Raw genomic sequence first — 144,179 nt, forward strand, 5'->3', positions numbered from 1 at the left:
AGAGATCTTTCATCTGTTGGTTCACTCCCAAGATGGCCACAATGACTGGAGCCATGCCAAGCTGAAGCCAGGAACCAGGAGCCTCCTCCATGTCTCCTACTAGGGTTCAGGGGCCCAAGGATTTAGGCCATCCTCCACTGCTTTCCCAGGCCATAGCAGAGAGCTGGATAGGATGTGGAGCAGCCAGGACTCGAATTGGCACCCCTATGAATGCCAGCACTGTAGGCAGCGGCTTTACCTGCTATGCCACAGTGCTAGCCCCAAGATTTCTTGATTTATTTGAAAGGCAGAATGACAGAAATAGAGGGAGAGATGGAGATCTTTAATCTGCTAATTCATTCCCCAAATACTCATTATAGCAAGGGCCAGGCCAGGCCAAACCAGGAGCCAGGAGCTCCATACTAGTTTCACACATGAGTGACAGGAGCACAAATGCTTGGGTCATCATCTGCTGCCTTCCCAGGCACATTATCAGGCATGCTGGATCAGAAATCAAGGATCCAGGACTTGAACCAGCCTTCTTATATGGAATGTGGGCTTCCCAACAGGCAGCTTAACCCACTGTGCCACAGCACCTACCCTGGGTATGCAGCTATTGTCTCCTCTTATCCCATAACGCTATGGATCACTACTAATGTAGTCAGTTGGTAGTGATTACAGTAGGATGGTATCAGAAAAACATGACCGTAGATGCAGTCTATGTAGCATACGTTGTCCAAGAAGGTTCTAACTATGAGTATTTAGTTTTTAAAAGAACAGATCAAACCAGTTGTTCTAGTCGAGTTTGTGCTGCTAAAACAGACTAGAGACTGGATAATGTATAAGCAGTAGAAATTCATTTCTCATAGTTCTGAAGTCTGGGACATCCAAGGTCAAGGTGCCAATGGGTGGAAAGGATAAGTCTGTCTGCTTCCAAGATGGCACCTTGTTGCTGCATCTTGTGGAAGAATAGACCATGGTGTCCTCATATTGCCAAAGGCTCAGAAGAAGTGCAAATGGGCCAAACGCTCTGATCAAGCTCTTTTATAATGGCATTAATCTATTGATGAGGATAGAATCCTCATGGCCAAAACAAAAGAAGGAAAGAAAGAAAGGAAGAAAGAGAGAAAAAAAAGAAAGAGTGAGAAAGAAAAAACAGAGAGAGGCTGGTGTTTATGATCGAGCAGTTTGGGCTGGCACTGGTTTGAATCCCAGATACTGCACTTCCCATCTAGCTAGAAAAGTAGCAGAAGATGGCAAGAGAACTTGCGTCCCTACCAACCAAGTGGAGACCAGGATGGAGCTCTACTGGTCCTGAACCAGTACATGGAAGATCTCTCCCTCCATCTCTGTAGCTGCCTTTCATTAAAACGAAATCTTAAAAAAAAAAAAAAAGGAAATGAGGAGGAATGGGGTCATACTCTGTTATAAACTAAATGGTAGGGTGGAAAAAGAATATGTCAACACTTGACAGTCCAAAGGAGAAAAAAACTCCTGCTGGTGGACAGAAACCTTCTTGACACTACAGTGAAGCAGATGCTAAGAATGTTAAATCCCCTTTGCTCACATCAGGGAGTTCATTAACAGGAGTCAGGGGTCAATTCCAACAAACATATTTACCCCTAAGGGCTAGCACTGATGAGAATTTAATGATGAGCACAGCTGTGCTCCTGAGAGGTGCATGATGCGATTGTCTTTAGCAAAATCACTGCAAGGAGTTATTGTGGGACTCACTGCTAGGGACCCGAAGACCAGAATGAGGTGGTTTTGGTGGCACTTGGAAAGCAAGGAAGGTTATATGAAATATTGTAGAAGTATAATCCCAGAGGAAATTGTTATCTATAGGGACTGAACTTGGTTACAAGGATGAGGTTTCAATTTGAGTACCAGGAAGATAGTGGAATTAACATCACGTCTGAAACAAAGAGATCTGGAAGGGAGGAGTGTGTGCCCTGAGCTTAGGTAATCACAGCACTCAGCAACTGTTGACAGATGTTTCTGGCCATGAGTCAACCTGGAAGAAAATGAATCCAAAAGGTCTATAGTCAATTATTTATTGGGGTTTGGCCAAGAATCTGGAAACAGCTTAGAGAAAAAATCCATAATATATTTTTCTTTGTTCTGACAATTTACTTCACTGCTGTTTAGTCTTCTATCCTTGGTTTTCACAGAGCACTGCATACAGTTTGCACAGTTCTTGCTTCATGGAATAATGACTTTCTTTATAGGTAGTTCCTAGACTTACCAGGCCTATATCTATTTCAACTTTATATTGACAATTCTAGACTAAGGGTGTAGCACATAAATATAGGTTAAGTACTAAGTAAACAACTGAATAAATGAACAAAGAAAATGGTCAAGGAACTCTATAATCTTCCTCATTGTTGCTGAGGCTACATTTGGGTGTCTGGCCACCAGAATCTTGCTCAGATAGGGTATTTTGATATTGAGTATGTGTTACAAGTCAGGACTCTGTTTAGCAAATAGTGATAGATTGTTGTGATAGTATGTAATGTGAGGTGGGTGGAGGGTATTGTGATGACAGGTATAGTAACAATAGATGATAATATATCAAATAAGCACTTTTTAAAAAAGATTTATTTATCTACTTGAAAGTCAGAGTTACACAGAGAGAGAATGAGAGGCAGAAAGAGAGGTCTTCCATCTGCTGGTTCACTCCCCAATTGGCCACAATGGCTAGAGCTGCGCCAATCCAGAGCCAGGAGCCAGGAGCTTCTTCCAGGTCTCCCAAGCAGGTGCAGGGGCCTAAGGATTTGGGCCATCTTCTACTGCTTTCTCAGGCCATAGCAGAGAGCTGGGTTGGAAGTGGAGCAGCTAGGACTTGAATCAATACCCATTTGGGATACTGGCACTGCAGGCACTGGCTTCACCCGCTAAGCAACAGCACCAGCCCCAAGTACATTTATTTTTAATGCCCTTCTTCTTCCCTGTTACTAATTCTCAGAGACTATTCATTATTTACTCAACTGGTACACATTTTCACTTACTGTATACCAGGTGTTGTGCTAAGTGTGGGGATATGAAATTCAAAGAGTGAGTTTTAGAGTGCAGGTTATCCCATCCAGAGGGCTGGTGCTATTCTCTTATAGTTCCTGTTGGCATGCCCAATTAATCCTTGTGAGCCTTCTTGATTTTCAGTGCAATAGGATCATCTGTGCTAATTTTATGTTCCGACATTTCCTCTTGAGATATTTCCCCTTCAAAGAAATGTATAACACAATCTTTATTACTTGAAAAAGCCTATTTTTATAAATGTTCATTTATTCATGTTTATTTATTTGAAAAGCAGAGCAACAGAGAGAGAGAGAGAGAGAGAAAGAGAGAGAGATATCTTCCATCTGCTGGTCTCTCCAAATGCCTACAAAATCGGGTTGGGCCAAGCCAAAGTCAGGAACAGGAGCCAGGAACTTGTTCTGGGTCTTCTGTGTGGGTGATAGGGACACAGTACTTGACCCATCATCTGATGCTCTCCAGATACATTAATAGGAAGCTGGATCAGAAGCAGTGTACCTGGGAGTCTCTAACATGGGATACAGGCATCCCAAGTAGGGACTTCACACACTGTGCCACAGTACCCACCCATGTGTTTTTTTCTTCTCAAAAATCTTTTGATTTGGGGGACAAAGTTTGGACTGCAAAAAGTATTAACATTGAGGCTTTGTTTGTAACATATATACATATTTACTTCTTTTTTGCACATTTATTTTTTAAAAATTAAAGGTCTCTCAATAATTGTCTATGAAATTCAGCAAAATTCCAACTTATTTTTAAAGAGTTTTATTTGCTTTGTTTTTCATTGCTGAATCAGGCAACACTTCATTCCATAAAATAGAATAAATTTTCCAAAGGACTGAGCAGAAAAATTTGGTTTTACAGTCAGAGAGATGCTGAGACAAAAGAACAAAAAAATGGCTTGATCATTTCACAATTCTTTCCTTGGAGTGGGTATTATAGCACAGAGGGTTAAGTGATAGCTTAGGACATTCATGTCTCATAGCAGAGTGCCTGATTCCATTCCATGCTACTCTAAGCTTCCAATCCAGCTTCCTGCAAATGTGCCTTGGAGTTACTGATTGATGGCCAAAGTTCTTGGATTCCTGCCACCCATGTTGGAGATATGGGTGAAGATCTTGGCTCCTAGCTTCTGCCTGGCCTAGCCCTGGTTATTGCAACATATGGGAAGTGAAGCAGTGGATGAAAGTTCTGTCCTGGTCTCTCCTTTTCTGTCATTCTGCCTTTCAAACAAGTAAATAGATCTTAAAGATAAACTTTTCCTGTAAGGTGAGGATGGGGAGACAGAACAATAGAAATATGACTATTGTTAACACCAAGTTACTTTAGGTAACCTTCTCATGTAAGCATAAAGGCAGAGGCAACTTCATTGTCATGCCTCTTGAAACTGGCTTGTTTGGAAAATTTGGCTGTCTGTCTCTAATCCTAACTATTCAGGAGGTCACATCAGGTAAACAGCTTAGCAATAGCCTGGTGACTTATGTGAATGACCTCATTTGGAATTTTATTCTGGTGTGTGCAAGAACTTAGTCTAAAGCAATGGCCTTGGGGCCAGCATTGTGGGGTAGCTGGTAAAGCCACTGCCTACCATGCTGCCATCCCAAATGGGCACCTGTTCTTGTCCTGGTTGTTCCACTTTTAATTCAGCAAGCTGCTAATATGCCTGAGAAAAGCAGTGGAAGTTGGCCTAAGTGCTTGAGGCCCTCCCACCTATGTGGGAGACACAGATGAAGCACCTGTCTCCTTGCTTCATTCTTGTTTAGTCCTGACTGTTGTGGCCACTTAGAGAGTGAACCAGCAGATAGAAGATATTTCCTTCTTTCTGTCTCTCCCTCTGTCTATATAACTCTGACTTTAAAAAAATTAAATCTTTAAAAAGCAAACAAACAAACAAAACCAATGGTCTTTCACACTGTTTAATTGAATTTAATTCTCACCTAGATGAGTGTGTCATTAGAATTTAGGGCATTAGGGTTATTCTTAGTTACTGCCATTATTCATGGGTTACAATGTTTTCATAATCATGCATTTCTTTGTGTTTTGTCATTTCAGCCAAAGACAGACCATTTGGCATTCAACAGATGGTTTTATGCAGACAATTAAATTTTTTTTTGTGAGAATCGCCATACCAAGGAGATGGCTACAACTATCAGGAGAATAATACCAAAAGCTTGGGTTATGCACCTTAGCCAAGGTTCCCATGAACCAAATCTACTAGAATCTAATATCTCAAAGGGCCTGAGGAGGAGCCCATTCACTTAAGCAAATAGTCTGTTGTTTCATTTTGTTTTTCAACTGAATCTCTACAATAGCTGACAATTATGTGCAATGGGAAATGTCAGAAACACAGGTTCCTCCCCATATAGTTAGTAGGTAGGAATTCTATCATTTAGCATCCCAAGAATGGGTTAAATCAGAGAGTACTAAATCTGTAAGTAGTACAACTAGGACCATTTTGAGCAAACAATTTTGTCAGAAATATTGCTAAAGTTACCCACTGCATGGACTATCTCATAGGAGAGAGATTTGGATTGCATATGATACACCCAACACTCCATCAGGTCACTCACAGAAGCTACAGATTGTGAAATTCTAACCCTAGTGTGATCTGGCCTCCAGAAAGAGGTAAGCATAAACAAGGAACAATTGAGAAGGGTCAGAGTCCTCTAAGTCTTATTTTGTCTTGGGAAAAGCTTCCACAACACCAACACTGGTATTTAACATTTTAAAATAAGTATTGTTGTGAGTGGTTGATGCAGCATCTAAGACTCTGCTTGGTATGTCCATACTCCCTACTGAAGTTTGAGTCCAGGCTCTGTTCTTGATTTCAGTTCCCTGCTAATGTGCACCCTGGGAGAGAGCAAATGTTGGTTCAAGAATCTGGGTTTCTACCAGCAAACATGGGAGACCAAGATTGAATTCTGGACTCATGGCTTTGGCCTGGTCCAACCCTGACTACACATTTGGGGAGTGAACCAGAAGATGGGAGATCTATCTCTCTCTTACTCAGTCTCTTTGATTTTTAAAATGAATAAATATAAGGACTTGAAACACAGTTGAATTGTTCTAGTATCCCGCTGCAAACAACGTGACAAGAGTTCACCAAAACTTATCTTATTATTATTTTTTTTTTTGACAGGCAGAGTGGACAGTGAGAGAGAGAGAGACAGAGAGAAAGGTCTTCCTTTGCCATTGGTTCACCCTCCAATGGCCGCCGCGGCTGGCGCACCGCGCTGATCCGATGGCAGGAGCCAGGTACTTCTCCTGGTCTCCCGTGGGTGCAGGGCCCAAGTACTTGGGCCATCCTCCACTGCACTCCCTGGCCACAGCAGAGAACTGGCCTGGAAGAGGGGCAACCAGGACAGAATCCGGCGCCCCGACCGGGACTAGAACCAGGGGTGCCAGAGCCGCAGGCGGAGGATTAGCCTAGTGAGCCACAGCACCAGCCTATCTCATATTTTTTAAAATTTTCTTTTTTTTTTGTTATTTTTATTTTTTGACAGGCAGAGTGGATAGTGAGAGAGAGAGACAGACAGAGAGAAAGGTCTTCCTTTGCCGTTGGTTCACCCTCCAGTGGCCACCGCGACCAGCGCACTGCACTGATCCGATGGCAGGAGCCAGGTGCTTCTCCTGGTCTCCCATGGGGTGCAGGGCCCAAGCACTTGGGCCATCCTCCACTGTACTCCCTGGCCACAGCAGAGGGCTGGCCTGGAAGAGGGGCAACCGGGACAGAATCCGGCGCCCGGACCGGGACTAGAACCCGGTGTGCTGGCGCCACAAGGCGGAGGATTAGCCTATTGAGCCGCGGCGCTGGCCCTTAAATTTTTTTTTTTATTTGACAGAGTTAGACAGTGAGAGGGAGAGACAGAGAGAAAGGTCTTCCTTTTCCATTGGTTCACCCCCGAAATGGCTGCTATGGCCGGCGCGCTGTGCCGATCCGAAGCCAGGAGCCAGGTGCTTCCTCCTGGTCTCCCGTGCGGGTGCAGGGCCCAAGCACCTGGGCCATCCTCCACTGCTTTCCTGGGCCACAGCAGAGAGCTGGACTGGAAGAGGAGCAACCGGGACAGAATCTGGTGCCCCAACTGGGACTAGAACCCAGGGTGCCGGCATAGCAGGTAGAGGAATAGCTTAGTGAGCCGTGGTGCCAGCACATTTTATTTTAAAGGTTTATTTATTTATTTGAAAGGCAGAATTACAGAGAAGCAGAGGCAGAGGCAGAGAGAAATAGAGAGAGGTCATCCATCTGCTGGTTCACCCCTCAGATGGCCGCAACAGCCAGAACTGCGCCGATCCGAACTAGGAGCCAGGAGCTTCTTCCCGGGTCTCCCACGTGGGTGTAGGGACCCAAGGTCTTGGCCATCTTCCACTGCTTTCCCAGACCATAGCAGAGAGTTGGATCAGAAGTAGAGCAGTATGGCTGGTGTCGCGGCTCGCTAGGTTAATCCTCCGCCTGCGGCGCCGGCACCCTGGGTTCTAGTCCCGGTTGGGGTGCCAGATTCTGTCCCTGTTGCTCCTCTTCCAGTCCAGCTCTCTGCTGTGGCCCAGGAGTGCAGTAGAGGATAGTCCAAGTCCTTGGGTCCTGCACCTGCATGGGAGACCAGGAGGAAGCAACTGGCTCCTGGCTTCAGATCGGTGCAGCGCGCTGGCCGCAACGCGCCAGCTGTGGCGGTGGCCACTTGGGTGGTGAACCAACAGAAAAGGAAGACCTTTCTCTGTCTCTCTCTCTCTCTCTCTCTCTCACTGTCTAATTCTGCCTGCCAATAAATAAATAAATAAAAGAAGTGGAGCAGTCAGTACTCCAATAGGCGCCTATATGAAATGCCAGCGTCTGGCTGCTTTACTTGCTATGCCACAGTGCTGGTCCCCAAACTGGAATGATTATCTTTCCCTATCTCTCTTTTTTTTCCTTCTAAGATTTATTTATTTATTTGAAAGGTAGAGTTACAGAGAGGCAGAAGCAGAGAGAGAAAGATCTTCCATCTACCTGTTCATTCCCCACATGGCTGCAACGGCTGGGGCTGCGCTGATCTGAAGCCAGGAGCTTCTTCCGGGTCTCCCACGTAGGTGAAGGGGCCCAAGAACTTGGACCATCTTCCACTGCTTTCCCAGGCCACAGCAGAGAGCTGGATCAGAAGTGGAGCAACTGAGTCTTGCACTGGTGTTCACATGGGATGCCGGCATTGCAGGTGGCGGCTTTACCCACGTCGCCACAGAACCAGTCCATATCTCTTTAACTGTCATTTTGATACACCTACTTTCCCAGGATGCACCTGACACAGCTGGGACCAGAGCGCACCTTCTAAGACCTCATCCTATTTGCATATGTGATTGGGGTACCACCCACTTCCTTATAAAAAGAGGTGGAAAGGGAACCGTGCTGTGGTGTAGCAGGCTAAGCCTTTGCCTGCGGTGTCAGCACCCTCTCTAATTAAAAGATTTATTTCTTGATTTGAAAGGCAGAGTTACAGACAGAGAGAGGGAGATACAGAGAGAGAGGTCTTCCATTCACTGGCCCGCTCCCCAAATGGCCGCAATGGCTAGAGCTGGGCTAATCTGAAGCCAGGAGCTAGGAGCCTCTTCTGGGTTCCAGGAGCCAGAAGCCTCTTCCGGGTGCCAGGAGCCAGGATCCTTCCCTGAGTGCCAGGAGTGAGGAGTCTCTTCCGGGTGCTGGGGCCCATGCGCTTGCGCCATTCTTCACTGCCCTCCCAGACAATGAGCAGGGAGCTGGACTAGAGGAGGAGCTGCCGGGACTCAAACTGGCACCCACATGGGATGCTGGCGCTGCAAGCAGGGGCCTAACCTACTACACACCAACGCTGGCCCCGGAGAGAGCACTCTTTCCACCACGGACCTTGCTCAGAGGAGCTGCTGTGCTTCCACTGAGGACTACCCTCTGACGGATGGCTCTCGTCTGCGCTCTTTTCCGCTGCGGAGGGATCTGTACCCGGTTACAGGTACCGTTCTCAGTTTTTCCCTTTCTGTCATTTATGGACAATTCTTTGACCCACTCATTTTGGGTATCTCTCTCTGTGGGGAAACTCACACCCGTGGGTGAATGTACATCGATTCCATCGTTGCCAAATGAACTTGGTTCCAATTTGTACACAGTACTAGCACTCGGTTAGTATTTCTGTTTCTGTGGGAGGCAAAGACCTGGATGAAAAATTGCTATATTCATTTCCCATATCAGTTTCACCCACAGTTTCTGTTTCAGTCAACGTGGAGTGGAGTAGGGGTATTTACATTCCTGATAGTTCCAGGTCATGCTGATTCTGCTGGTCTAGGGACCCTGTTTTGAGAAACATTAATGTAGCCAATCAATGGGCTACTGGACTTCATTGTGATGGATGATGTAGGTGTGTATTTGTTAATATAGAATGATGAATTCATAACAGCTAGTGAATGAGAAAGAACCCCTTGCCTATCCTGCTCAACTTCATGCCCACCAATTCATTGACCAGTATTGCTAGCTGCTAACCCATCAGCTTTTTATTAAACAATTTATTTTATTATATATATATTTTTAAATTAATTGAAATGTACTATTTATTTATTTATTTATTGACAGGCAGAGTGGACAGTGAGAGAGAGAGACAGAGAGAAAGGTCTTCCTTTGCCGTTGGTTCACCTTCCAATGGCTGCCGAGGCTGGCGCGCTGTGGCCGGCGCACTGGCGCACCACGCTGATCCGAAGGCAGGAGCCAAGTACTTCTCCTGGTCTTCCATGGGGTGCAGGGCCCAAGCACTTGGGCCATCCTCCACTGTACTCCCTGGCCACAGCAGAGAGCTGGCCTGGAAGAGGGGCAACCGGGACAGAATCCGGCGCCCTGACCTGGACTAGAACCTGGTGTGCTGGCGCCGCAAGGCGGAGGATTAGCCTAGTGAGCTGCGGCGCCGGCATTATATATATTTTTAAATATTTATTTATTTATTTGAAAGTCAGAGTTACACAGAGAGGAGACACAGAGAGAGAGAGAAGTCTTCCATCCATTGATTCACTCCTCAGTTGTCTGAAATGGCCGAGCTGGGCCGATCCGAAGCCACAGGAACCAGGAGCTTCTTCCGGGTCTCCCATGCAGGTGCAGGGGCCCAAGGACTTGGGCCATCTTCTACTGCTTTCCCAGGCCATAACAGAAATCTAGGTTGGAAGTGGAGCAGCCGGGGTTCAAACCAGCGCCCATTTGGGATGAGGGAACTGTAGACGGTGGCTTTACCCACTATACCACAGCGCCGGCCCCATATTTTATTATACATATTTTATTATATATTCTACAACACATAATATTAAATATATTAATATATTAAATATAATATTTAATATTTTATTTAATAACATTAATATAATATTTAATATATAAATATATATTTTATTATATATATATAAAGACAGAATGAGAACAAGAGGGGGAGAGAGTTGCACCACCTACTGGTTCACTTGCCAAATGCTTGCCACAGCCATGGCTGGGCCAAACTGAAGCAAAGGACAAAGTGAAACAACAAGCCAAGAATTCCATTCAAGTTTTTCATGTGGGTTGCAGGGACTCAAATTGTTGGATCATCATCAGCTATTTCCCAGGCATATCATCAGGAAACTGGATTGGTAGTGGAGTGGCTAGGACTCTAACTCACACTCTGATATGGGATGCAGGCTTTCAAAGAAGTGACTAAACCCACTGTGCCACAAATTTCATCTCTACTTCTTTCATTCTTTTTCTTCCTTCCTTTTTTTTTTGACAGGCAGAGTGGACAGTGGGAGAGAGAGACAGAGAGAAAGGTCTTCCTTTTGCCGTTGGTTCACCCTCCAATGGCCGCCGCGGCCATTGCAGTCGCGCGTTGCGGCAGTGCGTTGCGGCAGCGTGTTGCGGCAGCGCATTGCGGTAGCGCGTTGCGGCGGCGCTTGTTGTGGCAGCGCTTGTTGCTTTCCAGATTGCCCAGATAGAAAGAACCAGCGAGACTCACTGTAATGCAAAGAACAAAGGGACTTTATTTGTAGGTCCAGCATGCTGGGGCCTGACCTCCCGTTCGGTGTAGTGCTGGGAGACCAAGACCCCCTTCTCTTTGTTCTCGGGGGTTTTTATAGTTCCCAGGCAAACAAGTATTACGTCCGCATTCCTTCCTTCCCCTGGCCCTGCAGGACCAAGGACGGCCCACCTTATTGGCTGCCTCTACCTGCTCCTGTGGAGCAGACCAAGGACTGTGCGCTGTCAGGTTTTATCTTCTCACACCAGGCGCATCCTGGGTCTAGTCAGTTTTTTTGTCTTGTGAGAAGCCTGTCATGGCGTGGCTCTGGCCTCTCACACGCTGATCCGAAGCCAGGAGCCAGGTGCTTCTCCTGGTCTCACATGTGGGTGCAGGGCCCAAGCACTTGGGCCATCCTCCACTGCACTCCCGGGCCACAGCAGAGAGCTGGACTGGAAGAGGGGCAACCAGGACAGAATCCGGCATCCCAACCGGGACTAGAACCCTGTGTGCTGGCGCCACAGGCGGAGGATTAGCCTATTGAGCCGCGGCGCCGTCCATCTTTCTTTCTTTCCCTCTTTCTTTCTTTCCCTCCCTCTCTCCCTCCCTTCCCTCCTTCTCTCCTTCCTTCCTTCCTTCCTTCCTTCCTTCCTTCCTTCCTTCCTTCCTTCCTTCCCTCCTTCCTTCCTTCTTCCTTCCTTCCTCCTTCCTTCCTTCCTTCCTTCCTTCCTTCCTTCCCTCCTTCCTTCCTTCCTTCCTTCCTTCCTTCCTTCCTTCCTTCCCTCCCTCCTTCCTTCTTCCTTCCTTCTTCCTTCCTTCCTTCTTCCTTCCTTCCTTCCTTCCTTCCTTCCTTCCTTCCTTCCTTCCTTCCCTCCTTCCTTCCTTCTTCCTTCCTTCCTTCTTCCTTCTTCCTTCCTTCCTTCCTTCCTTCCTTCCTTCCTTCCTTCCTTCCTTCCTTCCTTCCTTCCCTCCTTCCTTCCTTCTTCCTTCCTTCCTTCTTCCTTCCTTCCTTCCTTCCTTCCTTCCTTCCTTCCTTCCTTCCTTCCAGCTGCCACTGCTACTTCTGGCATCTGTATGGGTGCCGGTTTGAGGCTGCAAAGGCAGAGCTTCAGAGAGAAAAGGAGTTACAGAGATCTTTCATTCACTGGGGCTGTGTCACACCGAAGTCAGGACATTATTTCAGATCTCCCAAGGGGGTGCAGGGGCTCAAGGATTGGACCATTCTTTGTTGCTTTCTCAGGTGCATTGGCAGGGAGCTGGATTGGAAATGGTAATCCAGCACTGCAGTCCATGAATTAACCTGCTACACCACAGAACTGTTCTCCCCCTACCCCCCAGTCCCTATTCTAAATTTTACAATTAAATGGAAAGAATTAAAATTTCCTTGTAGAGTGTGTCCAGATTACCCATTATTTCCCAAGTTTTCAGTTCTGTGAATGTTTCAAAGACATAGTACTTTCCAAATTAGCATAAATAATATATTGCTTGCTTGGTTTAAATCTGTATGGGTTTCCTATATATAGGCTGATGGTACATAATAAAGGTTAAAGAATCATCCCATAAGTGTAGGAAAATTCTCTAAAGAAGGGTTATAGGCAGTGAATGTGGGAGGAGTGACAGAAACAAAGTCAGTGGTGGGCTTTTGTTGCAATGGTTAAGGCACCACTTAGCACAACTGCATCCCCGATTAGCACTCCTGGATTTAAGTCCCAGGTGTACCACTAGGTCTAGTTTCCTGCTAATTTAGATCCTGGGAAACAGCATGGATCTTGCCTACCCCTGCTGCTCCACTTCCAATCCAGATCCCTGCTAATGTTCCTGGGAAAGCAGCTGAAGATGGCCCAAGTGCTTGGGTCCCTGCCACCCATATGGAAGGCCTGAATGGAGTTTTGGGTTCCTGGCTTCAGCCTGGCCAGCCCTGGTGATTGAGGTCAATTGTGGAGTGAATCTGCAGCTGGGAGATCTCTTTATCTGTCTCTCCCTCTCACTGCATAACTCAGACTTTTGATTAAATAAAAAATCTTTTAAAAAGCTGCATTTGTACTGAACATATACAGACTTGTCATTGTTCTCTACAATATACAGTGTAATAATTACTTATATATCATTTAATTATATTGACTATATAAGTTATCTACAGATGATGTAAAGTATGTAGTAGTATTTGCATTGGTAACATATAAATAGTACCCCATTTTATATGATGGGCCTGAACAGCTGCAGACTTTGATATCCTGTCTTCCACAGACACCAAGGGACAACTGTACTGTCATCATTCACTGATGCTAATACAGTGTGACTTGCTCTTAGTTTGCATAAATCATCTGTGAGCATTCTTCAGAGAAGGTAAACATCTTTGCTAAAGCTCTTCACAGTGCCTAGCTGAATTTAGAAGTAAGCTATAATCTCAGCTGATTAGCTTCAGAACTGTCTTACTCGTACAGATGGGATGTCAGTGTGCAACTGTGATGATTTTAATACCATATGAGATAAACAAGGGGATCCTGGGAGGCAAGAGCAGATGACTCCAAGGTCCTTGTGGATGAGGAAGTAAAAGCTAAGAAGTGACACATTTCTTGGGAAACATTTCAATATTGTTATTTATACAAGGAGGCAGAGAGCAATACAGCTGGAGAATTAAATGGAGAGATCAGCACACAGATGGGTAAGAAAGCAGTGTTTTGCCAGTTGGATAACATCTGGCACATTTGAGTCAACCTAAGTACCTAACAAGCTAAACAAAAGTTCAAGAAGCAGATGATCTCTTCATCTCTCTATAAGGAGAAGGAGCACAACAGACAGAAATGAGTCATGTTATATCTGGAAACCAGAGATACAGTTTAAAAAATAAAAGGCTGTTTTAAGCAGATGTGTACTATACAGCTGGAATTGAATGTGCAATTGGGAATGTGAGAAGGCAGTTTATATAGAACCTAAATGGTGTGCTGGCTCTATTGCAATGGATTATAGTGTAAAACACAAAAAATTTATTTTCCTCTTAAGATTGTTATGGTTTATCAGATTATCAGCAGTGCTTAAAAGGCAAAACAAATAATTTTTTTCCAGATAGAAATCAAGAAATGTGAGGGTGCTTCAAAAATTTATGAAAAATACATATTGTGAAAAAAGTATGCATAGATTTTAAAAAAAACTGCACCAAAATAAACTTATCTTTCCTTTTGTGCAAATTTGGTAGATTGTATATTGGTAATGAATTATCCAGCACTACAACAAAATTTTCTTAGAGATCAACTTGTAAATATACTTTCTTTTTTTTTCTTTAAAGATTTATTTATTAATTATTTATTTGAGAGGTAGAGTTATAGACAGAGAGAGGGAGAGACAGAGAAAAAGGTCTTTCATACACTGGTTCTCTCCCCAAAAAGCCAAAAATAGCCTGAAAGAAGCAAAGAGCTTCTTCCAGGTCTCCCATGTAGGTGCAGGGACCCAAGTCCTTGGGCCATCTTCTACTGCTTTCCCAGGCCACAGCAGAGAGCTGATCGGAAGTGGAGCAGCTGGGACTTGAACTGGTGGCCATAAGCGATGCTGGCACTGCAGACAGCGGCTTTATCCACTATGCCACAGGCCAGCCCCTGATCAAATCATTTTAGACAAGAACCTGTGCTGGGGAAATATGACATCAATTGATGAAATACAGTGTCTGAAAGGCTGCTTTAGATTGGGTGGTTTGGTAAAGATTCTCTAAGGAAAGAACATATAAATGAAGAATTGAGTACCAAGGAGCCAATTGCATTAAGAATTGAGACAAAAACATGCTAGACAGAGGACAGAACTAATGTTAAGGCCCTAAAGCAGGAACTAGATTTGGAATGAGGCATATAAATATAAAGAACAGTGCTCATGTATTGAAGTTACTGACTGCATTAAATATGTGGGAGATGACAGTAGGAATGCTGGATAAGCCACATAATTCCCAGGAAGGGAACTAAAGGGAAAGTATCCAAGAACACTTAGGTGAGCTTGGGAAGGGCAGACACTTCTGTGGAACAGAAGAGCCGAAGCCCACTGGACCTCTTCAGTACCAACACAGATGTAGACACAGAGCCTCACAAAAAAGAAAAGCAACTGAAATTGTAAACCAAAGTATCCAAGAATGGTGCTCATGATGGTAATGTGATCTCAAGAATGAGCAAGGCCCATTTACAAAAGCCCAGATGTTACACAATGAGCGAGCTGATTCCTGAATGAATCCAGTTACACTTGGCCTGAACTCAAAGATGTCATGAGAACATCATCTGAATGGACTTAGAGAGTAGAACATTTTTTCCATAGTTGGAATGTTAGGAAGAAGTCAGCCTATAACACTGTTGTAAAACACAATCAATGGCCTGTAACAAGCCCAGTCCCCACCCCACCTTCACTTGTACCTCCCTCTGCAAAAAGCACTGTCAAAGATTTCATAAAATATCTCGTAGGTCTCTTAAAATATTGGTCAATGAGTATTAATATTTGTTATAAATAAGGAAAACGAGTCTTAAGTTTTCATCTCCTCCTAATCTGATTAGTTCTATATTAGCTTTGAATGAAATTTAGATTTGATTTGCATTTGCATGAAATTATCATTCTATGCTGATTCTTCATGGGCAGTTTCAATGCTTTTGCTTTGTTTTCAAGTTGTCAAGCTACAGATTTAGAATGCTAACAGTTATTGAGTCTCAAAGTTTAGAAAATCTAGAGAATAAGATAGATTTCATATTTTTTCTCTTAAATAAGTAGTGATACAAGGGTACTTCAAAAATTGTTGAAAAAATGGAATTAAAAAATAAAAGTTATTTTGGTGCAAAAAATTGAGACTCATACATACCAAGGGACTTCAAAAAATTCATGGGAAATGTGTACTATGAAAAAAGAATGAATGGATTTCAAGGTTTTTTGTGGCAAATAAACATTATTAATTCTCATTTCCCACAAACATTTTGAAGCACTTTATATTTTAGAAAGTTGATTTAAACTAAACACTTACAGCACTTTTTCTTCTTTTGACGATTCATTTGGGGCCAGTGCTGTGGCGCAGTGGGTTAATCCACTGCCTGTGGCGCCGGAATCCCATATGGGTGCCCGTTCTAATCCCAGTTGCTCCTCTTCCCATCCAGCTCTCTGCTGTGGCCCAGGAAGGCAGTGGAGGATGGCCTAAGTGCTTGGGCACCTGTGTGGTAGACCTGGAAGAAGCTCCTGGCTCCTGGCTTCAGATCGGCCCAGCTCTGGCCGTTGTGGCCATTGAAAAGTGAACCAGTGGACAGAACATCTTTCTCTCTATCTTTCCCTCTCACTGTCTATAACTCTACCTCTCAAATAAATAAGATCTTTTAAAAAAGATTTATTTATTTGAAAGTCAGAGTTACAGAGAGAGAGAGAGAAAGAGAGAGGGGGAGAGAGAGAGAGAAAGGCAGAAAGAGATCATCTCTCTGCTGGATTTCTGGATTGTGAGAATTTTTTTAAAAAGATTTATTGATTTATTTGAAAGGCAGAGTTACAGAGAAGCAGAAAGAGGTCTTCCCTCCACTGGTTCACTCCCCAGATGGCTGCAATGGCTGAAGCTGCAATGATCCAAAGCCAGGAGCCAGGAGCTTCTTCTGGTCTCCGATGTGGGTACAGAGGCCCAAGCACTTGGGTCATTTTCCACTTTTCCAGGTCATAGCAGAGAGCTGGATCAGAAGCCGAGTAGCTGGGACTTGAATCAGGGCCCATATGGGATGCCAGCACTTCGGGGCCCATATGGGATGCCAGCACTGCAGGTGGTGGCTTTACCCACAGTGCCGGCCACATAAGAATGTTCTAATTTTTTGAGGAATCACCACACTGTTTTCCCTAACAGTTGTATCAGTTTACATTCCCACCAACTATTTGAAAGGGTATCCATATCTATCTCTCATCTCTTGAGATTTTTTTATTCATTTCATTTTTTTTTTTTTTGACAGGCAGAGTGGACAGTGAGAGAGAGAGACAGAGAGAAAGGTCTTCCTTTGCCGTTGGTTCACCCTCCAATGGCCGCCGCGGCCGGCGCACCGCGCTGATCTGATGGCAGGAGCCAGGTGCTTCTCCTGGTCTCTCATGGGGTGCAGGGCCCTAGCACTTGGGCCATCCTCCGCTGCACTCCTGGGCCACGGCGGAGAGCTGGCCTGGAAGAGGGGCAACCAGGACAGAATCTGGCGCCCCGACCGGGACTAGAACCCAGTGTGCGGGCGCCGCTAGGTGGAGGATTAGCCTATTGAGCCGCGGCGCTGGCCCGTGAATAAACATTTTTTCAAAAGGACAAACAAATGACCAATCAGTACATGAAAAAAATCACATCACTAATCATCAGGGAAATGTAAATCAAACCACAATGAGAATTCACATTTCTTGAACTAAACTGGCTTTTATCAAAAAGATAAAACAGAATACAAGGTTATGAGGATGTAAAGAAAAAGAAACATGGATATTTTTGGTTGGAATGTAAGTTACTATAGCCATTATGGAGAGACATCATGAAGGTTTCTTAAAAAAACTAAAAATAGAACTGCTAGATGATCCGGCAATCTCACTACAAGGTATATGCACAAAGGAATGAAATCAGTCTATCAAAGAGACATCTGCACCTTCATGGTTATTATAGCAGTAGTCACATAGTCAGGAAAGGGAAACCACCTAAGTGTCCATCAACTGAGGAACAGATAGGAAACATTTGATACATATATAGGATGAAGTTCTGTCATTTACAACAGCAGAGAAATAAGCCAGACAAAGAAAGGTACCTACTGAATATTCTCATGTGTGGAATCTGAAAGCACCAATCTCATAGAATTTGATAGTAGAATGGAGGTTACTGGAGGCTATGGAGAGTATGGGAGATGAAGGGATAGGGAAAATTGACATATGGGTACTAAGTTATTGCTAAGTTATTGCAAAAAGAAGCATTTGGGAGTGGAAAGAATGGGGCATCAAAGAAGGAGGTACCTTTCTCTGAAGGGAGGAGAGAACTTCCACTTTGATTATGGCCTTGTCTAAATATGGTCGGAGTTTGTGAACTCAAGAGGCTCCATAGCCTTGGCAACTCATGACAAGAGCCTCGGGTGATTACTGATGTCATAAATAAGAGTGTCAATTGTTAAATCAACAAGAGGAGTCACTGTGCACTTACTCCCCATGTGGGATCTCTGTCCTTAACGTGTTGTACTATGTGAATTAATGGTATAACTAGTACGCAACAGTACTTTATACTTTGTGTTTCTGTGTGGGTGCAAACTGTTGAAATCTTTACTTAGTATATACTAAATTGATCTTCTGTATATAAAGAGAATTGAAAATGAATCTTAATGAAGATGGGATGGGAGAGGGTTAGGAGGTGGGATGGTTTATGGGTGGGAAGGTGGTTATGGGGGGAAAAACTGCTAAAATCCAAAAGTTATACTTTTGAAATTTATATTTATTAAATAAAAGTTATCTATACAAAACAAAACAAACAAAAAAAGAAGCATTTAGGAATTCTACTGCGCTGTAGGCTGACTATAGATAACAATAATGTTATACATAAGGTGCAATGTATATCACATTAACAGAGGGATGAGTTTTTGGTGCAGTTTTTAAGATGCTGCTTGGGATGCCTGTAACCCAAGTTGGAGCTCTTGGGTTCAAGTTCCATCCACTTTTTTTTTCTTTTTTTTTTTTTTAACTTTTATTTAATGAATATAAATTTCCAAAGTACAGCTTATGGATTACAATGGCTCCCCCCCCATAATTTCCCTTCCACCTGCAACCCTCCCCTTTTCCGCTCCCTCTCCCCTTCCATTCACATCACGATTCATTTTCAATTCTCCTTATATACAGAAGATCAGTTTAGCATATATTAAGTAAAGATTTCAACAGTTTGCGCCCACATGGAAACACAAAGTGAAAAACACTGTTTGAGAACTAGTTATAGCATTAAGTCACAATGTACAGCACACTAAGGACAGAGATCCTACATGAGGAGTAAGTGCACAGTGACTCCTGTTGTTGACTTAACAAATTGACACTCTTGTTTATGGCATCAGTAATCACCCTAGGCTCTTGTCATGAGTTGCCAAGGCTATGGAAGCCTTTTGAGTTCACTGACTCTGATCATATTTAGACAAGGTCATAGTCAAAGTGGAAGTTCTCTCCTCCCTTCAGAGAAAGGTAACTCCTTCTTTGATGACCTGTTCTTTCCACTGGGATCTCACTCGTGGAGATCTTTCATTTAGGTCATTAGGAGATGGCAGACGATGGATGGCTCAAGAGGCTAGACCTCTGCCACCCATGTGGGAGACCTGGATTCAATTTCTGGTTCCTACTTCTTCCCTTTGGCCTGGCTTAGTCTCACCTGTTGTGGACCTTTCGGGAATGAATTAGCAGCTGGAAGACATCTCTACCTGTTTGTTGCTGTCTCTTTTCAAGGAGGAAAAAAGCTAGAAGAGAAGATTTTTTAATGTTTCACCAAAAAAAAAAAAAAAAAAAGGATGACAAGTGTTTGAAGAGTTTTTTTTTTTTGGACAGGCAAAGTGGATAGTGAGAGAGAGAGACAGAGAGAAAGGTCTTCCTTTTGCTGTTGGTTCACTCTCCAATGGCCGCTGCAGCCGGCGTGCTGCGGCCGACGCACGGCGCTGATCCGATGGCAGGAGCCAGGTGCTTTTCCTGGTCTCCCATGGGGTGCAGGGCCCAAGCACTTGGGCTATCCTCCACTGCACTCCCTGGCCACAGCAGAGAGCTGGCCTGGAAGAGGGGCAACCGGGACAGAATCCGGCGCCCTGACCGGGACTAGAACCCGGTGTGCTGGCACCGCTAGGTGGAGGATTAGCCTAGTGAGCTGCGGCGCCAGCCTGAAGACATTCTTATATTTACCCTAAATTAAACATTATAACTTTATGTATATATCAAGATACCTCTTAGTGCTCCATAAATATGTGCATTTAATGATTCAGTTAAAAATAAAAGAAAACAAAAAAAGTATAAATCCTTCTTGAGTACAGTGGTAGCACCAGATGATGTCAAAGGCAGACAAAAGGTGTTCAACTCAGTATGGAGTTTAGGGAAAGATTACCAGAGGAGATGAAAACTTGAGTTAATCATTGAAAGTTAGCTGGGGATTAATGGAAAGGGGAAGATTTGTAAGCAGAAAAGACTAATGTGCAAAAGCTCATGGGGAGGGGAAACCCAGATCACTGGAGTGCTGCTAGGGATTTTTCAAAGCTCTCTTGGAGCTGGTGATGGGAGAGGTCCGTTGTCTCTGGAGGTGGAGTTGTCACTACGCCCAGTAGCTGAGAGCTAAGGTTTTTGTTTTTTAAAACAGAATAAATCTGGTTGAAATCTTGGTTTTGTCACTGGCACTCTCTGGACTAGAGAAGATTAATTCACTTTTTACACTCAATTTCCTTGAATTCAATTTATAAAATTTATAAAGTGGCAACAATAAGACATGTATTGTAAGAGCACCATGATGATTAAATGGAGGCAAAATGAGGCAATAAATGTGTGGTTCTGAACACAGTGCCTGGTAGATTTCAACCAAAAAGTATGCCTAAGAAGACAAGTTTTCCAACTTTGCTTTCTCTCTCTCTCTCTCTTTCCCTTCCTTCCTTCCTTCCTTCCTTCCTTCCTTCCTTCCTTCCTTCCTTCCTTCCTTCCTTCCTTCCTTCCTTCCTTCCTTCCTCCCCTTCTTCTTCTTCTTCTTCTTCTTCTTCTTCTTCTTCTTCTTCTTCTTCTTCTTCTTCTTCTTCCTTCCTTCCTTCCTTCCTTCCTTTCTTTCTTTCTTTCTTTCTTTCTTTCTTAGATTTATTTATTTGAAAGTCTGAGTTACACAGAGAGAGAAGGAGAGGCAGAGAGAAAGAGAAAGAGGTCCTCCATTCGCTGGTTCACTACCCAAATGGCTGCAATGGCAGGAGCTGCACTGATCTGAAGCCAGAAGCCAGGAGCCAGGAGCTTCTTCTGGTCTCCCATGCAGGTGCAGGGGCCCAAGGACTTAAGCCACCTTCTATTGCTTTCCCAGGCCATAGCAGAGAGCAGGATGGGAAGTGGAACAGCCAGGACTCAAACTGGCGATGTCCACTACAGGCCGGCAGCTTTATCCACTATGCCACAGCGCCGGCCCCCCGCTTTTTCTTTTTCAATTTTAATGGCTACCTAATTCTGATATTGCAGTCAAAGCATTTTTTTTAAAAAAACATTATTTTCAGATAGGAACATTTCAAATAGTGCAAAAGGGTATTCAGGGAAAAGTAAGGGTTTTCTCAAACTCTAGTGACTATTCTGCAATTTATTTTTGCTAGAGGCAACCAGGATATACCAAGTTTTAGTGTACTTTTTAGAGATATTCTGAAGCATATTTATTTAAAATAGTAAAAAAGAAATTGAAACAATCAAAATGCCCATTAGCATGAGAAATGTCAGTGAAATAACCACTCTTTGGATGATATGCCCAAATTAAAGAAAAAAGCAGTTTGCAAAATGATGTGATTATTCTACTATAAAACTCAGGGACTTTTTCATTTAGAATACTATTGTTTTCTAATTTCTCATTCTTAGTTTTCACTCATCTCTTAGTGGAAGAAGGCATTGGTAATATTATTTTCTTTTGCTTACTTTGAACAGCCCAGTTTCTTCAGTATTTAAGAAATTTATTTCCATGTTATTTTAAAGTTGGGGTTGGGGGAAGAGGGAGAGGAAGAGAGATTATCCATCTTCTAATCTGTTGATTCTCCCTCCAAACACCTGCAATAACTAGGGCTGGGCTAGGCCAAAACCAGGAGCCAGGAACTTAATCCAGATGCCCCTTGTGGGTGTCAGGGACTCAAGCATCTGAGCTGTCTTCTGCTGTCTCCTGGTGTGTAACAGCTGAAAACTCCTGAGTTGTCAGGACTTGAACTCACCACTGACCCGGAGCATCAAAAGCTGTGACTTAACCACTGTGCCAAATTCCCGCCCTTTCTTCATTTTGATTTTTTTGAATATAAAAACATTTATGCATACTCTACTAGATCTGTTTTCCAAGAAGTAGTAATTAATATATAATTTTTGGATATATATTCCACATTACACGACACATTCACTGATGCACTCACTGAGGTCTGGGATGGTATAATTTTTTAAACACGTAATAGTTCACCAGTGAAATATATTTACTTTTTACATTTCTATGATATGTTACATGAAGGTACCTCAAAAAGTTATGGAAACATAAAATTTTAAGTGTGAGCTTATTTTGTTGCAAAAAGTTTTTTGGTACAAACTTTATAATATGTGGAAAATATATATTATGCAAAAAGTAAGCATGGATTTCAAGTTTGTTTCACCAAATTAACTCATACATTTTGTTCCACTTTTCTATTAACTTTTTGAAGTTTCTGCGTATTTCCATAGCAAAAACATCACCACATTTAGCCTGGTACAGTACCAGCGCAGGTTGTGCTGTCAAATAACTTTCTGTCAAATTTACAAAGATATTTATCACTGTTAAACCTATATTCAGTGATTGTATCCTAGATGTAGTTCTTATGTCCATAAGACGTTGAAATAGGTAGCTTCATTATTCAATAAATAAATAAATATAATGTCCGTCTTCATTTAGATGTTTTGCTTTGTTGTCAAGGGCATTTTTCTCCCTGTCAAGGTGCAGTGTGGGAAACTCAGTGATTTGAAGAAATAATTACGCTTTCTTTTTCTTAGCAATCCTGCTATGTCAGTAGGGAATGAAAACAATCATTAAGAACATTTGAAAAGCATAAACTATATAAACAGACCTGGTGCAATCTGAATCCCAGTTCTACCATTAGTTGGCATACTGAAGAAATTTCAGCAGGGACTCATATAAATCAAACTGGAATGCAAGTAGATTATACACTTGGAAGCTGATTTGCTTTAGGAAGTAGGAATGGAGTAGGGACTGGAAGAGAACAAAGGAGGCAGTTAGATGCTAACGCAATCATACACTGCCTAGCAACATTTTGGTCCTCAAAGAACTGTGGATACTTGGTGGTCCCCTGAGATTAAAATGGAACTGAAAAATGCTTATCACCTAGTGAAGTCAAAGTCATTATAGATGGTGCAGTTTAATGCATTACTCACATGTTTGTGGTGGTGCCAGTAAAAGCAGACCTACTGCACTGCTAGTCACACACACAAAAAAATAGCACATACAACTATATACCATTCATAATACTTAGTAAGCAACTATTTATTTGAGAAGTAGAATTACAGACAGAGAGAGGGAGAGACAGAGAGAAAGGTCCTCTATCCACTGGTTCACTCCCTGAAGGGCTGCAATGGCAGGAACTGGGTCCATCCAAAGCCAGGAGCCAGGAGATTCCTCTGGGTCCCCCATGTGGGTGTAGGGGCCCAAGCACTTAGGCCAGCTTCCATTGTGTTCCCAGGCCATAGCAATGAGAGCTGAATCAAAAGAGGAGTAGCCAGAACATGAACCAGCATCCATGTGGGATGCCAGCACCTCAGGCGGAGGCCCAGGCAACTGCACCACAGTGCTGGCCCCTTATACATTTATTGTATTGTTTTTTCATCATCATTTTAGAGTGCACTTATATAAAAATATTAACTATAACATCAGCCTAAGGAAGGAAGTTCCTTCAGGAAAAGTCCAGAAGGCATTGTCATCATAGGCGATGAAAGCTCCATGCATTTATATTGCCCCTTAGGACTTTCCAGTGGGACAAGATGTGAAGTGAAAGACAGTGCTATCAACAACCTTTACACTGCATAGGCCTAGGCTAATGTGTGTGTTTGTGTCTTAGTTAAAGTGTTTAAATGAAAACTTTTTTTAAATAGAAAAACTTTATAGAATAAGGATATAAAGAAAGAATATTTTTTATTGTTTTACAAAATGTTTGCATTTTAAGTTGTTATTACAAAAGAGTCAAAACATTTACAAAAATTAAGAGGTTTAGGAGGTAAAAAGTAAGGCAAGGTTAATTTATTTTTTTAATTTTTTAAAAGATTTATTTATTTATTTGAATGTCAGAGTTACACAGAGAGAGAGGAGAGGCAGAGAGAGAGAGAGAGAGGTCTTCCATCCGCTGGTTCACTCCCCAGATGGCCACAATGGCCGGAGCTGCACCAATTGAAGCCAGCAGCCAGGAGCTTCTTCTGGGTTTCCCACATGGGTGCAGGGGCCCAAGGACTTGAGCCATCTTCTACTGCTTTCCCAGGCCATAGCAGAGAGCTGGATGGGAAGTGGAGCAGCCAGGTCTCGAACTGGCGCCCATATAGGATGCCGGCGCTTCAGGCCAGGGCATTAACCCACTGAGCCACAGCATTGGCCCCAGTTAATTTATTTTTGAAGAAACAAAATTTTAAATAAATTTACCATATCCTAAGTGTAAAGAATTTATTAAGTGCACAGTAGTGTAATGTCCTCCACCTTCCCAGTCACTCAGACCTCACTTTACTTCCAGAGCAACTTGCAGTCCTGCAAGCTCCATTCATGATACATGCTCTATGTACATGTACCAGTAAAAAAGATTACTTATATATTTATTTCAGACAGACAGAAGCCCAAAATTCTGCAATAGCCAGGGCTTGGAGAGGCTGAAATCAGAAACTGGGTAATCAGTCTGGTCTTCCAGATGGGTGGCAAGAACCCAAGGTCCACATTGGCGGGAAGCTGGAATTGAGAAAGACAAGGGGGCTGGCTTGCGGCATAGCCACTGAAGCAACTGCCTGAGATGCAGATGCTGGCATCTCATATGGGTGCCAGTCCAAGTCCCAGTTGCTCTATTCTGTAATAATGTGTCTAGGAAAGCAGCAGACAATGGCCCAAGAGCTTGGATCCCTGCATGCATGTGGAACACCCAAAAGAAGCTCCTAGGTCCTCGCTTGGGTACAGCCCTGGGCAGTGAGGCCATCTGGGGAGTTAACTAGAGGATGGAAGATCTCTCTCTCTCTCTGTCTCTCCCTCTCTCTTTGAAACTCTGCCTTTCAGTTAAACAAATAAAGAAATCTTAAAAAAAAAAAAAGTCAATTAAAATAAAAAAGAGGAGAGCCAGGCACTCTGAGGTGAGATATAGGAGTTCCAAGTTATGTTTTTTTTTTTTTTAAAGATTTATTTACTTATTTGAAAGTCAGAGCTACACAGAGAGAGGAGAGGAAGAGAGAGAGAGAGAGAGAGAGAGAGAGAGAGAGGTCTTTCATCCCTGGTTCACTCCCCAGTTGGCTGCAACAGCTAGAGCTGTGCTGATCCACAGCCAGGAGCCAGGAGCTTCTCCCACGTGGGTGCAGGGGCCTAAGGACATGAGTCATCTTCCACTGCTTTCCCAGGCCATAGTAGAGAGCTGGATAGGAAGTAGAGCAGCCGGGACTCAAACTGGTGCCCGTATGGGATGCCAGCACTGCAGGCGGTGTTTTTACCTGTTACACCACAGCGCTGGCCCCCGTAAGTTATGTTTTAATCCCTGTGTCAAACGGCTGTCTTGAAGGAAGGATTTTAAATATTGCATCACAATGGAAGGATAAATGCTTGATGTTGATTCAGTAATTTCATATTGTGTACATGTAAAGAGACATCATATTGTTCCCCATAAATTTGTACAATTATGAGTTAACTAAAGTAATGCCCCTTTAATCCACAGATCCACTGGGGAAATAGGTTTCATAAAAATCCACGTATAAAATCAAAAACATTGACTAATATTACAGATAATGCTAAAATGACATGTACAATACAAGAATCTAATGATCATCAACAAGATAAAATACATCTAGGCATTGGCTGCTATGTGTTATTTATGGGTCAATTTGCAGATTGAATACTACATTCTTTAATAGGAAAAATTTTCATGCTACTCCTGGAATTCTGGGGAATACATCACTAATATTTAGGAGTGGTTATCAAAAATAATAAAAACAACACCATAAATAATTTTGGATTTTATTACATGAATTATAAAAAGCTCAAAAAATTGGAAAGCATCACCTTTTTTGATTCTGAAGACTAGTATTTAAAGGAAAATAGTTATAAAAATGTTAGTTTTGATTTTAATCCTACATGCAAAGGAAAGCCATTTACTATTTTTGTTTTTAAAATGTTGTATTTTTTAATTCAAAAGGCAGAGTTACAGAGAGGCAGAGAGAGAGAGAGAGGGAGAGAGACTGATTGAGGCTGGCATTGTGGTACAGTGGGTTAAAGCCCTGGCCTGCAGGACCAGCATCCCATATAGGCACAGGTTTGAGTTCTGGCTGCTCCACTTCCCATCCAGCTCTCTGCTATGGCCTGGGAAAGCAGTAGAAGACGGCTAGTCCTTGGGCCCCTACACCCACGTGGGAGACCTGGACGAAGCTGTTGGTTCCTGGCTTCGGATAGGTGCAGCTCTGGCTGTTGTGGCCAACTGGGGAGTGAACCATCGGATGGATGGAAGACCTCTCTCTCTTTCTCTTCTCTCTGCAACTCTGTCTTTCAAATAAATACAATAATTCTTGAGAGAGAGAGAGAGAGAGAGAGAGAGGTCTTCTATCTGCTGGTTCACTCCCCAGATGGCCCCAATGATTGGAGCTGGGCTGATCTGAAGCCATGAACCTGGAGCTTTTTCTGGATCTCTCAGATGCATACAAGGACCCAGGAACCTGGGCCATCTTACACTGCTTTTCCCAGGCCATAGCAGAGAGCTGGATCAGAAGTGGAACAGCCGGGATTCGAACTGCACTGCAGGTGGCGGTTTTACTCACAATGCACAGTGCTGGCACACCATTTACTATTTAAAGATTTGGAATGACAATCTCATTGGCAGTAGACAGGGATGTGAAGGCTGGCACAGAAACAGAGAAATAACAGCAATGAGACTGTTTCAGTAGTTAAAGCAAGATATTATGAGGATGCTATTGAAGTAGAGGAGCAAAGTCATTTGAGAGGAAAGATCTGATACAAGAGATTTCAGGATGATAAAATTGGCAAGTGTGGTGGCTGGTGGATATTGTGACCCAATTCAAGACACCTCTGCAAAGAAGTTCAGTTGCTCCACTTTCTGGAAGTGTCATTGACAATTGTAGAGAAATCTTGTCCATATCCAGTAACTAGTGCACAACAGGCACAGTTAACTTCATGTATGTGAGACCTACGCAATCACTAGTGCATTATGCATAGAGAAGGTCTGGTTCATGCTTGAATGCTCTCCTATTAGTGTAGGAGTCTCTTAGATTTCTTACTTTTGAAATAAGCAGTCCTACATCTTCCTTTTGCACTTGGTTTTGAAAACTGGGAGCCAGTACTGATGTGAGAGTATAAAGCTTTACCATCTCTGCCCATCGTAGGGTAAGCAGGAAGAATCACTCTGTTTACAGCCCTCCAGGGAGTCAGATGAGGTGGTCATTGACCTGCAGTACCAGACCGACTTTCCTTCTCTGCCTGCTCACCTCCTCTTTCTTCTACAGGTATTGGTTGCAAAGGCACTCCATAATAAACTTGCTATGCACAGAACACCATCTCAGAGCTAGTGTCTCAAGACATTCAACATGTAAACCATGACATTTTTAGATGTCAAAGCTAAAGTGAGAGAGGAGTCAGGGCTACTCCCAGGTTTTTTGCCCTGACTTAATGGACGATGATGCCACTCAGAGAAGAGTGGGGGCCCAAAGGGGGAAAATATGGAAGTTGTTGTAGTAGAATTTAAGATTTGTTTTGTGTATTTATTTTTAAAATATATTTTATTTATTTATTTTGAAAAGTAGAGTTACAGACAGAGAGAGGGAGAGACAGAGAGGTCTTCCATCTGCTAGTTCACTCCCCACATGGCTGCAATGGCTGGGGCTGGGCTAATCCGAAGCCAGGAGTCAGGAACCTCCTCTGGGTCTCCCATGTGGTACAGGGGCCCAAGGACTTGGGCCATCTTCTACTGCTTTCCCAGGTCATAGCAGAGAGCCTGATCAGAAGAGGAGCAGCCAGAACTTGAACTGGCACCCAACTGGGGTGCTGGCATGACAAGTGGAGGTTTTAGTCCACTATGACACAATGCCAACCCCTGTTTTGTTCATTTATGCTTGATGTGACTAAAGACCATGTAGGTAGAGATATCCACTTGAGGCATATTAATCTGGAGTTCTGTAGAGAGTTTTGGGCTGGAGTCATGAGCTAATTACAAGGAGAATGTCATTGTCCAAGAATAGTGTATGAGGAGAGAGCTAAGAAGACACAGTCACCATCTAAGAACTGAGAAAAAGATCCAGCAAATGGATGGAGACAGAGAAGCCTGGGAGGAAAACAAATCAAGAGAGAACATATGTGGTTGCAAGTCTGACTAAAGTGATTTAAGGGGCCAGCCCTGTGGTGTAGAGGATAAAACTGCAGCCTGTAGTGCCAGTATCCCACATGGGTGCCAGTTCAAATCCCAGCTGCTCCATTTCTGCATTTCTGTTCCAGCTCTTTGCTAATGCACCTGAGGAAGCAACAGAGGATGGCCGAATAATTGGGTCCTTGCACCCATGTGGGAGACTTGGAAGAAGCTCCTGTCTCTTGTATCTTGGCTCTGGCCTGGCCTACCCAAGACTGTTGTGGCCATTTGGAGAGTGAACCAGTGGATGGAAGATACTCTCTGTCTCTTCTCTCTGTAACTCTGAAAACAAAACAAAACAAAACAAAACAAAACAAAACAAAACAAAACAAAACAACAAACAGAAAAACCCAAAAACCCAAAACAGTTGAAATGAATGGTATTTGGGGATAAGAAGGGGGAGATCAACGACTCAGGCCATTTCATCCTGAAATGCAGTTATGAAAGGAAGGTAAGGGGCTGGTGGTATGGCATACTGGGTTAAGCCACTGCCTGTAATGCTGGCATCCCATATGGCACTGGTTCGAGTCCCGGCTGCCCCAATTTCAATCTAGCTCTCTGCTGATGTGCCTAGGAGGGCAGTGGAAGATAGCCCCAAGTGCTTGGGTCCCTACACCCAGAGTGCTTGGCCCCTGCACTCATGTGGGAGATCTGGAGGAAACTCCTGGCTCCTGGCTTTGGCTTAGCCCAGTCCTGGCTGTTGTAGCCATTTAGGGAGTGAACCAGAGGATGGAAGATCTCTCTCTCTCTCTGTCTCTCCCTCTTTCTTTTTGTAACTCTACCTTTAAAACAAATAAATCGGCTGGCGCCGTGGATCACTAGGCTAATCCTCCGCCTTGCAGCGACGGCACACCGGGTTCTAGTCCCGGTTGGGGCGCCAGATTCTGTCCCGGTTGCCCCTCTTCCAGGCCAGCTCTCTGCTGTGGCCAGGGAGTGCAATGGAGGATGGCCCAAGTGCTTGGGCCCTGCACCCCATGAGAGACCAGGAGAAGCACCTGGCTCCGGCTTTTGGATCAGTGCGGTGAGCTGGCTGCGGCGGCCATTGGAGGGTGAACCAATGGCAAAGGAAGACCTTTCTCTCTGTCTCTCTCTCTTACTGTCCACTCTGCCTGTCAAAAAAAAAAAAAAAATTAAAAAAAAAATAAAACAAATAAATCAGTGTTTTTTTTTTAAAAAAGGAAGGAATGGAAGGGATTGGGGCAAATGGAAGAGGTATGATTTTGAAAAAAAAGTTAAAAATTTGTTACAGCTGTTGTTAAGCCAGAAGACAATTGAGTATGGTTATTCTGATACAGAAAACAAAAATACACACTTTTCTGAAAAGACACATGCTAAGATTCTGAAATGACTGGCTCAGAGTTAAATAATAGATCATTTGCTAATCTTTGAATCACGTCTCCACCTATCTCCACTTCCTCCTTCCATTTAAAATAGAGGCTTTTTTTTTTTTTTAATATTTATTTGAAAGGTAGAGTTACAGAGAGAGAAGGAGAGATAGAAAGAGATCTTCCATCTGCTGGTTCACTCCCCAACTGGCTGCAACAGCCGGGGCCTGGGCCAGGCTGAATCCAGGAGCTAGGAATTTCTTCCAGGTCTCCTATATGTGTGTAGGTTTCTAAAAACTTGAACCATCTTCTGTTGCTTTCCCAGTCGCAATAGCAGGACCTGGATCAGAAGTAGAGCAGCCTGGACTCAAACAGGCACTCCTATGGGGTGCTGGCTCATAGGTGGTGGCTTAACCCACTGTGCCACAATTCTGGCCCATAAAATGGTAGTCTTTAATTGTAACTTTTACTATGTTGAAATTTCCTGGAAATCTTTCAAAAAAGATGTAAATTTTAAACCATGGAAAATGATGAGACTATTCGCATAATTCATTCTGGTTTCACAGACTTTTGAAGAGTGGCAAATCACTAGAGGGCAAATGTGATGCTGCCTTAGAAATTGTATTGGTATTGGTAAATTCAAGCAGAGCAAAACAAAGGACAAAAAGGAGGAGCAAGAGGAAAGATTTTAATACCATGCGATGGTGCTCAGGGCTAGGTAATGGTCAATGAGTCCCAGTTGATCATCTTGTGAGCTTGGCTATCATACTAGGACATTGTTGACAATCTAGGTGATAATAGAAAAATCCTCTTCCTTTTTGTTTTCAAAAGCTATGTTTTATTGGCCTTCATTTATTTCATTTTGATATGACTCATTTTATCTATAGTTTTTTCTTTCAACAAACAAACAAATTTAGTAAGCACTATCCTGATGAATCAGGCATTCCAGGTGCTGGTGACACAGCCTTGAACAAAATGCACAAAAATCCTAGTCATCATGGAGCATATATTCCAATGTGAGGACACTAAAAAATAAGCAAAGTAAGTTAAATCGGATGGTATATTGCTAAACTGTGGTATGCTATGGGGAAGTATAAAGCAGGGAAAAAGGAGTCAGAGAGATGATGGGGGTTGCAATCAGACTACTTGCTTATATAGTTGTGACCTTCACAAGGATGTTTGAGCAGAGATAAGCATGGGCTGAAATCCAGCCATCTTCTGGTGAGAAGGTGCTTTTTCCTATCTAATGGTAGGGTTTCAGAGGATGGAGGCGGTGACCAAATATCTGCCTTTAAACGGGTACACCTTGAAATGTCCTTCTGGTAATACTAAGTTTTTAAATTTTTGAGCATGTTGGATACAGACTTTTGCTCAGACTTTGTGATCGCTATTGTATAAGTTTAAACCTTTTAGTGGATGAGAAAATCAGATATTCTGGTATGAAAATATACAACATTCCATTGGTTGTGCTTGTCTATGGTGCCTGGCAGGCTGTGGGGAAAACAGTAAATGGGTTTGATGAGGTTTTTCTTACAGAGTCCATGCTGAACATTCTTTCTTATTTGGCACTTGATGATGCTTTTGAATTGATCATGAATAGTTACAATTTATGGGACCATCACATTTCTCATTAAAAATCAACATAACTTGGCCGGCACCACAGCTCACTAGGCTAATCCTCTACCTCTGGCACTGGCACCCCTGGTTCTAGTCCCGGTCGGGGCTCTGGATTCTGTCCTGGTTGCTCCTCTTCCAGGCCAGCTCTCTGCTGTGGCCCGGGAGTGCAGTGGAGGATGGCCCAGGTGCTTGGGCCCTGCACCCCATGGGAGACCAGGAGAAGCACCTGGCTCCTGGCTTCGGATTGGTGCAGCACGCTGGCCGCAACTCGCTAGCAGTAGCGGCCACATGGGGGGTGAACCAATGGAAAAAGGAAGACCTTTCTTTCTGTCTCTCTCTCTCACTGTCTAACTCTGCCTGTCAACAACAACAAAAAATCAACATAACTGTTTTCCTTTTCAACCATAGCGCGTATGATCTGTAGCCCAGTGTTTCTTAGTACAAGCTAATGGGCTAGATGTATAGGCTAATTTCTTGAGAATTTCAAGTTGGATGCCAATTAGTCTTCCCAAATGAAAGCTCATTTCAACACTTTTTCCCAAGACAAGTCACTCTTGACTCTGCCACTCTCTTGGTATGGACGATACATATTACATGAATTAAACTGCATTTACTTAAGAAAAATTAAGACAAAAGTTTGAAAACTTTTGGAGTATGCCATATAAAAAGAATACTGCATTTGCACTGCACTTCTACTTTCTTCTGATATCATTAATAATATATATATTTTTAAATGATTTATTTATTTATTTGGAAAGCAGAGTGACAGAGAAATAGCTATGTTCCCTCTGTTGATTTACTCCTATAATGGCTACTACAGCTGGGGCTCAGCCAGTCGAAAGTCAGGAGCCAGGAACTTCAATCCAGTCTTTCACATGGGTGGTAGGGGCCCAAGCACTTGGGGCATCTTCTGTTGCTTCCCCAGGCACTTTTGCTAGAAGCTGGATCAGAAGTTAAGCAGCCAGAAGTTGAACCAGTACTCTGCTATGAGATGCTGGCATCTCAGGCATCTCACGCCTAAACTACTGTGCCACAATGCTGGCCCAAATAATACTTTATTTCTTTTATATCTAGCTATTTGCTTTGGTCAAATGATTTTGTCCTTAAAAGTCTCTATATTCTCTTTCAACGGTGATGAGATCTTATAATAGCAAAATTCAAATAAGAGCTGGTAAAGCAGAGGGGCACTGTAGCTTTTATCCATAGAGAGAATTGGTTATTCATTTTGGAAAGTAAAGATGTTAATGATAATTAGAATTACTAAACCTCAGGTTTTTTTTTTTTTTTCTGTTTGTTCTATTATTTTCTTCCTCTGTCTCTCTTCACTGTCTTGCTGGAGACCCTCATGATTCCTTTTTCCTGGGTGAGACGAGATCCTTCACTTTAACATACCTACATTTGTCTCTGGATTTTTTTCCCCTGTATCCTTCTCCATTACATTCTTTTTGTGTCTATTGGCTAAGGCATGCAGTTCTTCCCCAAAAAGAATCTAATTGTAGCACAATTAAAATGGAAATGAAAAGGAGAAGCTGACTATGCTGAAAGTATTCCATATTCATCCTGAATTCCTTCAAATACACACACATATGCTTATTTCATTTCACATTTATAAGAAAATGCTTATTTCATTTCACATTTATAAGAAAAGAAAGAGGAAAAAGGTCGGTTCTTCCTTCCCTGAAAAGCGGAGGGACTCAATCTACAAATGAATAATGGTTGGGCCATCCATAAAAATAGAATTCTGATTCAGGACCTGCAGCAACCTGTATAGGAAACCAACTTCTTTATCTATAATAAACAGCCCCGAAAGCTGGTATGTTGTAAGTTATGGGGACCCAGAGTTGATAGGAAGATTATTTTAAACTGAAGACATTTGGGATTCAACAGATGCAGAAAAAAGCCTTCTTGGAGCTTGTCTTAGCTGATTAACAGCAGCAGCTTCTGGGAAGTGAAGCTACAATAAACCACCTCCCACCTGCAGGGGAGTTTCATGGCTAAATAAAAGATGGAAAGGTCACTTACACTGGTATAAACTGTCATCATCACAAGCTTTTTTATCTCACAAGCTTTTTTATCTCACATGTATTCTCCTACAGCTCAATGCTCTTTCCTAAAGAAACCTATTTGTGCTCTAAGAACCCCTTTCCTTTCTCCCTTTTAACTACTAAGTTTAGCCAGTTATTGAGAAGCCTACTTATTTGTATAAAATCATTTTTTTCTTCTGTTAATCTGTGCTTTGTCAGTTTAATTTGTATGCCTGGGTGTTGAACTTAACAAGATAGAGAAAACGTCTGACATTCTGGAAACCAGATTGCTCTCTCTAGTAACAACCCAAAAAGCTAAGCAACGACTTGACTAACAATTGATAGCTACCCTAATTTTTGTCCTTACTTCCAACTTAGGACCAACCATAGACAATCGAATGTGATCTCCTAGCCCATCACATAGGACCCCCTGTTTTTAGTAAGCCTACCTACAGCTTCCCCAGGCCAACAGCCTCTAACCAGGACACACTTGAAGACTTTCCTTTTTTCCACTATAAAGTTCTCCCATTCCTTTGAAAGTTCTGCCTGCCTTTGAATCTGTGCCAAAACACAACTGATTCCCTTGATTATTAATAAACTCTGAAAATAGGATTTTGCATTTTTTATTTGGTTGGTCTTCATTTATTTACACGCTATGTATTTCATACACTTTAAAAGTTTCTCTTTTTAATTTTGGAAACTACTTATTTTTTAAGGAATTTATTAATACATTAGATTCTTAGGGTCACAGAAAATGCATGATGATTATTACAACACAGTTCTCATCAATTCTCATGGTAATGTGCTATTAATACAAAGAGAACAGATTCCACGTAGTTCATAGATACAATTCTAAGAGTGTAATTGTATTTCCCTCTCTCCCTTCTTCCTCCACTTTCTACCTCCCCCTTTGGAAGTTTTTGGAATTACTTGCAGAGTAAAATAAAGATAAATTTGTCTGCTATGATACTTTCTATATTTTTTGTTTCCTCAGGTTTTCTGCTGAGGTTTTGAAATTCTCTCTGATGCTGGTAGTACAAAAATCGTATTTGAAGCAAATCAATTAATCTTGAAGACAACTGAAAGATCAATATGAGATAGCTGCGAATAAACCTAGTATTTTCTAAGCTCTTGAAAAGCCTCAAAGAGCACAAATCTTCTGCATTTTAACAAAGTATTTACACACTGATTTTAGTTGTTAAGGAGAGGAGTAAATTCAAGTATGAAAAGCCTGGGACTATGAAAACCAAGAGTTTTTTAAATACTTTTTTTTTTTTTTTTGCTGAAGGAAAAAGGACTTTGGAAATTCCAGTTTTAAAATAGAAGCGTTCTTTCCCAGTACTCTCCCCACACACACCCCAATACCAACACCACCATCAACAGCACTAAAATAAGATTAGAGAATAAATACCCAGGTTAGCTAAGATTGGAGAAATTAAATATTCTATGACACTAGAGAGAATTGTTTATACTGATAGCCAAACAGTGAAATTCGGAAACCAAGCTTCAATATGCTGAAGTGGATGCGTGCAAATGGACTTGGACCATAGAGGGGATACAGGATCTGTTTTACTTTATATAATTAAGTTCCCAGTTTGATGGTGAGAACACAGGCATAAGTTAGGAGCAACTGATGGGGGCCTGCTCTGTGGCTCAGCAGGTCAAGCTGCTGTCTGAGACACCTGTATGCTATATTGGAGTGCTGTTTCGAGTCCCAGCTGCTCTGCTTCTGACCAAGCTCCCTGCTAATGTGCCTGGGAAGGCAGAAAATGGCCCAAGTGCTGCAGCCTCTGACACCTATGTGGGAGACTCAGATGAAGTTCTTGGCTCTGGGCTTTGGCCTGGCACAACCCTGGCCTTTGTGGCCATTTGAGAAGGGAACCACAACACGGATCTCTGTCTGTCTCTGTCTCTCCTCTCTCTCGTCACTCTGACTTCCAAATAAAATAAATAAATCTTTAAAAAATGATGACATATCTCTCCAAGAATGCTCCAGTCTTAGCTGGCCCAGAGCATTTATTTATCTATTTATTTATTTTAAACTTTTATTTAATAAATATAAATTTCAAAAATACAACTTTCGGATTATAGCAGTTTTTCCCCCCATAACCACCCTCCCACCCGCAACCATCCCATCTCCCACTCCCTCTCCCATCCCATTCTTCATCAAGATTCACTTTCAATTATCTTTATATACAGAAGATCAACTTAGTATATACTAAGTAAATATTTCAACAGTTTGCACCCACATAGATACACAAAGAATAAAATACTGTTTGAAGACTAGTTTTACTGTTAATTCTCATAGTACAACACATTAAGGACAGAGGTCCTACATGGGGAGCAAGTGCACAGTGACTCCTCTTGTTGATTTAATAATTGGCACTCTTATTTATGACATCAGTAATCACCCGAGGCTCTAGTCATGAGCTGCCAAGGCTATGGAGCCTCTTGAGTTCACAAACTCCAACCTTATTTAGACAAAGCCATAATCAAAGTGGAAGTTCTCTCCTCCCTTCAGAGAAAGGTACCTCCTTTTTTGATGGCCCGTTCTTTCCACTGGGATCTCACTCGTGGAGATCTTTCAGTTAGGTCATTTTATGCCACAGTGTCTTGGCTTTCCATGCCTGAGAAACTCTTATGGGCTTTTTAGCCAGATCTGAATGCCTTAAGGCCTGACTCTGAGGCCCCCCAAAAAACATTTATGTTTTATTCCTTTTTAGTGGTGGTACTGGGTGTGCTGTTTGAAATTGATAATTTGATAAATTGATAATTTTTCTAGGGGGCCAAAATGTGACCAAGCTCACAGCCTCTATACACTTCATTTTCATCATTAATTTTTTAAATTTATTTTATTTATTTGAAAGTCATAGTTACAGAGAGAGGTAGAAACAGAAAGAGATCTTACATCCGATGATTCACTCCACAAGTGGCAGCAATGTCCAGGACAGAGCCAGGTGAAGGCCAGGAGCCAGGAGATTCTTCTGGGTCTTCCACATAGGTAGCAGGAGTCCAAGCACTTGGACCATCTTCCACTGCTTTCCCAGGCCATTAGCAGGGAGCTGGATCGGAAATGGAGCAGCCAGTACTCAAATTGGTGCCCATATTGGATGCTGGCCTTGCAGGTGGTGGCTTTATCTGCTGAGCTACAATGCCAGCTCCAATCATCTTTCATATTAATGTAAAAATAGTCATCTCCCAAAAGTTTATGCGAGAATTCTTAAGCACACTAGATTTGCTCAAAGCAAGCAGTAAGAGAGAAATCCTGTGTCCTCATTTTCCTCTCTGTTTTTATCTTTTGGTCTCACAGATGGCTAGCTAGATTTCAAACCTGTTCTCTCAGTTCAAGTCTCAAACATCAGTTGGCTCCATTATAATTAGGTCCTCAAGACCATTTATTATGTGAGACACTCATTGTCACTTGTGGCTTGGTTTTCATTGTTGTCTTCTGGACATTTCTATTGACTAGAAGGGTTGGGAGAGTAGAGCAATACCTGGTTGTAAGCCTCACACGCACTGGTCAAAATGTGGACTTGTTCAGGTATGGATTATGCTGAGAATACAGCAAATCACTTTGTGTTCCATGACCCCCAGCCCTCTATCCACCCACATACTCCTGTTATGGTCATGAAGCTTAGTTTTGTAGGGTATGACTTTCCAGGTTTCTTTTGTGATAAGGCTAATTCAGTGAGAGCAATGGAGAAACAAGTCTTTTTTTTTTTTCCCCTCCCCAAAATTATCTCTTAATGAAAACATTCCCATTTTCCAGATGAATAAATTGAACCAGTTGATGAACATGTGTGCTTGCATTTAAAGCTTTGGGAATTATTATCTTAAGCACATGCTCTGATTCTTTGGTGTTAAAGCATAGCTGCTTATCTGCTCTATCACAACATGAAGCTGAGCACTCTCCAGCTAGCACTGACACTTCTAGTGAAGGATTTCAGCTTGAATCACCATTCCCTCAGGCTCAAATCTTTAGGTATTAACATTCTAAATATGCACAGTACAGAGAGCCTTTGTCTGGGGCTTGCAAAACAGTAAATCCTTAGGCATCTTTAAATGTTGAGAATATTGGAATCAATGCAACTGAACTGCAACTTGCTAATATGAAATATTAGATGCACCCTCAGTAACAACAACAGCTTGGAGAGACTCTAATAGTCCCTCTTTAATTTTGTTGCTGACACCTGGCAACATTTGGAGCTATAAATAGAGTAGCAGGGAGGTGGGGAAGAAAGCAGAAATTTCTTGTTGCTGCTTCAGTACATAGAATGAGACAGTCTCCAAAGAAAGAGAAAGAAAAAGTAACATCTGGAAAAGAATAAGGGATTCTGTCTATTAAGTGATGGACCTGCCACAAGCTCTTGTGGGTGTGTTGTGGTTACTCTGAATTCTGTTTGGATTCCCTAGACCCCTCACAATTATGGGGTAGAGGTGCAGGAAGTGGTTTGATGTTTCCAAGGTTAAAATCTGAAGCAAAGCTCCAGGATTTTGGGTCATAAAATTTGGGGACTGGGGCACAGAATCTTCTAGGAGGTTTCTCTATTCCCAATTATCCAATGTTAGAGAAGGCAGAAACAGTAGAGCTGGGGTGGGGAACGTCCTGCCCATGGGGTAAATAAGGCCCATGAAATCATTTGATTTGGGCTTGCCAAGGCAGGTGCAACTTGAAATTCAATAGATCTATATAGCAGGCTAATTTTTAAGTTGATAATGTTATATGGCCTGCAAATGATGTTATAAATATCCAAACAGGCATTGGCAGAAAACAGATTTTTTTTTTTTTTTTACTGGCAGAGTGGACAGAGAGAGAGAGACAGAGAGAAAGGTCTTCTTTTGTCGTTGGTTCACCCTCCAATAGCCGCCGCGGCCGGCGCACTGCACTGATCCGATGGCAGGAGCCAGGTACTTATCCTGGTCTCCCATGGGGTGCAGGGCCCAAGCACTTGGGCCATCCTCCACTGCACTCCCTGGCTACAGCAGAGAGCTGACCTGGAAGAGGGGCAACAGGGACAGAATCCGGCGCCCCGACCGGGACTAGAACCCGGTGTGCCAGCGCCGCTAGGCGGAGGATTAGCCTATTGAGCAGCAGCGCCGGCCCAGAAAATAGATTTTGATTGAATCCTAATAAAGAATCTAGTTTGTTGGGTCAAAAGTAATCTGCAGTCAGAGAATTCTGAACTTCTGTTTAGTAGATAGACTGTTAATTTTTCATGCAGATAGCAACAGAATATCTTCCTCTGTCTTAATGTGGTTTGCCTTTTCCTCGGTTCCATCTCTTTCAGAAGTCTTGTACTATAGGGAAGCAGAAACCATCACTTTTGGTAGACTAATAATCTGTTAGCAGGTATGAAAGTGTGAACTGATAAACCCAGAAGGCTATGCAGGCTGGGTTCCAACTTCAGCCCTGCTTCCGGTAGTCTCATGATCTCTGCCATTTACTCAGGCTTTGTGAGCACTGGCTTCCAAAAATGCCCACTTGGTGAATATACTGTGAGAATTAAATGAGATGATCCCTGCCAAAAGCCTAGTGTGGGGTCCATACTTATGCATCTTTTAATTTCTTCCCTTCCTCTGGAAAACTAAAAGGCCAACTTATCAGATTTATAGATTTAACTATATTTTTGCCTTATTATTTTAATATTGCTATAATACTAGAAGGGGCAAAATCATGGTGTTCTCTTCTTCAGAGGAAAATTCTTGCAACCTCAAATAGAAGAGTAAATCTAATGATGCAATCAGGAAGCAGAACTCAGTGTCCTGATTTTCTCCTACCTCTCACTCCAGGCATGGCAATTCCTGACCTTGGGACTCTGGAGACAGCCTTTGAACCACTGCAGACCCCTGTCATTGAGGGTTTCAGTCCCAGTGTCTACAGGAATCCAGCAGGCATCAAGGATAAGTTCCTTCTGAAGACCCATGAGGACCGAATGGCCCCCCTGTACAGCCTGGGCGTGGCGGCCGTCCTCACCTACAGCCTCTACTGCTTCCACCGGGACCACAGCTAGTGCTCCCAGTTTTTGAGGCATGCCAGGATCACTGCCAGGGCTTCATGGTCACAGCCATCTTAATGGGTCTAGCTGCATCTGCGGTGGGTCCTGAACCCTCAGCCTGTCCCGGAAAGCTCTGCTGAGAACGTTGTAAAACTCGGAGGCTACCATCAACTCTGCTACAGGACAGATGGTCTCCTCTGCCCATTGTGTAATAGACAGATTTTTTTTTCAGAAATACCAGATTCTGTTCAACTTTGGTGTTGCATACTTCTAATTGTGCTGCAAGCCTTTCATACCCTACTTAATAAACTCTAATCCACTTGTTTGGTTGAAAAAAATTAATGATGTACAGGTCTGAAACAGTTTCTGTAGCTAGGTTTCTAATCCCCATCTTGCACTAAAGGAGGCCAAGAGATTTGCACATAATATCCAGCTATTTTAAAAGGTCTTCTAAGACTGAATTGGCTTGTAATACAGACAGCTCCTTCTTTTCATGCTAGGGCTGAAAAAGTCAACATTTTTTTCCTGAGGATTATAGGATTAAGTTTAATACTATATTTCATAACCCATTATAAGACCTAAGGAACTCTAAATGTTAAATAATGATATCTAATGTGAGTTTTTAAAATACAGACATACTCTAAATTTCTCTATGTAAGCCACCTACGCTCATAACTTAGTCCAACAGAAAAATAAAACTAGAAGATTCACAAAATCTGATACTTTTGCAAGTAGTCAGGTAAAACCAAATTAACCCATGACATTCCTTTTGACCGACCTATGACGTTTTATCTGCACATGGTCTGGCTTGAACAGGGCTCTTGTTTTCATTGACCTCGGCTTTCCCTGTTATCCTCCACAATGTTTTAAAGATCTGTTTCCTAAAATCAAATCTTCTTATGCTATTGAGCAGTAAAAGATACATTCTGTGTGTCACAGAACTTATCAGGGAGAGTTTCAGTATAACCCATACCAGAAAAAAAAAAAAAACCAAAAAGATAATTTCTTATTGTTAACTAATAATTGCAATATGGAGATCGTTACTGTATGTTATTCACGTTAAGACAAAGCTGAGGTGTGTCTAGGGCATCATATGTTAAATGTCTTGCAATCTAGGGTGTCTTACATGAATTGTCAATCAGGGACTAGAGGTGACTGGTTGTAATTACTATGAGTCTTGCATTGCTATTCCTGGTAGTGGGAAACTGTAATTCTTCCACGTGTCACCCACAAGAACAATTCAATAACAACTGAGAAACACTGTGAGTCCTAGCTGTGGATTGGAAACCTTACACTAATGCTTTGTGGTAAGATCAGAAAAGCCTCAGAGATTACAGTGAAGTATTCCTTTGCTCTGTGGCAGAGCAGACAAAATTGGTGGAAAAACATGAGCATCAGTGATTCTAGTTGAAAAGTGATTCAAAAGAGTCTGTGAATTAGGAATATCATGACTAATTTATTTCACTTATATTTTCCTATTAAAGCGCAAGAATGATATATAGCAGATTTTTTTTTCTTTACAGGCAGAGTGGATAGTGAGAGAGAGAGAGAGAGACAGAGAGGAAGATCTTCCTTTTGCCGTTGGTTCACCCTCCAATGGCTGCCGCGACCGGCGTGCTGCGGCTGGTGCATCGTGCTGATCCGAAGCCGGGAGCCAGGTCAGAATTTTTGTCTAAATAAAAAAAAACTCTTCCCATTTTCATAAAATAAAAATTCTTAGGAAAGCCTTTTGTCATTGTTTAATGGATAGTGTTTTCCAATTTTCTATTTGCTTAGTAGTAAAAAATGTTAACAGTGAACTATAAAAAAAAGATGGAATCTTAGATTCAATATAATACAGTATTACTTACTATTCTTGGGAGTATGTGAAATACTCTAGGATTATTTTTTATGTATTATCCCTTCATTTGAAGGGATTAAAAAATCTCACATATTTCACATGTGATTAGTTTTATTTGCATATGTATTATATCAAGTTGAAGTATATGTTAAAATAATATTTTTTCTTGTGTTTTAAATCCAGAAATCCTCTGATGAAAAAATTCATTAGCTTTTTATTTATTTTCATCTTATTCGAACAGCAGAGAGAAAAAGACAGATAGAAACAGATGGAGAGATCTAACTGGTGGTTCACTCTCCAAATGTACAAATCACCAGGCTTGGGACCAGTCACAGCCAGAAGTCAGGAAATGCAACAAGATTTTATACATAGGTGGCAGGGACCCAAGTACTTGAGTCATTACTTGCTACCTCCCTGGGTGTGCATTTGCAGGAAGCTTGAATGGGAAGCAGAGCCAGAAGTCAAACCCAGGAACTCTGAAATGGGATTGGGTATCTTAAGCAGCATCTGAGCCACTGTGCCAAATATCTGTCCCAGGAATGGAATTTTGGATGTGTTAAATATGAGTTGCCTTTGGATATTTGCAGAGACATATTAGGTAGGCTGTTTGATACACAGGTTAGAATTAAGAGGTGCTATCAGTCTGGAGATATTCATGAGGGAGTCATTAGCATGTAGATGGTGTTATAACTATGAGGTAGGATGAAATTATCAATGAAATAAAACAAAAGAGTTTAGTGTCCTGAAAGCCAAAATGGAAAGCATTACATGAAGTGAATTAAATGTTTTGAAGAGGTCAAGCATAATGAAGACTGAGAACTGACCACTAAAGTTAGCTACATGGTTGTCTTTGGGGCCATACTGGAGCAATTTGGTTGGGACCAGGCTGATTGTAGTACAATCTAGAGAGAACTGGAGAACAGAAACCAAAGAAAATTCTTTTCAGAAAATTCTCCATTTAAAAAAGGAGAGAAATTGACCAGCTGGTTTGGAAATAGTCTTTAGTGTTTTAGATGATAGAAAAGCAAACTGAATGTTAATGAAATTGTCCAGTGAAAAGAGGAGAGAAAATACTGGAGAAGAGAGACTTGCTGAAGCTGGTACAGGTTGTAGTGGGCAGGTGGAGAAATTGGTTTTAACAAGGAGTCACTAAAAAGGCATTGTTCAGATTCCCCAATCATGTTTTATGTCCTTCTTTCTGGCTCTTCTCTTTGCTTGAGACTGTTCTTTCATTGACAGAAACCTACATTTTGTTCCTTCAGTAAAGTGTTCTCACTGTATCCCAGCTCATGAATTCATAGAGATTTCACTCTCCTCTGAATTCATTGCTCTTGTAATCTGTTACATTAAGTTGATTATTAGTCATCTTTCTATGCACAGCTGTCTTTCTCATTAAATGTAGGCCCCTTGATAGCAGTGATCATGCCCTGCCTATGGTAAGTGCTCCATAAAATCCAGCTGACTCTGTCTCTGCCACTTTGACTGAAAATGATTTCCTTCCTTAAATTCCCTAAGGAGAAGAGCCTATTTTTACACTCCATGTAAAAATTCTTCATGTGTTAAAAAATATTATTAAACTACTTCTTGGCCTTTTCAGTGTTTAAGGCTTTTTCTTTTCTTTCTTCTATTTTTTGTTCTTTCTTTGTTCTTTTATTCCTTTTTGAGCTTAGTTGGGGAATCCGAGTTGTGTGTAGAAAGTGGACATTGGAACAGAATGAATAGTAGCTGCCTTCTGCAGAGTAAGCAGAAACCATGGGTGCTACCCAGACCATGGAAGGATGTGTGTGTGTGTGTGTGTGTGTGTGTTCACATCCCAAGTAGACAGAAGGGCAGGTAAAAAGGTACAGAGATAAAATCATGAAATTCTATTGCATCCATGTTGACTATTCATTCCCTAGACCTCAAATATTGTTAAATGAATGAATCAATGAATTAATAATCCCCGTAATGGTCATTTCTTCTTCCATTGAGGCTAACTATTAATTTTCCTTCTATATAAACATAGGTTCTTCATTTCACTTATAATCTTGCCACTACCTTAAATTTCCATTGGGTCAAAATAATAGATAATATCAAGTGAACACATACATGAGGCACTTGAACAGAGTGATGAAAAGTGTATTGGGGACACATATACCCGTTCAGTTCTTAGGTTCGCCACTTGGTGGTTGTGTGCCTTTGGGCAGATCACTTATCCCCTCATCTGTTTCCTCATTTGTATAATGGGATGCATAATAATACCTATTTAAATAAATAAATACATTTTTAATAAATCTTGTAATAATCTTAAAATTAATCTAAATTGAAGTTAACCTATTTCTAAATCTTATTTCCAAATTTTAAAGATGAGTTAACTCAGGCTTAGAGAGTTTAAATAACTTCCCCACTGCTGTCCAGTTAGTCACACCCTGGCGCTCAGTTCATTTTTTTTTTTTTTTGCCACATAGTCTGTGGCAGTAAGGGAGGCCTGACAAGAAACAAGTTACCTCTGTTGACACCTCTGCTTGACATGGAAAAGCAAGGATGGGGCTTGAGAACACAGAGACTGTAGAAGTAAGGTGGTGATGTTGAGGAAATGATTATGGGGAGTGAATATGACAAGAGGGGAAGTTAATGGAAAAGTAATCAGAATGTCTGGAGGTTACTGTTAATCCAAGCTAAAGATGCAACAGACAAGAAGATATATGAATGCTCCGATGATTGGTGCACTGCCTACTCCTAGTTTCTGAGTTTGTTTTTAGATGCCTTGTGTTTGAAAGTCTAAAAGACATTTTATGATTAGGATTTCACCAGTGTTTCCAAATTCTGTTTGTGGAGGTATGACTCATTTGAGCGTTGCCTGAAGCAACAAAGCAGGATGGGTGGACTTGTTTTCAACATTGATTTCTGAGGATTTACCTCCTTCTCTTACAAATGACAAAAGTTTTTAGTTACACTACCTGGGAATGGCAGAGCCATAAAGTTCTAAATTCATTGCCAACAATTTACACTTTCAAAGTTGTTACTGCTAAGGCTGGCATCTGGCCTAGTTGTGAAGATGCCACTTGGGATGCCCACATCTCATATTGGAGGGTTTGCCTTTGAGTCCCAGGACTGTCCTAGTTCCAGCTTCCTGCTAATGTACACCACAGGAGGCAGTAGGTTTGGTCCCTCCCATCCATATGGGAAACCTGGCCCAACCTCAGCTGTTGCGGGCATTTGGAGAGTAAAATGGTAAATGGGAAACACTTTTCCCTGCTTCTCAAATAAATACAATAAAGAAAAATGAGGAAAAAAAATATAAAGAAGTCCAGATCCCATAATGGAGTACCTAGGTTTGATACTTAGCACTGGCTCCTGTTTCATAAAAATAATTAACAAACAAACAAATCTGTCACTGAGGCAATGTTTTCATAGTCTTCAGGAGCTATTCTAATACTTGGTTATTCCTGTGTTACTCTCTCTTCATTCATCATAGTCCTGAAGGATGAATTCTAAAAAGAACCCAAAAGAACAGAGAAGAGTGTATCTTTTAAAAACTAGAAGACACTTGGAAAAAACAGCAACAAGGTACAGACTCCCTGGTTCCACTCAGGAGAATGTGATCTTCAATAGATGGAAATAGAGTATAGGGACCATGAAGTGGAAGCATTAAAGGGATCCACCTTCCTTCTTGTCTTCATTGCCCACTTTTAGTTCCCTGAGAAAGGCATTTTCAGGCCTATGGTCAAGAAAGTTGGGCGGTGGCTGAATATTAATTTTATTTGAGAGAGAGAGCGAGAGAGAGCGAGCTCCTATCTACTGTTTTCTCTTCCCAGATACCTTTAACAGCCTGGGCTAGGACAGGCCAAAGCCCTTGTGCAGGAATTCAATCCAAGTCTCCCACATGGGTGGCAGGGACCCAACTACTTGAGACATCACCTGCTGTCTCCCAGTGTATGCAGTAACAGGAAGCAGGAATGGAGAACGCAGTCAGGTCTTGAATCCAGAACTCTCATTTAGGATGTAGGCTATCCCAAGCAGTAGCCTAAACACTGCCACAAACACGTGGCCCTGGCAGGTACAACAGCATAAGCAACAACTCTATGGAATCCTTCAAAATCTTTGTTTCCTAGGTAGACATTTGTATCCTGGGTAATGCTTGTAGTACAGTTTTCTGCTCTTCTTTTGCTCACCAGGGAGCAGGACAGATGGCTAGGCAGGAGGGAAAGGTCAATGTGGACTCTAGACTTGCCCAGGGAGGGTTTAGTTTGCAGCTGGTCCTCTGACTCCACCTAGAGGTAAGACCTGGTTATGGCCATTGAGAGTCCTCTAGTTATTTCCCTCTTGGCTACAAGCCTGCAGGTTCAAACTTCCAGCGTTTGTTAAGGAACAAAATATGCTTTGTTCAAAAAGCATGACCATTCTTCTTTTTTCTTTTTTATTATTATATCATATACACAATTAAATGTGTCTCCTTAGGTGCTCCATAAAATTAAACAAAATCCAGATAGAATTATAGAATATAGGAGTCAGAAGGTAATATGATGTCTGTTCGTAGTAAATACCCTCATCCAAAGGCAAACAATATTTACATTTTGTTTCTTAATAAAGCTGGACATTGAGTTGACTGATGGTAAATAAAGCTGCTTTAAATATGTTTACACACACTCTCCTGACAGTCTACTTCTTGTTTCAGTCTTGAGCTCTATATCAACCATATTTCTTTTTTTTTTTAACCATGTTTCTAAATTGGCTTTAGTCATTACTACTCTGCTTTACTTTTGAAAAAAGGCATATGGCATGGTCATTAACACCTTATTCCTCCCATAACCCTTCTCAAATTCTCTTACTTTTTTTTAAATTCAAAAAGTACTGTATCAATGCATTAAAGAACAAAAAATAGTTTATATATGTATATAAAGTAATAATCAAAAATTACTCCTAATCTACTTCCATTTCATTTCCCAGAAATCATCAAGGTTAAATACAGTTGAGGTCTTGTTTTAGATTGTCTGGGAACAGTGTAACTTAGGTACTGGGCCATATTATCTTTATATGAGAATGCTTCAAATAGTTCACGGAAAGAAGAATTGAAAGATAAATCTGTTTTGATGCAAATTGTCGCTCCCCCTCTTCGTGGAGGAACGACACTAAACCCTGCCTAGGCTTCATATCCGAGTCACAGCACCATTATGTCGCTCCCCCTCTTCGTGGAGGAACGACACAGGACCCTGCGCTGTTCTATCGTCTGCTCGGCCCTCCCCGGGTTTGCTGCTGGTTCTTCCCGGGTTGGCTACTATCCCTTCCACCTCCGTGGAAGGGCAGTTCCCCCTGGCCACATTCCCCACTTCCGCAGGGGAGCGGCACACCGCCGGCCGGCTCTTCTCGGGGGCTGCACAGGTGTTCCTTCAGCTAGATGTTCCCCTTAGATGTTCCTGGTGCATGCCGTCTCTCTCCTCCTTTATAGTCCTCCTCCGCCAATCCTAACTCGGCTGCCCACACGCCGAGTACGCTGCTTTCCAATCAGGAACAAGTCCTACAGTTTATTGGTTGAACTGGAGGCAGCTGTGCGGAAGCTGTTTACTTCTCTCCCAGCGCCACATTGTGGGAGAGCAGATGCAAAGAATAAGTCTTAATTCCAGTAACTCAGTCTAGTCCGGTTTGCTCCCCACAGATCCCCCTTTCTTTTTATTTTTGGCGTTGATACGCGCCTGTCTTCGGTGTCCCTCGGCACACACTCTGCTCTACTTGCTAGAGTTGCCACAGGCTCTTACAAGTCCTATCAATCAGGCAAACCGAATCCGGGTCCTCTCTTCGCCATGTTGTGAGGAGGTTTTTAGGCGCTGATGCGTGCCTGTGTTCGGTGACCTGCGGCTCACACTCTGGTCGAGCCGCCTGCTGGTGCTTACCGCCTTAATCAGGCAGACCGAATCCAAGCCTTCTAATTGCAGTATTGTGGGGAGGCCTTACTGATGTTAATTCGTGCCTGTCTTCGGTGACCTGCGGCGCATAAGCTGCTAGCCGCCCGCAGGTGCTCATCGCCTCACTTAATCAGGCAGACCGAATCCAAGCTTTCTCATTGCCATGTTGAGGGGAGGCCTTTCTATTTCTCTATTTCTCTATCTCCGGGCATTCCTATTTCTCCCACTCCACTTCTATCTTCCAACATTCCTATTTCTCTCATTCTACTTCTAAACTTCTGTTTCTCTTATCCCTGCGGCTTCCCGGCGGCGCTCGCCCCGAGGCTGCTTCTCGGCACCTCGCCCCGCGGCAGCTTCACGGCTCTGCGGCTCTGCGCGGCTTCCCGGCGCCTCGCCCCGCCGGCGGGCTCCCGGCTCTGCGCGGCTCGGCTTCGCGCGCACGCTCCGTGGTCTCCACGCACTTCGCGCCCGCACCACGGCCTCGCGCCAGCCCCGCGTTCCCTATCTATTCACGCCCCGTGCTCTCTCTGCACGCGGCGGCTTCCGCGAATGTTTCTGCCACCACCGGCATTCAGTCCAAGTTCCCCGGACTAACCTGGCGAATTTCAACCTGGCGGCCCACGTCTCTGCCTCTGGTTCCAGATCTTCGCCTCTTGCTCCCCGGGGTGACTTGAAGAATTCCAAGGTGGCTTATGTTTCCGCCTTGGCCTGCACTCGCGGCTTCATCCTCCCTAACATTTTTCTCTACCCGGTATGTTTCCTTAAATTTTCTTCCAACAATATTCCTCTCCTTTCTCCTGGCTTCTCCCCACAGTCCGTATCCGAGTCCAAGCCTCCTCCAGGTTTCACTTTCGCTTTCAATCTCCTAGCTTCCCCGCCATAGTCCGCATCCGAGTCTATGAAAGCTTTCACTTTCGCTTTCAATCCTAACTTCTTTCCCACAGTCCATATCCGAGTCTATGCCTAGGCTTTCAATAGCTTCTTCCGGCACCCTTTTCGTCCGGCTTTTCCCTAGGCTGTTTGCTAGTCTCTCTCTCCGGTATTTTCCCAGTTCTTCCTCCTAGGTTTCCTATCCGTCCTGGGTTTCCTATCCGAGCTAGGTTTCCTATCCGAGTCACGGCACCATTATGTCGCTCCCCCTCTTCGTGGAGGAACGACACTAAGGCCTGCCTAGGCTTCATATCCGAGTCACGGCACCATTATGTCGCTCCCCCTCTTCGTGGAGGAACGACACTAAGGCCTGCCTAGGCTTCATATCCGAGTCACGGCACCATTATGTCGCTCCCCCTCTTCGTGGAGGAGCAACACAGGACCCTGCGCTGTTCTTTCGTCTGCTCGGCCCTCCCCAGGTTTGCTGCTGGTTCTTCCCGGGTTGGCTACTATCCCTTCCACCTCCGTGGAAGGGCAGTTCCCCCTGGCCACATTCCCCACTTCCGCAGGGGAGCGGCACACCGCCGGCCGGCTCTTCTCGGGGGCTGCACAGGTGTTCCTTCAGCTAGATGTTCCCCTTAGATGTTCCTGGTGCATGCCGTCTCTCTCCTCCTTTATAGTCCTCCTCCGCCAATCCCAACTCGGCTGCCCACACGCCGAGTACGCTGCTCTCCTCCAATCAGGAGCAGGTCCTGCAGCTTGTCAAGTTGGTGAGAGGCAGCTGGGTAGAAGCTGTTGCCTCCTCTCCCAGTGCCATATTGTGGGAGAGCAGATGCATAGAATAAGTCTTAATTCCAGTAACTCAGTCCAGTCCGGGTTGCTCCCCACACAAATGAATAAAAATCCATTTATATGCATGGTCTTCACAAAGTTTATGGAAAACATACATTAGGAAAAAAACTCACACATGGATATCAAAATTTTTGCATTGAAGTAAATTCATCTTTTCTTAACAATGTGTTTATTTACTCAACAGGTAGAGTTTCATAGAGAGTGGGAGAGACAGAGAAGGAGGGAGAGATTATCCATTCACTGGTTCACTCCCCCAGATGGCTGCAATGGCCAGACTGGACCAGGCTAACAAGAAGCCTGGAACTCTACCTGGGTCTTTCACATAGGTGGCAAGGACCCAGGCACTTGGGCCATCTTCTACTGCTTTCTAAGGTGTGTTAGCTGGGAGCCGGATTGTAAATGGAGCAGCCTAGACTCAAACCAACACTCATATGGGATGGTGGTATCTTTAGCAGTCTAACCTACAGTGCTACAATATTGGCCCTTAAATTTACCTTTTAATTATATCTTCCCATGAACTTTTGAAGTACTCTTTGTATATATTTTGTTTAAAAAAATTCACAATATATATTTTTTCCTGCTACTTGCTTTTTTTTTTTTTTTAAATTTCTCCACATGTCCTGAATATCATTTCATAGCACACTCAGTCAACAAAATTTAAATTTCTGGTCTCTTACAGACAGAATTCCTGAACAAAAACTTTCACAAGTGTAGATACGCATATTTCTTTGTTTTAACTTTTATTTAATAAATATAAATTTTCAAAGTACAGCTTTTGGATTACAGTGGCTTTTTCCTCCCATAACCCCCTCCCACCCGCAACCCTCCAATCTCCCGCTCCCTCTCCCATCCCATTCACATCAAGATTCATTTTCAATTCTCTTTATATACATAAGATCAATTTAGTATATACTAAGTAAAGATTTCAACAGTTTGCACCCACACAGAAACACAAAGTATAAAGTACTGTTTGAGTACTAGTTATACTGTTAATTCATATAGTACAACACATTAAGGACAGAGATCCCACATGGGGAGTCAGTGCACAGTGACTCCTGTTGTTGACACTCTTGTTTATGGCATCAGTAATCACCCTTGTCATGAGTTGCCAAGGCTATGGAAGCCTTTTGAGTTCACTGACTCCGATTTTATTTTGACAAGGTCATAGTCAAAGTGGAAGTTCTCTCTTTCCTTCAAGAAAGGTACCTCCTTCTTTGATGACCTGTTCTTTCTATTGGGATCTCACTCACAGAGATCTTTCATTTAGGGTTTTTTTTTTCCTAGAGTGTCTTGGCTTTCCATGCCTGAAATACTCTCATGGGCTCTTCAGCCAGATCTGAATGTCTTAAGGGCTGATTCTGAGGCCAGAGTGCTGTTTAGGACATCTGCCATTCTATGAGTCTGCTGTGTATCCCACTTCCCATGTTGGATTGTTCTCTCCTTTTTAATTCTATCAGTTAGTATTAGCAGACACTATTCTTGTTTATGTGATCCCTTTGATTCTTAATCCTATCATTATGATCAATTATGAACTGAAACTGATCACTTTGACTAGTGAGATGGCATTGGTACATGACACCTTGATAGGATTGAATTGGAATCCCCTGGCACATTTCTAACTCTACTGTTTGGGGTAAGTCTGAGTGAGCATGTGCTGAACTGTACATCTCCTCCCTCTCTTATTCCCACTTTTATATTTAATGGGGATCACTTTTCAGTTAAAATTTAAACACCTAAGAATAATTGTGTGTTAATTACAGAGTTCAACCAATATTATTAAGTAGAACAAAAAAAATACTAAAAGGGATAAAGTATTAAGTTCATCAACAGTCAGGGCAGGGGCTGATCAAGTCACTGTTTCTCATAGTGTCCATTTCACTTCAACAGGTTTCCTTTTTGGTGCTCGGTTTTTGTCACCGATCAGGGAGAACATATGATATTTGTCCCTTTGGGACTGGTTTATTTCACTCAGCATAATGTTTTCCAGATTCCTCCATTTTGTTGCAAATGACTGGATTTCATTGTTTTTTTTTTTTTTTTTTTTTTTTTTTTTTTTTTTTTTACTGCTGTATAGTATTCTATAGAGTACATATCCCATACTTTCTTCATCCAGGCTACTGTTGATGGGCATTTAGGTTGATTCCAGGTCTTAGCTATTGTGAATTGAGCTGCAATAAACTTTAAGGTGCAGACAGCTCTTTTATTTGCCAATTTAATTTCCTTTGGGTAAATTCCAAAGAGTGGGAATGCTGGGTTGTATGGTAGGGTTATATTCAGGTTTCTGAGGAATCTCCAGACTGACTTCCATAGTGGCTTGACCAGTTTGCATTCCCACCAACAGTGGGTTAGTGTCCCTTTGTCCCACAATCTCGCCAGCATCTGTTGTTGGTAGATTTCTGTATGTGAGCCATTCTAACTGGGGTGAGGTTAAACCTCATTGTGGTTTTGATTTGTAAGAAATTCATATTTCTAAAAAAGTTCCCCTGGATAGAGTTGTAAGGCCAGGTGTGAGGCAGTGGCTGTGATTAATTTCTGGAAAATAGGGACTGGGTTTGCACATTTGAGACAAAGGGCTCCTGTGTAACCTTGACCCTGTATAGTGAATAATTATGGTTTTACTTTATCCTTCATGTTGATTTTTTGAAGTAAATTTTGCATTTGACCTTTCCTGAGAAATGAAAAGGAAAATTGTAGTTAATGATAACTATATAGGTACCATTATAAATGCAAATTAACTAAGGGATCAATTGAGCCATACTAAAATGGATTTAAATCTTTTTCTTCAGGGGCCGGTGCTGTGGTGCAGTGGATTAATCCTCTGCCTGAAACACTGGCATCCCATATTGGTGCTGGTTCTAATCCCAGCTGTTCCTGTTCTGATCCAGCTCTCTGCTATGGCCTGGGAAAGCAGTAGAAGATGGCCCATGTGCTTGGGTCCTTGCAGCCATTTGGGACACCTGGAAGAAGCTCCTGGCTCCTGGCATTGGATAGGCCCAGCTCTGGCTGTTGCAGCTATTTGGGGAGTGAACCAGTGGATGTAAGACCTTTCTCTGTCTCTCTCTCTCACTGTAACTCTATCTCTCAAATAAATACATAAAATATTTTTAGAAAAATATTTTTCTTCCCTCCTCAGTTTACCAGATCCTCTGGTTACTAGGTAGTTGAAACTGGATTTACAGAGGTATTATATTTATTTTTTGTTGTGATTGCTAAATATGTTGTTATAGGAGCTATTAACAAATCAGGAAGATTTAAAAGCATTTAGAAAAGAGAATTTCCGTGATCTGAAGAAGTTTGGAAAGAAGTAAAAGCACAAGAAAATATATGCCTTGTAATTTATGAAATATGGTATTTTTGGTATAACTTTAAAAAGATTTATTAATCTATTTAAAAGTCAGAGCTAGAGGGAGGGAAGGAGGGAGAGAGGGAGAGAGAGGAGGGAGGGAGGGAAGGAGGGAGGGAGGAAGGGAGGAAGGGAAAGAGAGAGAGAAACTTGTGTCTTCTGGTGTGTTCCCCAGATAACTGCATTGGCCAATGCTGAGCCAGGCTGAAGCCAAGAACCAGGAGTTCCATCCGGTTCTCCCACATGGGTGCAGGGGTTCTAGTACTTGGGGCATCTTCTGCTGCTTTTCCCAGGCTGTCTACAGAGCAAGATTGGAAGTGGAACAGCTGGGACTTGAACTGGTCTCTATATGGGATGCTGGCATTACAAGTAGTGGCTTTATCCACTACATCACAATGGTGGCCCCATTCATGTAATTTTTTTATACCATACTTGTGATGATAACTTGTGGTCCACAATCTTGTGAATTTTTAAATTTTTCAGTAGAAATAAATTTTCTTTTCTTAAATATGCTGATGATCTTTTCTCCAGGACTAGATAGATGGGGGATGTGACATCCCTTCATCTATATCCACATGATTTATGCTGGAAGGTGGAATGTATAGCAGATATCAGTAGAAACCTTCACTGTACCACAGTAGTACTCTCTCCAGGCAATGGCCAAACTGCAGCACAAAGGACTGCGAAAAACCCTCAAGTTTCTTTTCAGCAGTCACTGGATCCCTTTTTTCCAGTACAGATCCTTTTATGAAAATCATATCGAGTGGGAGTTCTTCGGGGACGGACCAGAGGCGACTGTGGAATCCTGCTTATCAGTGAAATGCAGTTAGTGCACCAGCTGGACTTGCTTCCCCAATGCAGGGTGACCCTTTTGTTGTTTAAAGACATAAAAAATGCAGGAGACCTGAGGAAAAAGACCGTGGAAGGCACCACTGATGGTTCACTGAGAAATCCTGCAGTGATTGGTGATCTGTTTCAGACACTTGTGGCAGCAAACAAGGCCATTCACTTCTACAGACTTGGAAAAATGAAGACAAGAATGCTGTTTACAGAAATTATTTTCAGTCTTTCCCCAAACCACAATATTTCAGAAGCTTTGAAAAATTTTGTGTCTCAGGAAATGATACTTCAATTCTAATTGTTTACGTTGAAGAGGGAGAAAAACAAACAGATCAACATCTAATAGTTCAAGTGGAAGGGCAGCAGGTTTCTCTGGAAAATCTCCCTGAAATAACAAATATTACAGAAGTCAAAAAGATACATAAACTGTCCTCACAAGAAGAAATATTGGGACATTATTAGATGGTATCGCTTGTAGAATGCCAACAAAAGATGTTTTGTGAAATGTCAGAAATATCAACAAGTTTTCAGCATTAAAAAAATTGATTTTCCTTTTCTGATTATAAAATTAATATATATTAATTGCATAAAATTTTAAAATGCAGAATTGTGGTGGAATGAGAAGGCCATGCAAAGATGGCCACTGGCAAGCAAGTGTCATTTACTCAGGAATGGCTTAGGAACCCACCTGGCAATGGAGCCTGCTTGGCAACAGTCTGTGACTGGTTAGGGCATAAACTGATCCTTGACCTGATTGGCTGCCTCAGCTATATAAGCTGCTGTATCAACTGAAATAAATGAGTCTGTGGGCTGCTCGCTTCTGGCCCTCTTTCACCCAACTCCCGGTGTCTGTGTGGTGACTCCGTGCCTCTTGTCCCCACTGCGCTCCTCTTCTCAGAACAAATCCACAGCAACACAGAATGATATAAAAAGAAAATAAGGCCACTCTTATTCTTTCTTCTTCTTCTTTTTATTTTTTATTTTTTTTGACAGGCAGAGTTAGACAGTGAGAGAGAGAGACATAGAGAAGGGTCTTCCTTTTCCGTTGGTTCACCCTCCAAGTGGTCACTATGGCCAGTGCGCTGTGGCCAGCGTGCTGTGCCAATCCGTAGTAGCCAGGAGTCAGGTGCTTCCTCCTGCGGGTACAGGGCACAAAGACCTGGGCCATCCTCCACTGCCTTCCCAGGCCACAGCAGAGAGCTGGACTAGAAGAGGAGCAACTGGGACAGAATCCGGCGCCCTGACCAGGACTAGAACCCGGAAAAGGAAGACCTTTCTCTCTGTCTCTCTCTCTCACTGTCCACTCTGCCTGTCCAAAAAAAAAAAAAAAAAAAAAAAAAAAGGAAACAGAGAGAGAGAGAGAGAGAAGCTTGCCTTAGTCCATTTGGATTGCTATGACAAAAAACTGTAGCCTGGGTGGCTTAAACAACAGACATTTCTTACTTTTCTTTTCTTTTTTAAAAGATTTATTTATTTATTTGAAATTCAGAGTTACACGGAGAGAGGAGAGGCAGAGAGAGAGAGAGGTCTTCTATCTGCTGGTTTACTCCCAAATTAGCCGCAACAGCTGGAACTGTGCGGATCCGAAGTGAGGAGCCAGGAGCTTCTTCCGGGTCTCCCACGTGAGTGCAGGAGCCCAAAGACTTGGGACATCTTCTACTGCTTTCCCAGGCCATAGCAGAGAGCTGGATGGGAAGTGGAGCAGCCAGGACATGAACCGGTGCCCATATTAGATGCGTACACTGCAGGCGGCGTCTTTACCCATTATGCCATAGCGCTGACCCTAACAGACACTTATTTCTTATGTTTCTGGGGATTCAAACATCCAAGAAAAAGGTGTAGGCAGATTGCTTCCTGGTGAAGGTATGCCTGACTTCAGATGGCCATCTTCTCTCTGTGCCCTCATAGGGTAGAGAGGAAGAGAGGAAGCTCTCTGGTTTCCATTTTTTTTTTTTTTTTTGACAGGCAGAGTGGACAGTGAGAGAGAGAGAGAGAAAGGTCTTCCTTGCTTTTTCTATTGGTTCACCCCCCCTCCCCCAATGGCTGCTATGGCTGGCGCAATGCGCTGATCTGAAGCCAGGAGCCAGGTGCTTCTCCTGGTCTCCCCTGCTGGTGCAGGGCCCAAGCACTTGGGCCATCCTTCACTGCACTCCCGGGCCACAGCAGAGAGCTGGCCTGGAAGAGGAGCAACTGGGACAGACTCTGGCACCCCGACCAGGACTAGAACCCGGGGTGCCAGCACCACAGGCGGAGGATTAGTCTAGTGAGCCGCGGTGCCGGTCTCTGGTTTCCTTTTATAAGGGCACCCTACCTTCATAACCTCATCTAAAACTGATTACCTCCCCTAATCGCCATTTCCAAATGATATTAAATTGGGGATTAGAGCTTCAACATATGAACCTGGGAGGAATACAATTCAGTCTACATAATGGCTGGGTAGTATGTGGTTACTATCTCCTGGACTCAGGGAAGTTGACAGCAATGAATTTAATGTTCACAGGAAATTATTTTAGTTACCTTTGTCAAAAAGCTATCCTTGTATCTTTAAATTATAAAGAACTTTCAGTTGATATCTAATGTTTATTCCGTACATATCTAAATTTGAAGATTAAAACATTTATTTAAAATTTATTTATTTGAAAGGCAGAAATGGAGGAGAGAGTGAGAGGGAGAGGGAGAGGGAAAGGGAGAGGGTGTTTTGGGCTGGGCCAGGCTGAACTCATGAGTTAGGAACTCCATCTGGATCTAGCACATAGGTAGCAGGGACCCAAGTAGTTGAACCATCACTTAATTCTTTTCAGGGTTGGTATTAGCAGGAGCTGGATAGGGAAGCAAAGCCTGGACTTGACTCTAGGCACTCCAGCATGGGTTGTGGGCACCCTGAGTGGTGGTTAACCTGCTGTGAACACCCTGCTACCCAGACATAACTTTTTAAATTGAAAGATATTTTCTTTTTGTAGAAATGGCTATTCATAAATATACAGTATTATATTCTTTTTTTTCTCCAATTTTCTTTAAGTTGTAAAAGTTTGATGTACAGATTTAGGAACATAGTGATTTAAAAGATTTATTTATTTGAAATAAGAGTTATAGAATGAGAAGGAGAGGCAGAGAGAGAGAGAGTGAAAGAGAGAGAGAGAGAGAGAGAGAGAGAGAGAGAGATCTTCTATCAGTTGATTCACTTCCCAAATGTCTGCAATGGCCAGGGTTGGGCCAGGATGAAGGCAGGAGCCAGAAGCTTCACCTGGGTCTCCCAGGTGGATGGCAGGAACCCAGACACTTGGACCATCTTCTGCAACTTTTCCCAGGCTGTTAGCAGGGAGCTGGATCAGATGTGGAACAGCACTATGATCCTAGAATCAGCCCTTAAGGCCTTCTGATCTGGCTGAAAAGCCCATGAGAGCATTTCAGGCATGGAAAGCAAGACATTGTGGCAAAAATTGTGCTACATGAAGGATCTCTGTGAATGAGACCCCAGTGGAAAGAAGTGGACATCAAAGAAAGATGTGCTTTTCTCTGAAGGCAGGAGAGAACTTCCACTTTGCTCATGGCCTTGTCTAATGAGATTGTGGATTCAAAAGGCTTCCATAGCCTAGGTAGCTCATATCAAGAGCCTCAGGTGATCACTGACATCATTCATAAGAGTTTAATTGTTAAATTAACAACAGGAGTCACTAACCTCCCATGCAGGACCTCTGTCCTCAAAGAGTTGTATTATGATAATTAACAGTAAAACTTGTTTCTCAAAGATTTATTTCATTTTAATGTATTAATGGATGATATGTTTATGTCTCATAAGTTTTAATTAGGCCTAAGTGTCCAACTCCATTGCTTGTTTTCTTAGGTGTTTCCTTAACGATAAAACTCATTCTCAAGGACTTACTTTCTTTTTAATTTTTTTTTTTTGACAGGCAGAGTGGACAGTGAGAGAGAGAGACAGAGAGAAAGGTCTTCCTTTGCCATTGGTTCACCCTCCAATGGCTGCCGCGGCCGGTGTGCTGCGGCCTGCGCACCGCTCTGATCTGATGGCAGGAGCCAGGAGCCAGGTGCTTTTCCTGGTCTCCCATGGGGTGCAGGGCCCAAGCACCTGGGCCATCCTCCACTGCACTCCCTGGCCACAGCAGAGAGCTGGCCTGGAAGAGGGGCAACCGGAACAGAATCCGGCGCCCCAACCGGGACTAGAACCCGGTGTGCCGGCGCCGCAAGGCGGAGGATTAGCCTAGTGAGCCGCGGCGCCGGCCGACTTACTTTCTTTTAATATGTTAAGTGGAGGATGTTCTTACGTTTCATAAGTTCAAGTTATATCTAAGTGATCACAAAAGATGTATCATTCTTGAGTGCTTTTTTAAAGTTAATTAAGTCCTAAAAGAAAAAAAGAAGAGAAATTATTTTCAAGTTGCAATGATTTTGAACAGCCCTTGTCTAGACTGTTGAGGAACAGTTCTTTTTTTCTTTTCTGTGCAAATTTTTGAACTCTTTACTTAGTATAGAGTTGGCCTTCTATGCATAAAGTTAATGGGACTGGGAATGAGAAAGGGATGAGGAGGAGGGTGGGTGGGTGGGTGCGTATTCCTAAAGTTGTACTTATGAAATGTATGAAATTTGTATTCCTTAAATAAAAAGTTTCTTTGGGGAAAAACTAATCTAAAATTTTAAATTAAAAAAAATTCTCCCTATCCCTACCTCCACCCTAAGAAAAGCACAATAATGGGAATACTGTGACTATGAAGGGATATTTCTAGGACTCTGTAAAGACCCAATCCATTAATCCATAAGTCCATACATACAGCACACATAAATCAAATTGTTATCCTGTGCCAAGCATCAGCTTAACATCTGGAGATTTAGACTTGAATGGAATGGGCATGATCTGGAGCTTATTAGTAACTTAGGAGGTCAAAGGTAGTCAGCCACCCACAGAACTGTGCCTTGCAGAAACCAAACAAAAAGAAGAGAAAATCAGCAGAGTAGGAAGTCATCCCACCTCAGTGTCTGAACAATGCTACTAATATTTGAAGCTCTTAAATATATCCAGTTCTGGGGCCGGCATTGTGGTGTAGTAGGGTAAACTTCTGCCTGTGGCACCAGCATCCTATATGAGCACCGGCTGCTCCTCTTCTGATCCAGCTCTCTGTTTATGACTTGGGAAGCCAGTAGAAGATTGCCCAAGTGCTTGGGCCCCTGACCTTGTGTGGGAGACTGGGAAGATGCTCCTGGATCCTGGCTTCAGATCAGCTCAGCTCTAGCCATTAAGGCCATTTGGGGAGTGAACCAGCAGATGCAAGACTGATATTCTCTCCCTCTCCCTCTCCCTCTCCCTCTCTCTCTCTCTCCCCCCTTCTGCCTCTCTCTAACTCTCTGACAGCCTTATGAACATGTAATTAGCAGGGAAGTGGTTAGGAGGAAGAGGAATAGGCAATCTAAAAAAAAAAACTTATGGGGTGACAACCAGTACATTGAAGGCTTAGATGGTCAATCTAATTAAATTCCCCCTACAATACATGAAGCAAGTTCTACTACCATTTTTTGTCACCCAGTTTGTTAATGACTTAGAGCAGTGAACTTACTATTGCAAAGTCATAACAACCTTTAAGTGGCAGAACTAAGGAGAAATCTCTAGAAGAGAACTTCTGAAATATACATAAAGTCACTGAGGGATCTTGTTAAAATTCAGATAATGATCCTGTATGTCTGGAAGAAGACTAAGATTCTGCATATCTAATGAGCTTCCAGGTGATGCTGCGGCTGGTTCCACTGAATACACTTAGAATAACAAGGCTCTAGAAGGATGTAACAGCTAAGTGTGTCTGGTACTTCAGTGCTTACTAGATATTTCTTGAATTGTTCAATAATAGGAGAGATAAAGAGGGAGAAGGAAGAAGATTAAAAAGCTCTGTTATTGATCTCATTGAAAACAAACAAGTCCTAATTACTATACTTTTTATTCACAAGGAGATTGCAAAATTGAAGTCATTCATGGGGTAGCTAGATGTTTTGCACAAGATGCTTCATTATTACAGAGGACAACACAATGTTAGAAAGTCAAGAGCAACCATCACCACACGGGGAATGCCTTGTCTACTTAGTTGGGCATAATTTCAGCAAGACTCCATTCCTTCTCCATATTTTTTTTCACTGACATAGCTGATAAGAATGTGTTGATTTAAGGGGCTTCCATAGCCTAGACAGCTCATAGCAAGAGTCTCGGGTGATTGCTGACGTCATGAATAAGAGTGCCAGTTGTTAAATCAACAACGGGAGTCACTGGGTTCATGCTCCCCTCGCAGGATCTCTGTCCTTAATCTGTTTAACTATGAAACTCAAAAACAACACTACTAGTCGAACAATACCCTATACCTGGTTCGGTTGTGTGAGTGCAACCTGTTGAAATCCCTGCTTAGTATATACTAAATTGATCTTCGGTATATGAAGGTAATTGAAAATGAAACGTGATGAAGGGCGGGATGGGAGAGGAAGTGGGTGAGGGGAGGGCCACGGGAGGGAGGTCGGTCGGGGGGAAGCCACAACAATACAAAAGATGCATTTTATATTCTACTTAAAACTATTGGTTGAACTCTGTAATTAATACACAATTACTCTTAGGTGTTTAATCAATGCTATAACTAGTACTCAAATAGTATTTTACATTTGTGTTTCTGTGTGGGAGCAAAATGTGGTAATCTTTACTTAACATACGCTAAATTGATCTTCTGTATATAAAGATAATTGAAAATTAATCGTGATGTGAAGGGGAATGGGAGAGGGAGTGGGAGAGGGGAGCGTTGTGGATGGGAGAGAAGACACGGAGAGGGGAGGAGGCTATTGTGGTCCATAAGCTGTACTTTGGAAATTTATGCTCATTAAATAAAAAAAAAAAAAAAGAATGTGTTGATTTAATTAAATCCCTCACCTTCTAAACATTAAATGAAGCTACTGGACCTACAAAATTCTGTCAGGATGGGACTGGTACTGTGGTGTAGTGGATATAATCACCGCTTACAGTGCCGGCATTTCATATGGGTGCTGGTATGAGACCAATTGTTTCACTTTTGATCCAGCTCCCTCCTAAGGTGTCCCAGAAAGCAGAGAAGGATAGTGCAAGTTCTTGGGCCCCTGTCCCCATTTGGGAGATCCAGAAAAAGCTCCCAACTCTTGGCTTTGGCCTTGGCCCAACCCAGCCATTGCTGTCATTTGGGAAGTGAACCAGTGGATGAAAGATCTGTCTCTCTCTCTCTCTTTCCCATCTGTCTCTTCCTATCTCTGTGTAACTCTGACATTCAAATGAATAAATAAATCTTTTTTAAAAAAATCATTTCAGGAAGAGAAGATCCACTGGAAAACAAAGTCTACAGCAAATACTGGCTAAAACTCCTACTAAGAGTCTGTGAGGCCGGCACTGTAGCTCAATAGGCTAATCCTCCGCCTGCGGTGCCGGCACACCGGGTTCTAGTCCCAGTCGCGGCTCCGGATTCTGTCCTGGTTGCCCCTCTTCCTGTCCAACTCTTTCTTATGGCCTGGGAGTGCAGTGGAGGATGGCCCAAGTGCTTGGGCCCTGCACCTGCATGGGCGACCAGAAGAAGCACCTGGCTTCTGGCTCCAGATCAGAGCTATGCGCCGGCCGCAGCGGCCATTGGAGGGTGAACCAATGGAAAAAGGAAGACCTTTCTCTCTGTCTCTCTCTCTCACTGTCCACTCTGCCTGTCAAAAAAAAAATTTAAAAAAAAAGTCTGTGAGGGGGGCTAGCCCTGTGGTGCAGCGGGTTAATGCTCTGGCATGAAGCGCCAGCATCCCATATGGGCGCCAGTTTGAGACATCCACTTCCCATCCGGTTCTGTGCTATGGCCTGGGAAAGCAGTAGAAGATGGCTCAAATCCTTGGACCCCTTCACCCATGTGGGAGACTTGGAAGAAGCTCCTGGCTCCTGGCTTTGGAATGGCACAGCTTCGGCCATTGTGGCCAATTGGGGAGTGAACTATCGGATGAAAGACCTCTCTCTCTCTCTCTCACCTCTCCTCCCCTCTTCTCTCCCTCTCCTCTCCTCTCCTCTCCCACTCATCTCTCTGTGTAACTCTGAATTTCAAATAAATAAATAAATCTTTTTTAAAAAAAAGAATCTGTGAGGAGGGCAGGCACTGTGGTGCAGTGGGTAAAGCTGCCAACTGCAGTGCCAGCATCCCATATGGGCTCTGGTTCGAGTCACGGCTGTTCCACTTCCAATCGAGCTCTCTGCTATGGCCTGGGAAAGCAATAGAAGATGGCCCAAGTCCTTGGGCCCTTGTTCCCATGTGGGAGACCCAGAAAAAGCTCCTGGCTCATGGCTTTGGACCAGTGCAACTCTAGCCGTTGCAGCCAATTGGGGACTGAACCAGCAGATGGAAAACCGACTTCTCTCTCTCTCTCTCTCTGTATGTGTGTAACTGTAATGTTCAAGTAAATAAATAAATATTTTTTTAAAAATAGAGCCTGTGAGGGGCCAGCATTTGGAGCAAGGTTTGAGAGGCTGCTTGAAATGCCTGCATCCCATATTGGAGTGCCTGGATTAGAATTCTGGCTATGCTTGATTCCAGCTTCCTGACAAGCGCTTTCTGGAGGCAGCAGGTGATGGCTCAAGTACTTGGGTCCCAGCCACCCACATGGGAGACTCAGATTGAGCATCAGTATCCTGTCTTCAGCTTGGTCTAAAGCCCCAGATGTTGCAGGCATTTGCAGAGTAAACCAGGGAGTGAAAAATCTATTTGTCACTGTATCTCTCTCCATCTCCCTACCTTTCAAATAAAAGAAAAATAAATAAATAATTAAAACTTGAAGAAAAAAAATCTAAAATCTATGGGGCTGGCATCTGGCATAGTGAGTAAAAGCTACCACCTGCAATCCCAACATCCAATATGGGCACAGATTTGTGTTCCAGTGGTTGTTCCACTTGTAATCCAGCTCCCTGATAATAGTCTGGGAAAGCAGCGAAAGATGGCCCAAGTGCTTGGGCCTCTGCCATCCACATCAGAGGCCATGAAGAAGCTCCTGGCAGTCATCTAGGGAGTGAACCAATGGATGGAAGATCTCTCTCTGTCTCTCTGTAACTCTGACTTTCTAATACATAAGTAAACCTTTTAAAAAAGATATGTGAGTTGAAAACTACACAGCAAAGTAAGTCACTGATGTAGCAACTACACATTAGTGTTTCAGAGTACAAACTAAGTGCAAGTTAGTATACAACAGCTTTCAGAACAAGGCCAGTTTTGAGAGATGATCTTGAATATTCCCATCAATAATTATAACTTAAAAAAAAAAAAGCTTTACTGGGGCTGGCTCTGTGGCACAGTGGGTTAAAGTCCCAGCCTGTAATGCCACCTGGGAGACCCGGAAGAAGCTCCTGACTCCTGGCTTCAGATTGGTCCAGCTCTGGCCATCATGGCCATCTGAGGAGTAAACTAGTGGATGAAAGACCTTTCTGTGTCTCTACCACTCTCTGTAACTTTCTGTCTTTCAAATAAATAAAATAAACTTTAAAAAAAACTTTACTAAGATATAATTGACATATCATAAACTGCATATCACATAGTTAAAATATTCAATTTTATAAGTTTTGGTAACTGTATATGCTCATGAAATCATTACCAAAATCAAGAAAATGAACTTACACATCACCTCCTGAATCGTTTCATCACAACCTGATGTAATCCTGCCTATTTTCATCTCCAGGAAACCATTAATCTACTTTTCTTTAAAGATTTATGTATTTTTTGAAAGACTTACAATGAGAGAGGGATAGAGGTCTGCCATCCACTGGTTCACTCTCCAAGTGGCCATAATGGCCAGGGCTGGTCCAGGCTGCAGCCAGGAGCCCGGAGCTTCATCAGGGTCTCCCACATGAGTGGCAGGGGCCCAAACACTTGAGCCATCTTCTGCTGCTTTCCCAAGCCATTAGCAGGGACCTCAATCATACATGGAGCAGCCAGGAAACCAACTGGAGCTCACATGGCATGCTGGTATGGCAGGTGGCAGCTTAACCTGCTGAGCCACAAAGCTTACAAAGCCCCTTCCTTTTTTTTTTTTTTCTTTAAAAAGAGGAAGTGAAAATAACCAGACCAAGTTGGTGATGTGAGCCCCCAGAGGCTCCAGCACAGGCTCCAGGCAGAGGGACTGCAGCTTTGGGAGAGCTCGATAAAGTTTTGTTTGGCAGCATTTCAATGAATCTGTCTTCACGCCAGCACCTGCCTCCTTCCTGCCCACAGAAGGCTCACCCACCTCCCTCCCTGCACACCCTCCATGCTGCTCCCTCTAGAAAAAAAGTCAGCAGAGTACAAGGGGCCTTGGCTGCCTGGTGTATACGTGGATATCCCACCCAGCTGGTGGTCTGTATCAGTTCTTGATCCAGATCATTTGATTTTGTTCTCCTAATTCTTCACCGTTTTTTTCCTACTATTTTGTATGCCTGCTAAAATTGTGAATTTCACCTTGGTGAGTCTTGGGTAGTTTTGTGTTTCTATAAATATACTTCAGCTTTGTTCTCACTTAATCTTAGCAGAAAGGCCAAGAAGCAATTGAGCTTTGCTCTCAAGTAATTTAGAAATGGTTGAATCTTTTTGGTCTTCCCTTTAATCTTTATTAGGAATAACCAGAGTGTGATTAGTCCAGGACTAATTATTCCTCACCACCAAGGCAAGAGCCTTCTCTGTATTGTCGCCAGTGTTCCACGAATTGTGAACTTCCCTGGGCTGGTTGCTGGGGATGGCACTTTTTCTGGCCCTGTGTGAATGTTTTATGTTCCCTCTGATCCTTTCAGCTGTCCTATCTTCAATTTTAAATCATTTCTTCACATGTGTGTGCTGACCTTTGTTCTCCTGAATACACAAGAGAAACCCTCCACAGCTTTCCATAGTTCTCACTGAGCCAATTCCCAACTCTGGTCTGCAAACTCCAACTGCCCCAGTATCCCCAAACTCTTGCCTGTCTCCTCAACAGGGAGGCTCTGCCAGCCTCTATCTGGGTTCCCCTCCCTTACCCACAAGCTGAAATCTCTCTCAAGTCAGCACGCTGGGTCAAAAACTCTACTCATTTTATTCAAGATTACAATCCTTCATTTCTTGATATCTCAAAAACTGGTTTGAAGGGTCCAGCACTATGGAGTAGAGGGCTAAATCTTCACCTGAGGTTTCAGCACCCCATATGGATGTGGTTCAAATCCTGGCTGCTCCACTTCCAATCCAGCTCCCTGCTAATGTACCTGGAAAAGCAGCAAAAGATGGCCCAAGTCCCTGGCCCCTGCGTCCATGTGGGAGACCAGAAGAAGCCCCTGGCTCCCAACTTCAGCCTTGCCCAGCCCTGGCCATTGCAGCCATTTGGGGAGTGAACTAGCAGATGGAATATTTCTCTCTCTCTCTCTCTCTCTCTCTCTGTGTGTGTGTGTATCTCTGCCTTTCATATAAATAAATTTTTAAAAAGTGGTTCGATATGTTTTGTGTACTTTATAGTTTTTTTGTTGCTTTGTTTTTCAAAGAGGAGAGTAAATCTGATTCTTTTTACTCTGTCTTGACAGTAGCAGAAGTGCATACTTATGTGTTAATTTGTGCTATAGTTTAGGTTTTTGAGTTCATAGACTTAAGTACCAGATTAACTCCACCCTTTTCTGAAGTGTCTGAGTGTTAATTCTGAAGGAACTTTTCTCTAAGTTTTTAAAATTTAATTTGTTTTTATGTATTTGAAAGGCAAAGAAACAGAAAGACAGAGAGAGAAACAGAAAGAAAGAGATCTTCCATCTGCTGGTTCATGCCCACAACTACCCGCAAGAGCTAGACTAACTACCCAAGGTAGTAACATGCCACAACTACCCACAATGCCAGATCAAACTCAGGAGTCATCAGGAGTCATCAGGAGTCGGGAACTCAATCCAGGTCTCCCAAATGGGTGTCAGGGACCCAAGTACTTGAGCAATCAGATGCTTCCTCCCATTGTGCACATTAGCAGGAAGTTGGAATTGGAAGCAATCTGATGTGGGGTGTGGGTATCCCAAGCAGCTTCTTAACTGCTGTGCCAAATGCCCACCTCAATCTCTAAGCATTTAGTGGTTAAAATTTTTCAAAGTCTTCTCTTTGTTTCTCCAGCCATGGGGCTATGGTGTGGCCTAAGCTGTTTCCCCCAACCCCCCTCCTTCCGAAAAAAAAAAAAAATCATATGTACCTCTCAAGCTATCTGGAGATAGAGTCTTTAAAGAACTAATTAGGTTGAAATTATGTCATTAAAGTGGATATTAATCCAATATGACTGGTGCTTTTATAAGAAAAGAATATCATTAAACTCACCCTGTTTTCACAGTGCTGGATGTCAGTCTATTTCTTTGTGGTTTGTCTTCACATACAGATGCACAACACTGTTTTCTTCACCTCTCTCCTTTTTTTTTTTTTATAATTTCTTTTGACAGGCAGAGTTAGACTAAGAGAGAGAGAGAGAGAGAGAGAGACAGAAAGAAAGGTCTTCCTTTCCGTTGGTTCACCCCCAGAATGGCCATTACGGCCAGCGCGCTGCGCCAATCCGAAGCCAGGAGCCAGGTGCTTCCTTCTGGTCTCCCATGCGGGTGCTTGGGCCATCCTTCACTGCCTTTCCCCGGCCACAGCAGAGAGCTGGACTGGAAGAGGAGCAACCAGGACAGAATCCGGCGCCCCAACCGGGACTAGAACCCGGGGTGCCAGAGCCGCAGGCGGAGGATTAGCCCAGTGAGCCGCGGCACTGGCCCTCACCTCTCTCCTTTAAACTGGAAATATATATATATATATATATATATATATATATATATGATTGTAAAAGCTGATCAAAGAATCTGAGTAGGGACTGGCACTGTAGCGCAGAAGGTTAAGCCTCTGCCTGCAGTACAGGCATCCCGTATGGGCACCAATTCAAGTCCCAGCTGCAGCTCCCTGCTAATAGCCTGGGAAAGCAGCAGAAGATGGCCCAAGTCCTTGGGCCCCTGCACCCACTTGGGAGACTCTGAAGGAGCGCCTCCCTCCTGGCTTCAGATCAGCCCAGCTCTGGTCACTGCGGCCATTTGGAAAGTGAACCAGTGAATGGAAGACCTCTCTCTCTCCCCTTCTTTGTAACTCTTCCTGTCAAATAAATAAATCCTCAAAAAAATCTGAGTAGGAATATTAACAAGATAGTAAACTCTAAATACTTATTGTCTGTTTTTGATGAGCATATGGCAATGTGGGGCTATTATACTAAATCAAGAAAATAAATTTACATCAGTGTAACTAAATTAAAAGAAATGAAAATAATCAGAAAATGACACTAAAATAGCAGTCTTATATCCTCAGGCTATGACTGATTACCTTCTGGTAATCACAAAGCTGATTATTATATCAGCTCCAAATATGATCATTTTCTGGATTGCTTAGGACCTAGAAATTAGAACCTAGTAGAATGTAAAAAATAGTAGCAATGACCATGTTGTTATTCAAACTGTGAATTAACAAATAACAGGAAAAAAATCTAGTTAGACATTTTTTTAATTATCTATTTGATTTATCTATTTGAAAGATAGAGAGTTACTACTTTACTCGCCAAATGCCCACAATGTCCATGTCTGGGCTAGGCCAAAACCAAAATTGGGGCACTCAATCCAGGTCTCCCACGCAGGTTGCAGGAACCAATTTACCTGAGCCATCATCACTGATTCATAGGGACTGAATTAGCAGGAAACTAGAATTAGGAGCCTGAGCAGTGGATACTAAAATGTGGGATGCTGACATGTTAAACGGAGTCTTAGTCAGCATCATAACCTCTAGATTACATGCTTACCCCAAAATATTCTATTTGAATCTCAGAAACGCCTAACTTCTGATAGTGTCCAAACTGACCTAAAAGTGTCACTAAGTAGTCACTTGAGCTGTCCACATCCCATGTTGAAGTACCTGGTCAAGTGCCAGCTACTCTGATTCTGATTTGGCTAATGCATACCTTGGGAGGCAACAGGTGGCTGGTCGAGTACATGGGTTCCTGCCACCCACATGGGAAACTCAAATGGCATTCCAAGTTCCTGAACTGGGCTTGTCTCTGCCATGGCTGATGCAGGCTTTAAGGAAATGAACCAGCAGTTTCTATTCTCTCTCTCTCTATCTCTATCTCTATCTCTTTCTGCTCTCTCACATTCAAATTAAAAACAAAAAGGGGGTGGGGAAACTGGTGCTGTAGCATTTTGTGTAAAGACGCTGCCTGAGACACTGGCATCCCATATGGATACCATTCAAGTCCTGGCTGCTCCATTTCCAATCCATTTCCCTGCTAATGGCCTGGGAAAAGCAACAGAAGATGGCCCAAGTGCTTGGACCCTGCCACCTGTAGCAGAGACTCAAAAGAAGCTCCTGGCTTCTGGTTCCTGACTTTGTCCTGGCCCCATTCAGGCTGTTGTGACCATTTAGAGAGTGAACCAGAGGATAGAAGATCTCTCTCTCTCTCTGTCTCTGTCTCTCTCTTTCTCTGTAACGCCACCTTTCAAATAAATAAAATAAATCTTTTAAGGAAAAAAAGGAGTAAAAGTGACCACAAAGAAATAGACTGACATCCAGCACTGTGAAAACAGGGTGAGTTTAATGATATTCTTTTCTTATAAAAGCACCAGTCATATTGGATTAATATCCACTTTAATGACATAATTTCAACCTAATTAGTTCTTTAAAGACTCTATCTCCAGATAGCTTGGGAGGTACATATGACTTTTTTTTTTTTGCTTCTTAAAGTGTCAATTTCACTTCTACAGATTGCCTTTGAGATGCTCTATTAGTTTTCACAGATCAGGGAGAACATATGGTATTTGTTCATTTTAGACTGGCTTATTTCACTAAGTATAATGCTTTCCAGATTCACCCATTTTGTTGCAAATGACTGCATCTCATTTTTTTTTTTTGTAAATTTCTTTTTGGGTAAGTTCCCAGGCATGGGATGGCTGGGTCTTATGGTAGGTCTATATTCAGATTTCTGAGGTATCTCCAGACTGTCTTTCACAGTGGCTTTACCAGTTTACATTCTCACCAACAGTGGATTAGGGTACCTTTTTCCCCACATCCTCACCAACATTTGTTGTTTGTTGGTTTCAGTATGAAAACCATTCTAACTGAGATGAGGTGAAACTTCATTACAGTTTTGATTTGCATTTCCTTGATGGCTAGTGATTCTGAACATTGTTTCATGTGTCAGTTGGCCATTTGGATTTTCTCTTTTGGAAAAATGTTTTAAGTCCTTTGCCCATTTTCTAACTGGGTTGTTTGTTTTATTGTTGTTGAGTTTCTTGATCTCTTTATGTAATCTTTTCTGAGTGTTTCTTTTGCAGTAAAGAAGCTTCTCAATTTGATGTAATCCTATTTGTTAATGTTGGCTTTGATTGCTCGTGCCTCTGGGGTCTTTTCCAAGAACTCTTTGCCTGCGCCAATGTCTTGCAGAGTTTCTCCGATGTTCTCTAATAATTTGATGGCGTTGGGTCCTTGCTCCAGGGTTTGGTTTAAACTCCTTTGTCAAGTATAAGCTTGGATTGATTTCTGGCATTTCTATTTTGGTCCATTCGTTTATCCATCTGTTTTTATACCAGTACCAGGCTGTTCTGATTACAACTGCCTCATAGTATGTCTTGAAATCTAGTGTTGTGATGTCTCCAGCTTTGTTTTTGTTATATATGATTGCTTTAGCTATTTGGGGTTTCTTGTGTTTTCTTATGAGTTTCAGCAGGTTTGTTCAGGAGTATGTTGTTCAGTCTCCATGTGTTTGCATATGTTCTGGAGATTCCTGAATTGCTGATTTCCAGCTTCATTTCCTTGCAGTCCCAGAAGTTGCATGGTATGATTTCGATATTTTTGATTTTGCTGACACTTGCTTTATGGCCTAACATGTTCTGGCTCATTTTTTCTGATGTTCTTTCCTTGGCCATGTTAGTTTCCTTACACATAGTTGTTCATCCACAAATAATTGAAGAATCAAGGACAATGCTTCCTAGAACTCTGGAACTCTCCTTCCATCACCTCTCTCCTGTATGGAAACCTGCTCTATAAATTCTCTCTCTCTCTATTTATCTATTTATTTTAAAGGTAGAGTTACACATAGAGTAGAGACACAGAGATATTTCCCAACTGATGGAACTCTCCTTCCATCACCTCTCTCCTGTATGGAAACCTGCTCTATAAATTTTCTCTCTCTCTATTTATCTATTTGTTTTAAAGGTAGAGTTACACATAGAGTAGAGACACAGAGATATTTCCCAACTGATGGTTTACTTCCCAAATGGTAACAGTGACTTGGGCTGGAGCTGAAGCTAGGAGTCTGGGGCTCCATTCAGGTTTCACACATGGGTGGGAAGGGCACAAGTACACTAGCAGGGAGCTGTATGGGAAGAGGAGCAGCTGGGACCTGAACTAGCACTCTGATATGGGATGACAGTGTCACAAGTGGTGATTTCATTGGATGCACTCTGTGCTAAAAATTCTAACTGGGGCCGGTTCTGTGGCACAGTAGGCTAAGCCTCCCTCTGTGGTGCTGGTTCGTGTCCCCACTGCTCTTCTTCCAATCCTGCTCTCTGCTATGGCCTGGGAAAACAGTGAAGGTTGGCCCAAGTGTATGTGTGCCTGCACCTGCATGGGAGACCTGGAAGAAGCTCCTGGCTCCTGACTTCAGATTGGCTCAGCTGCTGTTGCAGCCATTTGGGGAGTGGATAACTTTGTGTCTCTCCCTCCCTCTCTGTAGCTCTACCTTCAAGTAAATAAATAAAATCTAAAAACAAAACAAAAACCTTCTAACTATCTTCTTGTCCCTTAACTCTGAACATTTTCATATTATTTTGTTTTTATTTTTTATTTATATATTTATTTATTTGAAAGTCAGAGTTACACAGAGAGAGGAGACGCAGAGAGAGAGACAGAGGTTTTCCATCCGATGGTTCACTCCCCAATTGGCCACAATGGCCGGAGCTGCGCTGATCTGAAGCCAGGAGCCAGGAGCTTCTTCTGGGTCTCCCATGTGGGTGCAGGAACCCAAGGACTTGGGCCACTTTCCATTGCTTTCCCAGGCCATAGCAGAGAGTTGGATTGGAAGAGAAGCAGCTGGGAGTAGAACTGGTGCCCATGTGAGATGCCAGCGCTTCAGTCCAGGGCTTTAACTTGCTGTGCCACAGCGCCGGGCCCTTTTCATATTATCTTGAAGTATAGTCACCTCACTGCTCTGGGATATTGGAAGTAGTTACTTCTTTCTAATTGTTTCTGAGTTCCAGTCTTTTTATCTGAACATTGGACTAATCATACCTACTTGATAGAGTTCTTTTTTTATTTTTTATTATTTTTTTGACAGGCAGAGTTAGTGAGAGAGAGAGAGACAGAGAGAAAGGTCTTCCTTTTTCCGTTGGTTCACCCCCCAAGTGGCTGCCACGGCCGGCGTGCTGTGTCAATTTGAAGCCAGGAGCCACCTGCTTCCATGTGGGTGCAAGGCCCAAGGACCTGGGCCATCCTCCATTGCCTTCCCGGGCCACAGCAGAGAGCTGGACTGGAAGAGGAACAACCGGGACAGAATCCGGTGTCCTGATAGGGACTAGAACCCGGGGTGCCGGCGCTACAGGCGGAGGATTAGCCAAGTGAGCTGTGGCGCTGGCCTATAGAGCTCTTAATTATATTTGTAAGGGGCTGAATTTAGTTCCTGAAGCTAACTGCTCAGTGAATGGTTACTGTTATTATTTTTGAGTTCCACTAGTGGTTGAGTATAAAATGCTAAACTGTTTAATATATTTCATTGTCATTCATTCAAGTTCACCTCAAATATGAGATGGAAGTAAAAAGAGTACAAGAGAAAGAATTGTCTTTCTTTGTCATTCCCCACTTCCAATTATCTGGGTAGGTTCACTGTCAAAAAAGTATTGTTTCTTATTTCACCAACTAGTCTGTGGAAAAAATTTTCTTCTTACTTTTCCTAGAAATTGAAATTAAATTTTTAGAGAATAAATAGTATTGTTTGCTTTTTCCACCAACAATTACTATATTGGAGGTCCTTCAAGTATTTAAATAATTTAGTGAAGTTTTTGTAAATAGTTAATTTGTATTCTGAGAAGAAAATCTTAAACAAGGATGAGATTCTTTGTACTTTAAGAAGAAAACCTTAAACAAGGATGTAATTCCAAATAATTCTAAGTGACATTTTGGCAGTAAAAGAGGACATTTTTCTCTACCAAAGTTGCATTTGTCAATGGGTATTTAACCAGGGTAATCAAATGTGACTACTATCATCAAAATTAGCAAAGCGTGAAAAACCTTTATCAAATCATTCACTACGTTGCCTTTTTGGAAATATGCTCTCTTGTCCCTTGTTAAGAGTTACTACTTGATGTTTCCTCTAACAAAGTGAGGACTTTACCGCTTCAGGACAATGTTAAACAGACCAAATTTATTAATACCCATGATTGTGTTTCCAAAGGAACTACTGTCCTCATGTATTTGGGCAGTTCCATAATTAAAATTATTTCTCTTGTACTCTCTTTAATTTGGGCAGTTTGTAAATAATTTAGTAGTACTTTCACCAGAGGTCATATTCTTTTTTTTAAAAGTTATTTCTTTATTTGAAAGGCAGAGTTTCAGAAGGAGAAAAAGAGAGAGAGAGAGAGAAAGAGAGAGAGAGAGAGAGAGAGAGAGATATCTTCAACTGGAGTCAGAAGCTTCCTCCAGATCTCCCACATAGGCACAGATGCCCAAGCACTTGGGCCAGCCTCTGCTCATCTCACATGCCATTAGCAGGGAGCTGGATTGGATGCAGAGCAGCTCGTACTTGAACTAGCATCCATTTGGGATGCCTTTGTTGCAGATGGTGGCTAATGCTGACCCCCCAAAGGTAATATTGTTTGCCAACTTTATATTCCTGATTTTCACTAGTGCTTATCTAGAAGAGGGAAATCTCTGATACACACTGTTATAGTTTGAACATGTATTGGCTCTTGAAGTTGTTTAGGACTTTGAAATACAAAAGTGTTTAAAGAGACAAATAAGGGCATTAAGTAATTATTAAGAAGTTAATTCAATAGGAAGATGTGACTATAGTAAATGTATATTCACCCAATGACAGGGTGCCTGGCTATTTAAAATAAACATTGAATTTCAAGTCACACCTGTGGTTGCCTTGGCTGGGCCAGATCAGATAATTTCATGGGCTTTATTTGGCCCTCAAGCCATACATTCCCCACCCCTGTGTGTGAGCTGCCATAAACTTTCTTCTTAATAAGTAGCATGTCGTTGGTATTTTGTTATACTGTGAGAAAAGGTGGCATATACAATCTCAGTAGAGGTAACTTAGAAAAATAGGTACACAAGTGTTTCCAAATAGTCTAATCAATTTTTTTGCCTTTTCTATTCAACAAATATGGCCGTGAAGTCCCAGATGTTACAGTATAACTGAGGACATATAAAAAGTTGATATATTATATTATTTTTATTTTAGTTTTTTTAAGATTTACTTATTTATTTGAAAGGCAGAGTTATAGGAGAGAAGGAGGGAGCAAGAGAGGGAGAGAAGGAGAGAGGGACAGATGGAGAGACGGAGAGAGGGAGAGGATCTTCCACCCTCTGGTTCATTCTGTAAATGGCTGCAAAGGGCAGGGCTGGCCTAAGCGGTAGCCAGGAGCCTCGGACTCTATATGGCTCTATCACCTGGGTAGAAGGGGCACAGGTATTTGTGCCATCTTTGGTTGTTTTTCCATTCATATTGACAGGAAACTGGATCAGAAGTGGAGCAGCCAAGATTTGAACTGGTATGCCGGTGTTGCAGGTGGCAGCTTACCCAGCTGCACCAGAATACTGGCCCTATATATTTTTTTTATTTTGAGCTTTGATTTTCATCCCCACATAGTGGTGAGTTTTTAAATCAACCTCTAATGTGACCAAAACATCATTCATTTTTTATAATTAGTTATCATGCAATGGTGTTTGCCCTATTTATGTCTCATTTTTATAATTTAACAAGAGATTTCTAGCTAAATAATTCCCTTGTTAAATTATAAAATGTGAGACATAACCCCAGTCAGCTTGTTATTCACTTGGGAAAAATGCATAATGCATCTAATTGGTGAATCAATCTTTGTTTATCACATAGCCTCATGAAGTACAAAGTCTAGAAAATAATTTTATACCACAACTGCCAGTTTGGGTAAAAATGCTCTTGAGGTCCTTTTGAAATACATGTATGGTGGCTCACTGCGCCTTGTTCCTGAAGTCCAGCATACACAGCCTTAACAAATATCACTTGTAGTGCTAGATAAGTTGCAAACTAGCTGCAAGGTTTTCAATCACTGTCCATGAGTGTAATGTGGACATCCACAAACTTCAGGTTTTGACATCTATCATTTGGAGAGATAGTATTAGACTTTGAAGGAAAGAATAAAACTAAATGTTTGATAATATCAAATGGTCCTGGAATTTCCCAACAGTTGCTAATCTCATATTCATTTGATTGCACAAAATTTATTAATTCTAACTTAATAAATAAAAATATTTTGGAGGAAGAAGATTTATTAGAAAGAAATTTGATTTTGTTCCTCTAGATGCTGGATTGATATGGAGTATCTTATTTACCTTCTATGTGTATGGGTATGTATATGTATATATATGTGTGAGCTGTGTATTATTTCTCATAAAAATCTGACTACTTTTGTGTCATGCAACATAGTATGCAGATAATTTTCTTTAATTAATTAATTTTTAAGGAATTCAAATTTTATAAGTACAACTTTAGGAATATAGTTGTTTTTCCCACCATCTCCACCCTCCCAACCACACTCCCATCCCTCCTCTTCCTCTCTCCCCTTCCCAATCTCATTCTTCATTTAGATTCATTTTCACTTAACTTTGTACACAGAAGTCCAACCCTATACTAAGTAAAGATTTCAACAATTTGCACATACACACATACACAAAAAATGACTGAGAACTAGTTTTAGAGTTAACTCTCATAATGCAACTCATTGAGGACCAAGGTCCTGCATGGTAAGTTAGTGAACAGTGACTTCTGTAGTTATTTAACAATTAACACTTTTTTTTTTGACAGGCAGAGTGGACAGTGAGAGAGAGAGACAGAGAGAGAAAGGTCTTCCTTTGCCGTTGGTTCACCCTCCAATGGCCGCCGCTGCAGCCGGCGCACCGCGCTGATCCGATGGCAGGAGCCAGGATCCAGGTGCTTTTCCTGGTCTCCCATGGGGTGCAGGGCCCAAGCACTTGGGCCATCCTCCACTGCACTCCCTGGCCATAGCAGAGAGCTGGCCTGGAAGAGGGGCAACCGGGACAGAATCCGGCGCCCCGACTGGGACTAGAACCTGGTGTGCTGGCGCCGCAAGGTGGAGGATTAGCCTATTGAGCCACGGCGCCAGCCCAACAATTAACACTTTTAAGTATGATGTCAGTGACCAGTTGAGGCTCTTGACATGAGCTTCTAGGCTACGTAAGCCTTTTGAATCCACAAACTCTATCAGTATTTGGACAAGGCCATAAACAAAGTGGAAGTTCTCTCCTCCTTTTAGAGAAAAGTACATCCTTATTTGATGGCTGCTTCTTTCCTCTGGGGTCTCACTCACAGAGATCTTTCATGTAGAACATCTTTTGTCATGGTGTCTTGGCTTTCCATTCCTGAAATGTTCTCATGGGCTTTTCAGCCAGACCAGGAAGTCTTAAGGGCTGATTCTGAGGTCAGAGTGTTATGTAGAGAAGTTGTCATTCTATGAATCTGCTGTGAGGACTGCTTCCCATGTTGAAACATTTGCTTCTTTTTTTGTTTCTTGAATTGTTTTTTTTTGTTATTCAGAATCATTTGTAGAAATAATTCTTCTTCTTCTTCTTCTTCTTCTTCTTCTTCTTCTTCTTCTTCTTCTCCTTTTCCTTCTCCTTCTCCTCCTCCCCCTCCCCCTTCCCTCCCCCTCCCCCTCCCACTCCTCCTCCTCCTCCTTCTCCTCCTTCTGCTGCTGTGACAGCTTTCATATTTGTATTGTGGCTCTGTAGATAAGTGGAATGTCTACTTTCAGTGAATATCTAGAGGTGTGGCCAGGGAGCTCTGTTCAGCTCTCCAGTTTTAAGGGCATGCCTAAAGTGACACACCCAGGTTTAGTTTTGTAAATATTCTCTCATTTTTTTTCAATCAGAAGGAAAATTTATTCCGCTCAGTTGAGCGCCTCTCCTCAAAGGAGACCAGTGCCTGAGTGCTAGCCCTAGTGGGTATAATATTCATTTGCTCTGTTCCAAGGATCATATAAAGTACCTGTGCAGTCCTTAGTGTAAGTTCAGATTCCTCAGAAATGTCTTTCACCATGTAACTAGGAAGCCCTGAGCATGTGGAGCCTCCCGCTGTGACTGCCCAAAGTCCTGGCCACACCGTAAGTCTTCCCACACACCCTGTGACTGTAAGTCCCAATACAGAAACCTCACACAGTCACAAGCTCTGAGCCTTTTGTTAGTTCTCCTCACCAGAGTCAGGAGTCTCCACTAGCTGGTTGATGGGCACAGACATGAGGTGGCACAGCTGTTACATATGTCCAAAATGGTGCCTGCATATTGGCTTGTTACAGAATGCCACTGTAATGTGATTGAGAGAGAGAAACATGTCCATCCTTTTTTTTCCCCCTCTAATTTGGCAGGTACACTATCCCCCATGGGGCTCCAAGCTGAATTCCTTCTAGGCTCTTCTTACAACTTTATCATCAGTGGCTTGGCTTGCTCTAGTCTGGTCTCCCCTCACTTTCCAATCTTGGTGCATAGGTTCTTGGCTGTTGCATTCCTGAATTGTGGGCATCCACACCCTCCATGTAGGCCCACTTTGTCCTTCTAATTTCAATAGAGTTTCCTCTGCCATTTTATCAGTAACTCTTCCCTGAGACTGCGCTCTCTCCATTCTTTTTAACCTATTTCATCTTGGACTAGGGCAGTAATCTCCCTCATTACTCTGCCTTCTTGTTACTGCCTCATTTCTTTCCTTTTTTTATTCTATCTGTTATTGTTACCAGGCACTTGATCCTATTTATATGATCACTTTAACATTTAATCTTATGTACTTTCACTTTAACACTTAATATGATCATTTTAATAATTTTTAAAAGCTTTTATTTAATGAATGCAAATTTCATAGGTACAACTTTACAAATATAGTGGTTCTTCTTTCCATAACCACCCTCCCACCTCCACTCCTGTCCCACCTCCTACTCCCACTCCCATCCCATTCTTCATTAAGATTCATTTTTTTAAAATATTTTTTAACTTTTATTTAATGAATATAAATTCCAAAGTACAGCTTATGGATTACAATGGCTTCCCCCCCCATAACGTCCCTCCCACCCGCAACCCTCCCCTCTCCCACTCCCTCTCCCCTTCCATTCACATCAAGATTCATTTTCGATTCTGTTTATCTACAGAAGATCAGTTTAGCAAACATTAAGTAAAGATTTCAACAGTTTGCTCCCACACAGAAACATAAAGTGAAAAATAATAGATGATTTTTTAAATGATGATGAAATCAGATCAGACCTATTGTCATGTTTAATCCCAGTGAGAGTCAAGTTGGGAATTGATAATTTCTTCTTCTTTTTTTTTTTTTTAACAGATGATCAGTTTAGTATACATTAAGTAAAGCTTTCAACAGTTTGCACCCCCATAGAAACACAAAGTGAAATATACTGTCTGAGTACTCGTTATAGCATTAAGTCTCAATGTACAGCATGCTAAGGACAGAGATCCTACATGAGGAGTAAGTGCACAGTGACTCCTGTTGTTGACTTTACAAATTGACACTCTTGTTTATGGCCTAAGTAATCTCCCCATGCTCCAGTCATGAGTTTCCAAGGCTATGGAAGCCCCTTGAGTTCTCCGACTCTTATCTTGTTTAGACAAGGTCATAGTCAAAGTGGAGGTTCTCCTCCCTTCAGAGAAAGGTACCTCCTTCTTTGAAGACCTGTTCTTTCCACTGGGATCTCACTCACAGAGATCTTTCATTTAGGTGTGTGGTTGTTTTTTTTTTTTTTTTTTCCAGAGTGTCTTGGCTTTCCATGCTTGAAATACTCTCATGGGCTTTTCAGCCAGATCCGAATGCCTTTAGGGCTGATTCTGAGGCCAGAGTGCTGTTTAGGACATCCGCCATTCTATGAGTCTGCTGAGTATCTCGCTTCCCATGTTGGATCACTCTCCCCTTTATTTATTCTATCGGTTAGTATTAGCAGGTACTAGACTTGTTTATGTGCTCCCTTTGACTCTTAGTTCTTTCATTATGATCAATTGTGAACTGAAATTGATCACTTGGACTAGTGAGATGGCATTGGTACATGCCACCTTGATGGGATTGAATTGGAATCCCCTGGTATGTTTCTAACTCTACCATTTGGGGCAAGTCAGCCTGAGCATGTCCCAAATTGTACATCCATTAAGATTCATTTTTAACTAACTTTTTTTTTTTGACAGGCAGAGTTAGATAGTGAGAGAGAGACAGAGAGAGAGTTATAGAAAGTGAGAGACAGAGAAAAATGTCTTCCCTCCACTGGATCACTCCCCCAATGGCTGCCACGGCCAGTGCCGCGCCAATCTGAAGCCAGGAGCCGGGTGGTTTCTCCCTGTCTACCATGTGAGTCCAGGGACCCAAGCACTTAGGCCATCCTCTGCTGCCCTCCTGGGCCACAGCAGAGAGCTGGACTGGAAGAGGAGCAACCGGGACTAGTACCTGGTGCCCCAACTGGGAGTAGAACCCGGGGTGCTGGTGCCACAGGTGGAGGATTAGCCAATTGAGCCATGGCACTGGCCATTTTTAATTAATTTTATATACAGAAGAACAACTCTATATTAAATAAGGATTTCAACAGTTTGCACCCCCCCCACATAATGTATAAAGTACTGTTTGAGAACAAGTTTTGCAATTAATTCTCATAGTACAACTCATTAAGAACAGAGGTCCTACATGGGGAGTAAGTGCCCAGTGACTTCTGTTGTTAATTTAACAATTAGCACTCTTATTTATGACATCAGTGATCACCCAAAGCTCTTGCCATGAGATGCGAAAGGTATGGGCGCATTTTGTGACTATAAACTCCTTTAGTATTTAGGCAAGGCCATAAGCAAAGTGGAAGTTCTCTCTTCCCTTCAGAGAAAAGTACATCCTTCTTTGATAGCTCCTTCTTTTCACTGGGGTCTTACTCACAACGATCCTTCATGTAGGATTTTTTTTTGTGCCACAGTGTCTTGGTTTTTCATGCCTGAACAGCTCTCATGGGATCTTCAGCCAGATCTGAATTGCTTAAAGGCTGATTCTGAGGTCAAATATTACTTAAAGCAATTGTCATTCTATGATCTACTGTATGGACTGCTTCTCATGTTGGAACGTTCTTTCATTTTTAACTCTATCTATTATTATTACCAGGCACTTGATCCTATTTATATAATCACATTAACACTTAATCCTATCTATATGTCCACTTTAACACTAAATATGATCACTTTAACAATTAAGATGGCATTTTTATCACCAGGCTTGATGGGATTTAGAGTCTCATGACAAGTTTTTAAACTGTACCCTTAGAAGTAAGTCCAGGCTGGCGCCATGGCTCACTAGGCTAATCCTCCGCCTTGCGGTGCCAGCACACCGGGTTCTAGTCCCGGTTGGGGCACCGGATTCTGTCCTGGTTGCCCCTCTTCCAGGCCAGCTCTCTGCTATGGCCCGGGAGTGCAGTGGAGGATGGCCCAAGTGCTTGGGCCCTGCACCCACATGGGAGACCAGGAAAAGCACCTGGCTCCTGCCTTCGCATCAGTGTGATGCGCCGGCCACAGCGCGCTAGCCGTGGTGGCCATTGGAGGGTGAACCAATGGCAAAAGGAAGACATTTCTCTCTGTCTCTCTCACTGTCCACTCTGCCTGTCCAAAAAAAAAAAAAAAAAAGAAGAAGTAAGTCCATAGGAATTTATGCAGAACTATACGACTTTACAGTTATAAATTTCCTCCTCCCTCTCTTATTTTCACAATTATTTTTTTACTGAGATCCATTTTCAACTGACTTCATACACATATGATTAACTCTATGTTAAGTAGAGTTCAACAAATATTATGAAGACATAAAACAAATATTATGAATGAAGAAACAACCAAAAAATCAAACTTCCTTGATGGTCAAGACAAAGGCAGCTCAAGTCATCACTACTCAAAGTGTCAATTTCATTTTTACAGATTTAGTTTTAGGTGCTCTATTAGTTGCCACATATCAGGGAGAACATATGGTATTTGTCCCTTTGTGGCTGGCTTATTTCACTAAGTATGATGTTTTCCAGATTAATCAATTTTGTTGAAAATGACTAGGTTTCATTTTTTTTACTGCTGTGTAATATTTCATGGTGTACATATCCCATAATTTCTTTATACAGTCTTTGGTTGATGGACATTTAAGTTGATTCTGTGTCTTAGCTATTGTGAATTGAGCTGCAATGTGCAGCTGCGATGTGCAGGTGCAGGTAACTCTTGTTTACTGATTTCATTTCCCTTAGATAAATTCAAAGGAGTGGGATGGCTAGGTCATATGGGAGGTCTATATTCAGATTTTTGAGGTATCTCCATACTGTCTTCCATAGTGGCTTACCTGATTACATTCTTGTAACCTATTTTAGTGGATTAGGGTACCTTTTTCCCCACATCCTCACCAACATTTGTTGTTTGGTTAATTTCTGTATGAAAGCCATTCTAACTGGGGAGAGGCTAAACTGCATTGTGATTTTGATTTTGATTTCCCTGACAGTTAGTCATCCTGAGCTTTTTTTCATATTTCTGTTGGCCATTTGGATTTCTTCATTTGAAAAATATCTGTTTAAGTCCTTGTCCCATCTCTTAAGTGGGTTGTTTGTTTTGTTGTTTTGGGTTTCTTGATCTCTTTGTATATTCTAGTTATTAATCCTTATCAGTTGCATAGTTTGCAAATAATTTCTCCCATTTTCTTGGTTGCCTTTTCACTCTCCTGAGGGTTTTCTTGCCATACAAAAACTTCTTTATCTATCTATCTATCTATCTATCTATCTATCTATCTATTTTTAACTTTTATTTAATAAATATAAATTTTCAAAGTGCAACTTTTAGATTATAGCAACTTTTTCCTCCCATAACCTCCCTCCCACCCGTAACCCTCCCATCTCCCACTCCCTCTCCCATACCATTCATATCAAAATTCATTTTCAATTATCTTTATATACAGAAAATCAATCTATTATATATTAAGTAAAGATTTCAACAGTTTGCACCCACACAGAAACACAAAGTATAAAGTATTGTTTGAGTACTAGTTATACTGTTAATTCGCATAGTACAACACATTAAGGACAGAGATCCTACATGAGGAGTAAGTGCACAGTGACTCCTGTTGTTGATTTAACAATTGACACTCTTATGGCATCAGTAATCACCCTTGTCATGAGCTGCCAAGGCTATGGAAGCCTCTTGAGTTCACAAACTCCGATTTTATTTAGACAAGGCCATAATCAAAGTGGAAGTTCTCTCCTCCCTTCAGAGAAAGGTACCTCCTTCGGCCTGTTCTTTGCACTGGGATCTCACTCACAGAGATCTTTCATTTAGGTCATTTTATGCCACAGTGTCTTGGCTTTCCATGCCTGAGATACTCTCATGGGCTTTTCAGCCGGATCTGAATGCCTTAAGGGCTGATTCTGAGGCCAGAGTGCTGTTTAGGACCTCTGCCATTCTATGAGTCCTGCTTCCCATGTTGGATCGTTCTCTCCCTTTTTTATTCTATCAGTTAGTATTAGCAGTCATTAGTCTTGTTTATGTGACCCCTTGGACTCTTAGTCCTATCATTATGTTCAATTGTGAACAGAAATTGATCATTTTTCCCCATTACACTTGAGATAGAAAATGAGAATGAGAATAGATGGTCATGTAGAGGAGTCATGGTCAAGGTTTGGAGACGTATGATTCTAGCTCTTTTCTTTCGAATTTCCTTCCTCTTCCCATGAAGCCATACATCCACTGATGACATTTTTCTTTGTCTATGCCTCTTAATTTTTGAGACTATTTTCCAAAATCCAATAGCTGTTTTCTACTCTACCACTTTGGTTCATTTTTCTTTGAAACGATGTTCAGTATGAAATCAAACGAAAGTCACAATGATGTTATTGGTTATAAAGTGCATGACACTCTTACTCACATCATACTTGTATAACTTTTTTAAAAAAGATTTATTTATTTATTTGAAAGTCAGTGTTACACAGAGAGAAGAGAGGCAGAGAGAGAGAGAGAGAGAGAGAGAGACAGAGAGAGAGGTCTTCTTTCCAATGGTTCACTCCTCAATTGGCTGCAGCAGCTGGAGCTGCGTGGATCTGAAGCCAGGAGCCAGGAGCTTCCATTGGGTCTTCCATGTGGCGCCAGCCCCTATAACATTTTTTTATTCTTTTAGTCTAGTTAACATTTTTAGGAAATACCCTTTTGAGAATTTTCTTCTTTGCTTTTGACTTTGTTCTGTGGTGCTCAAATACACAAATCATAGAATTAAAATTAATATTGGTACCATTTCTTTTCAAAGACTTATTTATTTTATTTATTTGAAAGACAGAGTACAGAAAGAGAAAGAGGTCTTCCATCCGCTGGTTCACTCCTTACACGGCTGCAACGGCCGGATCTGCGCCAATCTGAAGCCAGGAGCCAGGAGCTTCTTCTGGGTCTCCAGGTCCCCTACATGGGTGCAAGAGCCCATGGACTTGGGCCATCTACTACTGCTATCCCAGACTATAGCAGAGAGCTGGATTGGAAGAGGAGCAGCTGGGACTAGAACCAGAGCCCATATGAGATACCGGTGCTTCATTCCAGGGCTTTAACCCTGTACCACAGTGCCAGCCCCAATATTGGTTCCATTTAAAATCAGATCTGATGAGACTGGATTCATATACATATTTTTTAAAGATTGATTTGTTTACTTGAGAGGCTGAGTTACAGAGAGAGGGGGAAACAGAGAGGGAAGTTTTCCATCTACTAGTTCACTCCCCAAATAGCTGCAACGTCAGGAGCCAGGATCTTCTTCTGGGTCTCCCATGTAGGTGTCAGCCCTTGTCTCTAGTTTAAAGAGCAGTATACTTTTCTTTTTATTATTTTTTGAATTCTGTTTTTGCTGGAGGCTTAATATTATTAATATAAAGTCAACTGAAAGTATGTCATTATAAAAATTAAAAGAATAAACATGAAGGTGAGATGGTGGGAGCATGGGTGGGATGGTGTGTAGCGTGTGTTCCTAATTTTGTGTATATGAAATACACGAAAGGTGTTCACCTTGTATAACTAAATAACTATATAAATTAATTAATTAAAAAAAATAGGTGGTACACTTCAAGGAATTGGTGTGACTTCTTAGATAAGATCCCAAAACCCAGTCAAGAAAAGCAAAACTATACAAATGGTATTGTATCAGTCTCAGAAGTTTTTGTGCAGCAAAGAATAAAATCTGTAGAGTGAAGAGACACCCAAAGGAATAGGAAAAATATTTGTGTTCTATTTATCTGACAAAGGATTAATATCCAGATAATATAAGCAACTCTAGAATAGAAAACAACCAATCCAGGGACCAGCATTGTTGTATATTAGGTTAAGCTACCATCTGTGACTTCAGCATCCCATATTTGTCCCTATTCTTGGAGCAGTCAGGACTTGGGCTGACACTGTGGTATGGGATGCTGGCATCCAGAGCAGTGGCTTCATTCACTGGCTACAAGGCTGGCCCCTGCATTGCCAGTATTTAGAGATGCTGTGTATATTCAACAGACAAAACATAGCAAATAAAAAACATAAAGAAACAACCAAAAAGAAAAAGTATAAAGCCATATATCCTCTATTAACCAAGTCTGGTGGTGGAACATGGGGAGTGCGATTCTATTCCTCTGAAAATCATTATCTCTCTGTGAGGAAACTTGGTTAGTAATTATTTTTCAGGGCCCACATAAAGGCTTAGATAATATTAAGAAAGAGTGGCATATGTGTTTATTTTTATTATTATTATTTGGTATTCTGATTATTTCAATAGGTGTTATTTGTAGAATATTGAAGGAGGCAGTTAGAGGCCTTGACACCCTCTGTATGTAATAGAAACAGAACAATTTAATGGGGGAAACTTTCTTTTGGTAGAGCTTAAAATGAAATTACAGTTGGAAAATTTAGTTTATTAAACTGAAAATAATGACTATGGAGCAATAATAATTAAAATTCTGACAAAAGCTATTTCAGGAGTGAGATCCTCATTAAAAAAGCTGAATTTATTCTTTATTATATATGAAACATATAGAGTGTATAAAATGTTAAATATAATTGTAAATGTTAGTTATTTTAAAGTTCAAGACTATGATATTTTTATGTTTTTTTTTTCCCTATGGTAGTATAACTAATATCTAAACGTACTGAAATTGTTATGGAAATAGTTATTTCCTGTTAATTAATAGTGCATTAGTATATTCACTGTATCTTGTGGTCTCTCACCATTTTAGTTAAACTCTTTTTTAATGTATTTGAATTTACAATTGTGCAATGAATGTCAAGTAAATGAATGACTTACAATCACTAGATAGAAAAAGTGGCATTAGATTCAATATTCCAATTGTTTGAACATGGTGATTTTTCTCTTTCTCTGTGTTTTCTAAAGGCTATGTGAATGGGAAGAATGCTAATTGCTAGGAAAATACCATTCAGCTGAGGGCTGCTTAGCCACAAAAAGCAAAGACCAGAATTTGATTGGGTTCTGGGATCATTACTCTGCCACTGGCAGTGGGGGAAGGTGCTTAGAGGGGACAAAAATGACTTCAAAGAGATACTCTGACCAAGGCAGAGGACCAGTGTCTAAGGTCAGGCTGAGAAGCTGAATTAATTCTATACAAGGTCCTAGTCAAGGAGAGATTAGCTACTAGGAAGGGGAAGAGAAAATAAATACAGAAGGAACTTAAAAGAGGGCTTAGGGGAATATTCTTTCAGAGTGGTCCTGTGACTTTCAAAGAACAGTTAAAATTTGATAAAATGTGATATTCTTTTTTCTCCATATGATTGCACAATTTTAACCTTTCTATAACATCGGACAATTCATATTAAGGTGGGCACTGAACCTTGTAGTATTCATACAGAATGAAGAATTCTCACTTAATTCCAATTGACTAGGTTGGATCTGTTGCATTACATTTAAAGTTGGCAGTGAACTTGAAGTCTCAGCTCATCTTTTCACTAACCTAGAATTCTTTGACAAATCCCTTTACTTCTCAATAGCTGCAGTTACATCACATGCAGAATGATTTCTAAGGGTAGGAGAGAAGAGATAGCAAATTTGAATCTGAAGAATATTTTAGAGCTGTAAAATACCATGATTATATAAACAGAATACAGAATTGATCTGTGTGTCACTTCTCAATCTTTATAGCTATTAGGCAAACTAGTGATTTCCATTTATAAAATCAGAACAATGCCCCTTTATGTAGTAGGTGTTAGCTTCTATGTAATGTGCATCAAACTCAATTTAGCATACAGCATGAACTTAAAAATCATGGCTATAAGTATTATTCACTTTTTGTTGTTATTACCAATGTGGGACACTTTTGCATCTTCAGGGTGTTATAAAAATAGTAGCATTTGGCAAATTATGTCACAATAATGAAGGAATTTTTCCTTTGTGAAAAAAATCTATTTTATATGAAATTCTAATTTTCTCCAAGGTTTATTATCTGGGTAAGTGCTCACAAGGCAGTTTAATACAAACATAGAGACAGCCAATAAATCTATAAGAATATAGCAACATGAACTTTAGAAAAAATCCTGTCGTTATCATCTTTTTCTCTACTGTTTATGTGTTAAAGGGCCTTGTATAAATAGTATTTTTACTACACACTCAAAATATATATCATATCTATACTACATATATACTCTGTACTGTGGCAAACTACTTTTTTTTTTGATAGGCAGAGTGGACAGTGAGAGAGAGAGACAGAGAGAAAGGTCTTCCTTTGCCGTTGGTTCACCCTGCAATGGCCGCCGCGGCCGGCGTGCTGCGGATGGCGCATCGTGCTGATTCTATGGCAGGAGCCAGGTGCTTATCCTGATCTCCCATGGGGTGCAGGGCCCAAGCACTTGGGCCATCCTCCACTGCACTCCCTGGCCACAGCAGAGAGCTGGCCTGGTAGAGGGGCAACTGGGACAGAATCCGGCGCCCCAACCTGGACTAGAACCCGGTGTGCCAGCTCCGCAAGGCGGAGGATTAGCCTAGTGAGCCGCGGCGCCAGCCGGCAAACTTGGTTAACCATTGTTTTTTTAAATAAAGGTTTTTTTTTTTTTTTTTTTTTTTTTTTTTTTGGCCAGGCAGAGTGGACAGTGAGAGAGAGAGAGACAGAGAGAAAGGTCTTCCTTTTGCCATTGGTTCACCCTCCAATGGCCGCTGCAGTTGGCGCACCGTGCTGATCCAAAGGCAGGAGCCAGGTGCTTCTCCTGGTCTCCCATGGGGTGCAGGGCCCAAGCACTTGGGCCATCCTCCACTGCCTTCCTGGGCCACAGCAGAGAGCTGGCCTGGAATAGGGGCAACCGGGACAGAATCCGGCGCCCCGACCAGGACTAGAACCCGGTGTGCTGGCGCTGCAAGGCAGAGGATTAGCCTAGTGAGCCGTGGTGCCAGCCTTAATTTGTTTTTAATCTTTCTTTTATAAGACATTCTTATATTTTAAAAATTTATTTGACAGGTAAAGTTATAGACAGTGAGAGAGACAGAGAGACAGAGAGACAGAGAAAGGTCTTCCTTCCATTGGGTTCACTCCCCAAATGGCTGCTATGGCAGGCGCTGTGCTGATCCGAAGCCAGGAGCCAGGTGCTTCCTCCAGGTCTCCCATGGGGTGCAGGGCCCAAGCACTTGGGCCATCCTCCACTGCACTCCTGGGCCACAGCAGAGAGCTGGACTGGAAGAGAAGCAACCGGACTAGAACCCGGTGCCCATATGGGATGCCAGCGCTGCAGGTGAAGGATTAACCAAGTGAGCCACAGTGCCGGCCCCCCTTTAATCTTTCTTCATTAATTTTCTTAATTTGTTTTTGAAGTAATATATTTAAACACTGTATAACAATAAAAAGGCTTAATATTTCACTGAATAAGATATTTGACATTTTTATTTTATTTTATTTTATTTTATTTTTGACAGGCAGAGTGGACAGTGAGAGAGAGAGACAGAGAGAAAGGTCTTCCTTTTTGCCGTTGGTTCACCCCCTAATGGCCGCTGCGGCCGGCGCGCTGTGCTGATCCGAAGCCAGGAGCCAAGTGCTTTTCCTGGTCTCCCATGTGGGTGCAGGGCCTGAGGACTTGGGCCATCCTCCACTGCACTCCTGGGCCATAGCAGAGAGCTGGACAGGAAGAGGAGCGACTGGGACAGAATCCGGCGCCCTGACCGGGACTAGAACCAGGTGTTCTGAGGCCGCAGGTGGAGGATTAGCCTATTGAACCAGCCAATATTTTACAAGTTAAAAAACAAAAAGACCCTAGTTTAGTAGAAATACAGACAATGGCTGGATATAATATTTGAATGGACAAATGACTATCGCACCCATATATAGTAGATTTTAAAATAATCAGATCATTAAAAAGATAGTAGTATAATATTGTTAACTATTAGTTTGACAATTTTAATACAAAATTTAAAACACTGTATTTGCAGCAGTACTAACACACACATTTCTGTTTTTTAACTTTCATTTCTCACGTAAAGGGAGAACATGTGGTATTTGTCTCTTGGGATCCAGTTTATTTCACTCAACATGATGTCTTCCAGTTGCATCCATTTTGCTGCAAATGATAGAATTGTATTCTCTTTTATAGCTGAATAATAGCCATTGTGTATATATACCACATTTTCTTTCTCCATTCTTTTCATGATGGACACCTTTGTTGGTTCTAAATTTTGGTTTTTGTGAACAGTGCTGCAGGTATCTCTTGGATACACTTTTTAAAAAAGTGGTCAACTGATATTAATGTCTGGAACACAGTGAAGCATTTTTTGTTTATATATTTTCTATTGTCATTTTTGAGCTACAATGGAAGATTACAGTAGATGTGCTAGATACTGTGTGGCCCTCCAATCCTAATACTTATTAACATTTTATACAAAGACTGTTGACCACTGGCATATATTATGTGTACACACACACACACAAATACATAATGAGGGGTCCTAAGAAGTTCATGGATGAGGCTGGCACTGTAGCATAGTAGGTTAATCCTCCACCTGTGGCGTTGGCATCCATGTGGGCATGATTTCGAGTTCTGATTTCTACTCTTCTGATACAGCTCTCTGCTTATAGTCTGGGAATCCAGTGGAAGATAGCCCCAGTACTTTGGCCCCTGAACCCACATGGAGACCTGGGAGAAACTCCTGGCTCTTGGCTTTGGATAGGCCCACCTCTGGCCATTGCAGTCATTTAGATAGTGAACCAGCAGATGGAAGACCTCTTTCTCCCTGTCTCTCCCTCTCTCGGTGTATAATTGTGCCTTTCAGATGAATGAATCTTAAAAAAAGTTCATGAAAATGCATATTATCCAAAGCTGCATATATTTGCACTAAAATAAACTTATGTTTCAATTTTATTTCCTACATATACATGGATATATGCATGTTTATATGTATTATATTTATAAATGCATAAAGATATATATATATTTATATATAAATGCATAAAGATACATTTAAGTAAGTATACATTATATACATAGCTTAGTAATAGTGTATATGAATATCTATATGTATGTATACGTATATGTATACACACAGAAAGAAAAAGTGGTAGTTGCTATTTATTATTTTCTTGTACTAAGCATTTTGTATGCATATTTATGAAACAGTTAAAATTATATCCATTTTGTAGGGACAAAGAAATTGAAGCTCAGAGATATTAAGTGATGTAGTCAAGGTCACACAGTAAGTAAATAACAGAGATGTGTTTTAATTCAGTGCTGTGTGGACCTAATGCTCCAGCTGGCAAAAAGTGGTACAGCTTCATACTGTGGTCCACTACATGAATTCCTTGTGGGAAAGGGGCCGTGGGAATTTGCAGTTTCTCAGCCACAAGTAGGACTTTTGGTTGAGGAAGAAAAGGGATGGTCTGCTGTCCTTGTCATTAGGAAAAGGTGTGTATGTTTGTGTAGGTATTGTCTGTGTGCATGCTTCAGAGTGTGCTCCGATCATTCACAATCCCCAGCAGGCATCTGTATGCTCTAAAGGAAAGCTGTATTTTACCAAGTTTCTCTGAGGTTGGAATGAGTTTGGGCCAGCATATGAACACACAAGCATCTTTGGTCACAAGGAAATGCTGTCTGTTAGTTTATGAATTCAACACTAAAAGTGGTAGTGAGGTCATGACTTTTTAAAGATAAGAATTATGTACAATTCTGAACCATTATCTATTTATATTAAAAAAAATTTCTATCATCATGTAACATTAACTGTGTGTTACCTATCTCATAGTTTATACATTGAGCAAAGATTTACAAATTGAACAACCTAGTCAGTCTGTACAAAAGAACAGACTTGATAGAATATGTTTTTATATTCCAAAATTTGTAGTTAGCTATATTTAGTTGTGTGTATCACTTGAAATATAAGTATTATATCTGAAAAGAAAAAATAATGAGTGTTTTTATGTACAAGGAAATGTGCACTTAGTGTTAAAAGTGAGCTAATGTTTCATTAATACTGCTAAGAAATGCAAGTGCTACTAGGTGTAGGGCTAAATTTTATAAAGCCCTGACACTGGTCCTGTTTTTATCGCATATATTTGCGCATCTGATATATTCCTTTGAGTATCCCATTGCAAAAACAATTGCTTAAAAATGATATTTATTTGAAAGCCAGAGTGACAGAGAAAGAGGGAGAGGGAGAGGGAGAGGGAGAGGGGGAGGGAGAGGGAAAGGGAGATGGAGAGAGAGAGAGAGAGAGAGAAAATGAGAGAGATCTTCTGTCTGCTGGTTCACTCCCATGTTGGCCACAAATAGCTAGGTCTGAACCAGGCTGAAGCCAGGAGCCAGGAGCCAGGAGCCAGGAGCCAGGAGCCAGAACCCAGAAACTCCTTCCAGGTCTCCCACATTAGGACGTCTTGTGTCTCCCTCTCAGGCACATTAGCAGGAAGCTGGATTCTAAGCAGGGTGGCTAGGACTTGAAACAACATTCTGGTGTGGGATAGTGGCATCAGAAGTGGCAGCTTAACCTGCTGCACCACAATGCTCACCCTGCAAAAGTAACTTAAAAACTCAGGCCAATTCTAAAAGTGTGCTATAGGTGGTTAATTGCTTCTTAATTATTGGGACTAATCAATAATGACATACCTTATAACAATAATCATAATTTAAAAAGGATGGTAGTAGCTTTATTAGAAATGCAATTAGAGGTTTGAGGATATTGGAGCTTAAAAACATCTTTTTGATGGATTTTGAGACTTAAGCTAATTTCTCATATAAAGCATACTCAGTGTGAGTGTTTAAGTTCATGTTTTTGCATTTGGTGAAATTTTCCCAGTACAATGGTATATTTAAAAATTTGTAGTTTTTAGGTAAGTGTGAAAAAGATGTAAAGATATTTCAAAAAACTTCACAGAAAAATGGAAATAAAAGATAAGAAGATTATTATAATGCAAGAAGCTTGAAATCACGGATAAAATTGATCTTCAAAAAGTTCATGAAAAATGTGTATTATAAAAAACTAGGGCAGGCGCCGCAGCTCACTAGGCTAATCCTCCGCCTTGCGGCGCTGGCACACTGGGTTCTAGTCCCGGTCGGGGCGCCGGATTCTGTCCCAGTTGCCCCTCTTCCAGGCCAGCTCTCTGCTGTGGCCAGGGAGTGCAGTGGAGGATGGCCCAAGTGCTTGGGCCCTGCACCCCATGGGAGACCAGGAGAAGCACCTGGCTCCTGCCATCGGATCAGCGTGGTGAGCTGGCCTCCAATGGAGGGTGAACCAATGGCAAAGGAAGACCTTTCTCTTTGTCTCTTTCTCTCACTGTCCACTCTGCCTGTCAAAAAAAAAAAAAAAAAAAATCCAAAAAACAAAAAACTTAAAAAAAAACAACTATTCATAGGTTTCAAAATTTTTTTGCACCAAAATAAATTTATCATTTAATTTCATTTTCCATGAACTTTTTGAAGAACCCTCTGTAAGCCATACATTGGACCAACACATTTTTGGATGTTTCATCAATCTTTTTATGTATTGAGATGGTAGCAAGCCAAAAATAAAATGGTCCTTTCGTCTCATGTTTGGAATCTTATGTGATTATTATTTCTTTCCAAAGAATAAAACTTTATTTAAATATAAAATATTTCACACAAATTTACTCAATCTTTTTTTTTAAGATTTATTTTATTTATTTGAAAGACAGAGTTACAGAGAGAGGTAGAGACACAGAGAGAGGTCTTCCATCCGCTGGTTCACTCCCCAGATGGCCGCAACGGCTGGAGTTACGCCTATCCAAAGCCAGGAGCCAGGAGCTTCCTCTGGGTCTCCCATGTGGGTGCAGGGGCCCACGGGCCATCTTCTACTGCTATCCCAAGCCATAGCAGAGAGCTGGATTGAAAGTGGAGCAGCTGGGACTAGAAACTGTGCTCATGTGGAATGCCGGCACTTCAGGCCAGGGCTTTAACCCACTGTGCCACAGCACAGACTCCAATTTATTTGATCTTGAAATACTCATTTTATATCCTCTACTTACCCTAAGACTGCCTTTCTATATAATTTTTGCTTTTGTTTTCAATGTCATTTGTGACAATAGCGGTAAATAATCATTGTTAAAGTAGTTATTTATAGTTTTAGAAAAATACAAGGATACTTCAGAAAGCTTATGGAAAAATGAATTTGTGATATTTTGGCATAAAAAAGTTTTGAAATTAATGAATGTGTGTGGATTTCATGGAAAAAATCTATATTACGAAAAACCTGTTCATGTAATTCAAGTTTTTTTTTTGCACCACAGTAAGCTTATCCTTTAATTCTATTTTCCGTGAACTTTTTGAAGTCACTATGTATTTTTATGTTGTTAAAATTATATTAAGATTTTGGTTACATTTTAAGTTTCAATTTCAAAACAGAGAAAGGAGAATCTAGTAGAGAAGGAAAAAAAGGCAACCAAGTGATGGTGAGCTGTTGAGTATTAGGTGACATAAATTTATGTGAATCTCAAAAGCATGGAAAAAAAGAACAGCCTAGTTCTCTATGGTTGAATAAACAAGGTGGGAACTATCTCTCACCAAATTGTATTTTAATCTTTTTCAGTTTTTCTGCTGTCTCTTCACATAATTAGTGGTTGATAGTTATTAATTTATTTGACATTTATCATGCCATTGTTAATCATGCATGTCTAATATGCTTTAATTAGACTTGAGAGGAATTTTCTTATATGATGGGCTAATATTAATGCGATATTTATTGAGAGAAAGTAAATATTTTTACATAAATCATACTGTAATTTACTAATTTAATTCCTTCTACTCTAGAATATACATTGTGACATTGACATTGACATCTAAAATCTAAAATCTGAAATCTAAGTGAAATAGCAACAGTTGAATATTGGCCAATATTTATGTAGTTACTTAATGCATCCTTCTTGGAAACATTTATCAGAACAAATTATATGTTACAAGTCATTTATAAGCACAGATTATCCAGCCACAAAGTTTTCCTACAAGCTATATTTATATTCCAAATCTTATTGACTGGGAATCTTACAAGTTGAGCTAGACCTTAGTGAGTGAGGAGATGATGACTGAAAAGAACATCCATTATCCTGGTCATTGTTACCTGAGTTTCTTCTTGAGCTCTGTATTAGTCAGCTTTTTGTTAGCATAATGAAATACCTGAAACAGGCTACTTATGAAGAAAAGTTTATTTTGCTTACAGTTTTGGAGGTTCAAAGTCTAAGATCAGGTGACACCATTGTCTTGGCTTCTAATGACGTTGTAGCAGATGATTGTGCCATGTTATGGCAGGGGTGCTGCTAGAGATGAGGGATCACATCTTAAACAGAAGCTAGATGGAGAGATGGTCCAGGCTTATTGCTTTTGTAATAACCCTCTTGTGAGAACCCAAGGTTGCCTAATGACCCAAGGACATTCCAGTAAGCTCACCTTTTAAAGGTTCCAGAGCACCTCCCAATACCATCTCTGGAGAGCAAACCTGCAATTATATGGACCTTTGGAATGTATGTAGACTGTATCCAAATAATAGCAAACACATTTCCTTGTACGATTCCTCTTTCTCTTGCTTCTCTTTCTTGTGTGAATCTCTGTCTTTGTCTTTTCTTCAGTTTGAAATTTATCATGGCATCTAAGGATGAGTTCTAGAGAATCTGCATTGTAAATTTTTGAAGCTCATGCTTCTCTGGGAATGTCATATATAGCTTGGTAAAATCAATATCCTTGGGGCCAATGCTGTGTGGCATAGCAAGTAAAGCCTCTGCCTGCAAAGCCAGCATCCGATGTGGGTGCTGGTTTGAGTTCCAGTTGATTCACTTCTGATCCAGCTCTTTGCTAATGCAGTTGGAAATGCATCAGATGATGGTCCAAGTGTTTGGGCCCCTGCACCCATGTGGGATACCCACAAGAAGCTCCTGGCTCTTGTCTTTGGATTGGCACAGTTCTGGCTATTGTGAGCATCTGGAGAGTTAACTAGAGGAAGGATGGAAGATCTCTCTCCCTCTCTGTTTTTCCCTCTATCTCTTTCTGTAACTCTGCCTTTCAAATTAATAAATAAATCTTTGAAAAATCAATGTCCTTTATTGTCTTTGGTTCAAATGATTTCAGTGGTTTCCCTTATCCATGGAAGATACGTTTCAAGAACCCCAGTGGATATCTGAAACCATGGATAGTAATAAACCCTATAAACACTTTATTTTTTCCTGTACCTACATACATATGATAAAATTTGATTTAAAGTTATACATAGTAAGAATTTAATAATAATAATTAACAATAAAATAGAAGAGTTATATCAAAATATCATAATAAACATGTGATATCTCTTTCTCAAAATATCTTTAACATTTTTAGACTGCAGATAACTGGAACCATGGAAAGCCAAAATATGGATAAGGCAACACTGCACTTATACTTGTTTGTATGTGATTTCTATTAGTTGAATCCCAAGCAATAACAACCTCCTGTACCACAATGCCTTCCTGAGTAAAACTCTCAAAAGAATAAGTAAATTTTAATATGCATTTTTGTCAGAATAATAAATTTGTGATTAATTTACAACATATTACAGCATAGTCTCTAATTTTCTGACCTTGAAGATTTTGAAATTCTCCCGATTGTAAATCATTTCAAATTTATAATAAATTTAATTCTAAACTTTTAGGCAATAAAACATTCTGTTCTATTTATTTGTTTTTATTTCTTTTAAAGGCAAAGAGACAGGGATAGAATGAGATAGAAAAAGAGAACTTCCACCTGCTAGTTTACTCTCCAAGTACCCACAGTAGCTGAAGGTGTCTATGCTAGGTCATATCCAGGGGTTGGGAACTCAATCTGAGTTTCCCATGTGTGAGGCAGGGACCCATGTTCTTGAGCCATTACCTGATGTCTCCCAAGTTGGACATTAGCAGGAAGCTGTGATTGGGAATCCTAGGCACTTGTTTATGAAATGTGGGCATTTTATAAGTGCCATAAATGCATACCCCAAATAGTGGTGCCATAAATGCATACCCCAAATACTAACTGTTAATAGCTATGGCTTCAGTCAAGTGAAATAGCACAGAAATCTAGCATTTTAATATTTAAGCAGACTTATCCAATAATCTCAACTCAGTAATTATATTTTCTAAGTATTAGTGAAAAAGTCACAAATTGTATATAAAGATAAGTAGTTATTATATTTTCTTTTTTTAAAAAGATTTATTTTTGATTTGAAAAAGAGTTACACAAAGAGAGGGAGAGATTGACTGAGTGATAGAGAGAAAGAGAGAGAGAGAGAGCTTCTGTCCCCTAGTTCACTCCTCAGGTACTGCAATGGCCAGAATTAGGCCAGCCCAAAGCAAGGAACTCCTTCTGGGTTTCCCACATGGGTAGCATGTGCCCAAACACTTGAGTAATCTGCTTCTGTTTTTCCCAGGCAGCAGGGAGCTAGATTGGAAGTGGAGCAGCCAAGACTCGAACCAGCAACAGTAAGGGATGCTAGTATAGTAAGTAGCAGCTTAATGGGCTATAACACAATGCTGGCCCCTATTATATTTTCATTTATTTTTTCTCTTTTACTTTATAAATCTTATTTTCTAAATTTCAGTTAGCTTTTAACAAATTCTATATAGTTTACAGATAAAATTTTAGAATATAATGATATTCCCTTCCTATATCCCTCCCAATCTGTCTCTCCCTTTTTTCTCTCACACTCTCCCTTTATTTTTTTAGTTTTTGAGATAACATTTCAAATTTACATTACAGTAAAAAGGCTTAATGCTACACTGAATAAGAAATTTAACAAGTAAAAAAGAAAAAAAGTCCCTTTTTTAGTGGGAATATAGACAATGGCTATTAAAAAATTGAATGGAGAGGCTTCTCCAAGATGGTGGAATAGGGAGGGAGCACACTGATAGTCTGGGAAAAGATAGTTTAATAAAAGTAGAGATCCTGTAGTTTCAGGGAAGAGTGAGGGAAAAAAATTGCAGAGGAAAGTCTTCCAGAACTAGTGGGACATGGTAGACCCATGAGGAGGGCATGGGTGCCCACGGCTTGGGACCCCAGCCGTAGAGTTTACACACCAGCGCTGGAAAGGGAGGTGAGGCAAAAACTCAGTAGCCTGAGACACTGGTGGGGAAGCAGCAGAAAAGCAGGAAGAGCCTAGAGGGAACGAGGCTTGAAGCCCCGTGGGGGAAAGGTCACCAGGCTAACTAGAGGAAAAAAATAAATAAATAAAAGCAACCAGTACGGACACGATCCTCTCCACTCACCTTACAAAGGTGAGTAAGACAAAGAGCAGGAGCCATTTTGGACATATGTAAAAGCTGTGCCACCTCTGGGCTGCGCCCACCCTCAGCCAAGCAGAACAACCTGACTCTGGTGGGGAGAAATAATAGCAGGTTAAGACCTAGTGAATGTGTGGAGCTAATGAACTGAGACTGAAAAAAAAAAAACTGAGGGTGTGGGAGAGAACTCACAGAGTGCCTGAGACACCACAAACTCGGCAACCTAGGCAACCAATAGGAGATTACAGGGGAATTTGAGCTTACACTGAGGACTGCACAGATTCTTTGTGTGGTCCTTGGGACAGAGCAGATGAATACTATACCCACAGGGGCCAGAGCTCAGACACTGACTGCCTTCATTTCACTCAGCTGTGTGGAATTACTTCCATTCTGAATGAGAGAGAGAGAGAGAGAGAGGGAAAGAGAGAGAGAGAGAGAGAAGATTTACTATGCCTAAACAACTGGGTGTGTCACCTTTGGCACACCCTTAACCCTGAAGAACCAAACAGAGCTCTCTGACCACACCCATCACAAGCCTCTAAGGATCCACCAAAAGCAGACAGTCTACTTAATCTAGAGTCATAGTATAATGAGAAAAACCACCACAGCAAGGAAAAAAAAAAAAAGAAGAAGAAACAAAAGAATATCTCCACAATGCCAAGAAACAAACACAGAAACTGAGGAAATGAGAACAAGGAAGACATTATGATGCCACCAAATGAACAAGAACCCCAATTCAAGATTATGAAGATGATGAAATAGAAGAAATGCAAGATATGGATTTCAAAAAATTTGGGGCTGGCGCTGTGGCACAGTGGGTTAATGCCTTGGCCTGAAGCGCCAGCAGCCCATATGGGCGCTGGTTCGAGACCCAGCTGCTCCACTTCCTGTCCAGCTCTCTGTGATGGCCCATGAGAGCAGCGGAGGATGGCCCAGGTCCTAGGGCCCCTGCACCCATGTGGGAGACCTGGAGGAGGCTCCTGGCTCCTGGCTCCTGGCTTTGGATCGGCACAGCTACAGCCATTGTGGCCATTTGGGGAGTGAACCATCGGATGGAAGACTTCTCTTGCTCTCTCTCTCTCTCTCTCTCTCTCCACCTCTCCTCTCTCTGTGTAACTCTGAATTTCAAATAAATAAATAAATCTTCAAAAATTTCTCATAAGAACATTAGGAAGTTCTCAAAAACAAATTCTTGAACTACAGAAATCCTTAATGGACAGGATAGAAAATCTCTCTTGCGAAAATGAAATATTAAGGAGGAATTGAAGACAAATACTGAGCTACTGTCCTGAAGATGGTGGAATAGGAAGGGAGCACACTGATAGTCTGGGGAGAGACAGTTTAATAAAAGTGGAAATACTGCAGGTTCAAGGAAGATTAGGGGAAGAAACAACAGAAGAAACTCTTCTGGAACTAATGATTCACAGCGGACCTGCGTGGAGAGCGTGGGAGCCCACAGTTCGGGACACCAGCGGCAGACTCAACACACCAGCACTGGAACGCGAGGTGAGCTGAACCTCAATAGCCCGAGACACCGGCAGGCAAGCAGAAAGAGGAGACTAGAGGGAACGACCCTGGGGGGAAAAGTTCACCAGGCTAACTAGAAGAGAGAGAGAGAGAGAGAGAAAAGTGAACGATACGGACACGGGTTTCTCTCTCTCCACTCACCTCTCAAAGGCGAGCAAGACAAAGAGCAGGTGCCATCGTGGACATACGTCATAAGCAGAGAGACTTCAGGTCTGCACCGGCCCTGAGCCTAGCAGAAAAACCTGACTCTGGGCGGGGTGAATTAACAGGAGATTAGGACCTAGTAAATTTGTGGTGCTACTAAACTGAGGCTGTGAAAAAAGACAGTGGGGGAGAGAACTCACGGAATTCACATGAGTACTCTCCAGAGATGCTACAATTCCATAACTTTGGCAACCCAATGGGAGACTGAAGGATAATTTGAGCCCAAACTGAGGGCAGGACAGATTCCCTATGTGGTCCTTGGGAAAGAGCTTCTGATCTCTGGCTCCTGTGGGTATATCATTTGCCTGCTAACTACCTCCAACTTCGTTCAGCTGTGCAGAATTACTTCCCTTTTGAATCAAAAAAAGAAAGAAAGAAAGAGAGAGAGAGAGATCTACCACGCCTAACCTGGGAGTGTCACCTTTGGCACAAACAGAGCTCTCAGGCCACACCCAACTCAAGCCTCTAAGGCTCCATCAAAAACAGACAGTCCACTTAACCTAGAGTCATAGTATAACAAGAAAAAGCACCACAGGGAAGAAACCAAATATCTCCAATATGCCAAATAACAAACGCAAAAACCAAGGTAATAAGAACAAGGAAGTCACTATGATGCCCCCAAATGAAAAGACACCCCAATTCAAGATTATGAAGATGATGAGATAGAAGCAATGCAAGAAGCAGATCTCAAAAAATTGATAAGAACATTAAGAAGTTCTCAAAAACAAAGTCTTGAACTACAGAAATCCTTAATGGACAAGATTGAAAATATTTCTCATGAAAATGAAATATTAAGGAGGAATCAAAATGAAATGAAACAACTAGTAGAACAGGAAACTGTGATAGTGATGAGAAATAATAATGAAATGAAAGAATTCAATAGATCAAAACAAACATACTAGAGAGCCTTAAAAACAGAATGGGTGAAGCAGAAGAGAGAATATCGGACTTAGAAGACAGAGAACAGGAAAGGATACAGTCAGACCAAAGAAAAGAAGAGGAAATTAGAAATCTAAAACATATTGTTGGGAATCTTCAGGATACTATTAAAAAAGCAACATTTGGGTTCTAGGAGTTCCTGAAGGCATGGAGAGAGAGAGAAAGGATTAGAAGGCCATTTTAGTGAGATATTAGCAGAAAATTTCCCAGGTTTGGAGAAGCACAGAGACATCCTAGTACAGAAAGCTCATAGAACCCCTAATAAACATGACCAAAAGAGATCCTCAGCACGACACGTTGTAATTAAACTCACCACAGTGAAACATAAAGAAAAGATCCTAAAATGTGCAAGAGAGAAACGTCAGATTACTCTCAGAGGATCTCCAATCAGACTCACAGCTGACTTCTCATCAGAAACCCTACAAGCTAGGAGGGAATGGCGAGATATAGCCCAGGTACTAAGAGAGAACAACTGCCAGCCCAGAATATTATATCCTGCACAGCTCTCATTTGTGACTGAAGGTGAAATAAAGACCTTTCATAGGAAACAGAAATTGAAAGAATTGTTGCCACTCGTCCAGCCCTGCAAAAGATGCTTAAAGATGTGTTGCACACAGAAACACAGAAACACAGCCATCAATATGAAAGAAGGTAAAGGAAGGAAACCTCACAGCAAAAGATCACAGGGAATTCAAACCATATATTAGAACTTATCTTTGGCAAATGGCAGGGCAAAGTTACCACTTATCAATAGTCATATTGAACAATATTGGCCTGAACTGTCCAGTTAAAAGACACCAATTGGCTGACTGGTTTAAGGAACAAAACCCATCTATTTGCTGCTTACAAGGAACACATCTTTCCAACAAAGATCCATACAGACTGAAAGTGAAAGGCTGGAAAAAGATATACCATGCCAACAGAAATGAAAAAAGAGCTGGCGTAGCCATCTTAATATCGGACCACATAAACTTTAGCACAAAAACTGTTAAGAGAGACAAAGAGGGGCACTATATGATGATTAAGGGATCAATACAACAACAAGATATAACAATTATCAATGTATATGCACCTAACTACAGGGCACCGGTTTATCTAAAAGATTTGTTAAGGGACTTAAAGGGAGACTTAGACCCCAATACAATAGTACTGGGAGACTTCAATACTCCACTCTCAGAAATAGACAGATCAATAGGACAGAAGATCAACAAGGATACAGTAGATTTAAATGACACTATAGCCCAAATGGATCTAACAGGTATCTACAGAACTTTCAATCCTACAGCTAAAGATTTTACATTCTTCTCAGCAGTACATGGAACCTTCTCTAGGATTGACCACATACTAGGCCATAAAGCAAGTCTCAGCAAATTCAAAAGAATTAGAATCATACCATGCAGCTTCTCAGACCATAAAGGAATGAAGGTGGAAATTAGCAACTCAGGAATCCCCAGAGCATATGCAAACGCATGGAGATTGAACAACATGCTCCTGAATGAACAATGGGTCATTGAAGAAATTAAAAGAGAAATCAAAAATTTTCTGGAAGTAAATGAGGATAACAGCACAACATACCAAAACTTATGGGATGCAGCAAAAGCAGTGTTAAGAGGAAAGTTTATATCAATAGGTGCCTACATCAAGAAATTGGAAAGGCACAAAATAGATGAGCTTTCAATTCACCTTAAGGATCTAGAAAACCTACAGCAAACCAGACCCAAATCTAGTAGGAGAAGAGAAATAATTAAAATCAGAGAAGAAACCAACAGGATTGAATCCAAAAAAAGAATTACAAAAAATCAGCCAAACGAGGAGCTGGTTTTTTGAAAAAATAAACAAAATTGACACCCCATTGGCCCAACTAACTAAAAAAAGAAGAGAAAAGACCCAAATCAATAAAATCAGAGATGAAAAAGGAAACATAACAACAGACACCACAGAAATAAAAAGAATCATCAGAAATTACTACAAGGACTTGTATGCCAGCAAACAGGGAAACCTATCAGAAATGGATAGATTCCTGGACACATGCAACCTACCTAAATTGAACCAGGAAGACATCGAAAACCTAAACAGACCCATAACTGAGACAGAAATTGAAACAGTAATAAAGGCCCTCCCAACAAAGAAAAGCCCAGGACCAGACGGATTCACTGCTGAATTCTACCAGACATTTAAAGAAGAACTGACTCCAATTCTTCTCAAACTATTCAGAACAATCGAAAAAGAGGGAGTCCTCCCAAATTCTTTCTATGAAGCCAGCATCACCTTAATTCCTAAGCTGGAAAAAGATGCAGCACTGAAAGAGAATTACAGACCAACATCCCTGATGAACATAGATGCAAAATCCTCAATAAAATTCTGGCCAACAGAATGCAACAACACATCAGAAAGATCATCCACCCAGACCAAGTGGGATTTATCCCTGGTATGCAGGGATGGTTTAATGTGCGCAAAACAATCAATGTGATACACCACATTAACAGACTGCAAAAGAAAAACCATATGATTATTTCGATAGATGCCGAGAAAGCATTTGATAAAATACAACACCCTTTCATGAGGAAAACTCTAAAAAAACTGGGTATGGAAGGAACATTCCTCAATACAATCAAAGCAATCTATGAAAAACCCACAGCCAACATCCTATTGAATGGGGAAAAGTTGGAAGCATTTCCACTGAGATCTGGTACCAGACAGGGATGCCCACTCTCACCACTGTTATTCAATATAGTTCTGGAAGTTCTAGCCAGAGCTATTAGGCAAAAAAAGAAATTAAAGGAAACAAATTGCGAAGGAAGAACTCAAACTATCCCTCTTTGTAGATGATATGATTCTTTATTTAGGGGACCCAAAGAACTCTACAAAGAGACTATTGGAACTCATAGAAGAATTTGTCAACGTAGCAGGGTATAAAATCAATGCACAAAAATCAACAGACATTGTATACACAGGCAGTGCCATGGCTGAGGAAGAACTTCTAAGATCAATCCCATTCACAATAGCTACAAAAACAATCAAATACCTTGGAATAAACTTAACCAAGGACTTCAAGGATCTCTACAATGATAATTACAAAACCTTAAACAGAGAAATAGAAGAGGATACCAAGAAATGGAAAAATCTTCCATGCTCATGGATTGGAGGAATCAATATCATCAAAATATCCATTCTCCCAAAAGCAATTTATACATTCAATGCAAAACCAATCAAGATACCGAAGACCTTCTTCTCAGATCTCGAAAAAATGATGCTGAAATTCATATGGAGACACAGGAGACCTGAAATAGCTAAAGCAATCTTGCACAACAAAAGCAAAGCCAGAGGCATCACAATACCAGATTTCAGGACATACTACAGGGCAGTTGTAATCAAAACAGCATGGTACTGGTACAGAAACAGATGGATAGACCAATGGAACAGAATTGAAACACCGGAAATCAACCCAATCATTTACAGCCAACTCATATTTGATTATGGATCCAAAACCAATTCCTGGAGGATTATTCATTAAATGGTGCTGGGAAAATTGGATTTCCACGTGCAGAATCATGAAGCAAGACCCCTACCTTACACCTTACACAAAAATTCACTCAACATGGATTAAAGACTGAAATCTATGACCTGACACCATCAAATTATTAGAGAGCAGTGGAAAAACCCTGGAAGATATAAGTACCGGTAATGACTTCTTGAAAAATACCCCAGAAGCACAGGCAGTCAAAGCCAAAGTTAACATCTGGGATTGCATCAAATTGAGAAGTTTCTGTACTGCAAAAGAAACAGTCAGGAAAGTGAAGAGGCAACCAACAGAATGGGAAAAAATATTTGCAAACTATGCAACAGATAAAGGGTTGATAACCAGAATCTTCAAAGAGATCAAGAAACTCCACAACATCAAAACAAACAACCCACTTAAGAGATGGGCCAAGGATCTCAATAGACATTTTTCAAAAGAGGAAATCCAAATGGCCAACAGACACGTGAAAAAATGTTCAAGATCACTAGCAATCAGGGAAATGCAAATCAAAACCACAATGAGGTTTCACCTCACCCCAGTTAGAATGGCTCACATGCAGAAATCTACCAACAATAGATGCTGGCGAGGATGTGGGGAAAAAGGGACACTAACCCACTGTTGGTGGGAATGTAAACTGGTCAAGCCACTATGGAAGTCAGTCTGGAGATTCCTCAGAAACCTGAAGATAACCCTACCGTTCGACCCAGCCATCCCACTCCTTGGAATTTACCCAAAGGAATTTAAATTGGCAAACAAAAAAGCGGTCTGCACCCTAATGTTTATTGCAGCTCAATTCACAATAGCTAAGACCTGGAACCAACCCAAATGCCCATCAACAATAGACTGGATAAAGAAATTATGGGACATGTACTCTATCGAATATTATACAGCAGTCAAAAACAATGAAATCCAGTCATTTGCAACAAGATGGAGGAATTTGGAAAACATCATGCTGAGTGAATTAAGCCTGTCCCAAAGGGACTAATATCATATGTTCTCCCTGATAGGTGACAACTAACTGAGCACCAAAAAGGAAACCTGTTAAAGTGAAATGAACACTATGAGAAATGGTGACTTGATCAGCTCTTGTCCTGACGGTTTATGTACAATGTAATACTTTATCCATTTTAGTATTTTTTTTCGTTCTAGTACCAATGGTTGAACTCTGTAATTAACACACAATTATTCTTAGGTGTTTAAATTTTAACTGAAAAGTGATCCCTGTTCGGAATTTGGAAAACATTATGCTGAGTGAAATAAGCCAAAAAGGAAACCTGTTAAAGTGAAATGAACACTATGAGAAATGGTGACTTGATCAGCCCTTGCCCTGACTGTTGATGAACAACTTAATATGTTATCCCTCTTAGTATTTTTTTTTGTTTGTTCTACTTAATACTTTTGGTTGAATACTGTAATCAATACACAATTATTGTTAAGTTCTGAAATTTAACTGAAAAGTGATTGCTGTTAAATATAAGAGTGGGAATAAGAGAGGGAAGAGATGTGCAATTCACAACATGCTCAAGCTGACTTACCTCAAACGGTAGAGTTAGAAACATACCAGGGGATTCCAATTCAATCCCATCAAGGTGGCATGTACCAATGCCATCTCACTAGTCCCAGTGATCAATTTCTGTTCACAATTGATCATAATGATAGGACTAAGAGCCAAAGGGAGCACATAAACAAGACTAGTGTCTGCTAATACTAGCTGATAGGATCTTTTCTTTATGTTTCACTGTGGAGAGTTTAATTACAACGTGTCGTGGTGAGGATCTCTTTTGGTCATGTTTATTAGGGGTTCTATGAGCTTTCTGTACTAGGATGTCTCTGTGCTTCTCCAAACCTGGGAAATTTTCTGCTAATATCTCACTAAAATGGCCTTCTAATCCTTTCTCTCTCTCCATGCCTTCAGGAACTCCTAGAACCCTAATGTTGGTTTTTTTAATAGTATCCTGAAGATTCCCAACAATATTTTTTAGATTTCTAATTTCCTCTTCTTTTCTTTGGTCTGACTGTATCCTTTCCTGTTCTCTGTCTTCTAAGTCCGATATTCTCTCTTCTGCTTCACCCATTCTGTTTTTAAGGCTCTCTAATGTGTTTGTCACTTGATCTATTGAGTTCTTCATTTCATTTTGATTTCTCTTCACTATCACAGTTTCCTGTTCTACTAGTTGTTTCGTTTCATTTTGATTCCTCCTTAATATTTCATTTTCTATCCAGTCCATTAAGGATTTCTGTAGTTCAAGACTTTGTTTTTGAGAACTTCTTAATGTTCTTATTAACTTTTTGAGATCTGCTTCTTGCATTTATTCTATGTCATCATCTTCATAATCTTGAATTGGGGTGTCTTTTCATTTGGGGGCATCATAGTGTCTTCCTTTGTCTTGTTACCTCGGTTTCTGAGTTTGTTTTGCATTGTGGAGATATTCTTTTGTTTCTTCACTGTGGTGCTTTTTCTCGTTATACTATGACTCTAGATTAAGTGGACTGTCTGCTTTATTGGATCCTTATAGGCTGTGATGGGTGTGGCCAGAGAGCTCTGTTTGGTTTTTCAGGTTTAAGGGTGTGCCAAAGGTGACTCACCCAGATTGTTCTCTTGCTCTCTCTCTCTGTATCTCTCTCTCTCTCTCTCTCTCTCTCTCTCTCTCTGTCGACTCATTTGGGAAGTAATTCCACACAGCTGAGTGGAACTGAGGGTAGCTGATGTATGAAATCTGGCCCCTGTGGGTATTCATCTGCTCTACCCCTGGGACCACACAAAGTGTTTATGCAGCTCTCCAGTGTGGTCTCAAATTTCTCCACAGTCTCTCACTGGGTTGCCAAAGTTACTGAGTTTGTGTACTCAGTGAGTTCTCTTGCCCCCCCCTCAGATTTTCACAGTCTCAGTTAGTTAGCTCCACACTTTCACTAGGTCCTAACCTCCTGCTATTTCTCCCCACCAGAGTTGGGTTTTTCTGCTTGGATGGCGGGTGTTGCTTTACCTATGTCCAAAATGGCTCCTGCTCTTTGTCTTGCTCGGCTTTTAAGGTGAGTGGAGAGAGAGGCTAGTGTCCCTGCCAGTTCCCCTTATTTATTCATTTATTTCTCTCCTCCAGTCAGCCTGGTGAACTTTCCCCTGCGGGACTTCAAGCCTTGTTCCCTCTAGGCTCTTTCTGCCTTTCCCCGCCAATGTCTCGGGTTACTGAGGTTTTTGTCTCACTTCCCCTTCCAGCTCTGGCGTGCAGACTCTGTGGCTGGGCTTTCACGCGGTGGGCGACCTTGCTCTCCTCGTAGGTCCTCCATGTCACATCCACTAGATCCAGAAGAATTTCCTCTGCAATTTTTTCCTGAGGCTTTTCCTGAGACTACAGGAACTCCACTTTTATTAAACTATCTTTTCCCGGACTATCAGTGCGTGCCCTCACTATTCCGCCATCTTGGCTCTGCCACTTTATACATTTCATGATGGCAAGTCTATTCTTAGTTTTTAAAAAGAAATCTCCATACTGTTTTCCACAGTGGCTGCCTTAATTTACATTCTCACTAACAGTGTATAAGTGTTCCCCTTTCTCCACATCCTTCCCAGCATTTGTTACACTCTGTATTTTGGACTTTAACCATTCTGACAGGAGTGACATGATATCTCATTGTAGTTTTTATTTGAATTTCCCTGATGGCTAGTGATATTGAACATTTTTTTCTTATGTTTATTGACCAATTTCTTTGAGAACTGTCTATTGAGGTCCTTTGCACATTTGAAAATTTATTTTATTGATTTAAAACGTAGAGTTACAGAGAGAAGTGGAGACATAGAGAAAGAGAGGTCTTCCACCTGTTGGTTCACTCCTAAATGGCTGCAATGACTGGAGCTGAGCCAATCCAAAGCTAAGAACAAGGAGCTTCCAGGTCTCCCATGTGGATGCAGGGTTCCAAGGACCTGGGCCGTCGTCTGTTGCTTTCTGAGGTACATTTGCGGGGAACTGGATCAGAAGTGGAACAGCGGGGAGTTGAACTGGTACCAATATAGGATGCTGGTGCTACAGTGCCAGCCCCACAATGCTTTTTCTCATCAGAAATTTACTTATGCATTTAACAACTATTGATAGCATTAGTCTGCATAGGCAGTACTTGAAGAGGCACCATATGGGAAGCTGGCACTGCAGGCTGGGGCCTTAACCTGATGTGCCACAGTGCTGTCCCCTGTTGAATTTTTTTAACGTTGCTGGTATATTTGAGATATTAATCCTTTGTCAGATTGATGATTTCAAACAATTTTTTCTCATTCTGTTGGATGTCTCTTCATTCTATTGATCATTTCCTTTCCTGTGTAGAAGCTTCTGAGTTCGATATAATCCCATTTGTTTAGTTTTGCCTTTATGCCTATGCATTGAGGGTCTTGTCCAAGAAATCATCCCCTATGCCAATGTCTTAGGGTGTTTCCTTCACATTTTCTTCCAAGAACTTCGTAGTCTCAGGTCTTAAACTTAGGTCTTTGATTCATCTTGTTTTGTATATCGTGAGAGATATGGATCTAATTTCATTCTTTTCCATATACATACATCCAGATTTGCCAGCACCATTTGTTGAAGAGAAATAGGAGAGGGATGTGGAGGAGGGGTGGCGGAGTTGGGGGGAGGCTGGGTAGAGGGGGAAGAATCACTATATTCCTAAAGTTGTATTTATGAAATGCATGAAATCTGTATTCCTTAAATAAAATATTTCTTTGGGGAGAAAAATAAAAAAAAGATAATGCACATTTCCCATGAAATTTTTGAAGTACTCTTACAAATTTGCTGGTTCACCCCCCAAATGGCCATGATAACCATGCTGAGTCAGTCTGAAGCCAGGAGCCAGGAACTTCATCCAGGTCTCCCACATGGGTGCAGAAACTCAAGCGCTTGGGCCATCTTCAACTGCTTTCCCAGGTGCATTATCAGGGAGCTGGATGATAAGTGAAGCAGACAGGACTCAAACCGGTGCCCACATGGGATGCTTACTTTGCATGTGGTGGCTTTACCTGCTAAGCCACAGCACCAGCCCCAAATTGTCCTTTCTAAAATATTCAAGGAATGAAAGTTTGGTGCAGAAGTTAGAGCACTGCTTGGGTTGCCTGTGTGTCATATCAGAGCACCTAGATTCAAGACTGGACTTTGCTACCTATTCCAGGTTTCTGCTGATGCACACTGTGAGAGGTGGCAGGTTATGGATCAGGTATTTGGGTCCCTTACACAAATGTTGGAACCCCAGATTGAGTTCCTGCCTACTAACTTTGTCTAGTCCAGTCCTGACTGTTGTAGGCATGTGTGTGGATGTGATGATGTTCAGCTCCCCAGAGGTTACAGCTTCTTTAGTCATCAGGGAAGAATCATCCCTTGATATCTAAGACAGTACACATCTTAGAGATGTGATAGTCCTTGACAAAAAAGTCAATGGTTTTAGTCTTGATTCACAGGTAGCTGCTTGAAATTGTAGGCAAGAAAAAGAATGTAGAGCCTAGGTTATAAAATAAAAAAAGTCAGAATAAACCATAAAGTTTAAGGGAGTAAACTATGTCCAGTGTGCTGAACTGCCAAAGCTCCTGATTTACTTATACTGTGGAGAAAGAAGAAATGCATCCCTGGGATTGTTGACTATTTGGAAATGGACTTCTGTGAGGGATATGTCTATTAATAACATTTTGTAGCCCCTGTCAACAGATTTTTTCTAGGATCTCCATATTGTTTGTAAATATAACTTCTAGTAAAGTGCTCAGACATATTTCATAGGTGTAGAACCTAAGTTGGAGTGGTGAGGTCATGTATAGCACTAGCCATTGAATGGAAGACTGAGAATTGCTCCTATTCCTGGCTTCACCACCTACCTGCGATGTTACATTGTATTTATGTCTGTTTTTCTTTTGGCCTTGGAGTATATGGATAAATAGGCTTGATTATGGGTTGGGGAAATCAAGCTTTATACACACACACACACACACACACACATACAAACACACACATATTCTCCTTTGTTCTGTTTAATTTATTAAGATTATGTCTTCTATAGAAAATATGAATTTTTAAAAATCAGATTTATTTTATTTATTTGAAATAAGTATCAAGAGAGAGGGACACAAACACCCCCCCCCCCATACACGTACACCCACAGATGTCTTCTATCAGCTGGTTCACTCCCTGAATGGCTGCAAAGGCTGAGGCTGAGTCAGGCTGAAGCTGGGAGCCTGGAACTCCATCCAGGTCTCCTTCTTGGGCATCAGGGGCCCAAGTAGTTCAACTGCATTCTCAGGTACATCAGGAGAGCTAGACCCAGAGAGGAACAGCCTAGGCTCAAACTAGTGCTCAAGTGGGTTGCTGAGATTGCAGGCAGCAGCTTACCCTGGTGTACTACAATTCTAACCCCCAGAAAACATGGCTATTAATAAATTAATTGGCAAAAAATGTCTAGTGAATGCTATTTTACAATATGATAGCATGAAACAAATTTTGACTTAGGTTTGAGAAAAGGTCTCTGATTATAGGCAGAATTCAGAAAGGCTTCCAGATTGGAAGCTATTATGAAGCAATGAGTGTTGGGTACTATGTTTATGTCCACTTATCTTTGGTTGAGAGAGCAAATGTTTGATGAAATGGCTCCATAAAGATCAAGGACAAAGAAGAACACTTAAAATGCATCAAATTTATTGATTCTTCTCTTTTCTTTGCCAAAGGTGATCTGAATATTATTAAAATATGTCTTCTTGAAATGTGTATTTACAAATATGAAATTGTAAGAATGTGTTCTTTCTTTTAGATTTATGCTGTATGAAATTAGGAGGTACTTTCTTTTGAAGCATCCTGACAGTCACAAGCTTGAACAGTATTGGATGTTGAGGAAAAAAAAAACAAAGCCACAATGAGTTGAGTTATCAGTATGAAGCTGCATGTCAGACTTATAATCAGAATGCAAATGTCAATACTCTAAATATGTTTGCTACAGCACAGCAAAAGAGAGAAGCAGCTCAATAATGTACACTGCTGGAGACTGGGGAGATAAATGACTTTTCAATATTCTGGAAGTTGCATAGGAATAAAACATACTCCAGTAAATTTTTGTTTTACAATAACAGGTTTGGTTTTTCATTTAGGATGGGAAAAAGAAAATCAAACTCCAAATCTCTTCCAATTTCATCCACTATGACAGCTTTAAATGAAGAAAAGTAGTTTTTCGATTATTACCTTTCTTCTTAAAAATGTGTCTCCCATACTTCTTTGGCACATGTGGCAAATCTTCTGCTGTTGTCAATGTGTCATACCATTTCCCCTTCATATTTAACTGGCTTTGTTCTAAACCAACTGTATCAAGTAGATATAATTTTGTGATGTGACTTTTCTAGCTCAAAACCTGCCATTTGAGTGGAAATGCCTGGTAAATAGAATTTAATTTTCTGAGGTGTTTGTTCTTAGACTCTGTGTAAATTCAAGCTTTGCATTTTCTTTCATTTTCTACTGAGTTCTGTGCTCACAAGATAAGTGATCCTTTCTCGGAGCTGAATTTTATCTAGACCACAGGAGCACCCTGGTTTATGAAAGGCTGTGTTAGAAAAACTCTGTGCAAAAAAGAAGTTGGGTGATTCTTTAAAAGTGATCTTTAGCTCACTGAACTGATTGGCCAAGGGATTGCTTCTAGAAACCAGCGTAAAAGTACATCTGCTTATTTTGCACATCATTAACCATTTGACAAAGAAATCAGGGCAAAGAAAATTAAAGCATTAGGAATCAACTTTCTATCATACAGTAATTAAAATGAAGACATATTTATGTGAAATTATAGTGGAAATCAACATGAAAATATGATCTCCTTGGCTAATGGGCACACATATAAGGAGTCACTTGCACAGGAATTAGCATTCTTTTTTTAAAGTAATTAATTAATGTTATTTATTTGAAAAGGGGAGGGAGGGGCAGAGATAAAGAGAGAGAGAGAGAGAGAGAGAGAAAGAGAGAGAGAGAGAGAGAGAGAGAGAGAGAGAGGGATTTCACTCCTCAAATGGGTAGGAGCCAGGATCTCAACTGGATTCTCCCATGTTGAAGGCAGAGACCAAGTACTTCTTGGTACAGCTATCATCTGCCAACTACTACAGTGCACATTAGCAGGAAGCTGGAATGGAGAGGGAGACAGGCACTATGATATGGAATTTGGGTCCCCCAAGCAGCATCTTAACTGCTGTGCCAAATGCCCGTCCAGAAAATCTGACATTCTCTTTATACCTTGAATCAATTGCTATACTGGGCTGGACTCTGCTCAAAGGGCACAGAAGTTATACTTAAAACAATTTTTTTCTTGAGTAATTTATAGTCTAAGAAGAAGAATCAGATTGATGAATGCATAAGTTTTCCATGGTAGGGAGGGGTGAACTCATTTGAATTGATATCAAATAACATAGTTAGTGGCTCTTGGTTAATCAGAAACATCTTCCTGAAAACAGGTTTAGATTTCAACCTACCTATTAAAAGGAGCTATATCCAATCTTTCAGAGAAAATTAATAGCTTATTGAGGTGAAACATGCAGTTTGACATCGAGAAATTTTATTTATCCCCTAACTCTATGACCTGAGGGGAGTTACTCATCTTCTGAGCTACAGTTGTCTTCAGATTAAATAATATGAATGATCCTTAAATACTACACAGCATTGTTGTGAAAGACAAATGACATGCAGTGTGAAAGTGATTAGCATGTTCCTTGGCTCAATTTTTCTAATCGACTTGCTTTATTCTCAGTCTGCACCCATCAGTGTGTCATGCAGCCCAGACTCACATCTGCCTCTGAGCTAGAACACCTGGTCCAGGCAAGCGGAAAACCAGTCTGAAGTGGTAAGTTAGGTCCTGGGGAGAGGCTGAAAGCAGAGCCTCCAAGAACATTTTGATACTAATAAAGAGCAGCCTTTGGACTGGGATTGCTCAGTTTTAGAGGTGTGCAATATGTAGGACATGAAATTAAAATACTTAAGCAGCAAATGGAGAAAAAAATTAAAAACAAAGGTCAACATGAAAAAAGATCTAAACAGAGAAAGAGGAAGAGAATTTCTTTGATGAATAGTAATTTTCTTGTGAATAATCAATTCTCTGCAATTTAAGGACTGGTTTCTAATTATTTAATGAATGACAAATGGGAAATTTCTGTTTACAGTGTTCTAGCAGTGGGATTTTTCTGGCCAAATACTGTCTAGGCATAGAAAATGAGTTGAGGGCTGGTGCTGTGGCTCAGCTGGTTAATGCCCTGGCCTGAAGCGCCAGCATCCCATATGGATGTTTGTTCGAGACCTGGCTGCTCCACTTCTGATCCAGCTATCTGCTATGGCCTGGGAAACCAGAGGAAGATGGCCCAAGTCCTTGGGCCCCTGCTCCAATGTGAGAGACCCAGAAGAAACTCCTGGCTCCTGGCTTCAGATTGATGCAGCTCTGGTCGTTGCAGCCAACTGGGGAGTGAACCAGGGATGAAAGACCTCTCTCTCTCTCTCTCTCTCTGCCTCTCCTCTCTCTGTGTAACTCTGACTTTCAAATAATAAATAAATAAATCTAAAAAAATAAAGAAGATGAGTTGAGAACAGGGATTGAATGTAACTTTCCTGTCCCTATTAGGAGGGTATTTTTCTTTTTAAAAAGATTTATTTGTAAGAGTTAGAGAGAGTGACAGACAGCCAGACACAGACATAGATTGATGGGGTGGGGGAGAAAGAGAGAGAGACAGAAACAGAGACAGAAATTTTCAATCTGCTGGTTCATTTTCCAAATGGCCACAATGGTCAGGGCTGTGCCAGACCAAAGCCAGGAGCCAGGAGCTTTTTTCAGGTTTCCCATGTGGGTACAGGGGCCCAAGCACTTGTACCATTCTCTGCTGGAGTAACCAGGACTCAAACCAGTGCCTATATGGGATGCTGGCATCGCAGGAAGCAGCTTAACCTCTATGCCACAATGCAGATCCCATATTAGGAGTTTGCTTGCTTCAAAATTTCCTCCTGCTGTCTGGTTAGCATAGGTTCTTGGCTAAAATACACAACTAAAAAAAGGTATATCTGAGGCATTCAGCTGTTTTCCTCTTGGTGTTGAAGACTTATTTTTTCTATTTAGTTATTATTTTACTAATTGCCCTATGACTGTCATATGGTGACTTTTTATCCGTAAATTATCTGAAGACTGTTACTAGTAGTAGCCATATATGTATGTCTCAGTGGTTACCTGGGACTCACCAATATTGATAGGCAGAGTTAGAGAGAGACAGAGAGACAGAGAGACAGAGAGAGAGAGAGAGAGACAGAGAGAGAGAGAGAGATCTTCCATCCACTAGTTCATTTCCCAAATGGCTGCAATGGGCTGAGAATGGGCCAGGCTGAAGCCGGGATCCTGGAACTCCATCAAGGTCTCTCACGTGGGTAGAGGGGCCCATGAAATTGGGCCATCTTCTACTGCTTGCCCAGACATATTAGCAGGGAGCTGGATCAGAAGTGGAGTAGCAAGCCTTTGAACTGGCACCTGAATGGGATGCCATAGTTGCAGGAGGAGCCTAATCCTTTATGCTACAGCACTGACCCCCATATTGGCTTTTCTTGAGCCACCTTTATGTATGGACTTGTAAACAAAGAAATCAATGTTGGCTAGAGGTCGAATTTTAACGTATCAATTCAGATTTCTTTTAAAGAAACCATCTGTTCCATGGAATCAGAAATGGTAGGACTGAAAGATAGAGCAAAAGGTCATCTACATCATTCCATGCTTTTCATGCTGTCCATGCACTGGCCCGCATATAACATTCATTTTAATTGTACTTGTTCTACCCTGCTTGGTGCTATGTCATTTTCTTTCTCTGTCCCTTAGCAACTGTGTCTATAGTACAATGCTTGCTTCCTTGCTAACATGGCTAACTACTGCCAGAATATTAGCTCATAAGTATGATCTGATTTTGTGACTGAAATAGCAGACACCACTCTTATCTGATTTCTTTAAATGCCTTCCTAATGATCTGTTTGGCTATTGTCAAGTCTCTTTGCTTTGGTAATTTTAATGGTCTGAGGTTGACTTGACCCTCAAGGGTGAATGCATCCCATTAATATACAAATGATTCTAAGGGATCATTTCTAAGAGAAACATGAGCCCTAGATTTTTAAACATCAGAACCTCCTATTCTTTTCCTCTTGATAATACTGTTTCCATAGAAGAGGGAGTTGGAAATTAATTTCATTTTTTTTAAAAATAAAAGTTTGCCCACACTTACATTTCCTGGGTTATTTTGAAAGTGACTTGACAATGCAGGCCCCCTGAGGGTTTCTGCATTCTCCATTAAGATTCAAAAATACCAGCTGAGCTTTCCCTGCTTCTGACATCTTAGACAACTCACTCAGTTTTTCAACATGGTTCAATATAGCTACAAATAACTAATTACATATTTTTTATTGATCAAGTAATGAGACTCTCACATAACTCCAGGAGATCTTGACTTAATATATGAAAAATTATTTTATTTATTTGGAGGGCAGAGGTGAGCAGGAGAGAGAGACAGAGAGAGAGAGAGAAAGATTTTTCATACTTTGTGTTATAATTTAATAATTATTATGTTCCCCAGTGATAGAGTGAAGAAATGGCCATCATCAAAGAAGGAGGTACCTTTCTCTGAAGGGAGGAGAGAACTTCCACTTTGACTATGACCCTGTCGGAATAAGATCGAAGTTAGCGAACTCAAAAGCCTTCCATAGCCCTGGCAACTCATGACTAGAGCCTAGGGAGATTACTGACGCCATAAACAAGAGTGTCAAATTGTTAAGTCAACAACAGGAGTCACTGTGTACTTACTTCTCATGTGGCATCTGTCCTTAATGTGTTGTCCAATGTGAAGTAATGCTTTAACAAGTACTGAAACAGTATTTTTACAGTTTGTGTTTCTGCATGGGTGCAAACTGATGACATCTCTACTTAATATATACTGAATCGATCTGTATATAAAGATAATTGAAAATGAATCTTGATGTGAATGGAATGGGAGAGGGAGCGGGAGATGGGAGGGGTGTGAATGGGAGGGAAATTATGGGGGGGGAAGCCATTGTAATCCACAAACTGTACTTTGGAAATTTATATTTACTAAATAAAAATAAATAAAAAAAAACAAAATAAAACAAAAAAGAAATGGCCAATAAGCCTGCAGATAGGAATATTCTGGGCAAAATCAAAAGATATAAAATTAATTATTTCAGAGGTGCACAAAGAAGTGGAAAAATAGTTGGGAATTCTTCAAGTGTAGAAATCAAATTGGGCCATGGATGTGAAATAAAAGAATCATGGTTTTGTTGACAGAAGACCAGAAAAATTTAATGAAAAAGTGGAATAAATTCTCAGAAATATAAAATTCAGGAAGATATTCTCCAGTAAAAATATAGAGAAAGAGCAAGGAAAACCTTTATTCTTTGTAGATGTAAGCCCAGAAACTTCTAGAAATTATATATAATGAATAGTACATTCATAACATATACATATTATTATAGAGTGTCTGAATAATAAGATAACAATTTACATCAGATGACTAGATTGCATCTTATGGTGATAAAGTAGAAGTGAACTAAATCAGGTGATAGTGTGTTTGATCCCAAAATAAAAGATATATTTATTACCTAGGCATGTGTTTTCCTCATTTTCTTTTTTTTTTTTAGAGATTTATTTATTTATTTGAAAGTCAGAGTTACACAGAGAGAGAAGGAGAGGCAGAAAGAGAGAGAGAGAGAGAGAGAGAGAGAGGTCTTCTATCTGATGGTTCACTCCCCGATTGGCCACAGTGGCCAGAACTGCCCCAATCTGAAGCCAGGAACCAGGATCCTCTTCCTGGTCTCCCATGTGGATACAGGGGCCCAAAGACTTGGGCCATCTTCTGCTTTCCCAGAGCATAGCAGAGAGCTGGATTGGAAGTGGAGCAGCTGGGACTTGAACTGGCACCCATATGGGATGCCAGCATTGCAGGAGGTGGCTTTACCCTCTATACCACAGTGCCGGCCCCTTCCTCACTTTCTATATGGTCCTCATTAAACAATTTCTTGTATTGCAAAGTAATACTAGGCTCAATTTTGAAACAATTTTAGATTTGGAGAAAAGGATCAAAAATAAAGTTTCTTCTTATACATAGATTTTCCAAATAACATTTTACCACATTTGTCCCCTGCCCCTTCCTCTCTCTTTCCTCCTATTTGTATATTTTTGGAGGAAACTACTTGAGTTTAAATTATAGACATGCTACTTCTTTGCCCCTAAATGCCCCAGCATATAAAAAGTAACTATTTCACATAACCATACTATGATAGTGATATCAGAATTTTAACACAAATATGTTCCTGATTTAAGATGATTTACTTGCAAATTTTTAATTTTACAATGGTGAAAAACTCATTTGGATTCAAGAAAAGCTTTACTTTGAATTTTGATTTCTTTTTCTTGTTGGCAATGTGCAATATGATACTCTCCCCCAATTCTGGGAACCATGGTTCCCAGCCAGGCATATGATCATGAGGCTGAACAACTTCTGAAACTCCACAGTATATCATATTGGTAAGTTAAGGTGTTTGGTAGGTTTGGTGTACTAAGGGAATTTTCTACTCATATTTTTAACTTACGACAGATTCAATGGGATGTAAAATCAAGGACAATCTGTATAATATTATCATACAGTATTCAGACTTTGATCAAATTTTCTAATTTCTCCACTAATACCTTAAGAGTATAATATTTTGCACCAAAAAGGAAACCTGTTGAAGTGAAATGGACACTATGAGAAACAGTGACTTGATCAGCTCTTGTCCTGACTGTTGATTTACAATGTAATACTTTATCCATTTTAGTATTTTTTTGTTCTAGTACTATTGGTTGAGCTCTGTAATTAACACACAATTATTCTTAGGTGTTTAAATTTTAACTGAAAAGTGATCCCTGTTAAATATAAGAGTGGGAATAAGAGAGGGAGGAGATGTACAATTTGGGACATGCTCAATTGGACTTGCCCCAAATGGTGGAGTTAGAATCGTGCCAGGGGATTCCAATTCAATCCCATCAAGGTGGCATGTACCAATGCCATCTCACTAGTCAAAGTGATCAGTTTCAGTTCATAATTGATCATAATGATAGGTCTAAGAATCAAAGGGATCACATAAACAAGACTAGTGTCTGCTAATACTAACTGATAGAATTAAAAAGGAGAACAATCCAATATGGGAAGCGGGATACACAGCAGACTCATAGAATGGCAGATGTCCTAAATAGCACTCTGGCCTCAGAATCAGCCCTTAAGGCATTTGGATCTGGCTGAAGAGCCCATGAGAGTATTTTAGGCATGGAAAGCCAAGACACTCTGGCAAAACAACAACAACAACAACAACAACAACAACAACACCTAAATGAAAGATCTCTGCAAGTGAGATCCCAGTGGAAAGAACGGGCCATCAAAGAAGGAGGTAGATTTCTCTGAAGGGAGGAGAGAACTTCCACTTTGACTATGACCCTGTCGGAATAAGATCGAAGTTAGCGAACTCAAAAGGCTTCCATAGCCTTGGCAACTCATGACTAGAGCCTAGGGAGATTATTGATGCCATAAACAAGAGTGTCAAATTGTTAAGTCAACACAAGGAGTCACTGTGTACTTACTTCTCATGTGGCATCTGTCCTTAATGTGTTGTCCAATGTGAAGTAATGCTTTAACAAGTACTGAAACAGTATTTTTACAGTTTGTGTTTCTGCATGGGTGCAAACTGATGAAATCTCTACTTAATATATACTGAATCGATCTGTATACAAAGATAATTGAAAATGAATCTTGATGTGAAATGAATGGGGGAGGGAGCAGAAGATGGGAGGGGTGTGAGTGGGAGGGAAATTATGGGAGGGGGGAAACCAATGTAATCCATAAGCTGTACTTTGGAAATTTATATTTACTAAATAAAAAAAAGAAAAAAGTATAATATTTTTTACTTCTACTTCAGGATCTAATCTATAATTACCAAATTTATTTTATTGTCACCTATCTTTTTTAAAACAACACCGAAACTGTTAGTTTCACTTGCTAGCTAAAAAGTTTTTGATGATTTTATGTTTTTCCTAAGACAAAGTAAAATAATGAAGGCTATGTCTGATATTCAGCTGATATGCAAACCTAAAAGCATGGTTGGTTTAAAAATAATTGTTGTAATTCTCTTGAATTTATCTGAATTGGCTAGACTTATGCTAGAATGGTTATAAAATATTTGAAAATATTACTCAAGAACATTCTCATAAATTTCTTCTTTCTTCTTCAGATTTGTATTTTGAATTTATTTCCAAGCTGTCTTTGCTTTGTCCATATTTGACACAAAATATGAAGAGGCAAATGTTTATACTGTATTTATAAGTTGACAGTGTAGCTGCCATAGGTTCATAGGTGCTGACAGAAGACACAAGATTCCTGGGTCAGAGACAAACAATATTATTATGCATGTCATAGCAGACAAATTTATGTTCATATTGCTTCCCTTGAAAACTTCAAAGTATTTTCTTTCTCTGTCAAATTAGCAAGGTTTATTTTATATATCAAGGTTCATGGGAAGCATTGTTAAATAAGAACTTTCGGCTGGTGCTGTGGCTCACTAGGCTAATCCTCCACCTGTAGCACTGGCACCCCAGGTTCTAGTCCCAGTTGGGGCACCAGATTCTGTCCTGGTTGCTCCTCTTCCAGCCCAGCTCTCTGCTGTGGCCCGGGAAGGCAGTGGAGGATGGCCCAAGTCCTTGGGCCCTGCACCCACATGGGAGACCAGAAGGAAGCACCTGGCTCCTGGCTTCAGATTGGTGCAGTGCTGGCCATAGTGGCCATTTGGGGGGTGAACCAACGGAAGGAAGCGGAAAGAAGACCTTTCTCTCTGTCTCTCTATCTAACTCTGCCTGTCCAAAAAAAAAAAAAAAAAAAAAACAAAAAACAAAAAACAAAAAACAAAAAACACCAAACCAAACCAAACCAAACAAAAAAACAATTAGAACTGCTGTTATTTCATAAATAACAAACAAAAAAAATTCCTACAAACTTGTCATTGCCTCCACATACACAAACCTGATATTAATGTTATCAATTATTATTCCAGTTATTATTTATAATGCTTTCTGTCACAAAGAAATGAACTTTTCTTTTTTAAAAAATTTATGTATTTTTTAAGGAATACAAATTACATAAGTACAACTTTAGGGATAGTTATTCTCCCCAACATACCTGCCCTCCCAACCACAATCCCACCTCTCCTCCTCCTCTCTCCCCTTCCGAGTCTCATTCTCCAATAAGATTCACTTTTACTTAACTTTGTACACAGAAGACCAACCCTTTACTAAGTAAAGGTTTACACACACTTAAGGACTGATGCTGAGGTCAGAGTGTTACTTAAAGCTACTGTATTCTATGAGTCTATCATGTGGACTGCTGCCCATGTTGGAACATTCTGTCCTTTTTATTCTATATATTATTATTATTATTTTTTTGACAGGCAGAGTGGATAGTGAGAAAGAGAGACAGAGAGAAAGGTCTACTTCTATATATTATTAATACCGGACACTTGATCCCATTTATATGATCACTTTAACATTTAATCCTATCTATATGTTCACTTTAACACTAAAGATGGCATTTTTACCACCAAGATTAATGAGACTTGGGGTAACATGACAAGTTTTTAAGCTGTACCCTAAGAAGTAAGTCTGTAGGAATGTATGTGGAACTATACAGCTTCATTGTCACAAACTTCCTCCTCCCTTTCTTGTTCTAATACTTTTTTTCTTTAAAGATTTATTTATTTCTTTGAAAGGCAGAGTTACAGAGAGGCAGAGGCAGAGAGAGAGAGACAGAGAGAGAAAAAGGGGACTTCCATCTGCTGGTTCACTCCACAATGGCTGCAATGGCCAAAGCTGGACCGATCTGAAACCAGGAGCCAGGAGCTTCTTCCAGGTCTCCCACAGGGCTGGAGGGGCCCAAACCATCTTCTGTTGCTTTCCTAGACCACAGCAGAGAGCTGGATCAGAAGTGGAGCAGCCAGGACTTGAAGTGGCACCAATATGGGATGCCAGCACTACAGGCGGTGGCTTTACCTGTACCGCCACAGCACCCCTGCCCCCACTATATTTTTACTGAGATCCATCATCAGTTGACTTTATACACATGTGACTTTTCTTGTGCTTTGTCTTCTAAGTCTTATATTCTTTCTTCTGCTTCACTGATTCTGTTAAGGCTTTCCACCACATTTTTTTAAATTTGTTCTATTGGATTCTTCATTTCATTCTGATTTCTCTTTAAAATCTCAATTTTGTGGGAGAAATTTTTTTCTTGTCTTGTAGTTTGTTCATTTGCTTATGATTACTTCTATGTAATCTTATGATCAATTTTTTGAATTCCATTTCTTGCATTTCTTCAGTTTCATCCTCTTCACATTCTAGTGTTGAAGTGTTATGTTCTTTTGGGAGCATCATGTTGTCTTCCTTGTTATTTCTTGAATTGGTGTTTGTTATGTGGAATTTGTGACGATGCTCCCTTCATTTCTTCTTTGTTTTTTTTTTTTTTTTTTTTTTTCACTGTGGCAGCTTTTATCTTTGTACTCTGCCTCTCTATATAAGTGGAGTATCTGCTTTCAGTGAATATCTAGAAGCATGTGGTGGTTGTGGCCAGGGACAGCTGTGTTCCATTATCCAGTTTGAAGAGAGTGTCTAATGTGACACATCCAGGTTTGACATAGTAAATCTCCTCTTTTTTTTTCTTTATCAGAAGGAAGGTTTATTCTGTTCAGCTTAGTTCCTCTCTTCAAAGTAGACCAGTGCTTGAGTGCTAACCTCAGTGGGTACAATATTTGTCCGCTCTGCCCCAAATACCATACAAAGGCTCTGTGCATTCCTCAGTATAAACTCAGATTCCCCAGCAATGTCCCTTACCAGGTAACCAGGGAGCCCTGAATGTGTGGAGTCTCCCACGTTGACTGCCCAAAGTCTCAGCCACACCATGAGTCCTACACAGCCTCAGTTTTTTTTCACAGTCCCAACACACAAGTCTCCCACAGTCATGAACACTAGCTGTCAATTAGTTTTCCCCAGCAGAGTCAGGTGTCTCTGGTTGGCTGGTTACTGGGCATAGACAGGAGCTGGAATAGCTGTTATGTATGTCCAAAATGGCACCCACTCCATTGGCTTGTTACAGGACACCATTTCAAAGTGATCAGGGAGAGAGAAATGTCCCCCCCCCTTTTTTTTCCTCTTCTAGTTTGACAGGTACACTATCCCCCATGGGGCTCCAAGCTGGGTTCCCTCTAGGCTCTTCCTACAGCTTTATTATCAGTTGCTTCGGCTGCTGCAGTCTGGTTTCACCTCACTCTCCAACACTGGTGTGTAGGCTCTCAACTGCTGGAGTCCTGAGTTGTGGGCATCCATGTCCTCCACATAGGTCCACTGTGTCCCTCTGATTTCTGTATAGTTCCCTCTGCCATTTTCTCCCTAACTCTTCCCTGAGACTTCACTCTCTCCAGTTTTTTAAAATTATCTTCTCGTAATCCACAGCAGTACGCTCTCTCCCTTCTCTGCCATCTTGGAAGCTCCCCCAGGAATTTTCTAATTCAGTTTTTTTAAATAATAAAGTATTTTAAAAATGTGTATTCATTTTTTTATCTTCTTGAAAGACAGAGATACATAAAGGAGTAGAAAGAGGGAGATGGGAGAGAGAGAGAGAGAGAGAGAGAGAGAGAGAGGGAGATGAGAGTGAGGGATAGGGAGGAAGAAATATTCCATTTACTGCAAGAGTGGATAATATCTGGTTCATGGGGTGTATATAAGGCCCACAAAATCTTTTGGTCTGGTTTTTCCAGGAAAATTGCAGGTGGGATGCAGAATTCTTGTCTATATCAGGGTCTCCTGTGTTTCCATATGAATTTCAGCATTATTTTTCCTATATCTGAGAAGAATGTTGTTGGTATTTTGATTGGTATTGCATTGAATCTGTAAACTGCTTTCAGAGAATGGACATTTTGATGATATTGATTCTTCCAATTCATGATCATGGAAGATTTTTTCTTTTTTGATATCTTCTATTTCTTTCTTCCTTTTTCGATATAGTTATTTATTTGAAAGTCAGAATTACACACAGAGAGAAGGAAAGGCAGAGAGAGACAGAGGTCTTCCATCTGCTGGTTCATTCTCCAATTGGCTGCAATGGCCAGAGCAGCACTGATCTGAAGCCAGGAGCCAGGAGCTTCTTCTGGGTCATCCACATGGGTTCAGGTCCCCAAGAACTTGAAACATCTTCTACTGCTTTCCCAGGCCATAGCAGAGAGCTGGATTGGAAGTGGAGCAGCTGGGACTTGAACCGGCATCCATATCGGATACTGGCACTGCAAGTGGTGGCCTTATTTGCTACACCACAGTGCTGGCCCCCTATTTCTTTCTTTAATGTTTTGTAATTCTCATCATAGAGATATTTGACATCCTTGGTTAAATTTATTCCAAAACATTTCATCTTTTTTGTAGCAATTGTGAATGGAACTGATCTTAGAAGTTCTTTCTCAGCAGTGGCTTTGTCTATGTATACAAAGGCTGTTGATTTTTGTGTATTGATTTTATTCAGATATTCTTTCTTTTGCTTCACCATGTCTGTTTTTGGGGCTTTCTACTGTATTTTTATTTGATATTTTGGATTCTTCATTTTTAATAATTCAGTTTGATTTCTCTTTAAAATCTATTTAAAAGGATAATTTCCATCCCTTTCATGGATTGATGTTTTTATTTTTAAAAAAGGATTTATATTATTTGAAAGGCTGAATTACCAAGAGAGAGGGATAGATGTAAAGAGGTATTCAATCTGCTTGTCCACTTCCCAAATGATCTGGGTCAGGATGAAGCCAGGAGCTGGGAGTTTCTTCTGGGTATCCCACATAGGTGCAAATGACCAAGGACTTAGTTGTCTTCTGCTGCTTTCCCAGGCTCATCAGCAGTGAACTTGAACCAGTGTCCATATGAAATGCTGACAAGGCATGTGGCATCTTAACCCCCTACTCCACAATTCCAGCCCCATGTATGTATTTCTTTAACTCATGTATTTGTTTCTAATTGATTCTAAATAATCCTATCATCATTATTTTGAATTCATTTTCAGGGATTTCATCAATCCACTTGTCTTCATGCTAATATTGCAGTGTTTTTATGCTCCTTTGGGGGGAGTCATGTTGTTTTTCTTATTCTTGTTTCTTGAATTTCAGGCATATTGTTTTCAGGTATTTGTGGATATGCTTGTTGGTTTTTTCCTCTGATGGATTTTATCTTTGAACTATGACTCTAGAGCTTAGTGTAGTGTTTGCTTTTTCACCGGATACCCAAAGGCATGTGCTAGTTGTGGAAAGGGAGCTATGACTAGTACTTGAGTTTGGGGCCAGAGCCCAGTGTGACACCCAAGTTGGGCATGGTATATCTCTTCTATTGTCTGCAGGGGGAAGGTATGATCACACCTGTTGGCATTATCACAATCTCACCTCCTCCCTTCAAAAGTCATAAATGACTAGGTTTAGCAAATAGTCATATGAACCACACAAAGGATTTGTGTGGTTGTCAGTGTGAGTGAAGAGCTCTCTGCAATGATCCAACCTAGTCCATCAGGGATCTCTGAGCCCCTGATGTCAGACACAGTGGCTGCCCAGAAACCCAACTATATCCTGCACCCTGTCATGCAGTCAGTATTTCCACAGTCATAGCACAGAAGAATCCCACAGACATGGGATACAGAGGATCTGCTAGGCCCCATGAGACTGCCCTATCCATGGAAAGAGCATTGACATTCAGAGAGCTAGCTGCCTATGGTTGCTTCACCTTACAATTTGATCCCTGGAGCCTGTTATATGTTGAGAGGATGGGACACATCACAGTCCTACTAGGTGCCCAGCTCCCTATCAATCATTCCAGCCAGACTCAAAGTTTGTGTGGGAACATTGCTTTTTCCCTCTGGTAAAATCCCCTGGTCACATGTGTGCATGAGAGTTACTATAACCTCTACTGGTGTCAAAATGGTGCCTTTTCCTGGCAATTGCTAGGTGCACCTGTGGGTAGATGGGGAGAAAATAAATGTACTTCTCTTTCACTGGATTTGGCTGGTACCTTGACTCCAGCTAGGGCTCCAGGCCAGACTCAAACATAATGCGGCCTTTAAGGCCACAGTGTGCTTTCACATCACTTTCCAAAGCGGTCATTTCCTCCCTTTCCCTGCTGTAGGGGTCATGTATGGTGGCTACTCTCATTGCCACATGTCCACACTTTCCAAACTGATCCAAAATGTCTTTCTTGGAGGAGATATACAGTTCAGCACATGCTCACTTGGACTTATCCCTAATGGTAGAACATGCCAGGGGATTCCAAACTAATCACATCAAGGTGGCATGTACCAATGCCATCTTACTAGACAAAGTGATCAGTTTAAGTTCATAACTGATCATAAAGATAGGGTTAAGTATCAAAGGAATCACATAAACAAGACTGGTGTCTGCTAATAATAACCAATAGAATTAAAAAGGAGAGAACCATCCAACATGGGAAACAGTCCACATAGCAGACTCGGGTGATTACTGACGTCATAAACAAGAATGCCAATTGTTAAATCAACAACAGGAGTCACTGTGCACTTACTCCCTAGGTAGGATCTCTGTTCTTAATATGTTGTACTATGCGAATTAATGGTAAAAGTAGTACTCAAACTGTACTTTATACTTTGTGTATCTGTGTGGGTGCAAACTGTTGAAATCTTTACTTAGTATGTACCAAATTGATCTTCTGTATATAAAGATAATTAAAAATGAGTCTTGATGAAGAATGTGAAGGGAGAGGCAGTAGGAGATGGGATGGTTGTGGATGGGAGGGAGGTTATGGGGGGAAAAGCACTATAATCCAAAAATTGTATTTTCAAAATTTATATTTATTAAATAAAAATTTAAAAATAAAACAAAATGTCCCACTTCCTTTTGTAAAATTTCCATTGCATTCTTCTCTGAACTCTGCCTTAGGAATCAATATCCTCAGCTTTTCATCTGCTATTATCCCATGATCAAATGCAGCCTGTTTTTCCTGATTCTACCATCTTGGAATCCCTGAATTCTTCTTTTTCTAATAGTTCAGTTTGATTTTCTTCAGTATCTCAATCTATGCAGAATTTCTCATCCTCATCATGTATAGATTTCTTTGTCTCATGAATTTGTTTCTCTGTTTTTGAATAATATGATTTTCCTTTTGAATTCATTATCAGGCATTTCATTAATCTCTTCATCTTCCTATTCTACTACTGAAGTATTGTCATTTTCCCTTTGGGGAGTCTTGTTGTCTTCCTTGTTTTTATTTCTTATATTTTTGTGTTTATTTTTTGGCATTTTAGGATAAACTTGTTGGTTTTCTTGTCAGATGGCTTTGTCTTTGAATCGTGCCTTGTGGCATAGTGGAGGGCCTGCCCCTTGGTAGCCATCCCGAGGGGTATTCCAAGGTGATCAATGCCTGGGGTTCCCCACAGTGGGTGTAACCGCCTCACCCCACCACGGGCACATGAACCACAACAAAGAATCTGTGCAGTCCTCAGTGTGAGCGCAGAGTCCTCTGCAGGGACCCACTTCAGGCAGTTAGGGAACTCTGAGCCTCTGAAGCCAGACACCAATTGCTCAGAGACCCAGCTACACCCCACACTCTATCAGGCAGTCACAGAACTCACAGGAATAGTGCACAAGGCTCCCAAAGTCACAGGGTGCAGAGGATCCACTCTCAGCCCCATGAGGCTGCCCCGTCTATGCAGAGAACAAAGGTGTTCCGAGTCAGCTGCCTTTGGGTGCTCCACCTTGGCTTCAGTTTGAGACCTGAAGCCTATGGTAGGGTTAGAGGTTGGGAGCATCTCACAATCTTTTTTTTTTATTTTTATTTAATGAGCATAAATTTCCAAAGTACAGCTTATGGATTACAATAGCTTCCTCCCCCCCGTAACTTCCCTCCCACCCACAACACTCCCCTCTCCCACTCCCTCTCCCCTTCCCCTTCACATCACGATTAATTTTCAATTATCTTTATATACAGGTCAATTTAGCATATGTTAAGTAAAGATTTCCACATTTTGCTCCCACACAGAAACACAAAGTGTAAAATACTATTTGAGTACTAGTTATAGCATTGATTAAACACCTAAGAGTAATTGTGTATTAATTACAGAGTTCAACCAATAGTTTTACGTAGAATATAAAATGCATCTTTTGTATTGTTGTGGCTTCCCCCCCGACCTCCCTCCCTCCTGTGGCCCTCCCCTCACCCACTCCCTCTCCCATCCTGCCCTTCATCATGTTTCATTTTCAATTACCTTCATATAATGAAGATCAACTTAGTATATACTAAGCAAGGATTTCAACAGGTTGCACTCACACAACCGAACCAGGTATAGGGTATTGTTCGACTAGTAGTGTTGTTTTTGAGTTTCATAGTTAAACATATTAAGGACAGAGATCCTGCGAGGGGAGCATGAACCCAGTGACTCCTGTTGTTGATTTAACAATTGGCACTCTTATTCATGACGTCAGCAATTACCCGAGACTCTTGTTATGAGCTGTCTAGGCTATGGAAGCCCCTTGAGTTCACCAACTCTGAATTTGTTTAGTCAAGGCCATATCACAGTGGAGGTTCCTTCCTCCCTTCAGAGAAAGGTGCCTCTCTCCTTGATGGCCTGTTCCTTCTGCTGGGGTCTTGTTCACCAGGATCCTTCATTTAGATTTTTTTTTTGCCACCGTGTCATGGCTTTCCATGCCTGTGAGACTCTCATGGACCTTTTAGCCAGATCCGAATGTCCCAAGGGTTGATTCTGAGGCAGGAGTGCTGTTTTGGGCATTTGCCATTCTATGAGTCTGCTGTGTGTCCTGCTTCCCCTGCAGGATCATTCTCTCCCTTTTGATTCTATCTTTCATTATTTGCTTACACTGGTCTTATTTGTGTAATCTCTTCGACACCCTATCTTTTTGATCAGTTGTGTATTTATATTTATCACTTTACCAAGTGTGCTGGCATTGGTACCTGCCTCCTTGGTAAGGTTGGCATCTCACAATCTTAAGTGGGTGCCCAGTCCACTGCAAACCCTCCAGGCCAGACTCAATGTCAGGACTATGGATTTATCCCTCTGATATTATCCCCTTTTGAGTGTACAACAGTGCCACTATGCCTCTATTTGTATTAAGATGGCATTTTCTCCCAGCTGGTTCTTGGATACCCTTGTGAGAGGCTGGGGAAAGACAAATATGCTTTTTCTTCATGAGATTAGGTCAGTACCCTGCCCTCTACTAGGGCTCCAGGCAGGAGTCAAAGCCAATGTTGTTTGCAAGGTTTTCCTTCAGGCAATATCACCAGTGGCATGGGCTGCCACAGTCTTCTCTCAGAATATGGAATCTCCTCCAGCCCCTGGCTGTGAGAGTCATGGGTGTTGTCCCTGTTCACTGCTGCATGGCTGCACTGTGAAGGCTGCTCCATGCCATGTCTCTTTTTTCTGTAGAATTCTTATTACATACTTCTCTTCAAGTCTCCCATGGGAATGCACTTCTTCCACTTTTCTTATGTTATCTTCCCCTGGTCACAATCAGCATGCCTTTTCCCTATTCAGTCATCTTGGAATTCTTGATTTTCCTTTTGATTTCTTCTATGGCCCTTTGTTCCTTTAGGCGTATATTGTTCAGTCTCCTGTGTTTGTTTATTTTCTAAAGTTTATTCTTCTGTTGTTATTATGCAGCTCTATTTCCTTGAGGTCAGAAAAGAAATGGGATATGATTTCAAATTTTGAAATTGTTGAGACTTGTTTTATGGCTTAGTATACATTCTATCCTGGGTACTGTTCTATGCACTGAAGAAAATAATGTGTATTCTGCAGCTGTGGGATGAAATGTTATGTAGATATCTTTTTGGTCCATATTTTGGACTAGTTCTACTTATTAATTGATTTTTTGTCTGGTTGGCCTGTCCATTGATGAATTTGGTGTTGAAGTCCTCTATTATTGTTGCATTGGAGTTTACATCTCCCTTTACATTCTTTAACATTTGTTTTATGAAACTTGGTGCCCTGGTCTTCAGTACATATACATTTAGTGTCATCACATCTTCTTGTTGAACTGATTCCTTATTCATTACATAATGACCTTCTTTGTCTCTTAACAGTTTTTTCCTTAAAATCTATTTTGCCTGATATGAGTATTTCTATTTCTCATTTTTTTCTTCAAAGAATCATTTACTGATGATCTTTATTGGTCAAACAATCTCAAACATATCCAGAACAGATTTTCAAATTTTGAGCCCTTAATGCAAAAACACCATGTCATGCAGGAAATAAAATAAGTATGTACTGTAGCTCTCCTCTTGACACCTTTAAATATTACAATGATCAAGCAAAAGAGGACTTATGTGACAAGCATCTGCTCATAAATCTGCTAGAAACAGAACATGATTCAAACCTCATATTAAGCTTTTTTCACAACATAAATGAGCTTAAACAACTTATAATTTCAATTTCTTAATTTCAAAACAATATCCTGAGAATCAACTATTCCCTTAAAACATAATCAATTTATTGTCTTTTTTCTTTCTTTTTTAACTTTTATTTAATGAATATAAATTTCCAAAGTACAGCTTATGGATTACAATGGAATGTATTGCAGAGAATTCTGTTCCTGCAGTTAGACCATGTGTCTGCACAGGAATCCAACCACAACTCATGTCCCTCTCAGGTTCATTGCTGCATCTCCTGCATGAACTGTTTCCTGAATCATGACAGAGATTGGCTACAGTTCCACCTCAACAAATTTAGACTGCACTTTGATTGGGGAGGGGAGAGAAGCAATACGGTCTCCCTTCATGGACTAAAGTAGTTGCTCAGTTCCCCATCACTTTCCCGTGTCAGACTCAGAGCCAGTGATGACCAAGAAATTCTCCCACCATCAAAGACAGCAGAGGCTTTACTGTAGTAGCCTTCTCTCACCCTGAATGGGGAAATGGAACTTCTCAGCTAGGCACCAGCTGTGACTAAGCAGGCATCACTGGCAGCACGCTGCTGGTGGCTGTGTGTCCTCTCTTTACTCTTCCATGGAGTCTCTTTATTGTTCTGTACATTATGCACTGAAAGTTTCTTTCATTCAGTTCCATGTGTATGTAGTCCTTCTATTATTTTTCTGGTGTCTGTCTGTAGCTGAAATCAGTGCAACTTCTCCCTGTTTAGCCACCTTGGCTCTCTGTATATGATTTAAATAGAAAAAAGAAGCACTAAAGTAGAGATATTCTCTCTCTCTCTCCCTCTCTCTCTCTTTCTCTCTCTCCCCACCCCTTCATTCCCCAGTCCTCTAAAATTATTTCACTGGCATTGTTTTATTTATTAGGAACCTATTTTTTCATTATTTCTGCGGTCATCATGAGCTGATATAAAAGCACTCTTTTATTCTCAAAATTCTTTGCCGAATTAACTAAAGCCACCACATAAAAAAGAATAATGCCAGAATCAGAGGGGATATGCACTTCCTTCTTATTTTGATAACCCTTTTGCTGTGGCTCCTCAGATAATTTCTGCTTCCAGGAGGGAAGGATGGATTATGAAAAAAAGCACTAAAAGGCTTATTGAGAACCCATGTTTCACTACATAATGTGTATAAATTGCTTACATAATGTGGGAACTCGATAAACATATTTAACTTCTGTGCTTCCCTTAGAGGCACAGAGGAGGAAACATGAATGGAAGGTAAATGCAAGACTCGAGTTCAGTGGTTTCAAATATTTCCAGAAATACTTTTTCACATTAAAAATAAGGACTTTAAGGAACATAAAAGAAGCTTTGGAGAAGCAATGGTAATGACAAAATATTCTTGGGATTCAGAGAATTGAGACCTTGACTTTTCATTGGGTCTTGTCATTTATCTTCTTACTTGATTCTCTATTTCTTTTTCTGAAATATGGTCTTCTCTCATCTTGATAGAGCCTATGTAAGGGCAAGGACATGTTTCCAAAGGAGTACCTATTTCCTATTTTCTCTGATAATTTACTGCTTCCACTAGTGATTGAAGTTTTTGTCTGGTCACAGAGATTCTTCAGGGTTACTAGGATGTCATTCACTAAGTTAGGAAGGTCTTTGTGCCCTTCTGATTTTCCCTGCCTGTTTATGTCACCTTATTTCTGAGAACATGTCTTAGTCCATCCATTAGCATAAAAGTGTTCAGAGTTAATGATGAGTAAACAATATACATTTTATGTGTTTTACACGTAATTACCTTTCTTTTACATCTTAGGTGGAGCAATTTGACTGTGTTCACAACTATTATTTGAACACATTTTAGAAATTGCTTTTGTCATTATTTCAGGCACTTGTAAAGTTTCTCCCTAAGATTCCTTTTAAAAGGCATGTGCATTTAGATTCATGGACATTCTTCTGTTTAAGAAAAATATAACTATCTGCCAAAGTGCAATGAGAAGTTTTGGAAAAGTGATGACCACTCTGTTCCTATCAATCTTATGGAAGTCACTGATTATTTCTCTGGTTAGAAGCCATCATGCACAGAAGCCATAGATGACAGCTTAGGCAGGACCATCTATTTCCTAACTAAGTTGCCTAATTGTGTAAATTCCATTTGCATGGAGAGACTTAAGTCTTTTGATTTCTCTGCATTGCAACATAGAAGTTTTTAAAAAATGATTTTTGACTCTTCATAGAGCTGAACCAAATCATTCTTTTGATAACTTCAAACTATGTGATATTAGTGAAATTCCTTCAGTTTCATCTTTCTAATCTATATACTCCTTAACTTGGGTGTTATGTTAAAAGTTGAAAGACTGACACTTAGCCAGAGTTGAATACATAGACAACTGATGATCAAAATAATAAGGAATGATGATTAAAATAATTTTAATATCCTTTGGCAAATTTGTTCTGCAGTTGTCTCATAAGTTTTTAAGTTCCTACATTGGAATGTAACCTCCCATAGCTTCAAACATATGGCCAGTAATATCTGTGCTCCTCAGATAGAAAAGATGATACAAAATCTCTATGAAGTAAAACAGGGGTCCTGTGCTGCAATTGCTATTTCTTATAGTTGTGGTGAGTTTTAGAGACACCCATATTTTCTTATCTGCTTGCAATAGAACATAGTTAGAAGAAGGCTGATTTCAGATAGAATTGTTGATAATAACTATGATATTGGATTTTTGTCTCAATGAACTCAAAGGTTGAAAGTACAGCCCTTTTCTCATAACCTCCAATTCAGGTTACTAATCAAACTATTACATTTGGAAGCTGTTGCCTTTGTTGCAAGTAGAGATGTACTGAAATCCAGGAATAAAAAAATGATTGGAGTTCATGAGCTCAGTAAAGCCACAAAAGGATTTTGATAATTTTTTTTTAAATTTTCTATTTAGTAAATATAAATTTTCAAAGTACAGTTAATGGATTACAATGGCTTCCCCCCACCCCATAATTTCCCTCCCACTCACACCACTCCCATCTCCCGCTCCCTCTCCCATTTATTTCACATCAAAATTCATTTTCAATTATCTTTATATAAAGAAGATTAATTCAGTATATATTAAGTAAAGATTTCATCAGTTTGCACCCACACAGAAACACAAAGTGTAAAATACTGTTTCAGTATTTGTTATAGCATAGCTTCACATTGGACAACACACTAAGGACAGATCCCACATGAGAAGTAAGTACACAGTGACTCCTGTTGTTGACTTACCAATTTGACACTCTTGTTTATGGCGTCAGTAATCTCCCTAGGCTCCAGTCATGAGTTTGCAAGGCTATGGAAGCCTTTTGAGTTTGCTGACTTCGATCTTATTCCGACAGGGTCATAGTCAAAGTGGAAGTTCTCCCTTCAGAGAAAGGTACCTCCTTCTTTGAAGACCTGTTCTTTCCACTGGGATCTCACTCATAGAGATCTTTCATGTAGGTTTTTTTTTTTTTTTTTTTTTTTTGCCAGAGTGTCTTGGCTTTCCATGCCTGGAATACTCTCATGGGCTTTTCAGCCAGATCCAAATGCCTTAAGGGCTGATTCTGAGGCCAGAGTGCCGTTCAGGAAATCTGCCATTCTATGAATCCGCTGTGTATCTCGCTTCCCATGTTGGATCCTTCTCTCCATTTTTATTCTATCAGCTAGTATTAGCAGACACTAGTCTTGTTTATGTGCTCCCTTTGGCTCTTAGTCCTATCATTATGATCAATTGTGAACAGAAATTGATCACTGGGACTAGTGAGATGGCATTGGTACATGCCACCTTGATGGGAATGAATTGGAATCCCCTGGTATGTTTCTAACTCTACCGTTTGAGGTAAGTCAGCTTGAGCATGTCCCGAATTGCACATCTCTTCCCTCTCTTACTCCCACTCTTATATTTAACAGTGATCATTTTTCAGTTAAGTTTCAAAACTTGAGAATGACTGTGTATTGATTACAGTATTCAACCAAAAGTATTAAGTAGAACAAATAAACAAAAAAATGCTAAGAGGGATAACATATTAAGTTGTTCATCAACAGTCAGGGCAAGGGCTGATCAAGTCACCGTTTCTCATAGTGTCCATTTCACTTTAACAGGTTTCCCCTTTGGTGCTCAGTTAGTTGTCACCGATCAAGGAGAACATATGACATTTGTCCCTTTGGAACTGGCCTATTTCACTCAGCATGATGTTTTCCAGATTCATCCATCTTGTTGCAAATGACCAGGTTTCATTGTTTTTGACTGCTGCATAGTATTCTATGGAGTACATGTCCAATAATTTCATTATCCAGTCTACTGTTGATGGGCATTTAGGTTGGTTCTAGGTGATGGTGTCGGGTTGCAGATTTAAGTCTTTATCCCATGTTGAGTGAATTTTTGTGTAAAGTGTAAGGTAGGGGTCTTGCTTCATGCTTCTGCACGTGGAAATCCAGTTTTCCCAGCACCATTTATTGAATAGACTGTCCTTACTCCAGGGATTGGTTTTGGATCCTTGATCAAATATAAGTTGGCTGTAGATGTTTGGATTGATTTCTGGTGTTTCAATTCTGTTCCATTGGTCTATCCATCTGTTTCTGTACCAGTACCACGCTGTTTTGATTACAACTCCCCTGTAGTATGTCCTGAAATCTGGTATTGTGATGCCTCCGGCTTTGTTTTTGTTGTACAAGATTGCTTTAGCTATTCGAGATCTCCCCTGTCTCCATATGAATTTCAGCTTCATATTTTTCCAGGTTTGAGAAGAATGTCTTGGGTTTTGATTGGTATTGCATTGAATCTGTAAATTGCTTTTGGGAGAATGGACATTTTGATGATATTGATTCTTCCAATCCATGAGCATGGAAGGTTTTTCCATTTCTTGGTATCCTCTTCTATTTCTTTCTTTAAGGTTTTGTAATTATCATTGTAGAGATCCTTAACGTCCTTGGTTAAGTTTATTCCAAGGTATTTGATTGTTTTTGTAGCTATTGTGAATGGGATTGATCTTAGAAGTTCTTCCTCAGCTGTGGTATTGCCTGTGTATACAAAGGCTGTTGATTTTTGTGCATTGATTTTATATCCTGCTACTTTGCCAAACTCTTCTATGAGTTCCAATAGTCTCTTAGTAGAGTTCTTTGGGTCCCCTAAATAAAGAATCATGTCATCTGCAAAGAGGGATAGTTTGAGTTCTTCCTTCCCAATTTGTATCCCTTTAATTTCTTTTTCTTGCCTAATAGCTCTGGCTAGAACTTCCAGAACTATATTGAATAGCAGTGGTGAGAGTGGGCATCCCTGTCTGGTACCTCAATACAATCAAAGCAATTTATGAAAAACCCACGGCCAACATCCTATTAATGGGGAAAAGTTGGAAGCATTTCCACTGAGATCTGGTACCAGACAGTTATTGATCATCTTTTTTATTTCCCAAAGAAACCATTTATTTAATGAGTACAAATTTCATAAGTACTATATTCATAAGGAACATAGTGATTCTTTCCAACATATCCGCCCTTCCACCTTCACTCCCACACCACATCCTCCTCCCTCTCTCAGTCTCAGTCCCATTCTCCATTAGGAAAAAGGAAGAAAAGAAAAAAAAATCTGTTTCTCAACAGTCAAGGAAAGCGCTATTCAAGTCATTGCTTCTCAAAGTGTCAATTTAACTTCTACTGATTTCTTTTTAGATGCTGCATTAGTTATCACAGATCAGGAGGAACATATAGTATTTGTCCCTTTGGGACTGGCTTATTTCACTAACTACTATGGTTTCCATTCACATTGGATCTGTAAATTGCTTTTGGAAGAATGGACATTTTGATGATATTGATTCTTCTATTCCATGAACATGAAAAATTTTCCCAATTTTTGGTATCTTCTTTAATATCTTTCTTTAATGGTTTGTAATTCTCATTATAGAGATCTTGGACATCTTTGGTTAAATTTATTCTGAGATATTTGACTTTTTTGGTAGCCATTGTGAATGGGATTGATAGTGGAAGTTCTTTTTCAGCCTTTATATTGTCTGTGTATACAAAGGCTGTTGAATTTTGTGTATTGACTTTATATCTTTCTACTTTACCAAACTCTTCTATGAGTTCCAACAGTCTCTTAGTGGAGTCTTGGATCCCTTGTATATAGAATCATGTCATCTGCAAATAAGGATAGGTTGACTTCTTCCTTCTCAATTTATCTCTTTGATTTCTTTTTTTTTTCACCTAATGGTTCTGGCTAAAACTTCCAGAACTATACTGAACAGCAATGGTGAGAGTGGGCATCCCTGTCTAGTACAGGATCTAAGTGGGAATGCCTCTAACTTTTCCCCATTCAATATGATGCTGGCCATGGGTTTGTCATAAATTGTCTTGATTGTGTTGAAGAATGTTTCTTCCAAACCTAATTTGCTTAGAGTTTTCATCATGAAAGGGTGTTGTATTTTGTTGAATGCTTTCTCTGCATCTATTGAGATAATCATATGGTTTTTCTTCTGTTTGTTAATGTGGTGTATCACATTGATTGATTTGTGAATGTTGAACCATCCCTGCATCCCAGGAATAAATCCCACTTGGTCTGGGTGAATGATCTTTCTGATGTGTAGTTGGATTCGATTGGCCAGGATGTTGTTTAATATTTTTGTGTCTATGTTCATCAGGGAGATTGGTCTATAGTTTTCTTTTCCGGGTTTAGGAATTAAGGTGATATTGGGTTCATAGAAAGAATTTGGGAGGATTACCTTCCCTTTCAATTGTTTTGAATAATTTGAGAAGAACTGGGGTTAGTTCTTCTTTAAATGTCTGGTAGAATTCAGCAGTGAATCCATCTGGTCCTGGACTCTTCTTTGTTGGGAGGGCCTTTATTACTGTCCTGGTTATGTGTCTGTTTTATGTTTTCATTGCTCAATTTAGGTAAGTTGTGTGTGTGTGGGAATCTGTCCATTTCTTCTAGGTTTCCCAGTTTGTTGGTATACAGCTCTTAGAGTCTTCTCTCTTCTTTTTTTTTGGTTAGTTGGGCCAATGGTGTGTCAATTTTGTTTATTTTTTCAAAAAACCAGCTCTTTTTTTTTTACTAGTTTGCAAATGGTGCATCAATTTTGTTTCTATTTTTCTTAAAACCAGCTCTTCATTTCACTGTTCTTCTATATTTTTTGTTTAAATTTTGTTTATTTCTTCTGTAACTTTAATTATTTCTTTCCTGCTAATAATTTTTTAAGAAAGCTTTTAAATAACAAATACAAATTTCAGGGGCTGGTGCCATGGAACAGTAAGTTAATCCTCTACTTGCAATGCTGGCATCCCATATGAGGGCTGGTTCTAGTCCCAGCTGCTCTTCTTATATTCATTAAATAAAAGTTAAAAAAAAAAGATCTAAATCTATGACCCGACACCATCAAATTCTTAGAGAACACTGGAGAAACCCTGCAAGATATAGGTACTGGCAAAGACTTCTTGGAAAATACCCCAGAAGCACAGGCAGTCAAAGCCAAAATTAACATCTGGGATTGCATCAAATTGAGAAGTTTCTGTACTGCAAAAGAAACAGTCAGGAAAGTGAAGAGGCAACCAATAGAATGTGAAAAAAGATTTGCAAACTATGCAACAGATAAAGGGTTGATAACCAGAATCTACAAAGAAATCAAGAAACTGCACAACATCAAAACAAACAACCCACTTAAGAGATGGGCCAAGGACCTCAATAGACATTTTTCAAAACACGAAATCCAAATGGCCAACAGACACATGAAAATATGTTCAAGGTCATTAGCAATCAGGGAAATGCAAATCAAAACCACAATGAGGTTTCACCTCACCCCGGTTAGAATGGCTCACATTCAGAAATCTACCAACAACAGATGCTGGCGAGATTGTGGGGACAAAGGGACACTAACCCACTGTTGGTGGGAATGCAAACTGGTTAAGCCACTATGGAAGTCAGTCTGGAGATTCCTCAGAAACCTGAATATAACCTTTCCATACAACCCAGCCATCCCATTCCTTGGAATTTACCCAAAGGAAATGAAATTGGCAAACAAACAAGCTGTCTGCACATTAATGTTTATTGCAGCTCAATTCACAATAGCTAAGACCTAGAACCAACCTAAATGCCCATCAACAGTAGACTGGATAAAGAAATTAAGGGACATGTACTCCATAGAATACTATGCAGCAGTCAAAAACAATGAAATCTGGTCATTTGCCACAAGATGGATGAATCTGGAAAACATCATGCTGAGTGAAATAGGCCAGTTCCAAAGGGACAAATGTCATATGTTTTCTCTGATCAGTGACAACAACCGAGCACCACAAAGGAAACCTGCTGATGTGAAATGGACACTATGAGAAACGGTGACTTGATCAGCCTTGCCCTGACTTTCGAGGAACAACTTACTATTTTATTCCTTTTAGTATTTTTTTAACTTTTATTTAATGAATATAAATTTCCACAGTACGATTTATGGATTACAATGGCTTCCCCCACATACCGTCCCTCCCACCCACAACCCTCCCCTTTCCCACTCCCTCTCCCCTTCCATTCACATCAAGATTCATTTTCGATTATCTTAATATACAGAAGATCAGCTTAGTATACATTAAGTAAGGATTTCAACAGTTTGCTCCCACACAGAAACATAAAGTGAAAAATAATAGATGAATTTTTTTAAATGATGATGAAATCAGATCAGACCTATTGTCATGTTTAATCCCAGTGAGAGTCAAGTTGGGAATTGATAATTTTTTTTTTTTTTTTTTACAGAGGATCAGTTTAGTATGCATTAAGTAAAGATTTCAACAGTTTGCACCCCCATAGAAACAAAAGTGAAATATAGTGTTTGAATACTCATTATAGCATTAAATCTCAATACACAGCACATTAAGGACAGAGATCCTACATGAGGAGTAAGTGCACAGTGACTCCTGTTGTTGACTTTACCAATTGACACTCCTGTCTATGGCATCAGTAATCTCCCCATGCTCCAGTCATGAGTTTCCAAGGCTATGGAAGCCCTCTGAGTTCTCCGACTCTTATCTTGTTTAGACAAGGTCATAGTCAAAGTGGAGGTTCTCTCCTCCCTTCAGAGAAAGGTACCTCCTTCTTTGATGACCTGTTCTTTCCACTGGGATCTCGCTTGCAGAGATCTTTTGCCAGAGTGTCTTGGCTTTCCATGCCTGAAATACTCTCATGGGCTTTTCAGCCAGATCTGAATGCCTTTAGGGCTGATTCTGAGGCCAGAGTGCTATTTAGGACATCTGCCATTCTATGAGTCTGCTGAGTATTTCACTTCCCATGTTGGATCACTCTCCCCTTTATTTATTCTATCGGTTAGTGTTAGCAGGTACTAGACTTGTTTATGTGCTCCCTTTGACTCTTAGTCCTTTCATTATGATCAATTGTGAACTGAAATTGATCACTTGGACTAGTGAGATGGCATTAGTACATGGCACCCTGATGGGATTGAATTGGAATCCCCTGGTATGTTTTTAACTCTACCATTTGGGGCAAGTCAGCTTGAGCATGTCCCAAATTATACATCTCTTCCCTCTCTTATTCCCACTCTTATGTTTAACAGGGATCACATTTCAGTTAATTTTTAACACTTAAGAATAACTTTGTATTAATTACAGAATTAAACCAGTCATATTAAGTAGAACAGACAAAAAAACTACTAAGAGGGATAATGAATTAAGTTGTTCATTAACAGTCAGGGCTATGCTGATCAAGTCACCGTTTCCCATAGTGTCCATTTCACTTCAGGAGGTTTCCTTTTTGGTGTCCAGTCAGTTGTCACCGATCAGGGAGAACATATGGTATTTGTCCCTTTGGGACTGGCTTATTTCACTCAGCACGATGTGTTCCAGATTCCTCCATTTTGTTGCAAATGACTGGATTTCGTTGTTTCTTACTGCGGTATAGTATTCTAAAGAGTACATATCCCATAATTGCTTTATCCAGTCTACCGTTGATGGGCATTTAGGTTGGTTCCAGGTCTTAGCTATTGTGAATTGAGCTGCAATAAACATTAGGGTGCAGACCTCTTTTTTGTTTGCCAATTTAAATTCCTTTGGGTAAATTCCAAGGAGTGGGATGGCTGGGTCGAACGGTAGGGTTATCTTCAGGTTTCTGAGGAATCTCCAGACTGACTTCCATAGTGGCTTAACCAGTTTGCATTCCCACCAACAGTGGGTTAGTGTCCCTTTGTCCCCACAATCTCGCCAGCATCTGTTGTTGGTAGATTTCTGAATGTGAGCCATTCTAACCGGGGTGAGGTGAAACCTCATTGTGGTTTTGATTTGCATTTCCCTGATTGCTAATGACCTTGAACATATTTTCATGTGTCTGTTGGCCATTTGGATTTCGTGTTTTGAAAAATGTCTATTGAGGTCCTTGGCCCATCTCTTAATTGGGTTGTTGGTTTTGTTTTTGTGGAGTTTCTTGATTTCTTTGTAGATTCTGGTTATCAACCCTTTATCTGTTGCATAGTTTGCAAATCTTTTTTCACATTCTGTCGGTTGTCTCTTCACTCTCCTGACTATTTCTTTTGCAGTACAGAAACTTCTCAATTTGATGCAATCCCAGATGTTAATTTTGGCTTTGACTGCCTGTGCCTCCCGGGTCTTTTCCAGAAACTCTTTGCCTGTGCCAATATCTTGATGGGTTTCTCCAATGTTCTCTAGTAACTTGATGGTGTCAGGTCGTAGATTTAGGTCTTTAATCCATGTTGAGTGGATTTTTGTGTAAGGTGTAAGGTAGGGGTCCAATTTCCAATTTGTGTAAGGTGTAAGGTAGGGGTCCAAATTTCCAATTTCTTGATGTAGGCACCTATTGATATAAACTTGCCTCTCAATACTGCTTTTGCTGTATCCCATAAGTTTTGATATGTTGTGTTGTTATCCTCTTTTACTTCCAGAAAGTTTCTGATTTCTCTCTTTTTTTTAAACTTTTATTTAATGAATATAAATTTCCAAAGTACGACTTATGGATTACAATGGCTTCCCCCCCATAACGTCCCTCCCACCCACAACCCTCCCCTTTCCCACTCCCTCTCCCCTTCCATTCACATCAAGAGTCATTTTCGATTATCTTAATATACAGAAGATCAGCTTAGTATACATTAAGTAAGGATTTCAACAGTTTGCTCCCACACAGAAACATAAAGTGAAAAATAATAGATGAATTTTTTTTAAATGATGATGAAATCAGATCAGACCTATTGTCATGTTTAATCCCAGTGAGAGTCAAGTTGGGAGTTGATAATTTCTTTTTTTTTTTTTTTTTACAGAGGATCATTTAGTATGCATTAAGTAAGGATTTCAACAGTTTGCACCCCCATAGAAACACAAAGTGAAATATATTGTTTGAGTACTCGTTATAGCATTAAATCTCATTGCACAGCACATTAAGGACAGAGATCCTACATGAGGAGTAAGTGCACAGTGACTCCTGTTGTTGACTTTACCAATTGACACTCCTGTCTATGGCATCAGTAATCTCCCCATGCTCCAGTCATGAGTTTCCAAGGCTATGGAAGCCCTCTGAGTTCTCCAACTCTTATCTTGTTTAGACACGGTCATAGTCAAAGTGGAGGTTCTCTCCTCCCTTCAGAGAAAGGTACCTCCTTCTTTGATGACCTGTTCTTTCCACTGGGATCTCACTTGCAGAGATCTTTTGCCAGAGTGTCTTGGCTTTCCATGCCTGAAATACTCTCATGGGCTTTTCAGCCAGATCTGAATGCCTTTAGGGCTGATTCTGAGGCCAGAGTGCTATTTAGGACATCTGCCATTCTATGAGTCTGCTGAGTATCTCACTTCCCATGTTGGATCACTCTCCCCTTTATTTACTCCATCGGTTAACGTTAGCAGGTACTAGACTTGTTTATGTGCTCCCTTTGACTCTTAGTCCTTTCATTATGATCAATTGTGAACTGAAATTGATCACTTGGACTAGTGAGATGGCATTGGTACATGCCACCTTGATGGGATTGAATTGGAATCCCCTGGTATGCTTCCAACTCCACCACTTGGGGCAAGTCAGCCTGAGCATGTCCCAAATTATACATCTCTTCCCTCTCCCATTCCCACTCCCATGTTCAACAGGGATCACATTTCAGTTAATTTTCAACACTTAAGAATAACTGTGCATCAATTACAGAATTAAACCAGTCATATTAAGTAGAACAGACAAAAAAAACTACTAAGAGGGATAATGTATTAAGTTGTTCATTAACAGTCAGGGCTATGCTGATCAAGTCACCGTTTCCCATAGTGTCCACCTCACTCCAACAGGTTTCCCTCTTGGTGTCCAGTCAGTCGTCACCGATCAGGGAGAACATATGGTATTTGTCCCTTTGGGACTGGCTTATTTCACTCAGCATGATGTGTTCCAGATTCCTCCATTTTGTTGCAAATGACTGGATTTCGTTGTTTCTTACTGCGGTATAGTATTCTAAAGAGTACATATCCCATAATTGTTTTATCCAGTCTATCGTTGATGGGCATTTAGGTTGGTTCCAGGTCTTAGCTATTGTGAATTGAGCTGCAATAAACATTATGGTGCAGACCGCTTTTTTGTTTGCCAATTTAAATTCCTTTGGGTAAATTCCAAGGAGTGGGATGGCTGGGTCGAATGGTAGGGTTATCTTCAGGTTTCTGAGGAATCTCCAGACTGACTTCCATAGTGGCTTAACCAGTTTGCATTCCCACCAACAGTGGGTTAGTGTCCCTTTGTCCCCACAATCTCACCAGCATCTGTTGTTGGTAGATTTCTGCATGTGAGCCATTCTAACCGGGGTGAGGTGAAACCTCATTGTGGTTTTGATTTGCATTTCCCTGATTGCTAATGACCTTGAACATTTTTTCATGTGCCTGTTGGCCATTTGGATTTCGTGTTTTGAAAAATGTCTATTGAGATCCTTGGCCCATCTCTTAATTGGGTTGTTGGTTTTGTTTTTGTGGAGTTTCTTGATCTCTTTGTAGATTCTGGTTATTAACCCTTTATCTGTTGCATAGTTTGCAAATATTTTTTCCCATTCTGTCGGTTGCCTCTTCACTTTCCTGACTGTTTCTTTTGCAGTACAGAAACTTCTCAATTTGAGGCAATCCCAATAGTTGATTTTGGCTTTGACTGCCTGTGCCTCCCGGGTCTTTTCCAGAAATTCTTTGCCTGTGCCAATATCTTGAAGGGTTTCTCCAATGTTCTCTAGTAACTTGATGGTGTCAGGTCGTAGATTTAGGTCTTTAATCCATGTTGAGTGAATTTTTGTGTAAGGTGTAAGGTAGGGGTCTTGCTTCATGATTCTGCACGTGGAAATCCAATTTTCCCAGCACCATTTAGTGAATAGACTGTCCTTGCTCCAGGAATTAGTTTTAGATCCTTGATCAAATATAAGTTGGCTGTAGATGTTTGGGTTGATTTCTGGTGTTTCAATTCTGTTCCATTGGTCTATCCATTTGTTTCTGTACCAGTACCATGCTGTTTTGATTACAACTGCCCTGTAGTATGTCCTGAAATCTGGTATTGTGATGCCTCCGGCTTTGTTTTTGTTGTACAAGATTGCTTTAGCTATTCGAGGTCTCCTGTGTCTCCATATAAATTTCAGCTTCATTTTTTCCAGATCTGAGAAGAAGGTCTTCGGTATCTTGATTGGTATTGCATTGAATTTATAAATTGCTTTTGAGAGAATGGACATTTTGATGATATTGATTCTTCCAATCCATGAGCATGGAAGGTTTTTCCAGTTTTGGTATCCTCTTCTATTTCTTTCTTTAAGGTTTTGTAATTTTCATCGTAGAGGTCTTGAACATCCTTGGTTAAGTTTATTCCAAGGTATTTGATTGTTTTTGTAGCTATTGTGAATGGGATTGATCTTAGAAGTTCTTCCTCAGCCATGGCATTGTCTGTGTATACAAAGGCTGTTGATTTTTGTGCATTGATTTTATACCCTGCTACTTTGCCAAACTCTTCTATGAGTTCCAATAGTCTCTTAGTAGAGTTCTTTGGGTCCCCTAAATACAGAATCATGTCATCTGCAAAGAGGGATAGTTTGAGTTCTTCCTTCCCAATTTGTATCCCTTTAATTTCTTTTTCTTGCCTAATAGCTCTGGCTAGAACCTCCAGAACTATATTGAATAGCAGTGGTGAGAGTGGGCATCCCTGTCTGGTACCAGATCTCAGTGGAAATGCTTCCAACTTTTCCCCATTCAATAGGATGTTGGCTGTGGGTTTTTCATAGATTGCTTTGATTGTATTGAGGAATGTTCCTTCCAAACCCAGTTTGCTTAGAGTTTTCATCATGAACGGGTGTTGTATTTTATCAAATGCTTTCTCGGCATCTATTGAGATAATCATATGGTTTTTCTTCTGCAGTCTGTTAATGTGGTGTATCACATTGATTGTCTTGTGCACATGAAACCATCCCTGCATACCAGGGATAAATCCCACTTGGTCTGGGTGGATGATCTTTCTGATGTGCTGTTGCATTCTATTGGTGAGAATTTTATTGAGGATTTTTGCATCTATGTTCATCAGGGATATTGGTCTGTAATTCTCTTTCAGTGCTGCATCTTTCTCTGGCTTAGGAATTAAGGTGATGGTGGCTTCATAGAAAGAATTTGGGAGGATTCCCTCTTCTTCGATTGTTCTGAATAGTTTGAGAAGAATTGGAGTTAGTTCTTCTTGAAATGTCTGGTAGAATTCAGCAGTGAATCCATCTGGTCCTGGGCTTTTCTTTGTTGGGAGGGCCTTATGACTCTTTCAATTTCTGTCTCAGTTATGGGTCTGTTTAGGTTTTCGGTGTCTTCCTGGTTCAATTTAGGCAGGTTGCATGTGTCCAGGAATCTATCCATTTCTGATAGGTTTCCCTGTTTGCTGGCATACAAGTCCTTGTAGTAATTTCTGATGATTCTTTTTATTTCTGTGGTGTCTGTTGTTACATTTCCTTTTTCATCTCTGATTTTATTGATTTGGGTCTTTTCTCTTCTTTTTTTAGTTAGTTGGGCCAATGGGGTGTCAATTTTGTTGATTTTTTCAAAAAACCAGCTCCTCGTTTGGCTGATTTTTTGTAATGTTTTTCTTGATTCAATCCTGTTGATTCTTCTTGGATTTTAATTATTTCTCTTCTCCTACTAGATTGGGGTCTGGTTTGCTGTAGGTTTTCTAGATCCTTGAGGTGAATTGAAAGCTCATCTATTTTGTGACTTTCCAATTTCTTGATGTAGGCACCTATTGATATAAACTTTCCTCTTAACACTGCTTTTGCTGCGTCCCATAAGTTTTGGTATGTTGTGCTGTTCTCCTCATTTACTTCCAGAAAGTTTTTGATTTCTCTTTTGATTTCTTCTATGACCCATTGTTCATTCAGGAGCATGTTGTTCAATCTCCATGTGTTTGCGTATGCTCTAGGGATTCCTGAGTTGCTAATTTCCAACTTCATTCCTTTATGGTCTGAGAAGCTGCATGGTATGATTCTAATTCTTTTGAATTTGCTGAGACTTGCTTTATGGCCTAGTATGTGGTCAATCCTAGAGAAGGTTCCATGTACTGCTGAGAAGAATGTAAAATCCTTAGCTGTAGGATTGAAAGTTCTGTATATATCTGTTAGATCCATTTGGGCTATAGTGTCGTTTTAATCTACTATCTCCTTGTTGATCTTCTGTCCTGTTGATCTGTCTATTTCTGAGAGTGGAGTATTGAAGTCCCCCAGTACTATTGTATTGGGGTCTAAGTTTCCCTTTAAGTCTCTTAAGAAATCTTTTAGAAAAACCAGTGCCCTGTAGTTAGGTGCATATACATTGATAATTGTTATATCTTGTTGTTGTATTGATCCCTTAATCATCATATAGTGCCCCTCTTTGTCTCTCTTAACAGTTTTTGTGTTAAAGTTTATGTTGTCCGATATTAAGATGGCTACGCCCGCTCTTTTTTCATTTCTGTTGGCATGGTATATCTTTTTCCAGCCTTTCACTTTCAGTCTGTATGGATCTTTGTTGGAAAGATGTGTTTCTTGTAAGCAGCAAATAGATGGGTTTTGTTCCTTAAGGCAATCAGCCAATCAGTGTCTTTTAACTGGACGGTTCAGGCCATTAACGTTCAATGTGACTAATGATAAGTGGTAACTTTGCCCTGCCATTTGCCAAATATATTTTCTAATATATGCTTTGAATTCCCTGTGATCTTTTGCTGTGGGGTTTCCTTCCTTTACCTTCTTTCATATTGATGACCGTGTTTCTGTGTTTCTGTGTGTAGCACATCTTTAATCATATTTGCAGGGCTGGATGAGTGGCGACAAATTCTTTGAATTTCTGTTTGCTATGAAAAGTTTTTATTTCACCTTCATTCACAAATGATAGCTTTGTAGGATATAGTATTCTGGGCTGGCAGTTGTTCTCTCTTAGTACCTGGTCTATATCTCACCATTCCCTCCTAGCTTGTAGGGTTTCTGATGAGAAGTCAGCTGTGAGTCTGATTGGAGATCCTCTGAGAGTAATCTGACGTTTCTCTCTTGCACATTTTAGGATCTTTTCTTTATGTTTCACTGTGGTGAGTTTAATTACAACGTGTCGTGGTGAGGATCTCTTTTGGTCATGTTTATTAGGGGTTCTGTGAGCTTCCTGTACTAGGATGTCTCTGTGCTTCTCCAAACCTGGGAAATTTTCTGCTAATATCTCACTAAAAAGGCCTTCTAATCCTTTCTCCCTCTCCATGCCTTCAGGAACTCCTAGAACCCGAATGTTGTTTTTTTTTTTAATAATATCCTGCAGATTCCTGACAATATGTTTTAGATTTCTAATTTCCTCTCCTTTTCTTTGGTCTGACTGTATCCTTTCCTGTTCTCTGTCTTCTAAGTCTGATATTCTCTCTTCTGCTTCACCCATTCTGTTTGTAAGGCTCTCTATTGTGTTTTTCATTTGATCAATTGAATTCTTCACTTCATTATGATTTCTCATCACTATCACATTTTCCTGTTGTACTAGTTGTTTTGTTTCATTTTGATTCCTCCTTAATATTTCATTTTCACGAGAGAGATTTTCTATCTTGTCCATTAAGGATTTCTGTAGTTCAAGAATTTGTTTTTGAGAACTTCTTAATGTTCTTACCAATTTTTTGAGATCTGCTTCTTGCATTTCTTCTAACTCATCATCTTCATAATCTTGAATTGGGGTGTCTTTTTCATTTGGGGGCGTCATGGTGACTTCCTTGTTTTTATTACCTTGGTTTTTGAGTTTGTTATTTGGTATATTGGAGATATTTGGTTTCTTCACTGTGGTGCTTTTTCTTGTTATACTATGACTCTAGATTAAGTGGACTGTCTGCTTTTGATGGAGCCTTAGAGGCTTGAGATGGGTGTGGCCTGAGAGCTCTGTTTGGTGTGCTAAAGGTGACACTCCCAGGTTAGGTGTGGTATCTCTCTCTCTCTCTCTTTCTTTCTTTCTTTTGATTCAGAAGGGATGTAATTTGCACAACTCTGTGGAATTGGAGGTAGTTAGTGCTGGTGTGTTGAGTCTGCCGCTAGTGTCCCAAACTGTGGACTCCCACGCTCTCCATGCAGGTCCACTGTGAATCATGCGTTCCGGAAGAGTTTCTTCTGCTGTTTCCTCCCCTACTCTTCCTTGAATCTGCAGTATCTCCACTTTTATTAAACTGTCTCTCCCCGGACTATCAGTGTGCTCCCTTCCTATTCCGCCATCTTGCCTCCTCCAATCTCCTGTTATTTCACCCCCCACCCCCCGTAAGTCAGGTTTTTCTGCTA

General features: G+C 40.9%; 1 long non-coding RNA gene and 1 pseudogene across 1 annotated transcript; both read left to right on the forward strand.

Moving 5' to 3' along the window:
* The first annotated feature begins 8,377 nt into the window (after nucleotides 1-8,377).
* LOC149126999 (uncharacterized) lies at nucleotides 8,378-109,844 on the forward strand. Its single transcript, XR_016232094.1, has 3 exons — nucleotides 8,378-8,966; nucleotides 40,738-40,872; nucleotides 109,715-109,844. It is a non-coding gene; the product is annotated as an uncharacterized LOC149126999 (long non-coding RNA).
* On the forward strand, nucleotides 52,599-53,344 carry LOC100353040 (EKC/KEOPS complex subunit TPRKB pseudogene; annotated as a pseudogene).
* Nucleotides 109,845-144,179: the final 34,335 nt, after the last annotated feature.

The sequence above is a fragment of the Oryctolagus cuniculus genome, chromosome 4, assembly GCF_051225735.1.
Source record: "Oryctolagus cuniculus isolate XC-2025 breed Fujian yellow rabbit chromosome 4, ASM5122573v1, whole genome shotgun sequence".
NCBI classification, from domain to species: domain Eukaryota; kingdom Metazoa; phylum Chordata; class Mammalia; order Lagomorpha; family Leporidae; genus Oryctolagus; species Oryctolagus cuniculus.